The sequence below is a fragment of the Lycium ferocissimum genome, unplaced genomic scaffold (genome assembly GCF_029784015.1).
Source record: "Lycium ferocissimum isolate CSIRO_LF1 unplaced genomic scaffold, AGI_CSIRO_Lferr_CH_V1 ctg97, whole genome shotgun sequence".
Taxonomy (NCBI): domain Eukaryota; kingdom Viridiplantae; phylum Streptophyta; class Magnoliopsida; order Solanales; family Solanaceae; genus Lycium; species Lycium ferocissimum.
In genome coordinates this window covers 127,720-269,686 of record NW_026727848.1, presented here as the reverse complement: position 1 = coordinate 269,686, position 141,967 = coordinate 127,720, and the positions used below count along the sequence as shown (strand labels likewise).

Genomic DNA, 141,967 nt, shown 5'->3' with positions numbered 1-141,967 from the left:
GTCACCTTTAACAGGAAACATTTTACGCTTAAAAACTGACACTTTCCAATATGCTGGTATTAGTCGAGCCAGTGGGTACCGAATAACATATGGTTACCGGAAGAAAAAAAAAAAAGAGAGAAGAAATTACCTTAGCAAGTTGAGATTGACTCAGGTTCTTCCTGTTTCGAGATTGCAAAAGGGCATCCTTCAATTCAATTGGTTTATGGGGTTGATTGGGTGGATAATGTGGTTGGGGGGGGGGGATGAAGGTTGGAGGACGAACCACCTTCATTGAAAAACAGAATGATGACATATTAACTTTGATTTTTTTTTTTTTGGAGCAGATAGAAGGAAGACTAAATGAATCAAGGTGTTCTTAAGAAAAAAAAATCATACAGTATATATAGGAGAAGATTAATTAGTTGAACTCGTATATCCATGTGGTAGTTACACCAAAGTATTGTATAAATAATAGTATTCATCGTATTACAATCATGTGGTGCATTTCCTTAGCACCTTCTTGCTAGTGATTGCTAAATTTTTTTATTTTTTTTTTCGTTTTTACCATTCGATATTATAATGAAATCTCGATTAATCTGTTTTTCACACTTGATACACTCACTTATGGGGGGAAAATAGACAATAGATACTTGTTGAACGGCTAGTCAAGCTTTAATTAGTGTTTGGAAATTTATTGAATATTAGCTACTACTTTTTAATGTAAAAACATAATTTGGTCGACGACTAAAGTACGGATACCTTTAAAAGTTTGGCACAACTTGAAATATAAGCACTCATGAGACTTTAATAACACTTTTTAATATATAGTAATTCTTTTCACATTATTTGAGTACCTATTTCACTCATAATATCTATTTTTTCATTATTTCACTCATGGTCCCTATTTTAAAAGTTTATCATTATTCTACTCATGATGCCTATATCTATGTTAGAAGTTTATCATTATTTCACTCATATTACATGTTTCAAGTTTCATAAAAATCCAAGTTCAAGCTCCATAAATGTTTTTTGGAATTTCAAACTCCCAGTACCTTTCGAACTCCAACATCACTTGTCAAAATTTCAAACTCCAACACCCGGTGCTAGACATGTGCTCGAGTTTGGAGTTTTTCCATATTTTAGCAAGGATTTTTTGTCTCAATATAATGTTTGTTTTTAAAAAGTGACTAATTTCAATTACATTTGAAAGGGTGGCTAAATTTTGATTAACTTAAAAGCTAGCTAGTCATTCAATCTAATTTTGAGATAGACCTTTATTCTTTTCGAAATCAAAATTTCTGATTAAGAGAAGAAGAATTTCAATCATCTGACCTCTCGACGATTATTTCCTTGATGCCTTCTAGATAATTGTTTAGGCAATATTCGACCGATAAACTTAAGATATCAATCATTTTATATTTTATATTATAAAAAGTGGTTATTAAATATTAAAAAATTAATTATATTAGTATTTCTTATAATGTCAGTACATAGAATTTATTTTTAGGAACTTTCTTCGTGATTAACCGTCGACTCCCATATGATCTTGTATACAACCAGCATCAACATACATACTCGGTGTAATCTCACAAATGGAAAAATGGAAGGGTGCTTACCACCAGTGTGATCTTATATAAAATTAAAAAATATTTCATCAACTTGACTTTACGTAGTAGTGTACTCACTATGTATAAAGGAGACTAAACACAGTCTCTTTATTCAATTAAAAACTTGGCTGTATCACTACTTATAAGTAGGTCTTCGTCTCACATGCATTAATAATTGTAAGCACATGAGCAATTGTTATCCTACGAATTGAGGGTTGTGAATACTTTTAGGTAACTTAAGAGTTAAGATGGATTTGCTAAACTGTGATGCCCATGAGAGGATGGGCCAACGAGGACGGGTAAATAAAAAAGGATTAGTAGGCTTCTATGTTAACAAGTTTATGAGAAGAAGGCGCGCACATGACATTTTAGGCAAATGCCATATCAAAATGAAAGAGAAAAGTGCAGAGCGTCATAAGGCATATCGCAAATTCACATGGTACACGCGTTTTTAAACTCGATATTGACGCAACTTGAGGGGCAAATCTGTAAGTCTATTGGGCCAAAGAGGACAATACGTATTGTGGGCTTGGATCGTGAAAAATATGGTAACAGAATTTGACGTACGCGCACAATGGTGGGACAAACCTCAACGACATTGAGCCCCTAAGGGTGATGTAGCCCATGATGAAGGGAGGATCAAAGAAAAGGATTGACAAACTTCTAGGCTGGAAAGCTTCTGAAGAAGAGGTCCACATGTGATATGATACCTTAGGCGAATTTCACATCAGAATGAGAGAAAAGTAAATAACTTTATAAAGCGTAGTACAAGTTCACATGGTATGAATGCGTAGCCCGAGGGAAAAGTCCCAGATATTTGTTAGACCAAGCAGACAATACATTTCATGGGCTTGAATCGTGACATATAAGAGTTGGGGGAGCTAACTCATATATACAACCCACTTATCTAATTTGCAGCCAATGTAGCCCATTGTATCGTCGGTGTATAGATAATATATATGTTCTGTATAGCTTTATATAAACATTACATATACTCCATATAGAGAATGTATGAATATGTTTTGTATAATCATGTATAAAACACGAAACCAACTCAAATTGCAGTGTATAGATAATGTATTTGTTCTGTATAGCTATATATAAGTTGCTCAACTTCTTTTTGTAACTTAACATATATATCCTTATACACTACTATACATTACTTATATATTACATGTACACATTTATACAATATACATCTACTATATACTGTATAAATAATGTATATGCTTTGTATAACCATGTATAAACACAGTTCGAAACAAACGATTGATAGGCAGACCTTGCATTTTGAGGCATCCAATTTAGATCTATCCCTCTGTTAAGTACTTTTTCTAGATTCTAATTTTTGACAATTGCATTTTTGATGTTTGACTAAGGACGAGAGAAAAGCATGCTTGAAAATTGGCATACAAATTGAAGATTTCTTAGTGCTCATATATTGTACATAATCGAGTTTAAGGGACTAGACGTTAGCTAGATTTTGTTAACCAATAAAAAAGAAGGTAAATTCAGTTAGATTTTGCTTATAGTCGCATGTGAAAATGAGAAAGGTTATCGCGTTATTCAAAGATTAAAAGATGAAGATTGATATTTATCCAAATTCTTCTTCAAACAGTGTTGTAAGAAATAGAGAAAACTCCGGACTTTAAGAATTTCTTATTAAAATAAAATACTGAAAAGAATTTCAAGTTCAAATCCACCAAAAAAGAAAAATATTAGTAAGATCAATGTTAGCTAATTGACAAATTACAGTTCACGGGTAATTATTAGAGAGTTAGGCCGCATTTGGTAAGTTACATCACCGAATGATATCGTGCTGTAATTATCTCTAAAAGTTGGCCACATGTTTAAACACATGCAAGCAAGTCAAACAAGAAGTGATGTAATCCAAGTTACGTACGAATGGATAACGCGTAAGAATTTTATTCTTAAAAGGACAATAACAACTGGAAACTAAAACCAATTTTATAACCGTGTTTGTTTTAAAACCAACCTACTGTTTCAGGGTTTTGGTTTTTAATAAATTAATTATATCCTCTAAGCCATTTAGCGTTCCTCGTAAAACATATTATTATCATTTATATGTCCAATTCAACTCTCAGACTAAAACATAAATATAATAGTCATGTGTGAACATCTCATCATTCAGATCTAGAATACCGAATAATTAGGTAAACATACGATGTTCTTAGGAATAAAATAAAGAAGATATGTATAGGGAAGGATTGACCACATGGTAAATCAATATTTTATTTCTTTAATGATTTTCTAATACCATAGTCATGTGTATAGTTACATCTTACATGACTTTAGGCACTTTTTTTGGCTATTGTGTAGATTTAAAATTTTTCATTAATATGACTTTACTAATATACAGTAATATATAAAGGTTGTGAACTTGTGGTGAGGTAATAAGTACTCCTTTATTTAATCAAAAGTTTCGGGTTCACGCTCTTGAGATTGACCCGTCCCTGGTAGAAAGCATTTTACCTCCAATACAAGATTTTTTTACGCGAATCCAGATCATTTTTTTGCGTGGATTGGCCTTCTTTTGGGGTGTCTTTAAGTTTTCCCCTCAAATTGGTGGTTTTTAATTTTTGCCCTTCGCCTAATACCACGAGGTTCTGAATTCGTACCCCAGCTCAGTAAAAAATAAAGAAGGAATTTCGTAAGGCAGAAGTTTGGATTCGCAAGGCAGAGTTTTGGGCAAAACTCTGCCTTAAGATAGAGTTTGCTAAGGCATAGTTTGTAGGCAAACTCTACCCCATCAAGCATAATTTGCCTGCAAACTCTGGCTTAAGGTAGAGTTTTGCAGGCAAACTATGCCTAGCGATTTTTTTTTTTTTTTAAAATTTTTTGCCTAAACAGGGGGTTCGAACCCGGAAACCTGAGGTTTTAAGCGAAGGGCAAAAGTTAAATACTTTCATTTTGATGAATAAAAATTAAAGACGACCCCAAAATAAGGTCATTACTGCGAATTGCCCAACCCAAATTGGTTGGGCCTAAAATGAATACCTTGAATGGGAAACCGAAAAAAAATAATTAAATACATGAGACTAATTAAGCAGGTCTTTGTCCCAAATGTATTAATAATTTGTTTACATGTTCCATTGGCGTCCCACAGAATTCGAGTACTTGTGAAGACTTTTTGGTAACGTAATATGAATTGTTTGTTTTGATTGAACTGTTATGGTTACTTACTGCTGTTGCCTTGCTAATATTTTGTTGCAACGAGTATTTTTTATATACTACTAATATTCCTTGTAGAATCAAATAAAAGTCATAACACTATCACTAACGTAACCAAACAGTCACAATAGTCGAAAATGTAAACTTTTTGATAGCTTAATATTTTTTGCTAAATTGGTACATTCCACCTTTTTTCATTTTTTTTTTTTAAAAGAACAAATGACCTTTGAAAAAATAAACAAATTGAGACCGACCGGAGATAATTAGACTACAGTTCGCGATCAAGTTGATTGCTTTATAGCAGTTTGGAGTTTCAATTTTTATCTATAAAGTTGTTCAATTGATCCATTAAGGATAGAAGAGAGCAGAAGTATAAGTAGGTGGTGCTTCTTGAATGAGATTTTTTAGATGTTGTTCCATCCTAATTGGTGAGCTTATGTCGGCCATAGTTCCTTCCCTGTGCTTAGTTTGCTTTATAGACACCATTTTGGAGAGTAAAAAGAATCAAAATAAATCAATAAACCATAGAGAAGGAAACCGATAAACCGCACCAAATCGCCAATCCGAATCAAACCGAAAAAAATCCGACTAGTGGTTTGGTTTGGTTTTAAAAAGAAAAACCCGAATACGATTGGTTTGGTTTGGTTTTAACTAAAAAAAGTCAAACCGAATCAAACCAACCCGACATTATATTTATAAAATTTCAAAAATATTTTATACATAAAAATATTTATCTATAATGTAAACTATAAATGTTTCTTAAACTTTTTCGTAGTTTTTTTTTGTCTTTTAACATATTGTTTCAAGCTTAGAATTAGAATTTTGAATGGTCCAATAAATTTTATAGCCCATAGATATTAGTAACTCAAATAAAACTCAACAAAAATCAAATCAATATTAATGCTAACAAAAGAAATTCAATTCTAACACTAGGAATAACAATAACGTTGGAAATCTATTCTTTAGTTTTATATTGGTTTAGAAAGTGAAATTACATAACTTAATTTTCTTTTTTTCTTTTAATTAATACCTAGTCATGTAATTAATACTTATTAGCCGTACTTATTTTAGCATGATTTAGTACTTTTAGATTATGGTCATTTTCTATATGCCTAATTATAAATTAGCCGTATTTATTATAGCATGACTTAGTATTTTTAGATTATGATCATTTTATTTTATGCAATTTCATTATTATTTTTTTTTTTGTTGAATATTTTAGTACAATGCCATCTCTCATCTCACATTTTGTGTTATTTTCTTAATATATCTTAATTAGATAGTATATCTTACTAGGACTAAAGAAATATTTGAAGTACAAGTTATATGTTTTGTATGAAGACTTTATCGGGAAAAAATTGGAAAAACCTGAGCAACCCGAAAAAATCGAGAAAGCCCGAGGTTGAAAAACCCGACTTTTGTTGGTTTGGTTTGGCTTATAATTTCAAAAACCCAATGCAATTGGTTTAATTTGGTCTTTAAAAAACTCGAACCAACCCGGTCGATTTACACCCCTACTTACAAACCTTCATGGTGTTGTCATGCATGTGTTAAATTTTTTTTTTTTCATGGTACTGTGCACGTTGTACAGCATGTTGTTGATGAAACTGTGTAATATGGTGATATTGTTGTGACTTTTTCCAGCTAATAATGTGATCATTCGGTGGTGATAGTGTTGTGAATTTTATCTGATAAAATAAAATTGTGTAACTTTGATACAAAAAATAAAAATTCATGTGACCGTTTGTGAAATTACTAGCCTTATGGTGCCAAAAAGGAATTATTTTTCAATCCTAAATTCAAGAAAAGAATAATAACTTCTTGAATGCTACTTTTTTTATGATTCAATTGAATCCAAGGGATTACACATTGTCTTTACTCTTCCATTTGCACGAGGAAAAGGATTCAACTAGATCTTCCGATAAGACAAGGTGCATTCTACGTTTTGATGATTATCAAACTGCTGGATAAATAGAGAAAGACCTGATTTGCGATTTGTTCAAATGTAATACGGTGTCAAGAAGAATAAATATAAGTCGCACTTCCCACAACACAATCGCTATACGAGATGTTGCGGCTCATGCTTTAAGTCAAACATGAGATGAGTAGTCTCTCATTCACATGCTCCCCAATATATATACAACATGTTCCAACATATTGGGTATCACTTGAAAAACCTAAACTATCTTGTGCAAACCTTACCGCCACAAGTTCTCAAGTGCTCTCAAGAACAAAGCCACTTACAAGCTGAAGGGCCTGATCCAGCACCAGATTATGTTTATGTTTTTTAGGTTATTGTGAGTCTTGTTTGTTTGTTCTTTAAACTATAAACTTACTCTTCTCTTTTAATTGAAAAGTTATTTGTAGGTATTTTGAATTCTCAAAAGTTGCTTGTAGGAAGTTTGTCTTCACAAGCTTTTGAGTGGTAAACTAGGCTAGAGTTAGTCTAAGTGTATTAGAGTGTCTTTGACTAAAGTTAGTCAAGTGTTGCTTACAATAGGGGTATTGTAAGGGTTGAAGGATTAAGTATGTTAATTCCTAACTAGGTTGCAAGAGTTGTAATATGAAGTTGCTCAGTGTAGTGGAGTTAGAAATCCTACGAGGTAGGTCATGCACTACAAGAAAAATGCGAATTACATGGGAATTTTTCTAGAGATTATACAAGAAAATTCGTAGGTAATTCAATCCTGCGAATTTTCCTACCAAAAAAATCCGAAGCAAAAACCTTCCTGAGTAATTATTACCTGGAGATTTGAAGATAAATTTACCTGCAAATTTTTAAATCTCCAGGTATATTACGTGAGGATTTAAATTCCCATGTAATTTACTTGCGGATTTTATTGCAAATAAAATAAAAAAATTCGATGATTGGTGTTTCATCAAAGCTAATAAGCTCGACCGGGACTCTAATTAATGCTTCCCCGCAAATTCCCCACGGTATCACTAGCCGGCGCTGGTGCTGGCGCTCGTTTCTTATAAAATGTGGAACTTTTGTGTTCCCAAACGATGTGGTACCATGTTTGTCTACTACCCTCATTTCTGTCCCTATTTGCATTTACTCAAAAAATCTTTTTTGTACTCTCTCCGTTCACTTTTACTTGTTCACTATACTAAAAATAAATTTTCACTTTTATTTGTCCACTTTATCAAGAAAAGACAAACTTTTTTCTTCTTATTTTACCCCTTAACATTAATTACTCATTTCCAAATCATTCTCCAAGTCCAATGAGACTATAGACCAATTAATATGGGTATTATGATAAAATATGTACTTCATTTATTAATTCTTAAGGGATGTGCAAAGTCAAAAGTGGACAAGTAAAAGTGAACGGGGTAATCAAAATTAAAGACTTCCCCAATACAAAAAATAAAACAAAACAATTCAGAATTTCAGTTGATAAAAAGTGGATTAAATTATGACTATGCTACTTTTATTTTAAAAAAGGAACTTTCGGCTATTTCCAATTTACATTGGCACCATAAATTCTTTCCCAATATAAAAAATAACTTAATTAAACACAATACAGTGTTTAAAAGTGCTACACCAATTCTAACAAAGAATACAAGATCAACCTTGTAATGATTAAAAGTTACTAATGAAAATGATGTTTGAAAAGAGAACAAGAAGATCACTTGATACTTAAATATCAATGCTAACAAGTATAAATTAATATAGTTCAAGTTACATACTATGGTTAAATTACATCATTTAAATACATGTGGACAATAAAAAATTACTTAAATTATTTTGATCAAGTCACTTCAATAATGTTAGAAGTTAACCGAGAAGATGTTTGATGATAAAATTATTTGATCACCTGATACTTAGATACTAATCATTAATTAGTAATATACTACAGTTAAATTACATCATTTTAAATACTTGTGAAGAAATAACATATACGTACTCTTATATACAAAGTAGGATTAGCTGAATGTCTGATGTGATCATATCTTTGTTTTGTCATATTCTTTTACATCAACAATATTAAATTACGACAACAACATACCCAGTGTAATTGCACAAGTTTGATAAAAAAATATTAAATTTTTAATTTAATATAATAATAAGATTTTATGAAAATTATTTTTGTTACTCCCTCCAATTTAAGTGCACTTACTTTTCTTTTGAAACTAAAATTGTGCCTCTGTCTAATTTAGTAAGTTTTCAATTCATAAGTTTAAGACAACAAGATTAAATTTTCACACATCTTTCTTATAAGATCACAAGATTCAAAAGTCTCTCTTTATTACTTATTTATGTGCTTAGTCAAATTAAGACACTCAAAATTAAAACGGATGAAGTGTTGGATTTTTATCCGGCCAATCGGTCATCATATCTAATGAAATGTAATATTCAATCTAAATAAATATAATATCATTAACCTTTACATGGGATGAATATTTTAACTACATCTACTACAAATAAATTTAAAATATAAAATCCCCACGTAATTCCCTAGGTAATAAAATCCCCAGATAAATTCCCAAGAAAAAATCCCAGCTAAAATTGCTGAAAAAAATCCCCAAGTAATTCCCTAGGTAATAAAATCTCTAGGTAAATCCGTAGAAACAAAATCCTCAGGTAATTCCCTAGGTAACAAAATCCCCAAGTAATTCCCTAGGTAACAAAATCCCCAAATAAATCCTCAAGAAAAAATTTCCTACTAAAATCGCAACAAAAAAATCCCCAAGTAATTTCTTAGGTAATAAAATCCCCAATAAATCCCCAAGAAATAATCTCCAGGTAAATTCGCAAGTATCGCTACATGGGGAATTTCATGCGAATTCACAAAGGAAATGAAATTTTCATATTTTTGATCTTTTACCAGCGGAATTACCTACGAAATGGTACTTGAGGATTATTTTCCTCAAATAAATCCCCATGTAAAATTTTGGCGCCAAATTTACTTGGAGATTAACCTAGAAAAATTATATCCGCAGGTAAATATAATAGAGTTTAGGAATTTTTAGATTTCTGCATGAAAATCCGCAGGAATTATCTGCGGAAAAATTCCCAGGTAAAATCCCCATGTAATTCGAGTTTTTCTAGTAATGGTGATTTTTAATCCCTTGAGCAAGGAGTTTTCCACGGTAATATCTTGTCTATTTACTTACAGCACTGTCTCAGGGAGCTGGTAGATAACCAGGTCCCTCATATATTGTTTGGTGGACGCATATCCTACATCGTCTTCAACCAGAGTCTTTTCCATGCCTCTAATCCTAGCAAATTTTAATGCTCATATATTTAGTGGAAAAAATCAAAAAATTTACCAATGAATTCATTCCAAATTTCTGATAAAAATTGCGACAAGTACATTTTTGACAACTATCGATAAAAGGCCGTCAAAAATTCACATTTTTTTCAAGTAGATGTTGTTGTTGTGACTCGGATAAGTAGTGGCAAATCTGTAGATTCACGGAAACCCAGTAACTTTTATACAAACTGTATATATAACTTGAGATAGTTATGGGAACTCATAAACTTCAAATCTTGCATTCGACTTTGTAGACAAGAGTCTCATATATATTATACTAGTAAGGCATACATGAAAGTTTCTTATGTACTTCGAATTTAGTTATAATTACACAAATTTAAGAGTTTCAAAGACTAAAGATATTCTCTAAAACTAATGCAAGTCTACCATGATAAATCAGAAACTGAAAAATAGAGCCCAAGTAAAATTTCCAATTTAAAACCCTAGGTCAAACTCAGAAACAGTTAATTCAAAAAGTAAAATTGTCACCTGGCTCCAAGTACAAACAAAATAATCTGAAAGAAAACATTCAACTCAAATTCATCTTTTGGAGAAAATGATCAAATTTAGCAGCAACTTTGTTCAACAGATTAAAAAAGATTCCCGATTTTTTTTTTCCATAAGTAGATATAATTCAACTCCAAGCACATAATTTTGAAGAAATCACCTTAAATTTTGAAGAAAAGAGAGACCCGATTCAAGATATTGTGGCGATGTAAATAAATTGGTTGAATGTGAGGGAAAAGGCAAAATCAAACAAAACTGACATGCATCTAGAAAATCCAACAAAAGCTATAGCATACCAAATAAATTTCCATTAGCAACAAAGGGATGGAAATGTAATAGACAAAGAAAATTGACCCATATGACTACCTTCGGAACTCCAAATTAAACAGACAAACAATACTCCATAAGGCTCACTCTTAATTACCACTATACACTTAATTTATTTAGTGAAGTTTCACTCCAAGTGCTTTCTCCAGTTGAGAGATCATCTTTTGGTTCGGAATTGCCCTTCCATTCTCGTAATCCTGGATGATTTGCACCTTCACTTTTAGCTTCTGCATAACAAGAACATGGATGTTATCAAATTGAATTTTAAGTTTCGTGCACTGACAATTAACATAAATGATCATTTGTGCACCCTGCATCAACTAGTGCAGCTACCAACCTTTGTTAATGAGAGTGCCAATCAAAATATATATCTCATATTTAAGATATATACACTATATACATATATCCTTCCGAGGTTACCTGGGGCATGTGATCCCCCCCCCCTACTCTAGGGGTTGGTACGCATCTGATTATAGGTAACTTTCTTGATAAATATTAATCCCTTCGTCGCAATTATATGACGGTGTTTGATTGAGCACGAAGTTTAAAAATGAAAGGACAACTTTTGAAATTTATAGTCTTAAATAAGGCATATACATTTGTGTGGCTATAAATCATCTCGTTAAGGGTAAATAAAAATTTTAAAGTTAAATTGTTACTAAATAAATAAAGGTATCATTCTTTTCGTCAGACTGACTAAAGAGTGTTTTAAAATAGAAGGAGTACTTTAATCTCATAATACGATATTAACATGCTACGTGGCGGTTTGAATTTGTTTATCGAAAAATTATATTGCATAAATAACTAGGTAAAGACAAAATATTTATAACATATAATTTTTTTTTATTCCGCTTAACATATAATAAGAACAAGCATGTTCAATTCCCAAGTATGATAAGTTTAACCTTACTAGAATTATTGGTTCCGCTATTATATAAAAAATAAAATTCGATGATAATGTAATTAATAGAGTGTAACGATCCTTCCGGTCATCATGGGAAATTAGGACTCCGTTGGGAATTTCGAGGTCACGGGTGGATTCGTATGGCGTCTTTTGTATATGTGTATGTTTGTTTTGTGTTTTTGAGGCCTTAGATGAAATGTGGGGTGATAGGGAGAAAAAGCGACAAAAATCGAGCTCACTGCCCAAAACTTACCGCTGCAGTGGTAGGAGTACCGCTACAGCGGTACCGCTATGGCGGTATTGTTATGCCTCGGAAAATTCCATGTCATTGCTCAGTAAATAGACTAACGCAAGGTGAGAAGTATATGATGTTTCTACAAGTAAGAAGTAGTACTTAACGGCTCTAATTAAGATTCCAAAGCCGTTTGAGGCAAGATAAGAGAGTTCATTGAGAAAGGCGAAGTATACGTTGTGTTTCGGAGAGGTTTTACAAAGTACCGAGCTAATGTTGACTTAATGATGCGTCGAGGAAGAGTTATGACGCCCATTAGATTGTTAATGAAGCGTTAAACAAGTGCTAAGAAGGTTCCATAAGGATTGGAGATCAACGAAACGACGAGAACAAGTTCAGAGAGAAAGTGGATTATACGACCATTTATACGGTCCGTATAATATCATACGGTCCGTATAATGGTCCGTATAACCGTTACAGTGAAGGTCCATCACTGATGGAATTATATGGTCACTTATACAGACCGTATAAAATTATACGGACCGTATAAGGTACCGTATAATGGTTACAGAAATGAAGTTTGTTGGGGCAATTTCACGGTCACTTATACGGACCGTATAAGTGTCCGTATAATTCACGACGGGTCAAATTTTTTCAATTATTAATATAAGACCCTAAGTTATTATTTTCATTTTTCTCAATTCTCCACTTCTCTCTAAACCTCTAGAATATTCCACACACTTCTTTTACAAGAATTCAAGGGAAATCAAAGATCAATATCGTCAATTCAAGGGAATCAAGTGCAAGGGAGCTTTCTAGGGTTGCTAGAAGTCAAGAATCTCTTGGAAGTTGAAGCTAGGGTTTTTCTCCTATTGAGGCATTATCATCCAAAACCCATTTCTACACAATCAAAGGTGAGTTTTATGATCATTTCATGTTATTTAGAATATTGAGAGGTTGAAAGACTTGGATTATGGAAGGAAGTAGAAGATGGGTTACAAATATGAGAATAGTAGCATTTTTGAGTTATAGCTCCGCATGAATCATGATTATGTTGTAAATGATGTTAAGAATATGGGAAAAACATTATATGAGGATGAATATGGTTATGAATGACTTTGAGAGGGAAGTTTGGGAATTGGATAATGTCGAACTTGTCAAGTTATGGATTATGATATTATGAATGTTGTTATTGATGTTTGGGAGTTGTTATATCATATGGAGGAAGTTGTAGAAACAAAGGAGATGTTGCCCAATTTTCGTTAGCTTTACCCTAAGCTTAAATATGTTTCCGATTATCTAACCTTGGCACGAATCCCTTTGAATGTAGAATTACGAACTTGGAAGGAAGCGTATAGTGGCAAGTTAGAAAGGCGAAAAGGTATGTAAGGCTAGTCCCTTCTTTTCTAAGGCATGACTCCTATGACATGAAGTTCCTTTGTCTCTCCATGACCTTCTTACATTCCGGAAACTATGAGTTCATGTTTATAAAGAGCTTCTCATTAAATAAAGATAAGAGATATGTTACGAATATGATCATGATGATAATGAGCCTAAGTCTAGAAATTCTAAAGCTTATGATATGATATTTCTACAAAGCTAATGATCCTTATGTGATTCTTGATGTTGCTCATTATTGTTACACTCACCTTATAATGCTAGTCCCTTCAAGGTGAGGCTTGATGATCATGGCTACTCCATAATGGAATCGGGGGTTCTCGACCTTACGTCACCCCGATAGAGTTATAGTTGTCTTTAAGTTCTTATGCATGCTTTGTAATGAGTATATGATAATGAGATTACACCATGCCTAAATGGCCTGGCAGACACCACTAAGGCGGGCGACATATACACCATGTCTAGAGGGCATGGGCAGACACTACTAGTAGGCGGCATGAGATGGTTACCCCGGACGGGAGGCCTGGACGCGGGCTAATGATGATTACACCGTACCTATATGGTCGGGCAGCTTATATATGCATACATGATATGATGATGTTTATGATGTAAGTTAGCATGCATTATTCAGTCTAAGTGACATTCAGCTACAGGTTGTTTTCGTACTTGATGTTTCCTTATCTCTTCGACATGTTATTATTGTTCATGACTTACATACTCAGTACAATATTCGTACTGACGTCCTTTCTTTTTGGACGTTGTGTTCATGTCCACAGGTAGACAGGGAGGTAGCCCACATTCGTAGGAGGTTACCAGCAGATTTACAGGAGCACTCCATTATTCCGGAGGTGTCATTTTTGAGATATCATTTTGTGTATATATATTTAGGCACGACGGGATCCTGTCCCGTCCTTATGTCACAGTACTCTAGTAGAGACTCGTAGATGCGTATGTGTGGGTAGTAGATGTCTCATGATGACTACATTGTACATTTGTATATCATTTTTGCAACCGTGAGGGCTTATGTATATTTATGCTTTACCTTGGAGATTATATGTATTCAGGTCGAGTATGATGATTAGCATAATGAGCGGTGCTCGGTAGCCAGCTTCGGGTACCCGTCATGACCCCCTAGCCGGGTCGTGACAGGTACGTGGACATCTACAACGGTACTGCTATGGCGGTACATGGACTGCTGCCAGCGGCCACCCGTTTTCTTTGGTGGCCGCTATAGCGGGCATTGTACCTCTATGGCGGCACCGCTATGGCGGTGTAAGGACCGCCATAGCGGTCACAGTATTTCATGGTGGGCCACTATAGCGGTACCGCTGCAGCGGCGTGGTGAGCGCTGCAGCGGTCGATGGCAAGCAGTAGCCTAGGATTTTTATATTTAGTCTCATATTCTCTATTCACAAAACACCAACACACTTCCCAACAAGCACCTAGAGAGAAATTTCTAGCTAGGGCAAGATAACTTTGCGAGGTAAGTTCCATTGATTTCCATTCTATCATTCTATTCTCCTTCATTATTGTAATCATCTCCATGCGTCTTTAATGGTGGAATTGAAGTAGGAACCCTAGAATGTCAATAAACCTTCTAAATTTGATGGGTTATGGTTATTATCGCTTAATTATCATTTAAACGTGTTGGGTAGTTGCTATTTGTCATAAATTGAACATTTAGAATCATAAACTAAGTGATTTGAGACCTAGGGTTCTATAAAAATGGTGCCTTTACCCTAAAAATTGTTTGTAATGGGGAATATTTGATAGAATGTGATTATAAATTGATGGTTGATGATACTAGGGGCCTTGATAGGTTGATTATCACCTAGAAAATCATCCACCCCTTGGAATGGGGTAAGGGAAGGTATTCTTGCTTGATACTTGTGAATTGAGTATTTTTGACTCATTAAGCCTTCTATTTCTAGACCGTGAGCGTACTGAGGCTTTGAGGAAAGGAAAGGTTGTAGGAGAGTGACCTACACGTTTCAGCTCTACGTTGCGGTAGGTTACGGTCTACTTGAGTTAGACTTTGGTTAGTTGATTATATGTTTTATGATTTCTTTAGGAGAAACCATGTCTAGTTTTCATGCATGATATTGTGTGGTTAAACCCCTATGTGAAGGCGATTGAGTGTTGTGTAGGCTTCATGCCATTATTCTTGTGTGATTGAATCTGCAATGGATGTATTGTGATGAGAAGCTAATATAATCTTCTCGATGGTATTGTGACATGAAATGATGAGTTGAATATTGCTATTGAGAAGGTAAGAAACACTATTCTGTAAAAGGTATGGAAAGGCACACATGTGACCTAGATTATGGGCTCGTGGTCCGAGGATAGTTCCGAAAACGAGAGGTATATTGATATGTCCTCCGTCCGAGGTTCGTTTCGGAGCGGAGGTTGTGCTCGGGTCCGAGGAGTGTTCCGGAACGAGTGGTACATGGACACCATGGGTCCCCTGCAGGTCATGACTACTGAGCTATGACATCAGATAGCATGTGTGTACAGTGAGTGAGGTTATTGTGGCAAATTTACTTCCGTTGTGGTTTACGTGATTGTGATTCTTGACATCTTGGTGATTTGATTGTTATTGTCCTTGGTTGACTTGCTGTGATTTATTGGTATTCGTGTTTTTTGACTGGCTTGTTTATTCTATTGATTTTATGAAATATGCATGATACTAATCATAGTTGGCCTATGATATCTACCGGTGCATAGTGTTTGTACTAATACTACCTTGCTGCATTCTTTTGAGTGCAGATTCCGATACAAAGACCGCTACTTGTCCTCACATCTAGCGTGGAGGATATTTGCTGACAGATTTTAGGGTGAGCTTCCTTCCATGCCAGGCCGCTTGAGGATCTTCTTGCTATGATGTCTTTTCGTACTCTGGACATTATGGTTATTTATTGATAGACTTCAGTTCTTAGACATGTTTTAGATTAGAGTCTTGTATGATGACTTTCGGATTTTGGGTGATTTGTAATAGTTAGAACTTCCGCACTTATTTCAGTATTTTATGGCATGACACATTTCGTTTATTTGATGTTTGAATGAGTAATAACTGTTTAGCTTGGTTAATATAAAATGAATTCCGAATGGTTAGAGGTCTAGTAGGTTGGTTCGCCCACGAGGATGTAGTTGGGTGCCAGTCATGGCGGGTTAAGTCATGACATAAAGTAGGTACGCAAATAGTGTATGTTACTTTAATCCTATCAAATTTATTTTTTTAAGAATTATAGAAACCATCAGACAGTCTTCTTTGTCTATGTAAACTGCAGAGTGAGACAGCATATTATACCTTAGCAAGTTGAGGCTGAGTCATGTTTTTTCGAGCTTGCCTGATATGCTCCTTCAATTCAGTCTTGTATAAATCTGGAAAAAAAAATACACATAGGATATTGTCAACAGAAATAATTTTTTTTTTTTTAAAGGGCCAAGAAATACAACTACTCTATACAAACATGGAACTGATCAAAGCAACTGTCCCACCTCATTTTTTAACTAAAAAAAGAGAATTACGAAAAGAGTTTGCCTATATACATCAATAATGTAAAGAATAATGTATTTTCTTATTATCAAGTCAATTTGTCTGTTGCTATTGCATCAAGTAGCTTGCTTAATTTAAATTAGATATCCTGTTATAACGACGTAAATCACGTCGGTAATATAAAAATTCATCACACTATCGGGATTTAATTTATAACTTGAATCTTTTTCTAATATGTGAAGTTTTCCTGTTTACCTTGAAGTTTCACTCCAAGAACTTTCTCTAGTTTAGAGATTGTCACTTGGCTTGGAATTGCTTTCCCTGTCTCGTACTCCTGAATCTTTTGTGGCTTCACATTTATTTTCTACAAAACAATAACTGGAGTTATCCAATGGATTTAAGTTTTATATATATACTGACAATATAAAATATAAAATATAAAAAATTAAAAATTAAAAAACAGTGAGTTATAACCTTTTACAAGGTCACCAAGTGATGTTCACTACAAGAAAGTATATAAATCGCAACAAGATTTTTTATATTTGGCAACAACTTAGTTTTATTGTTGGCAAATGATTTTTTTGTTGCCATAGTATTGATTATTGTTGCAAAAAGTACTTTTGGCAACAAAAAAAAGTTGTTGCACGTTGTTGCAATAACAGCCGTTGGAAAAAGTTCATGCAACAAAATATATTTTTTTTTGTTGCCAAAAGTACTTTTTGCAACAATAATCAATCTATGGCAACAAAAAAAAAATTGTTGCCAGATATATTTTTTCTTGTAGTGGTTGGTCAAAGAAATTTACCTGCAATAACATTTTAAGTAATCTGCTTATGTAATTTTTTTTTTTAATTTTTTTTTGCATCCACCGTGTGTAGAAAATGAAAGATATATACCTTAGCAAGTTGATCCTGGCTTAGGTTCTTCTTGTTTCGGCCTTGCAATATGGCATCCTTCAATTTACTCGGTTTGGTGGGGTTATTTCTAGAAGGCGGGTGGTCTTTAGGCAGATGTACCTGGTTCTGATGGATGTTAACGATGATCGGAGGGGGAGGACGTTTTTTGGAGCCACAAATACCCATAATGGATGATAGTATATGTGAAGCAACAGCAAAAAAAAGGAAGAATTAAGGAAATGAATCAGATCAATTGAATCAAAGAGAATCTAATTACTTGATCAAGAATTCAGATTTTGAATAACAACTTAGATGAGTACCAAATGAGTGGGCTAGAGAAGAACATGAAGATATATAGGAGAAGTGTTGACCCCAGAGGAGATAAATTATTATTCCTATATACGCCCATGTGAACTTATTTCTCACTTTTATTTTATTTAATATGATGATAATACCACATATATAAGCTTTATTAAAAAGTAAGGATTCATGTAGTCTATTTTAACTTGTTAGGGACTGAGGTGTAGTTATTATTAATGTTGTTACGTACGCCCATGTGATAGGTACACGAACATACTTCCTTTGTTTTGTTTCATGCGAAACCTACTCGGTTGAATATGAAATTTAGGAAAAAGATTGAAATTTTTAATCTTAAACATGATATGATACTTGTGTGGCAATAAAATCATATCATTAAAATAAAATGAAAAATGTACAGTATATGTTTTTGGTACAGAGGACTCGAAAGAAAATAGTGTCATGCAAACTGAAACAAATAGAGTACAATATTTCTTTGCACATTCTATTCAGGGATGGGGCTATTCTTATTCAAGGGGCCAGAGTCACCTAACACACCTTCACTGAAAAATTACACTGTGTATAGGTCAATAAATCTTCTTTATCTATACTCTGGTGTAGATGAGAATTCCCCAGTAGATTCTACATATTCGGATTTAGATGTCCATGTGTACAAATATATGAATAGCGATGATGATTCAGATATTATATGTTGAATTTTCTTGACTTTTTTTTATTTACATTTTTTATATTTGGACTCTACATAATAAAAATTTTGATTCCGCCAGAACTTACGGCGTGACAACTTTTCTCATCTTATCATAACTATTGGCGTGTTGGCAGTAGGGGTTTACTTACTGGCTATATAATTAGTGATTAAGGAACATTATATTAATGTAAATGTACTAGCTTTATCGCTTTGACGATATAATTTTACGAAAATTAAATGTGCTTTACCTACTGGTCCTTTGGCATATTTCTCCTCCTTTTGCTACCAGCAAACTTCTTAGTAAAAGTCGATTACAAACTTTTTTAGATTAAATGCTTTCGACAACTCTTATACTTTTTTAGTAAAAGTCATTTCGAACTTTTTTTAGTAAAAGTCAGAAATGCTTTCCAGCAACTTCTTGGTGATTACCGCCAGCTCTTATACTGGCCAAACTTTTTTTAGTAAAAGTCAGAAATGCTTTTTCTTTTTCAAAGAAATGTTTATATAGTTTGATAAATTGAAGTGTTTGGTTGAACTTTTGGGGAAAAAAATAAGCATTTGGTTGGCAATATATATGTCTTTTGTTTGAGAAGGTGGTGATGGTAGTCATGGATATCGAAGCAATGGAGAAGGTGATTGGTGGGGGAAAAAGTAAAGGAAAAAAGAGAAAAAAGAAGGAAAGAAAAAGCAAAAGTAAAAAATATATTTAATAAAAGAAATAGAAAAATGCTTTTTCTTTTTCAAAGAAATGTTTATATAGTTTGATAAATTGAAGTGTTTGGTTGAACTTTGGAAAAAAATTAAGTCTCTCACCATTGGGGGGTAGAGAGTCTATTTCCAATAGACCTTCGGCTAAAAAAAAAAAAGTAGTCAATATAGTATTGCAAAAAACGTAGTCAATGCGCAAAGATGGTATTAGTAAAATGATTTTGGGCATCTTCACGGACCTCACTTCTTGAGCTAAATTTTAAGGTTGAGTTAGGAGCAATGATTTTGACTTTAGGAGACGCACTTCCTAATGCAAACCTCTACTCCTAGGAGACGCATTTCCTAGTAAGAGAACTTCAGTTTAACTCGTAAGAGACGCACTTCTTAGTCTGGGTCTTTCTGTTTTTATGTTTTGGAGACACCCTTCCTAATTTGATCCATAACTCATAGGAGACGCCCTTCCCAGTTTGGATCTTTCAGGTTTTGCTTTAGGAGATACACTTCCTAGTTTAAACCATAACACCTGGGAGACGCACTTCCTAGTCAAAGTATTTCAGTTTAACCCCTAAGAGACACACTTTTTGGTTGGGTCTTTTTAAGTCTTGCTTTTAGGAGACGCACTTCCTAATTTAAACCATAACACCTAGGAGACGCACTTCCTAGTTGAATATTTCGGTTTAACCCTTAAGAGACGCACTTCTTAGTCTGGGTTTTTCACGTTTAGCTTTTAGGAGACGCACTTCCTAATTTGATTCATTATTCCTAGGAGACGCACTTCCTAGTTTGAGTTTTCATATTCATCCCTGGGAGACACACTTCCTAGTTAGTACATTTGATTTTACTTTCATCTTTGAATTACATTACATATAGTTTATGATTTTGCTAACACACACAAAAAATTTCCTTAATTTAAATACATATCTTATGGAAAGTTGTGCAAACGGGACAGAAAAATTTTGTTCGTGCTGTTTGTCTTTGATGATTTGCAAGACCTGCTTGAAGAATGGAAAGCAAGTCAGGACCAGCCTGAAAAATGGGACACCTTTCAATTTAAAGTTCAAGAGCCCGCCTGAAAAAAGGGTATATTTTCAAGTTCAGTTAGAAGTAGCAGGAGCCCCGCCTGAAGAATAGGTTACTTTCGAGATCAGAATGCTTATCTCACCACTTGGGAAAGCGTGAAGATTCAAGTCAAACTTCAAGAGAAGCTGCATAGATAGGATCTTGTTACTTGTATTTCCTTTTTAACTTTTGTTTTCATTTTGATGTAATAACTGGAGCCGCGGACCGAAACCTCGACGACAGACCTCGATCGACTCTCCAACTCGGCATATTCCATCACCCTTCTTACTTCTGTGAACTACACGAGATCTCAACTCGATTCCCTTATAACAAGATCCGGGATATGTAGGATGCCTATGACCAGGGCTCGATCACACTTTTTTGTTCTGTTCCATTCTCTTCCTCCAAATAATGGTCGGGTCAAAAAATTTGTCTCGTCATCTACGTCTTTGTTTGAAAACTCTTCGTGCTCCCAACGGAAGAGGGACAAGTTGTAGACAAGTCATTTTTTTATCCTCCCCGAGTTGTTTTACACGATTTTTAACATTAAATATTTCTTTTCGACTTAATCTTGCTATTTCGGAATTTATCTCATTTTAGTTGTTTTTTTGTGAAAACAAAAAAAAAAATATAATACAAAACTAGAGTCGTATTTAAGATAAAGAGAAAATTACAAAAAATATTCTTTTCTTTTAACCAGATTTAAATGTATAAGTTTGTATTTTTCTTAGTCTAAAATTAGGTAGTTAATATGCTTATAAGTGTATTTAATTTTTTATTAAAACACAAAAAAGACCAAAAAAAAAAAAAAGATGACCAACCAAAAAGCTCCACCTCATAAGATTCCTTCCAACAAACTAATTCCTCCCACTCTATTTTACAATACACATTTTCATACACGTACACAATATACACATCACACAACATTAAAAAAAGGTACAAGAAAGTCAAAAACAGATATTAAAAGAGGATAGGACACTTGACAAAAAATGGGTGGGGGGATATTTGATTCGGTAGTCCCCATAATTTTTTGGAAAAATTATGTGTTATGCCTACTTTTAGTACATAATTAGGGACATTAACTACTTTTTGTTTTTCAATTACTAATTTTTTAACTTTTTACTTTTTGAATTTAACCTAATATACTTTAGCCATAGATTAATCATTTCGACTCCAAAACTTGAATATTTTATATAATACACATAAAATTGTAGCACCCCTAATCCCATATCCTCTTTTTAATGGTAACAATATTAATCATTTTATATATTACCATTTCTCTCCTTTTTCTTAATGTAATTTGACTTTCTTATCCTCAGAAAAAATCATCTACTATATAAAATATTGATTTTCGGATCTTGACACACGAAATCCCAAAAAAAACTCTCTCTTTCAAACAAAACTTACCGGGCACGACGATCCGAACGTTTACGTATCCTTGATGTATTGCCCCTACATTATAGTATTTTTTTAAAATATTGGTTTCCATGATTTCAAGCTTCGTTGGTTAAAGTAAAAAAACATAAGTATTTTCAAACAAAATTTACTTCGGTACCTTAACCCCTAAAACGACGATCCGAACTATTTTCTTTTTTATGTGAATGATGTTTCAAAAAAAAATCAAGTTCATATAAAATGTTGACGTGGGCTTATCTCCACGATTAATCGTTGGTCAAAGTATGGAAAAAACACTAAGTTATTTCAAACAAAACTTTTCGGGCACCTTTTCAACCCCTAAAATTGGATCAAGTTACATTTGATCATTGATGTATTGGGACTACATTATTGCAGCTATCGGGTTTTTTTCAAGGGAGTTTTGAGAAGATGAAAAATATATATGTATTTGTGTAAAACTTCTATGATATAGCTACCAATTGACTATGTGGTTGGTGGTGTATTTATGCCTAAGTTTTTCTATATTTTTAAAATATTGTATTTTATTCAAATTAATTCCATCGTTGGTCAAGTTTCAAATGCGTAGTTTTTCGAAAAAACATTGTCGATTTTCTATATATGACTTGTGTATTTTGTTCAAATTAATCCATCAAATACATGTGTGATGCAAATTTTTTCGGACTCACACAAATCGTTGGTCAAAGTATTTAATATAAAAATTTTTTCAAACAAAACTTTGATTTTAACCCCTAAATACATTGGTTATATCCTTGATCAAATACATGTGTGTAAATCAAGACGAAATATCGGGTTCTATATAAAATATTGACTTCAAATCTTGACACCTAAAATACATTGGTCAAAGATGCAAATTTTTCACACAAATACATGAGACTTAATATAAAATACATGACTTCATAAAAAAAAATATATAAAATACATTGTTTGATTGAAAAAATTCAATATACATATTGACGTTTCGGAGTCTTGACACAATACATAGGTAAATATGGAAAAAACACTAAGTTTTTTCAAACAAAATATTGGCACCTATTGAATGTTTTCAAATTTTCCGAATTTTTGATTTTTTATGTTTGAATGTTGACATTATTGGATGGAGGAATAAAAATGATTAAAATGGAAAGGTAATCTAAAATCTAATTTTGTAAAGGATATGGAAAAAAATACAAAACTTAATAGCTTTTCAATTAATTGATCCGAACGTTATGTATCCTTAAATCACATTATTGGATATGTTTTATTTTCAAGTTTTGGAGTTACTATGTATTTATAAGCATCAAATATGTAAAAAAGTGTGAAAAAATAAAAAAGGAAAGAAAAAAAAAGAAAAAAAAAAAAAAACAATCCAATAACGCATGAAAATCATGGTTAATTTTTAAAAGGTAGCTATAAATGATAGAAAACCACCAAAAGGTAGTTATTTTGTTAATTTTACCTGATTTTTTCATACACGCAAAAGAGGGCAAGGAGAGGGGGAGGCGGGGTGGGGGGGAGCTGTTCCATGATTTTAATAGAAAGAGACAGATAGAGAAACAGACAAAGGGACCATCAGAGGGAGAACAACAAAAAAAAAAAAAATCATCATCCCATCGTCACCACCCTTAACCACTGGACAAGTGGTTGTAGAATTAATGCGCCATTGTAATCAAAACTCAAGTGGGTATTTAAACATTAGGATGGTTTTAATTAGAGAATGAATGAAAGATTAAGTTGGGTTTGGGTCGTTGAAGAAGGATTGACCATTTAAAATTGAATTTTGGACTTCGTATGACATTTTATTTGCTCTTTGATACGTGCTATACGCGATTTAAAGCTTAGGCAAAATTGGACAATCGCCGTGGTTGGTAGGCAAAATTTTAGGTTTGTATATTTGTGTGTGTTTTCATTTACTCGCTTTTTGAATATTATGTATTCATTCTCAGGTGGGATGTCCCGGAAGAAAACAAATGTAAAAATGGTAGTTGCTCGTGGAGAAGACCCCGGAATGTCGAGGATAGCTTAGAATAGGTTAGCATAGGAGAGTATAGGTTTCTTTTATCGCAGTTTTCTTTTATTTTGGGTTGTAATAATTTGGACTTTTAATTCTTGAGCTCTTCTCGTGTGTGTGCTTGTTTGTTTTGTGTGAGTTTATCCGATTGAGTTTCTATTTAAGCCATTACGAGTTAATTAAAGCGACCGTGCTAAAATTACGGGACTCGAGGGATGCCTCACACCTTCCTCTGTCAATAGAATTCCTTAACCGGAATCTATCATCGCGATCGCTTTTAGAGTCAAACTTGTTTTGAAAGGGATATTGATTTTACGGTAACTTGGCACACCAAAACTTGATGCCAGGTGGCGACTCTTTTTCTCTAAATAAAATCCCTTTTTGAAACACAAATTTTCGTCACTTTCGATTTGAAAACTCTTTTGAGCTTAACATAATAAATCATTTTTGTGGGGAAAAAGAGGTGTGACACCTAGCACTCAACCCGCTAGTTTGTACGTGAAAATATAGGATTATAATAGATGTTATTTGAATTGTAATTGTGTTTATGTAATAAAACTTTCATAATTTTGTTATCAGACCGACTCATTTTTCGTGTTGGGCCCGTACAAGCACAGGCTTCCCATTATTTAGTGATAAAGAAATATATCTGTTTTTCGTTTTAGCGAAATCCATATGAATTACCCATTGTAGTTTATCCATTTTAATTACCTAGCCGGTGAATGAGGTGACTACAAAATTTTAACAAGATTGGGTATATTAAAAGACATGGAGTTTAAAATTTTGTTTATTGAGGATATGAATATGTAATTCGCCTTTGAAGATTATGTATCCCTAGTTTTTTTTTTTTTTACAAAATTTCTCAACATATGATCAACGATTTCTTGAGTAAACTAGTAGGAGTAATTAGATTTCTCTTCAATTGAGTAATCAGATATAAGCCATAAATAATAACGACGAAAAATGGAAGTACTACAATTTATTTTATAATGCATCTTGATTTAAATCAATAATTACAACATGAAAGAAATTGAAATAGCATGAACTAATTAAGCATTTAAATCTTTAAGGTAGGGAAGTTGCATCTACTTTAATTGATGATTTCTCACCTTCAATTTCTATACTATATCATATCAAATAGAAGTGATTGTACAGATATTGACGTACAAGCTCTCTATCTCTCGAGGTAGAACGAGGTTCCTTCACAAGTTCTGCCTTGAGGATTTACATCATGCCGAGAATTTTTTTTAATATTTGTTTTTCGTATATTATGTATATTTTAGTTGCTTTTGAACACACGATATAAATCTTAAAAGGTTAGGCTTCTGGTTAACTATATTTCATATATTTTTTACATATATTTCGATTTGTAACAACATTATATTTTATATTTTGCTTTTGTTGTTTTAAAAAATGGACTTATGAAATATATCTCCCCTATATTTTATGTATATTTCGGATCGTATTTAATCGGTTAGATATCTTTGCTTTGTTAAATGAATACATTTCACGAAAAATGAAAAATGGAATGTATACATTGAAAAAATAACATTTGAAAGAAACTTTTTATAAAAACCATATGTTCAAATTAATCATCCTAGAACCTAATAAAACGTTTAAAAATTAAAAAACGAACAAAAGTATAAGTTTTTCAACATGAAAATCAAAAACACAAAAGACTTGGTGGCCTAATCAAGATCCTCTTTATCATCTCTTGTGAGATTATCTTGGAGGGCCAGTATATTGATGCATTATTGTTTGACTTATTGACTCAACTAAGCAAATATCAATTATGTCAATTCTGAACATGGTGGATGACTTCACTTGAGCTCAAGATTGACGAAAGGTGCAACCACAACACCACACTTTTGATCAAAAACTTTAAATACAAACAACAACAAAATACACACGAATTTAAAAATCTAAAAATTTTAGTAAAATAATGAGATTTTAATTCAAAACCAACAATATCATGCTATATTGACAGTGTCTTTAGGTTGATTTAGCCTAAACAATTTCTAAAATATAAGATAAATTTAATTTACAACGATAATGGTTTAGTAATTTAAAATAGTGGCTGGGTTCTAAGAGAGAAACCTTTTTCACTTTTTGTTGTTGTTTACTTTATTGTTGTTTAAGAGGATGTTAATTTTTTTGAACGATTCTCGGGAGCAATAGTTTTTGAGAAATTCCCAACAAAAAAAATTTCAAATTTTATATCCTTTTACAATAGATTTCTTAGCCATTTCACTGTAAGGAACAAACAGTTTAATAATTTAGGGCATCTTTACAAAATGAAAAAAAAAAAATATCCCTCAATATGAAATACACGGTGAAAATTAAAAAATCGGTATAGAATCTTATATTTTGTTAGATTTGAATCATTTAAATTAATGAGTAGTTAATTAGAGATAACAAAGGGAAGTTGTAGAGAATGCGAAAAAAAAAATTTAGGGATAAATAATGGCGTGAAAAAAAAAGAGACATTTTGTTTATTCAAATTTTAAAGGGTGTGCAAGTTATCGACGATCTCATTGGAGTAAATATGTTATATTTTAAACAACTAAATATAATTATTGAAAAGTTTTTATTTAAGACAAGGTAATAATGGAAGCGATGTCTAAGGTATATATACGACTTGGTTGATCTAGATTTAAAACAATGGCTCGGTTTATTCCAAGAAGACGTTGCTGGCTTTGATTGACAACAGAAGTACTTTCCATTCCAAGAAGACGTTGCTGGTTTTGATCAGCAACAAAGGCGGGGTTTTGATTTAAAACGATGTCACGGTTTATTCCAAGAGGACGATGCTGGTTTTGATTTAAAGCAATGGTACTGTTCATTTGTAGAGGATGTTGATGATTCTGATTGTCAGCAAAGACGCGCGGTTTCTTTAAGGTGAAAGGAAATTTAATTGATGATTTCCGTTCTTGATTGACAACAAAGGCGGAAGTTTTGAAGAGGATGTGGCTTATCTATGATTGGCAACAGGAGCACGATTTTCAGATATGCAACTAGAAAACCAACTGCCCATACTAAGAGATCTATGAATATGAGAACCAATAACGAGTAGATGTACTCAATTTGATCAACTGAATTAAAAAGAATTAGACACTCTAGAGGAAGGACACAAAAAGCGCAGAAGATATAAGAAAAGAATTGATCAAATTGTCAACTAAGAGGAGATCACGACTTATTCCTCGCACGTTAACTCATTGTTACACAGATATACTGCATTAAGTTCACATAACACCTATAACTAAGTTCCTTGGTTTAGAAATTACACTTGCTGATGGGAAAATGATAGAGCAATGTTATGAAAAGCAGTACAAATATAAGCAGGGAAAAAATCCGTACAAGAGAAACTTCAAAATTTCCACAGAAGCAAAAGCTAATTCAACGAAGAAAACCATATTCATGAATCCAGGCATAAACGATAAGGACCACACTGTTTTAAGGAGAACTTCATGTACATGTCCATGTTTTGGATTCAAACACACAATGAGAACCCATAAGTCTCACTTGTGCCACAAGATTTTATTTCTTTCCACGAAGCTTTGCACCAAGAGCTCTCTCCAGTTTAGAGATAATCTGCTGGTTTGGAATTGCCTTTCCGGACTCGTATTCTTGGATGATTTGTGGCTTCTCATTTATCAACTGCAAAACAACAAAGGGCCTTATCAGATTTACTTCGTTACAAGTTAACCATCTTCTCTGTCTGTGTAATAACATTTCTCTTTCTCACTTGGGTGTGGGGTAGTGCAAAGTGAGAGGAAGAGGTATATACTTGAGCAAGTTGAGCCTGAGTTAGCTTCTTGTCTTGTCGTGCTTGCATGATAGCTTTCTTCAGTTCAGTTGGTACCTTTTCATCTGAAAAAGTAAATCAAAGTAACACAGGGCGCTTTCAAAGGAGAATGATATTGTGACATACGGACAAAATAAGCGCAAAATAACACTAGAACAAAGCGGAATTGCTCAAACATCTTAGGTAATAAATTATCAAGACAATGATTAGGGAAACAAAAGAAAGAAAGAATAGAGTTAAGAAAACAAGGGAAATAAAAAACAGAACAGGGGAAACAAAGACACTGAGAAACACCACGCCCAGGAGAAACTTTATAGAGACGACTAGTGAATTAATTTTTTTTTTTTCTTTCTAGTTTATAGATTGTGAAATCATCCTGTTTCTTAAGTGTAATTGATGCAGAGAGAACGACCAAATGGATGTCAATTTAAACTTGATCATGTCAAAAGAAAGAATGCATTATGACTGACTTAAGACCATAAACACCATTGAAAATACAAATGCACAAGAAGTACACGTGTTTTGGGAAATGTATGGTCCTTAAGTATTTCAAAAGGAAGATAATGCATACCCATCCAGCATATGAAGTAGGCAGCATAAAGTAAAAAAATGAATGTCAATCAAGGCGTAACTATGACTTCTACTCACAGACATAACAGAGATTAAGCAAGGTAATTGTCCCCTAGCAGTTTCTCTAATATGTTGTAAAAGGTGTAGCTCAAACTTACGAGACAAATTCTCAGTATCTTCATCAAGTTTCCTGGTGTTCAGAGATGTACTACTAGAGGCAGCCTTGTTTGATCCTGCATTAGCTGCATTAGATGATAGGTATCATCAGAACAGCTTATTACTACAAGCAAATTACATGAGCTTACAAAAGTAAGAACAGGTGACATGGCAGCAGTATAAGCCACAAAGCATCTGAATACTTCAACAGATAAAGAGAACGTGGCAGAAAAAAGAACTAAGCCAGAAAGAGAACACTCCAAACAGTTAATTATGTTCACTTGAATGAACCCATGTTTACAGAAGTTCCCTTACTAACAATGAAGGTTTTATCCTTTAGCAAGTCGCCAATCTCAGAATATACATGAAACTAGGCCAAATAAAACAAAAATTTTAATAGGTGAAATTCTGGTTTTATAACTCTACTAATAAGAAACAACATGAACTGACGAAGAGAGAAGGACAAATTCAAAATTACAAGTTATCCAGCTTCAGTATAATTTGAGAGGAATTTAAGATATTAAGTACTATTTTCTAATTTCCCCTGGTTTCTCCTTTGCCGGTGCTTAGCAAATATTGGTCAAACAATAAACTGCAGGAATATAGAAATTACTCTACCAGCACACCAGGATAATGATACAAGATCAATCAACATACACTTAAGCAGCAAACTTGCATGTTCAGTATTTGCATTTGCAAAGGTAGTATGACAGACTGAATTCAAAAAAATCGACCCCGTTACGCATAAAAAACACCTACAGCCAAGCAATAATTCTAAAGTACAGCCATGATTAGCATAATTGAACATATTTATTAAATAGATTTAGGTCCATTAGAAATCATAAGCACATACAAAAAATTGATCACAGAAAACTGACATATGGAAATTAGCTGATAATCTAACAGATACGAAGGATGAATCCTAGCTGAAAGAGAAGTAGCATTCATTCAAAGCACACAAATTATACAAGTAGACAAATTAAAGTAACAAAATTGCTAGCTATGTTGCTTGGACTCTTCAAAAATGTGGTCGGGTGCGTGTCGGATCCTCCAAAAGTAGTGTATTTTTGGAAGATCCGATTCGGGTGCAGCAGCATTTTTGGAGAGTCCGAGCAACATAGATTGCAAGCAATAGCTAAGCAGCAACTCCAGTTTCGACTCAATCCAAACTAATCGAAGTCGGGTATATGAATCCTCCATGTCCATTATGTTATGCACATACTGTCACCAAAAAAGCAAAAAAACAAAAAAAGAGAGAGCAGAGAAGATCAAGCAATACAATATAGGACCTAGAGCTGAAAACAACTAATTGAGCAAACAATGAAACGGCCTAATGACTACAACTACAACTATGCCTCAATCCCAAACACGCTGAGATAGCTACATAACTTCTCCGTCTCCATCCCGTTATAAACATAAAGGGAAGTAGCATACACACAGGTGCACAGATAAAGTAACAAAATTGCAGCAATAGCTGAACAGCATCTAACAACAACTACAATTTCGCCTCAATCCCAAACTAGTCGAAGTCGGGTATATGAATCCTCCATGTCTATCAGAAAAAAAGGAGAGAAAATCAAGAAACACAAAGTAGGAGCTAGAGATGCAAAACAAGCAATTAAGCAAATGATGAAACAGACTAATGACCACAACTACAACTATGCCTCAATCACGAACTTGCGGAGGTAGCTACATAAACTCTCTATATCCATTCCACTTTACATAGATTATCAAGAAAGAAAGGAAGGCCAAAAAAAAGCTAGAGATGATAAGATGAACATAGGCTAACAAGAGCAACTAGTATACCAAAATCTCAAACAAGAAGATCATATATAAATTGACAAATAGAAATTAGCTGATAATCTAACAGACACGAAGGATGAATCTAGCTGGAAGAGAAGCAACATACACACAAGCGCACAGATTATACAGGCAGACAAATCACAGTAAAAAAATCGTAAGAAATAGCTACATCCAGACAAACAATAACTACATTTACGCCTCAATCCCAAACTAGTTGAAGTCGGCTATATGAATCCTCCATGTCTAAGAGCTAGAAATTAAAACAAGTAATTGAGCAAACGATGAACCAGACGAATGACTACAACTACAACTATGCCCCAATCCCAGACTCCTAGAGGTAGTTGTACGAATTCTCTATATCCACTCCATTATATACAAATTAAAAAGGAGATAATGGTCAAAAACACCCTTGAAGTATCCTTTTTTTGCGAATTTCCTACCTGAACTATAAGGTATTTGCGTTACTATCACCAATTATTTTTCAAAACACACATTGACTAGTATCTAATGGTGCGTGGTGTGCACTCTTTTTTTTGTTTGTTTAAAAATGGTGCCAAATGGCAGTCCACGCTGATAATTAATTGGATTTCAAAAAACAAAAAAATTAAGAGATAATGGTCAAATACACACCTCAAAATTAATGAGTCAGCTTCCATGTGGATGAAAATTTATGGGCAAATTAACATGTCACGCGCCCTTTGGTGATTGTATTCAAACACTGGTCTAGTCAGCTGTGATGTGTGTTTTGATAACTAGTTGGGGGTAGTTCAGGTAGGAAAAGCAAACAAAATGCCATACTTTCAGACGTATTTTTGACCATTATCTCATTAAAAAGAGGTAAAGGTGTAAGGTGAACACAGGCTAACAACAACATCTACATCTAAGCCACAATTTCGAACTAGTTAGGGAAGCTATAAAGAAATTTCCCTTATCCTTTTTGAAAATACAAGAGAGAGAGAGAGACACAAGCAATAGAAATAGGAGCTAGGGATTCCTAATATGAGAGGATAGTGTTTAGAGAGATATGGAAGGATAAGATAAGATACATTTTTTAACCAGGTATGATCAAAGTGATTTTTCCATTGAAAAACTAAGGTCACAAACCTAATATACAAAAACAACTCAAACATTGTTTTACAACAAGTTCTATATGAGATGGTGAGGTGAACACAGCTAACTACTACTACAACTACTACACCACAATCTCAAACTAGTTGAGGTGAATTCTCCGTATCACTTCCCTAAAGAGATAATGGTTAAAAGCCCACCTCAATTATTTTTTTATTTTTTTCTTTTTCTATCTAAACTATCAGGTGTGTTAGCTTCCTACCTAAACTATCACTCAGCTAGTTATCAAAACACAACTACTACACCACAATCTCAACTATCAGTTGTTCAAAGTACTTTTTTATTTTTTATTTTTTCTCTATCTAAACTATCAGGTGTGTTAGCTTCCTACCTAAACTATCACTAGTTAGTTATCAAAACACACCTCAACTATCAGTTGTTCACTTTTTCTATAGTTGTAGGTAAATAAGAAATTCTGATGAGGTGTGTTTTGGTAACTAGGAGCCTGTTTGGATGGGCCTATTTTAAGCAGCTTATAAGCTGCAGGGTAGCCCAACTTATTTTTTTTAGCTTATAAGCTATTTGCAACTTATAAGCTTTAGATAAGGTAAACAAACGACTAATTATTTTTTTAGCTTATTTTAAGCACAAAATGACTTTAATGTAATACTAAACATAAACACTGAAAAGTTAAAACAGCTTATAAGCAACTTATAAGCCAATCCAAACGGGCTCTAGTTGGTGACAGTTCAGGTAGAAAACGCACACACTGATAGTTCAGATAGAAAACTAAAAAAAAAAAAATACTTGAAGTGTGTTTTTAACCATTATCTCATCTCTAAATCCTATATATAACAAAAACAGCTCAACAAACAATATTTCACAAAAAGTTGTACTATATGAGAGGAAAATTCTATACGGATAAGATAAGATTACATTTTTTAAGGGTTTCGATCTCGGCGCCGGAGCGACGGGCAGCGTTAACGGCTTTTTCGTCTTTACGAGCGGCGGAAGTAGGCGCTTTCTTACGGATAACTACGGGTTCCCAGTCTTGTGATATTCCACTCATCCTTTAGTTGATGTTCAAAATATCTATTTTTAGGATTTTTGGCGACTACTGTTGGAGAAAAGTTGTGTCTCCTAGTTATATAATACGAAAGATGTTCAAATATCTCATCCAACTATCTTATTTATGTCACAAGTCGATAGTTTGATTTCATTTATCGTCGAACTATAAAAAATGGCTCATTTATCATCAAACTATAGGAAGTGTTTCGTTTATCTTAATCGAACTATAGAAATGCGCATTTATTTATCACCACTCATCGTGATAGTTTGACTTTCATTTATGTCATCAACCTTTACCAAATGACTCGTCATGCCATATTTCATTAAAGCGGTTTTACAATACATGTACATGACACGTAACCTCCAACTAGATTATGGTTGTGGGTGGGTAAGGTGTATGGATCGGATTTTTTATTAATTTGTTATTTAAAATTGGACTGGTTTAATTAAACAACATAGGCTTCTAATTGGAGATCACGTGTCATATCTGGTATTGTAAAACTGGCGTTAATGAAAAAGGGCATGGATGAGTCATTTTGGTAATAGGCGATGGTATAAATGAGTCAAACTATTGATAAGTGACATAAATGAGTCATTTCCTATAGTTCGATGGCATAAATGAACCATTTACTATAGTTCGATGGCATAAATGAACCAAACTATAGACTAGTGGTATAAATGAGCCATTTTTGATAGTTGGATGGCATATTTGAGCCTTTTCCGTATATAATATAGGAGGGTCATTTTTGGGTTGCGACTCGACCTAGTACTTTCACGTGACACCAACCATTTATATAAATCAAATCATAGAGGAAATTATGTCAAGACAACTTTACTAGTAGAAGAAATAAAATTTCTTTATTTAAAACCTGAGGAATACAAATCTCATAAATTAATAGCGACACTATATCCAAAAAAATATTTATTCCCTCCGTCTTTTTTCTTTTTAATCAAGTGATTGGTGGTGATTGTGAAAATAGTACAGGTAGTTGGCAATGGTGACTAGTGATCGAGGGTAGTTCATGCTAGTGGTTGATGATCGAGGGGATTGGTGGTGTTCAGAGGAGAATTCAGAATTTTAAGAGGATGGATTCACCATTTTAACTAAATAAAAGGAAGTGCATTTAGTTGGATTCGATCCCACGACTTTAAGGGATTAAACCTAGCGCTTAACCAGTGCTCCAATCAGTCTAGTTTGACCATGTGTTCTTTCAATTAATATTAGATATATTTTAAGAATTATATACATAATATACCGAGTTTAATCGGGTGACCATGTGTTCACGTGACCCATTTTTTATGCCTAAATTAGCCCCTGGTGGTGTTAGCTAGTAGTAGCAGCGACCTTTGGTGGATATGGTTTTATTGAACTTCAAAACATTGGTCATCCAACCTAGATCTTCTAGCACGCATGGAGACAGCTCTTTTCATACTCCTTTGCTATTGCATCTCCCGCTAAATGAAAAAGGAGTACATATATTTAGTATTAAAACAAAATGAACTCGAATACAAAGGAAAATAAGCGATCAAGACGGTCAACTTGCATGGAACTGAGGCGTAGTTATTGTTATAGTTGTTGTAAAGGGTAATTGATTGATTCATCCATTATAATAGTGCTACCATTTGAACATCGGGGAAGAGAGAACCACTAAAGCATAGGGCCTCCCAAGTACAGAAAGTTCCTAAACACAGTATAGCCACTGATGAGTATTCTTCTTAATTTTTACTTCCACAAGAAAGAGAAATAACCAAGGTATCATCAGATTAACAGTAATGTCTTCATAGATAAACTGGTTCGCCTAACCTAGCTCATTAATCTAAACTTTTTTCCTAATTCATCTAACAATCATCTTTATCATGAAAGAGATGATCTCCTGGAACAAGATATCCTCGATAGCATAAACCATTTCACCATGCATTGTCATAGTTCTTAAATAACACAGCCATCAACGTTCAACTTTTGTCACTAACGATTATTGTCTCTGTCAAGACTTCATGCTTCTGACGATCGTTTTCTTCATTTGCAACAATCATATCTGGCGACGGTTCCTGGATGACAAATATTATCCATTTTTCAGATCAACAGTAACGAAATCGAACATAGAAATTGTTGTAAGTCTAACAGAATAAGAAGGAACTAGTAGCTAAATTATGATACAAGTGATTCTCTGGGAAATTGTTAAACCCACAAAGTGAGAACTCCGTGCAGAGAAGCACTTCTCTTTGGCAACGGAGACAAATTCTCCATTCTCACCTATATAAGTAGGGACAAGTTACCCGCAAGGGTGGCTCAATTGGTTGAGCATGGGACTTCCATAATGGAGGTCTCAGGTTCGAAACCCCCTGCCTACAACAGTAGGGGATTTATCTTCTAGGTCGAGCTCGTCGCACGGGGCTTGCCTAGTGCGGGTTATCTCTCCTGTGTGGTTTGCGGGCTATTGCACGGGAGCGGGGTTTGCCCAGTGCGCACCCGAAGGGTAGCGGCTACGGGTTCCCTTGTCATCAAAAAAGAGGTAAAAGAGGTAGGGACAAGTTAACTCTATGAAATATGCATCATAATCAAAATGCCTGGAACGTTCATGATTTGTCTCATATTTTCCCTTCGTTAACCTATTGGGTCACAAATGCCCCTAACGTTATCTTTTGTCTCAAATATACCCCCGAACAATTAAAAAGGTCTAATATGCCCCACTCACTAACGGTGGAAGCCACATAAGACATATTTGCACCTTTTTAATTGGTCATGGGTATATTTGGACCTTTTTAATTATTCAGGGGTATATTTAGATGTTTTTAATTGTTCACTAGGATAAACCCCTATTGAAGAGCTATCTATCATCTAAAGATCTAACTTATATTCAGAAAGGTCTATCCGGCTGGACTGCTAACCAGGATGGAGGACCAACCCTCTCTTTCAGCCATACTCGCCGGTCACCTACCTCCACAATTTTGTCTAGGATGACTGCATTTTGTGATTAGTGTCTCTGATCTATAGATCTAACTTACATTTAGAAATTTTTATTATTAGTTAAGTACATGTTTATCAAATATTAGAAGATGGATACACTGAGTTTCTGCAAGACATACGTGAGAAGTGGTAGTTCAGAAATTATCATCCCAGAAACGCAACATAATAAGGCAACAACCCACAAGCAGATTTAAACGGAACAAACTTTCTATGAAGAAATGCTAGACCAAAAGCCTTACTGGACAATTGGATGCACCCTCTGCATTCTCTTTTGCTGTTTCCGGTATATCATTGCTAACATCTTCCCAATTTCTATTTGCATTGACTTCACTCGTGGAATTGTGCTGATGACAGAATAATACCAAGTCAGCTACCACAACATAATCTCCTCCAATAATGTCAAATTTATAAGGGATCTAACCAAGCATATAGAAGCTTGCATAGAACTAACCTCTAACACTGTGGAGCCACCGCCATTATCTTGCTGGTTTTCATTACCGGAAGACTCTTTTTGCTGAGATACTTCATTGCTGCCAATATTTACATTATCTATGGTATTGCTTTGACCACTCAAACTGTTCTTACCACCATCACCCTCATTCCCCTGCAATATTTCAAAAGGTTTACAGATTCAATTTATATGGCACTAAATATAATAACTTGAACAGCCAGTGTTCCACTTCGCTTCGCCGAATCAGTGCGAACTAATAACAGTTTTGAGCTTATACCTTCATCGTCAATCATGTTGGAAACTTGACCACGCTAATGTTAACTTGTTAATGTAAAAGGGGACAATAAAAGAAATTTGTCATAAATCTATTTCCTTGTTCTAGCCACCCTCTCCCTCTCCCCCCGCTTCCCAAATGGATTCCCCACTGTCAATTTGGTGATGACTACCATTGAATCAATTAATCAACCTCCCCTCAACCCAAACTACTTGGGTCGAGGTCGACAATATGAATTGTCTATATTTTCCATTCTATTGGGGATATTTTTCATTCCAATTAGTATAAAGACAAATTAGGGGTTCTTTAAACTAAATCTTCTCTACTCCCACTTACCCCTGCAAGACCTAATGGAACTATGACAGCAGTTGTGTTCAATCCTAATGGGTGGGGGGTGAGGATTGGGGAGTGGGGACTATGTCCAATTAAACCCAATGGAAGATCAGCAAATAACATGAGCCTTCACGGTTTATCAGAAGATTCACTAATTATCGCCTGCAGACAACACAATGGATAGAAGCCCATTAACGTCCTGTCCAAGAATTTCACAAACGACCTGACCATAAGCCCTATGTGCCCGCCTTTGTTCAGTTGGCTATAGCAATTGAATGCAGAACAAGAGCTGCAAAACAAAATCTTAAACCTCTTCTTCCATCCTTTTCTTACCCAAGCCAACTAAATTCCCCACTATCACGGTTCTTATCATAGTTCTATCCCAACGCAGCATCCACCGCAAACGATTTCACAAAAAAGTTATAATCTTGACCCCCCCTGTTCCACCTCCGTGACATCATCATCATCATTTTCAGTACCATCATCATCCTCAGCATTATTTGAGTACTCAAATATTCAGATACAGACCTCAAAGCCTAATGTTTACCTTATCAAAAACAAAAAGATACAGCCTTCAGAGCCTGGGCCAGGTTCACGACAAAACCGGCCAATTCTTCAGCAGGGGGATTTGTGGACAGCAATAGATTTTTGGACAGCTAAGCAGGTCGGAGAACCTACCGCCTTTCTCACAACCATACCCACGCGCCACGGGTAACCTTCCTTCACAATATTGTCTAGGACAAACTCCTATTTGTGACGAGCTATTAATCCATAAATCTAACTTATATTTAACTTTTAAAATATAAGTAGTTAATTACATTTTAATTAAAATATTATACAGGAGTTTCATGGAAGAGATGCTCACAACATAGTGATAGTTCACAAATTATTACTCCCTCCGGTCCAAAATAAGTGAATTTTTGGGGTGTGGCACACCCCTTAAGACAGTTAATTGATTACACTAATCAACGGGTCATATGACAGTATTACCTTTCGCTTTCCCCAAGCTTTTCTTAAAAGTAGATTTTCATGGAACCAACTTTCTACGAAAAATACATACCAGACCAAAAGCCTTACCGGACAAGTGGATGCACCCTCTGTGTTCTCTTTTGCTGTTTCAGAAATATCAGTGTTGACACTGGCTTCAATTGGGCAGTTATGCTAAAGAAAGAATACAAGTCAGCTAACACTTACATAATCTCATCAAATACTTTCAAAGACCAAGCATATAGAAACTGCATAAAACTAACCCCTAATGCTGTGGAGCCCCCATTATTTTCTGGTTGGTTTTCATTACTAAAAGACTGTTTTTGCTGAGATAACTCATCACTGCCAATATTTACAGTATCTGTTGTATTGCTTAGACCACTCAAACCATCTCTACCACCATCTTCAGTCCCCTGCAATGTTTTATTGGAGAAAATGTGATTTTGATTCTGGGGCTGATTTGAGAAAAAATGACAAAAATGGTCCCTTATATTTGGTGGTAGGTTCAAAATAGTCCCTTAAGTATCAGCTGAGCAGTTTTAGTTACATTGTATGGCAGTAATAGTTGGCATATCTGCGCCATTGATTACTTACCAGTCCTTCTGATCCAGCAACTGTGTCCTCCTTCTTAATTTTGGCCGTCTCTCGCAGACATTGCCTTTTAGCAGCTCTTCTCCTGGCAGCTCTACTACGGCCCTGACAGAGAGTATTGACATTTTAGTTACTTGAAGACAATTAACCAGATCTTTAAGAGTACAACAACAGCATACCCAGTGAGTCCCACAATGTGGGGTCTGGGGAGGGTAGAGTGTACGCAGACCTTACCCCTACCTTAGGTAGGGAGGCTGTTTCCGGAAGACCCTCAGCTCCAGATCTTTAAGAGTAAATTTTGAGAAATGCAATTTGCCCTGATTTTATATTTCATTTTGGATAAATGAAGGTAAAGTTACCAGCATACAGGACGTCGATGCTAATATACTAAACAAAGCAAATTAAACCAGAAACAACATCCAGCTAGCCAAAAAACACTATTGTACTAGCTTCACAATGCAATATAGTTTTTCACTACACAATGGCAGCATAATTTTTTTAAGCAAAGGCAACAATAATATTATTTTTTTGATAAGGGTAAAGGTAACAATATTATAAATCATTATCAGAAAGGGAGTGCCAAGAGTAGGAAAAACATTAACAGGCATAGAACAAAAAGTCTTGTAGCCCGACACAATGATCCTATGATATCTAAAATTGAAACTACATCATCTGAGAACCTTCTTTACACCAAAACTGAAATTAAAAAAAATACAGTTCATCTTAATCTTCTGCTCAGTGCCGATAATATATTCAAAACATCTTGAGTTTCTCTCCCTCTAGATGGCTATTGCTTTTTATACAGGATTTTCTGGAAGAGATGCTCACAACAAAGTGGTAGGAGTCGTTCACAATTTTCTTTATTTTTTTGATAAGGAAGTGGTAGTTCACAAATTATTAATCTCAGAAACACAAGCTAAATAAGGTAAATAACCCAGAAGTAGATTTTCGTTGGAACCGACTTTCTACGAAAAATACCAGACCAAAAGCCTTACCGGACCATTGGATGCACCCTGTGTGTTCTCTTTAGCTATTTCAGGAATACTATTGCTGACAGTGGCTTCAAGTGGAGAGTTGTGCTAAAGAAAGAATAAAAGTCAGCTAACACTAGCATAATCTCAAATACTTTCAAAGACCAAGCATATAGAAGCTGCAAAAACTAACCTCTAATGCTGTGGAGCCACCACCATCTTCTTGTTTGTTTTCATTACTAAAAGACTGTTTTTGCTGAGATAATTCATCGCTGCCGATATTTACAGTATCAGTTGTATTGCTTAGACCACTCAAACCGTCTTTATCACCATCTTCCTCAGTCCCCTGCAATGTTTTATTGGAGTCCGAAAACAAAATTATTTCTGTTTTTTTTTTATTAAGCACCGGGTGTCCGAGTCTCTTTGAGCCCCGACTAATCCCGGGGGTGCACAGGCCCAAAATTATTTCTGTTTATGATTTGTGTGTAAATACAAACAGTCCTGGACTTTTCTAGAAAAGACAAATAATACTTTTGTCTGTTCATTTTACGAAATACCTTATGGTTCTCTCTCATGTACTTGCTATGGCTTTCCCCTGTTCTCTCTAAATCTCCTGTTTGATTCTTGGTGTTTTCATATTTTAAACTGTTTACACATTTGATTTAACATGTCTAGACATGGTTGAATCTCTCCTCTTTTTTATTTTGCTTGGTGAAAAAATATGAAAAATGCAATTTTCTTCAATTATTAGTTTAAATTCTTCCAAATTTGTATACCTCTCAAGCTCCAAGATTAATTTTATATGTTTTTGGATTGTATTTGATCCATTGAGTCACATTATTTGACCATTTTCATCTAATAAGTTGAGTTATTTGAGTTATTTTGGATTCAACCCCTTAAATCAACAAGGCAATGCAGTAAACAAAGCAACCCATAAAATGACTTCATTATCAGAATACTTCATACTTTACTCTAAGGAGCTGTTGTTCAGAGAGTTTATCGTTTTTGGAATAGTTCTTTATTTTGTTTTAAAATCAGTATTTTGTTATAAAATTTCCAAATTCAATTTGGAGCTGGATTCCAAATTTGGAGAAATGCTCCAAACTTGTTTTTTTATATTCATAAATTTTAAATAAGGTGCTCTCTTCTCTCCTTTGCAAAAAGTATAACCAAACACAACTCCAACTTCATCAATTTCAAATAAAGTGAATAATATTTAGATCTATGGCCAAACAGTACTAAATCTACGGTATATTAACCAGCTGATGCCGCACCCAAGGGTGTGGCCTAGTGGTCAATGAAGTGGGTTGAGCACCATGAGGTCTCAGGTTCAATTCCAGCAGAGACAAAACATTAGGTGATTTCTTCCCATCTGTTCTAGCCTTGGTGGACAGAGTTACCTGGTACACATTGCTAGTGGGAGGTGAGAGGTGGGAGGTATCCCGTGAAATTAGCCGAGGTGCGCGAAAGCTGGCCCGGACACCACGGTTATCCGGAAAAAAAAAATGATTCTCAAAACTCGTCATCAATGGCTGCCTCTTTCATTTTCTTACTTTATTTCTTGCTACTCCAACAAATTTATTCTCCACAGCAACCCTCCACGCTTCTCTCTTTAGATAGCAATTCATCACTCAGCCAGAATCTTTACCCAATAAGGCCACTCCAACAATATTTTTTGAAGTCACAAAACCAATAAAATTACCCAAAACCAAACCTTGTGCACATCTAATCCTTCGACATGATTTTGTGTTCACTTACGGAAAACCACCAGTTCTTGCAGATTACACACCACCTTTAAATTGCCCATCTCAGAATTTTGCCAAGATTGTGCTTGAATGGAAAGCAACTTGTAACGGGAGGCAATGCAATTAGATACTACAAATGGGATTTTTTGGACTGTCAAGAAGAACATTTCTAGGTATTCTTCTTTGCTTACGAACAATCAAACCCTTGCTATTTATTTAGGGAACATTGTTGACAGTACCTAAACAGGGATTCACATGTGAATTTTTGTCCTGCTGAAGTAGGTGATTTTGATTCAGGGGCTGATTTGAGAGAAAATGACAAAAATTGTCCCTTATATTTGGTAGTAGGTTCAAAAATAGTCCCTTAAGGATCAATTGAGCAGTTTTAGTTTCATTGTATGTCAGTAATAGTTGGCATATCTGTGCCCTTGATTACTTACCAGTCCTTCTGATTCAGCAACTATGTTCTTCTCCTTAAGTTTGGCCATCTCTTTCAACCATCGCCTTTTATAAGTTTTTCTCCTGGCACATCTACTACGGCCCTGACAGAGAGAATTGATATTTTAAGTACTTCAAGACCATTAATCAGATCTTTAAAAGTAAATTTGCAAAATGCAATTTGCCCTAATTTTATATTTCATTTTTTAAGGGGAGCCTTGGAGTAACTGGTAAAGTTGCTGCCATGTGACCAGGAAGTCACGGGTTCAAGCCATAGAAACAGCCTCTTGCATAAATGCAGGGTAAGGTTGCAGCCTGCGTACAATAGACCCTTGTGGTCTGGCCCTTCCCCGGACCCCGCGCACAGCGGGAGCTTAGTGCACTGGGCTGCCCTTTTTTTATATTTCATTTTGAGAACCTGAACAAAAGAGGATTTCACCTATGCTCTAGATGTTACTTATGTGGGGAACAAGCAGAGACAGTCAACCATCTTTTTTTTGCATTGAAAAGTGACAGACCAGTTGAGGCAGTTCTTTCTCAAGATGAAAAAAATCAACTGGGTGAAATCAGGAAGTATAAAAGAAGTAATGAAGTGTTGGAAAAGAGATGGCAATGCAGCAAAGGAGGAGGAGAGATGGAAGATGTCCCAGCAAGCATATGGTGGACAGTTTGGAAGGAGAGACATCAGTGATGTTTGAAGATAAGCAGAGCAGCATGCAGAAAATGAAGATGAATTGTTTAGCTATTTACTATTTTTGGTGTAAACAGGAAATGTTAGATCAAACAGTAGATATTTTAACAGCTATTGACTGGTTGTAATTTAGTGGAAATAGGAAGGCACATTTGGATGTAGTTATACCTGTGGATATATAGATTAATTGTTACCATTCTCCAAAAAAAAAAAAAAAAAGGTAAAGTTATCAGCGTACAGGACGTCGATGCTAATATACAAAATGAAGCACAAATAAACCACAAACAACGTCCAGCTAGCCAAAAAACACTATTGTCCTAACTTCACAATACAATATAATTTTTTACTACACAATGCCAGAATAATTTTTTTAAGTAAAGGTAACATATTATAAATCATTAGAAGAAAGGGAGTGCCAAGAGTAGGAAAAACATTTATAAGGCAAAGAACAAAAAAGTCTTGCAGCCCATCACAAGGAACCTATGGTGTCAAAAATAGAAACTACATCATCTGAGCAACCTTCTTGACACCAATACTGAAAATAAACAAAATACCGTTCATCTGAATCTTCTGCTCAGTGCTGATAATATATTCAAAACATTTTGAGTTTCTCTCCCTCTGGTTGTTATAGGCATAGTCCATTCAGACCTTTCATATTCAGGAATAGTTGCCATTTTTTGTCAGTGACAGGGCAGTGCAAAAACAGATGGCTATTGCTTTTTATACAGGAGTTTCTGGAAGAAATGCTCAAAACAAAGTAGTAGGGTACTGGAGTAGTTCACAATTTTATTCTTTTTTATAAGGAAGTAGTAGTTCACATATAATTAATCTCAGAAACACAAACTACATAAGGTAAATAACCCAGAAGTAGATTTTCGCAGGACCAACTTTCTATAAAAAATATCAGACCAAAAGCCTTACCGGACAATTGGATGCATTTTTTGTGTTCTCTTTTGCTGTTTCGGGAATAGCATTGCTGACACTGGCTTCAATAGTGGAGTTGTGCTAAAGAAAGAATACAAGTCAGCTACACCACAGACATAATCTCATCCAATACTTTCAAAAACCAAAGCATATAGAAGCTGCATAAAACTAACCTCTAACGCTGTGGAGCCACCACCATTTTCTTGTTGGTTTTCATTACTAAAAGATTGTTTTTGCTGAGATAATTCAACACTGCCAATATTTACAGTATCTGTTGTATTGCTTAAACCGTCTTTACCACCATCATCCTCATTCCCCTGCAATGTTTTATTGGAGCCTTCGTTCGAATTAGCCAAACTTGAAGTCTGAAGTTCGGAGCCTAATACCTGAAGAGAGACCCGAGTTCAAGCAGAATGTTATTTCTGATTATGATAATTTTGTGTAAATACAAAGACCTGGATTTTTCTAGAATCGACAGATAACCATTTTTGTCTACATTTTACGAAACATATACGGGGCGTATGTCTCATGTGTCTTTAATTTTATAATTTTATTACTAAAAATAAGCAAAAGTAACGTTTTCATTAAAAATCTGCAAATAAATTCAAAATAAACACCAATAATATAAAAGCAATTATTATAATTATTATTTGGGATAGGTAAAAACACAAAAAATGATAATAGCCTGGATAATCTTTAAAATGAAATCTTCATTCACTTATAGTTACCAGTTTCAAAAAAAAAAATGAAATCTTCATTCACTTCATCATCAATCTCCATATCTATTAGTCCTTCCCGACCTCAACTAATATTTGCACCGACTTTTATTTGTATATCCAAAGAAGGAGAAGGGCAAAAAGTGTAAGAGCAATGACAACAAATGGATAAAGTTGATTCAGGAACATAGTGCTATGAAATCTCTATCATATCAATTTCAGGCTGGCAGTGTTATTTCCTATGCGAGTTGCTTTTTTTATTTATATATTTTAGGAAAAATCAGTACAACAAGATAACATAAAGTATAAATATCATTATATCTGTAAGGACTGCAAGGTCATTCCGAGTGAGAATCTTACGACCCAACATAAGCTATTGGTGATGGATTTGGAGATAAGGAGGAAGAAGAAGAAGAGGGTTGTGGATGACCGACCGAGGATTAGGTGGGGGAGTTTGACTTTGTATAGTGCCCTAGAGATGGGGGAGAAGTTGATGGCTATGGGAGCGTGGGATAGTAGGGGGGATGCGAGCAGTATGTGGGATAGGACGGCCGATTGCGTGGGGAAAGCAACTAGAGAGGTATTGGGGGGTCTCAAGAGGCGTAGTGGTGGGTGCCATAGAAGTTGGTGGTGGAATGGAGAGTCGAGGAAGGTGGAGACGAAAGCGGAGACATATGTGAAGTTGGTAGATAGCAGGATGATGAAGAAAGCGGATGAACGGGAAAAGTATAAGACGGCGAGAAAGGAGGCGAAGTTGGCCGGTTTCCGGCGGCAAAAACGGCAATGCCTTTGAACGCCTTTACGGAGAACAGAGGGACGAGAGAGATGGGGATAAGAAGGCGTTTAGGCTTGCCAAGGCGAGAGAGGAAGGGCACGCGACTTGGATCAAGTGAAGTGCATCAAGGTCGAGGATGGCAAAGTGTTGGTACGAAGCCCGCGTTAGGCGGAGATGGCGTGTACTCTCGCCACAACTCTTGAACGAAGAAGGGGACAGAGACATAGTGTTGGGAGATTTGGAGCACTCTGATAGGCGTCGCGACTTTGGATATTGTAGGAGTATAAAGGTTGAGGAGGTTAAGGGTGTTGTTCGTAGGATGCGCCGGGGAAAAGCGACCAGGACTTTGACGAGATTACTGCGTGCGGGCGGGGTGGGTAAACTTGAAGTGGTTTGGGTTGTTTAATGTCATTTTCAAGACGGTGAAGATGCCCGAAGAATGGAGGTGGAGTACATGATTCCACTTGTACAAGAACAAGGCGACATTCAAAACACGACAACTATAGAGGTATCAGTGCTAAGAATCACTGTATGAAAGTGTGGGAAAGGGCGGTGGAGATGAGGGTGAGGAGAGGTGTGTCTATTTGTGAGAGAACCGGATTTGGATTCGTGCTTTGGGGCGCTCGACTACGAAAAAGCCGTTCATATTGTAAGGAGATTGATGGAGCGATATAGGGAGCGGAAGAGGGACGTGCGCGTGAGTCTTCGTTGACCTAGAAAAGGCTTACGACAAAGTGCCGAAGAGGTCCTATGAAGATGCTTGGAGGCTAGGGTGTGCACATGTTGTACATTAGAGCGATAAAAGACATGATGATGGAGCTAAGACCGGGGTAAGGACGGTAGGAGGAGACTCGGGTGGCCTTACACGTTACGATGGGATGCGTCGGGGATCGACTCTTAGCCGTTTATTTCGCCTTGGTGATGGATGAATTGACGCGACAAATACAAGGTGAGGTGCCTTGGTGTATGTTGTTCGCGGATGACATGAGTCTACGATTGACGAGACTCGCGAGCGGAGTTAACGATAAGGGCGAAGGGCGGAGACGGACGTTGGAGTCTAAAGGATTTAAATTGAGTAGGACCAAAGACGAGAATACTTGGAGTGCGAGGTTCGGTGGCGTACACGTGAGGTCGCCGAGGAAGCGAGGCTTAGTACCCGAGCCGTTTCAAAGAAAGGAAGTTTCGAAGTATCTTGGGTCTATTATACGGGGAGATGGGGATATCGACGATGATGTTTCACGTCGTATTGGTGCAGGGTAGATGAAATGGAGGCTCGCATAGGGTCTTGTGTGACAAGAAAGTGCCACCAAAACTTAAAGGCAAGTTCTACAAAGTGGTGGTTAGACTGACTTTATTGTACGGGGCGGAGTGTTGGCCAGTCAAGAACTTTCAGAAGATGAAAGTCGCGGAAATGCGAATGCTGCGATGGATGTGTGGGCACGCTAGGAGGGATAGAATTAGGAATGAAAATATCCGGGATAAGGTGGGAGTGGCATCGGTGGAGGACAAGGTGCGGGAAGCGAGACTGAGATGGTTTGGGCATGTGAAGAGGAAAGACACAGATGCTCCAATGCGGAGGAGTGAGATATTGGCTATGGACGATTTCAGGAAAGGTAAAGGGAGGCCGAAGAAGTATTGGGGAGAGGTGATTAGACAGGACATGGCACAGTTTCAGCTTACCGAGAACATGACCTTAGATAGGAGGTTGTGGAGGACTCAGATTAGGATAGAAGGCTAGGTTGCTTATCCTTTCACCCTAGTAGTTGTAGTTTTGCTCATTCGTTTATTGCCATTTGATTTCTGCATATATTTGTTGGGCCTTTGTACTTTGACTATCTTATTTATCTATGGTAGTTAATGCTCCTTTCTTTCCGGATTGTTCTATCATGACTTTCTCGCTTTTGTTATTCCTCGTTTTCATATTGTTTTTGATATGCTTGTCCCTATCTGACTTTTTGTCTTGTTTTCCTCTCTTGAGCTGAGGGTCTTTCGGACACGGCACGGCCAAAAAAAAGAAAGAGTTTCGCTCGGTTTCCGTCCTACCTTTCAAGGTGGGGGTGCCGTTTGCGTACACTCTACCCTCCCCAGACCCCACATTGTGGGATTCTACTGGGTTTGTTGTTGTTGTTGTTGTTGTATACTAAAAATAAAAATCATAATTTATAGCAAAAATACTTCTAAACAATAAAAATCAAATTTAACGCCCGGGGCGTATGCCTTTACACCCGGGGCTTATGCTTTTGCGCCGGCGACTTACGCCCCAAATTCTAGGGCGTACACCCTATGGATCTACGCCTTTCATTTACGCCCCGGAGCGTTTTTGGTACGCCCCGCCTAGGGACTCGCCCCGAAAACACCTCTGAAAACGCTGTTCTCATGTACTTTTTTTTTTATAAGGACTCTCTCATGTACTTTCTAGGGCTTTCCTCCATTCTCTCTCATTTCCTGTTTGATACTTGGTACTTTAATAATGGATAATTCAAAATGTTCACACATTCAATTTATGAGGCAATGCAATACGTGAACAGCGCCAGTATGTCACTCTGCTTGGCCAAATCAATAAAAACTAGAATAGTTGAGCTTACAACTTCATGGTTTAATCATAACGGAAACTTCACCATGGTGATATTAACTTATTTTCTTGTAAAAGGGGACAATAAAGGAAATATATTACTCCCTCCGTTTCAATTCATATGTTTTACTTTCCTTGTTGGTCTGGTTAAAAAAGAATGTCACTTTGTACATGCAGTACTAATTCTTTTAATCCAACATAACCACAAGATGTAAAGGGCATTTTGGTACGTTACATACATCTTATGTTCCACCTGTGGGATTACACTAGGTATGTTGTTGTACATACATCTTATGTTTAAAACCACAAGATTCAAATGTCGCCTTTAATTTCTTAAACTTTGTATCCAGTCAAACTAAGACAAATAACTTGTAAAAGGGGGAGTATAATTCTATTTTCTTCTTCTGACCAACACCCACCCCACCCCCCAACACCCCCCCCCCCAAAAAAAAAAAAAAAAAAGAACCACAAAAGAACTCTCATTCTGTGATCTAAACTTCTCAACATTGCCAGCATCTTGACATCCGGGCTCGAAAGATGATAAATTCTTCACTGACAAAAGGTAATGATAAATTCTTTACTGACAAATGTTAATGACTATTATTCAATCAGTTAAGGCAAACTAACTGGGTCGAGAATATGAATTCTCTACATATTTCACTTTGTTGGGCCGTATTTCATTCCAATACGTATAAAGACAAGTTAGGTGTTCACTAAACTAAAGACTTTCTATCCACACTAATCTCTAAAATACATAATGCAAACTATAATAACAAAGATTACACATTTACACCTTGATAAACCCAATGGAACAACAGTATATTACCTGACCCTCCGCTAGTTTATCAGAAAATTCACTAAGCTTATGACTATCATTCAATCAATTAACCCAAACTATCTGGATTGACACTACAAATCCTCTATATACACCACTTTGTTGGGCCATGTTTCAATCCAATACATATAAAAACATATTCTCTAAACTAAAGATTCTCTATCCACACTAATCCCTATCGTACATAATGCAAACTATAACAAAGAAAGATTACACCTTGATAAACCCAATGAAATAAAATCAAAATTACCTGACCCTTCACCAGTTTATCAGAAGATTCACTAGGCCTATAATCACCTGCAGTTAAAACGATAGACGGAAGCCTACTAATATCCCATCCAAAAATCTTACAAATGACCTAACATATGCCCTATGCGTCTGCCTCGTGTTAGCTATAGTAATTGAAAGCTGAACAAGCGCCACACAATCCTTAAACCTCTTCTTCCACCCCTTTTTACCAACCCCACAACACACAAGACAACTAAATTCCCCACCACTCTCACAATTCTTCTCATAATACTCCCTCAATGAAAAGAAATCACCTAGTGTTTTTGCCTCCACCAGGAATTGAACCTAAGATCTCATGGTTCTGAAACCACTTCATTGACATCTAAGCCACACCCTTGGTGTAACTTATGCAAGCAGTTAACCCAAACTACCCGGGTGGACAATATGAATTCTCTATGAGTTCCACTCTTTTAAAGCACATCTCATTCCAATACGTATAAAGACAAATTACCAGTTCACTAAACTTAAGATTCTCTATCCACACTAATCTCTATAACACATAATGTAAACTATAACAACAACGATTATGCCTTGATCTCGAATAACAATTAATTACCTGAGCCCCTACCAGTTTATCAGAAGATTCACTAGCCTTATAACTTGCAGTTAAAACAATGGATGAAGCCTTACTAATATTCCATCCAAGAATCTTGCAAAGAACCTGACCATATGCCCTATGTGTCTGCCTCGTATTAGCTATAGTAATCGAATGCTGAACAAGCGCCACGCAATCCTTAAACCTCTTTTTCCACCCCTTTTTACCAACCCCACAACACACAAGACAACTAAATTCCCGACCACTCTCCCCATTCTTCTCATAATACTCCCTCAATGCACCATCCTCATCAAACAACTTCGCGAAACCATGGCATTAACAATACCAATACTATTCCCCATTCTAATACACCCTAATTAGTACTATTTAAAAATTATGCAATGCAGGTTATTCAATTGAACAAACCAATCAGTCGACAAAAAATAATGCTGGCATAACTAATCTCAGCATTAATAATACTCCCTATTCAGTAATATTCTTTTACACCCTACCAAACGACCCCTAACAACAATGATTATGCCTTGATAAACCCAATGGAATAACACTAAATTACCTGACCCTCTGCCGGTTTATCAGAAGATTCACTTGCCTTATAACCTGCAGTTAAAACAATGGATGGAAGCCTACTAATATCCCATCCAAGAATCTTACAAATGACCTGACCATATGCCCTATGAGTCTGCCTCGTATTAGCTATAGTAATCAAATGCTGAACAAGCGCCACGCAATCCTTAAACCTCTTTTCCACCCCTTTTTACCAACCCCACAACACACAAGACAACTAAATTCCCCACCACTCTCCCTATCCCTCATCATCATCATCAATTTTAAGTCTGGTACAACTAATACCAGTACTACTTATGCACCCTATTCAATATTATTCTTATACATAGTAAAACATGGCATTAACAATACCAGTACTATTATCATTCTAATAGACCCTAATCAGTACTATTTAAAAATTATGTAGTGCATGTTATTTAATACAGCAAACCAAATAGTCGATAAAAAATAACGCCACCATAACTAATCTCCGCATTAATAATACACCCTATTCAGTACTATTCTTATACACCCTACCAAAGGACCCCTAACAACAACGATTATGCCTTGATAAACCCAATGGAATAACAGTAAATTACCTGACCCTCCGCGGGTTTATCAGAAGATTCACTAGCCTTGTAACCTGCAATTAAAACAATGGATGGAAGCCTACTAAAATCCCATCCAAGAATCTTACAAATGACCTGACCATATGCCCTATGCGCCTGCCTCGTATTAGCTATAGTAATCGAATGCTGAACAAGCGCAACGCAATCCTTAAACCGCTTCTTCCACCCTTTTTTACCAGCCCCACAACACACAAGACAATTAAATTCCCCACCACTCTCCCCATTCTTCTCATAATACTCCCTCAACACACCATCCTCCTCAAACAACTTCGCGAAAAAACCATAACTTTTCTCCCCCTTTTCCTCATCATCATCATCCTCCTCGTCATCCTCCTCAGCATCGATCAAGTACTCAAAATAATCCGATACCGCCTTTAACGCCCCTTGGTGGGCCCTGTTCGACGCGAAATTAGCTAATTCTTGATCAGTGGGCAAATGAGGTTGCAAAATTGGTTGTGGTTTAAAGCTACCCCACCCTGATTCTGTTACAGGTGGCGATTCGACAGGTTTCGGGCAAGGCCATTCAATACCTGAATCTATTATAGCTTCCTTATTGAGCTTTTTCGGGTTCTTGATTTTCCTTTTCTTGAATTTTGTTGAACTTGAGGGCTGTAGAGGAATTGGAGTTGGGTGGGTGGGTATAGGGGGGTGGGGGTGGGGTCTAGGGGGACCTTGATGCCATAAAGAATGGAGGTAATGAACTTCTTGAATTAATCTTTGTTCATCATATCGATTCATTGGAAAACGTGACATTTTTTTTGAAGTATTTGGGCAAAAGGTTTTGGGATTATATTGTTGAAAAGTTTGAGAATTGATGGAAACTTTAAGGGTTATGGAGTGAAATCATCAATTGTGTTGAAGAAAATTATGTTCTTGAAAGTGGCAACTGAAAAAAGGATTTGTGCTGTGTCGTAGACTATTGAGGGACAAGTATTTAGTACTACTTGCTTTGGGTTACGAGCAATGAAATGAACAAAGCGTGGTTAATTAAGCAAAAAAGGGGAAAAATTTAGGTTCAAATTTGACCTTTAACTTTATAAAATAGTTCTAATTTATCTTTTATTAATAATTGAGGTCAAGTATACCCCTATCATTATCAAATGGTCCATATATATATACTTATTCACCAACGATGGGAGCTTCAAAGTTGGGAAAAGGTTTAAATTTGCCCTTAATTATACAATATGGTCCAAATTTGTTTATGTACCTAGCGAAATTATGCAGATTTTATTTTTTAAGCCACCATCCATCGATCAATCATTATTATAATAATTCATTATTATAATAATTGATTCTCTTCACTCTCCAGAACACCACTTGAAAATCATCATTACTCCATTGTCATTTCCATCCGATGATACTCACCGAAGAACATAAATACAATTCCCACAAGACAACTCATTTTGAAACATCAGTTCCAACCCTTTATTTTTGTCATTTTTCCTTGTCACGGTGTCACCTATCCGTGATATCACAGACGCGCAACTATTATAACTCCATCTTGACAGTCATAGAGCCCGTTTGAATTTACTTATTTTAAAGTGACTTTTAATCACAAATCATAAGTTAGAAATTCCTTTTGTCGTTTGACTTATTTTTGTCATTTTGGGTTAAAAACACTTCTTTACTTTACCCAAATACTACAAAATGACTTAAAGCGATTTTAGCTTAAAATCACCTAAAACAAGTCAATCCAAAATATTGGGCTCATAATCTGTTGCAAATGATTTAGAAGCTAAATAGGAGGTTGATGTGGAGCTATGACATCGCTATCTTGATGATCCGAAAAGGATTAGTGATGGAGTTCCAGTAGAGGTTGAAATTTAATGATAGAGCTATATTTAACCTCAACTATCCACGGATGACATATTTGGTCTATTTCGCAAAATTCAACAGTAAATTTTTAGATATTTTCCCTTAATCAATAAATGAGTTATGATCCAATTTACACAAAACTCTCAAAGTTTGCTTGAATCAAAATGAATAAGAAAATGAGTTATAATCTCACCTGTCTCGACATGGTCCTAGATTAAATTTTATGTGTTTTAAGTTTGGATTATATTTGACCCATCATGTCACACTATTTGACCATTTCATCTAATAAGTTAATGAGTTATTTTGGAACAAGCACTAGTACTAAATAAAGCAAACCAGAAAATGACTTCACTAATTTTCACAATACTTCATTCTTCACTCTAAAAAATCCATATATTAACCAGCTGATACTCAAAGTTCATCATCAATGGCTATCTCTTTTCATTTCTTAGTTTATTTCTTGCTACCCTTATTTACCACAGCAACACTTAGACAACAATTCATCACTCAGCTTGATTCTTTACCCAATAATGCCACTCCAATAACTTTTTTTGAAGTCACAAAGCCAATAAAACTACCCAAAACCAAACCTTGTTCACACCTAATTCTTGAACATGATTTTGGGTTTACTTATGGAAAACCACCAGTTCTTGCAAATTATACACCCCCTTTAAACTGCCCATCTCAGAAATTTTCCAAGATTGTGTTGGAATGGAGGGCAACTTGTAAAGGAAGGCAATTTGATAGAATTTTTGGTGTTTGGCTTAGTGGGGTTGAGATTTTTAGAAGCTGTACTGCTGAACCAACTGCAAATGGGATTGTTTGGACTGTTAAAAAGGACATTACTAGGTATCTTTCTTTGCTTATGAAAAATCAAAAGCAAACTCTTGCTGTTTATTTAGAGAACATTGTTGATAGTACCTATATTTGTGTGTACCATGTGAAATTTTTTGTTCATTTCTATAATGAGCTGAAATTAGGTGATTTTGATCATGGGGCTGATTTGATTAGAGAAAATGACAAAAATGGTCCCTTAAGTTTGAGGATAGGTTCAAAATAGTCCTTTAAGTATGCACTTAGGGGTCATTTGGTTGCCGGTTAGGAGCTAAGTTATTCGTGTATTAAATCCTGCATAAGTAATACCATGTTTGGTAGCATTCTTTTGCTATATATAAAATTCAACACATCTAATATGGTTTTTGGTTTGCAATTTAGAAACTCGCATAACTAATACATGTATAAGTTATGAGGGAATCTATGTATTATTTTATGCAGTATAGAAGATGGAATAACTAATACATGAATAACAAACCCTGCATAACTAATCCTGCATTAAATAATACATAGATTCTCTCATAACTAATGCCTGCCTTACTAATAGCTGCATAACTCTAGCTTAGCAACCAAACAACCCCTTAATGTTTTGGTCCTTTAAGTTAGTCAAAAGTTAACGCTTTTAGTCTCCGTCAAATATTTTCCAAACTTTGTTTTAGATTTGAGTGGAACTATGAAAAAAAAATCAGCGGGAACTCACATTTAGAGTTACAATATTTGTAGTTTTTGCTATTTTTAATTTAATTCTAGAGGCTGGTGCAGCTTTTTGAGGTGTAATTTCTGCTCTTTTACATCTTTTTACTGTTGGTGTAGCTTTTTGTGCTGCATATTTTATGATTTGATGGGACTTTCTTTGGTGTTTATAGGTACTCTTCTTTGCTTATGAAAGATCAAAATCTTGCTGTTTATCTTGGGAACATCGTTGATAGTACCTATACCGGGGTTTACCATGTGAAAATTTTTGTTCACTTCTATCCTGCTGAAGAAGAATTGGGTCATTTTGATTCTGGGGCTGATTTGACTATACCCATTTCAAGAAATTCGCAGTTGAATGATGGGTTGTGGTTTGAGATTGAAAATTCGACTGATGTACAGTCGAAAGATTTCAAGATTCCCCAAAATGTGTATAGAGCGGTATTGGAAGTTTATGTTTCATTTCATGAGAATGATGAGTCTTGGTATGCAAATCCACCTAATGAGTATATAACTTCAATTAATCTTACTATCCCGGGGAATGGAGCTTTTAGGGAAGTGGTGGTTAGTTTGGACGATATGGTAGTTGGTGTAGTTTGGCCTTTTACTGTGATTTATACTGGGGGTGCGAATCCCCTCTTTTGGAGACCGATTAGTGGAATTGGCTCGTTCGATCTTCCTTCCTATGACATTGAAATTACGCCATTGTTAGGAAAGATTTTAGATGAGAATACTCATAAGATATCATTTAGGGTCGCAGATGCTCTGAACGTGTGGTACGTTGATGCAAATTTGCATCTTTGGTTGGATGGAAAAAGTAAGAAAACGGAAGGAAGGTTGTTGAAATACAGTTGCCCGCCCCTCTCCTTTTCGCTGCGGACCAATTTTACCAGTCTTGATGGATCCTTTATCACAAATGCTAGTAGGTCGGTCAAATTGACCGGAAGGGTAAGGTCGTCCTATGGAACGATCACTACGGAGTCGTCTCAAGATTTAAGTTATAGCAACTATATGGTCATGGGAAATGAAGGGAACTTGCAAATAGTGGATCAGATAATTGAATTCAATGATACTGTTTCTTCTTCTGTTCACTCACTTAAGTCCTTCAAAAAGTTTCTGTTCCAGTGGTATTCTGACAATGTCGATCAAGGTAACCAAAGCTATGCCTCGATATCGAATTTGACATTGGGATTAGATGAGAAGAGGGTAAAGGGTTCCAAGTATGGATCTTTGGTTAGTTCTGTTAAAAATATGCAAAAAGCGCAGGGTTATATGCTTGTAAAAGGCCAGTTAGTAGTCAATGGACTTGGAAGTACCCAACAAGTATATAAATATAAGGAAGATTTGTGCTGCTACTCCAGGAACATAAGCAGCTCAAATTACACGATACTTTATGATAAAGTGAGGAATGGCTGCAGCAAAAGTACTAGGTCTCACTGGCCTTTGAGGATTGGTAAAATGTGGTCTCTTCCTGATTGAAGGGTCTTTTGGCAATCTCATCTGACATTTCCAAATTCCATTGTCTTTCACTCCTTTGCTGCTGGAGTGCCTCTATGTAGAATGGTGTGATCGGAATTGGCAACTGTGTCATGGTCTTGTAATTATGATGCAAATGACTTTTTTGTTTGTTTGTATTCTTGTTGTCCTCTGCAGTGCCTCTTTTACTCTTGCACCTCTTAACTTTATAACTTTGTTGATATATGTTTTTCTGCTAAAAATTTGTCTTCGAAATTTCACTCTATTTATCTTTTGCTATTTAAGTTCAACTTGTGTAGATATTTCTACCTACAGCTACATGTTCATGAGAATAGTTGGTGTTCAGCTTTTAATGACTTGGGCATTTTCGGCGTGTTTCGTTTGCAGTTAGGTATTTGGTATAAGTATACTATGTTTCTCTTCCTATTGGTTCAAAGGGAAATGTTTCTGGCTGAGAAGCAACAAAAGCTATATTTTGGAACTTTATCTTCTCTTTAGCTCGAAGCTATATTCTAAGGTATTGTTTTAGGAACTTGCTATATCTTGATCTAGTGGGAGCAAGTATGATTTGTAATCCTATGTTCAGAATGAAATGATCTATTTTGATTCAGATATGGTCTCTGGATTTCGTTAGTTATGAGAAGAGTCTCTGTATTTCGTTAGTTCCGAGAACGCCTTCTTTTAATTAGTAGTACTATACACAGATGACTTCTGCTGTTAACATATGTCATTGCACTTTGAAACTCAATCTCAATTAGTTGAAGCAATTCTGGAAAACAAGTGCACCTTACAAAGTGTTGGTTTGTTGCAAGAGGGGCTTGTTTAACACAGGATAACCTCCAAAAAGAGGACGACAGACCTGTGATCTACTGAAGTGTTGGAACATTCGATGCAAGATCTCCGACAAAAGAAATGGTGGCAAACTATCCTGGCTTGCATATAGCGGACAGTCTGGAGGGAGAGAAACACGAGGCGCTATGAAGATAAAAGAAACTCTTCTGAAAAGATCAAGATGAACCATTTCCTAGTGTTTTCCATTTTTGTGTATACAGAACTATGTAAATGATGGATCATTTGTCTAAGAATAGGAAGGTTTGTTCGTTTTGTTCCTTGTAAATACTTTTGCCTGCACCTTCTTAGTGCTATATTAATAATGCACTTACCAATTCAGAAAAAACCTTGCTGAAATATGAAGAGCGAAGGCATCTTTCACTTTCCGTCTAACATTTTTTCCTATTTCTGATTGGTAAGAATCAGTTCCATTGAGATATCTTTGATCAAGTAAACTAACTATAATAAGAATTTTTGCTATTTTTTCTAAAAAGGCCAGTCTTGTGCACGCAAAACATCCCACGTTCATGCAGGGTCCAGGGAAGAGCCGCACACCAAAGGGTGTGATGTAGGCAACCAAGTCCGAGGAAGGGCAACATCGCAAAGGATATGTATGATGTAGGCAGCACACCCTAATGCAAGCATTAGTGGCTGATTTCACGACTCAAATTGTGTTATTTCTTTTTTCAGACAACTTTACCATTGCTACAATTTGTGTTATTTCTTTTTCTTTTAACCCGGATAAATGAAAAAAATTGATGCTATGCTTGAGGTTGAAAGAAGAAAACAGCAGAAGGGAGGGAGGTAAAAGAAAAGTAGTTTAGGCTTGCATATTTTCTAAGTTAACGAGTAACATATTATGAAAGTGAAAGTGGAAGGCCAAGTATATGCTTAACAATTAGGTTGAAATAAGAGAGTTAAACAATCTCTGAGATAGATCCAAATTTACCGTCATTTTTTACTATGATTTAAAGTAACCCTCAAATGGGAGCTTCATTAGGAGTCAAGAGCAAAAATAAGACTATTTTTCTAATTATAGGTAATATTATACAACAACAATAACATACTCAGTGTAATTCATAAGTGGGTTCTGGGAGGATAGAGTGTACGTAGACTTTACCCCTTACCTCGTAAAGGTAGAGAGGTTGTGTTCGGAAGACTCTCGACTCGGGTGCAGCAAAGCAGAATAGTTATAAAAGAGGAAATACAACACTAAAGAAAACCAATGCGATGACCAAAACACAGTAAACAACACATGTTTACGTATATCAAAAAGCAAGAAACTACGTAAAAAGGATAATATTACGACGGACACGGTGCTCCAGATTACAACCAAGCCTAATTCCGTTAAAAAGCAAGATAACGCTCAACTACATACTAACCTCCAACCCTAATCGGCTGTCTTCATCCTCTCCTATCAGAAGTTTTAACCCAAAAAAAAAAAAAAAAAAAAAAAAGTTTCAACAAAACTTATGAGGAAAACCAAAAATTTACCAATTTTTACTAATAGCTAAATACTTTTAATTCATTACACTTAGAAAACATTTTTTCAGAAATTAATTTAAATAGTCGTTCATGTTAAAAAAAAAAAAAGTAGCTGGCAGATTCAAAGCATATGTATAAACCTCTAATGTAATATGTGTATTTTGGTTAAGGATTATAAATATTTTTTACTGCCAAATACACAACTTCCCCATCTTTCTTTCTCCCTTTTTTTGGCAGTTAGCCAAAAAAGAAAGATAAGGAGAAAGGAGAAAACACATACTGCTCAGTTAGCCATGGGTTTTTCTCCATTAACAACAACAACAAGGTCTGTGTCTTTTTTCTACACAAAATTCTTCCCTTTTTACACATCCCCATTTCTTGAATTCTTTTTCTTGTAAATAATTTTTTTAAAGTAAGCATTTTTTTGGGTTTTTCTCCATTAACAACAACAACAAGGTTTGAGCTTTTTCAACACACAATTTTTCCTTTTATGCAATTCCCATTTCTTTATTATTAGTCCATTGTTTGCCAATGCTTTATATGTACAAAATGTTTAAAGTAGTGTATTTTTAACAACAAGATTTAAGCTTTTTTAACACAGAATTTTTTTTACTTGTTGCACATTCTTATTTCTCTATAAGTAGTTTCTTTTTTGCCAATTCTTTATTTGTATATAATTTGTTAAAGCCTTTTTTTTTTTTTTTTTTGCAGTGGGTGTTGTAGTAGTTATTGCAATCTTGGATTAGGGTGGAAATCATCAAGCTTGTTTGTGCAATCAGGGTTTCTTCCAAATGGGGTTTCTGCTAAACTCACAAAGCTCAATGCTAACACAGTTTGGGCCTCTTCTTCTGGTATATATCTATAAGCCCATATAGTTGACTTTTTCTTTATTCATATATTTTGATTTTCTTGCATATACTTGTATTTTTTTTTTTTGTAGCTACTGTTCCTTTTTTTTCAGACTGCTTTATCATGATTTATTCGTTGTCGCTAGTTTCATTTTCATACTGCTTTGAACTGCTTGCCCCTTATCTGACCTTTCTCGACATGTTTTCTCTTGAGCCAAGGGTCTTTCGGAAACAATCTTCCAAGGTAGGGGTAAGGCACCGTACACTTTACCTTTCCTAGACCCCACATTGTGGGATTTCATTGGGTTTGTTGTTGTTGTTGTTGTTATAGTACTCCCTGTGTCCCAAAATAGTTGTTACATTTCGCTTCTCGAGAGTCAGTTTGAGTCATCTTTGGAGCTAAATTGGATTAGGTTAATTCAGTATTTAAAAATTAAGATATTCAAGAACTATAAGAGAAGTACTACAAGTTGCACTTCTTCTCATATCAATATGACAAAAAGGTATGTATGTCTTAAAATGTTCGTCAAAGTTCATGTAGTTTGAAACTTGAGAAGTGAAACATGACAAATATTTTGAGACGGAAGGAGTAACTTATTTTTCACTTTTACTTCGTTTTAGTACGATGATGATATGAAATGAGCTTAAATGAAGACGTGAGGATTCATATAGCCAACTCCAACTTGTTTGGGACTAAGACGTAATAGTTGTTGTTGTTGTTATAGTAAGGAATACTCCCTCTGTCCCAAAATAAATGATGTGATAGGTGTACGAGGGTCTATCAGTAACAACCTCTCTATCCCGCAAAGGTAGGGGTAAGGTCTGCGTACACTCCACCCTCCCCAGACCCCACTTGTGGGACCACACTCGGTATGTTGCTCTATAGGTGTACAAGGGTCGAAGTACTTAATTTTTTGTGTGCATTCAGGCATGTTTCCATAAATTTCGAATAAAGTTTACATTTTTAGCAACTAGATCAAGGTATTATTGTAAAATATAATATTTAAAAGATATTGAAAAACCATTGTCGAAGAAAATTCTTTTTGACTATGTAATAGTAGTTCAGTCATGTAAAAATTGGATGGAGGTAGTAACATCTGTGGACCCTTTGGTATAGATTTTGCTTAGATCCTTAAAGCTGGTAAACTATGGTTTTGGTTCGCTACCGAGTAAATCAGGATCTTACATCTTAGTGGATGGATTTCGAGGTGGATGAAATTGTATTGTGTTGATGATGGAAAGGAGAAAAGAGCTTTATGCAGAATCACGCTTCCTCAATTTCGAGTCGTAACTAGTTTAGTCCAACCATGGGTGCAGGAACATGCATCCATTGTTAGCATAGAAATCACTGGCAGAGAGAGAGAGGGGGGGAGTAGTGCAGGTGGATAGTTCTACAAAATGGACTGTAGTGCTTAATTGGGGTCTCAATGGAAAAGGTGAGAAGCTAGCGAAGTTGTTAAGTTGTCTTGAAATTGTTGTTACAAGCAAGCTGCAATCTTTTTTAGTCCGGATTTAGAATGGAACTTATGGATCTTTTTCTTCTTTCTTATTTCAATTTGATCGTTTCTTTGTAGCATTACATTTTTTTCTTTTTGATGACATGGGAACCCGCAGCCGCTACCCTTCGGGTGCGGCACGAAACTCACCTCTCCATGCAATAGCTCGCAAACCACCTTTGGAGAGGTAACCCGCACTAGGCAAGCCCGTGCGACGAGCTCGACCCAGAAGGCGAATCCCCTGCTGTTGTAGGCAGGGGGTTTCGAACTTGAGACCTCTATTATGAAAGCTTCATGCTCAACCAACTGAGCCACCCTTGCGGGTACATTTTCTCAAATACTTTTATCACTCTTAACTTGGTGTAAAACAAATAGAGTACCTTTACAACAATTATATCTTGATCACTATGACATGTGTTTGATTATATCATATTAGTACCTTATCAAATAGGTAATATATTTGTAGAAGGACAATGTTATAAGTTATAACTTGTTTGATCCCTCTGGATACTAGCTTATGATTGTGCCTCTGGTAGAATATAAGATTTAATTTGTTGATGTTTTTAATCTTAAGGAAAGTGTCTTGAGTGTTCCAATGATTTCTTCTCTTCCATAATAAGCAAATACCGAAATAAACTTAAAAGCTCAAAAGAGTGCTCTAGTTCTGATTCAAGGTGTTCACAGCTTGTTGTGGAACCATGTATGCTGTAACTATTGATTTACTTGGTCTCTCGTTGTAAGAGTGGATGGTGTTTATATGCCTCTAAGCTCGGATGGCCCAGTGCAGAGGTGTGAGAGGTTGGCTATGGACTGTTTTAGGAGAGGCAGAGGTAGGCCGAAGAAGTATTGACGAGAGGTGATTAGACAGGACATGGTGCAGGTCCAGCTTACCGAGGACATGGCCTTAGATAGGAGGTTATGGAGGACACGGATTAGGGTGGAAGGTTAGTAAGTAGTTGAGTGTTGTCTTACTTATCCTTCACACTAGTTAATCGTAGTATTATTCTTGCAGTTCCTTGTCTTTCGATTTCTGTTACTATTTATTATTTCTTGTACTTCGATTAGTGTCTCCTTGTTCTTCCAGTCAGCTCTATCATGCTTTCTATAGTATTTTGCCATGACTTTTTATACCGCTTTGCATTGCTTATTCTTGTGCCGAGGGTCTACCAGAAACAGCTTCTCTACCTCACAAGGTAGAGGTAAGGTCTGCGTACGCTCTACCCTCCCCGGACCCCACTGTGTGGGATTTCACTGGGTATGTGGTTGTTGTTGTTGTTGTAAGCTCTTTAGTCCCTTTGCACCAGAGCGGGGAAGTCATTAGGAGCTTGTTTGGCTGGGCTTAAAAAAAGCAGCTTATAAGCCAAAAAAAAAAAAAAAAGTTGGGGTAGCCTAACTTATTTTTTTTGGCTTATAAGTTGTTTTCAGCTTATAAGCTGTTTTAGATAAGCTAAGCCAAACGGGCCGAATTATTTTTTTGGACTTATTTTAAGCACAAAATGGCTTTAAGCTGGCCAGCCAAACACTCAAAAAAACTGAAAACAACTTATAAGCCAATCCAAACGGGCTCTAGGTCAGGTCAGGTCAGGCTATCAGGTTTCTGTGGCACTTCACTTTAGTTCATCTTCCAGATCCTTTGTGGGGTACTCAACTCTGTGCTTCCAAATGTATGTGTTTCAGATCCACTTTTGGTGAAGGCTGCAAGAAGAGAAAAGGTGAGTCGTCCGCCTGCATGGATGATGCGCCAAGCGGGAAGGTATATGGCTATTTACAGAAAGCTTGCAGAGAAACATCCATCCTTCAGAGAGAGATCAGAGACAACTGATCTCATAGTGGAAATTTCTTTGCAGCCCTGGGAAGCTTTTCGTCCAGACGGAGTAATCATCTTTTCCGACATACTTACCCCACTACCCGCATTTGGTGTCCAATTCGACATTGAAGAAGTGAGAGGCCCGGTCATTCAGTCTCCCATCCGTTCCGAAGAGGGATTGAAGTCATTGCACTCCCTTGACTTGGAGAAACTACAATTCGTGGGAGACTCACTTAGAATTTTGCGGAAGGAGGTATCTTTATTAATTCCATGCTATTTTTTGCTTATAGGATTCTTACTATGATATCTCTTCATGTAATATTTAATGGGACAAAGTAGAGAAAATGACAAAAATGGTCCCTCACATTTGAGGGTAGGTCCAAAATAGTCCTTTAACTATGTACTGAACAGTGTCTGTCAAAAGTCAACACTTTTAGTTTCCGGCAAATATTTAACAATTTATGTTCATTAGATTTAACGGAAACAACGGAAGAAAAGATTTAACCATAAACACCAAGAAAGTCACATTAAATCCTATAATATGCAACACAAAAAACTGCACTAGACACTAAAAAGATATTATAAAAAAAAAAAAGTAGCAGGAATTATACCTCAAAAAGTTGCACCAGACTCTAGAAATAAATAGCAGAACCTAGAAAAATTGTACCTCTAAATGTGAGTCCCGCTACTTTTCTATTTTCACCCCGTCAAATTTAACAGATAGAGTTCGATAGATATTGACGAGACTAAAGTTTTAGCTTTTGGAAAACTTAAAGGAACAAAAGTGTTCTGTGCATACTTAGGGACTATTTTGGACCTAACCTGAAACATAAGGGACCATTTTTGTCATTTTCTCGGACAAAGATATAAAAGCTAAAGGATTAATGTCAGGTTGGAGAGCAAGCTGCAGTTTTGGGTTTTGTTGGAGCTCCTTGGACAATTGCTACCTACATAGTTGAAGGAGGTACAACTCGCACATATACAACAATTAAGGACATGTGCCATTCCGCTCCACATGTTTTGAGAGCTCTATTATCTCATTTGTCAAAAGCAATTGCTGAGTATATTGTTTATCAAGTGGAATCTGGAGCTCATTGCATCCAGATATTTGATTCATGGGGTGGACAACTCCCACCTCATATGTGGGACCTCTGGTCAAAGCCTTATATTGATGAGGTAACCTAGAAACTTTTTTTTTTTTTTTGTTAGTCAGAGAAATTACCAAATGTCCTTCTGCTCAAATAGCACCTTTTTGTCACATTTTTTTGGGGGTGTAGGCTGGACGGGGAGGTCAATAGCGAAAGCTTACTGGATTTCCAACTTTTAGCTTGTTTGGCCAAGCTTCTAAAAGCAACTTATTTTGAAAAGTGCTTTCCAAAAAAGCACTTTTGCTGAGAAACGGTTTGTGTTTGGCTAATTAATTTGAAAAGCACTTCTGAGCAGAAATTAGTGTTTGACCAAGCTTTTAGAAAGTGCTTATAAGTGTATTTTCTCAAAAGGGCTTTTCAAAAATGTACGTTGAGGAGAAGCTACTTTTTCCTTTTCTTCTCCTAAAAGCTTGGCCGAACACCTCAATTTTGAAAAAAACACACTTTTTTAATATAAAAACACTTTTGGCTTTGGAGTAGTTGGACAAACAGGCTATTTGTGTAACATTGAAACATCTTGAAGGTTTGAGTTGCTCAATAATGCTTTCAAGACATGTCTTGGTATTCAGTTAAAAGTTATGTGATTTAGGAAGTAACCTTTTCATCCGATATCTGATGCGTTATATATATTTGATGAGTCCTTATAGTATTTGGTGGATTAGGCATGGAAGTGTTCACAGATTATGGTCTATAAGTGTTACATATCATGGAGGATGTTTGGACTAGAGAGAGATTCTTTGAGTGCTTAAATAGTCGGTTGTGTTGAAATGTCATTCCTTTATTAGTCATTACGTAAACTTTCTCTCATTCTATTTCCTTTTTGAACACCTCTCAGATTTTTGAATGCAGATAGTTAGTATAATTAAGAGAAAATGCCCACAAACACCTCTTGTGCTCTACATTAATGGAAATGGTGGACTTCTTGAACGGATGAAAACAACTGGAGTTGATGTAATTGGACTTGACTGGACAGTGGATATGGCGGATGGAAGGAAGCGACTGGGAACGGATATCGGTATACAGGGGAATGTGGATCCTGCTACCTTGTTTTGTCCTCTTCCTGCATTGACGGATGAAATTAAAAGGTTTGTTGCATAACTGAACCTTAAGCTGTAGTCACCACTATGGTTAATAGTTAAACACTAATTTACTTCTAAAATATGTTTAGAACTGTATGCTAATTAATAATTTAGAATAATGATATTAATCTGCTGTGTAGAAAGTTTTGATCATGGTTTCATGTTTTAGAGTCCTGAATATTTTTTGAGAAAAATATTTTTCTTTGGTGTAATGATTTTTAGAGGGCCTGACATGTAAAGTTGCTAATGCCTTCTTCATGTACCACTTCATCTTGACGCTAATGGTCTATGCGATTTAATGATTTTTAGACGTCATGACAAGTGAAACCTCATCTTTTTCTCCATACCCAAAAATACGAAAATTGGAGGGAGGGGGTCGGTTTTAGATAGTTGTTTGTAAGGCTTCATTCAGAACTTAAAGGGGCCTGCCGGGCATTCAACGTCTCTGCTAGTTCTGGAAAAAAGCTCTGACTACTTTTCATGGACAGGGTTGTCGAGACTGCGGGGACCGCGGGTCACATCCTCAATCTTGGCCACGGTGTGCTCGTCGGTACGCCTGAAGAAGCCGTTGCTCACTTCTTTGATGTTGCTAAAAGCTTCAATTTTGACAAGGTCGAGAATCAGGCGCCTGAGGCGGATAAAGTTGTAGCTTGAAGACAACGATTTTGTAATGCAGGCTGGAAGCCTTGTTGTGTACCAACAGCTGATGTGCAGAGCAGTCTTTGTTCATTTAGTAGCTGGGCTAGGATGCTGGTTCACCTTAGGTCCTTTAAATTGGTAGAGGAGACTAATGCTTGTGAATAAACTAGCATCATTCTTTAATCTTATTTCTTCATATTATTAGTTCTTCGTGTGAACTATAGGTTAAGGGTTAGAGCTGCGGAATCAATCTCTATGGTTGTGGCAACTGGCTCAAGGCAGGGGAAAATTGCTCTTACTTCCTGCGAGGAGGTTGAAAATCTGTTACATAATAAGTTGCTCTTCATTCATAAGCAAATGTACTTGGTGCTTTTGTATGTAGAGAATGCTTTTAGCTTTTTCCACAACTCTGCTCCCATCTCATCCGTTGCTCTAGCTAATTGTCCACCCAATTCAAGTGCGACTTCTACATTATATATGGCCGTGGTTAAGCGCATGTCGGTTGAAATAGATTTTTCTTTGATCAATCAGAACCCTTTCCCAGACTGTACAAATTTCTTCCAAAGCATACGACTTTTTGGATGTAGATGATAATATCTATACAGATAGATCTTGCACTGCGCTGCCCTTTTTATTAGTTCTTCTATCATTCTCTCTTCTTATAAGTAACCATAATGTTTCCATAGAAGCTCATTAGCTTTCAACTATAATTGCAGTGGTTTTGGAAGTTCAAACATGTAAAGCTCCATCTTGTATTTTCAATTCGACTCGTTCTACTTGCGGCTTTTCACTTTGATAGGAGTAGGTGCTTGTACCTCGCTCGTTATCTATGAAATGAGCCTCCAAAACTCAGTTCGATGGGATATTACTCAACTTGTTCCTTCACATTAGAATTGAAAGTTATCAAAGACATGACTATACTTAAATATATAGAGAAATTGATGTTCTCTTGGAAAACAAAAATCTGGTAATGTAATCTAATAGTTTATAATAAAAATGAAAAACTTCTTGGTAGGAAGTGTTTTGTCCCTTGATAGTATTATTTGACGTGAATTTAAATTAATCAGATTAATATATGTCAAATGCCAAATACCTAACCGGAAAAAAGTAAGTTGACTATGTCAGCAAATTAGCAAAACAAATCAAGTCAGTGAACCCCACTTCCATCAGTGTTGAAAGAATTTGAGACAAATGTGATACCCCCACTGCAACAATGGCTCATTACCATCCATTTCATCTTGCTTATTGCTTTTTAATTTTTTAATACGATGTATATAGCCTTAACATGTTTGACCAAATATTATAGAAAAAGTCCCTTCAATCTAATGCTTCCTCTCATTATTTTTCTCCATGTGCACGAGTCACTATTATGTGATGCATCAACAGCATGATGAGAAAAAGAATTGATTTAATAAAAAACAGAAAAAAGACAAGAAATTAAAATAGGGTGATTATTAATTGGAGGACGTTGGATCTTGAGGAATTAAAATATATTGTCAGTTATATTGGATAAATATTTATCCGCAGGGCGCACACGATAATATTTATATCAAATCATATTACCTTATCATGATTAAGTGATCGTAATTCATTATTAAACATATATCATATATCTATCGATATGTTATAAACACCAGGTACAACTAAATTTTTTTACCGTTACATTTGGTATAGCATAAAAGGAAAAAAGAAAGATCCTCGTCATTCCTAGTCAACATGGACAACCTTTTGAAAAAGTTAAAGGTATATATGTTGTTATTTTAGCTTGATTTGTAAGGGGGCAAAAGAACATGGTACGATGCCAATTAGGAGCAAGACAAAAAGGCTGATTTAGGTTCGGAAATCTCCCAAAAGGCTGAAAATAATGATGACAATGAGGATGAAAAGATGATCATAGAATGAAAATTATTTCACACATTTATTATGAAAATCAAAATAGAGCTAAAATACCATGTTCCCTCTTCATGTTCATTAATTGAATATAATAATATAGGTACGAGGGTTCCTCTCATATCATCGGGTCACCAACTTTTCTTGACCTTTTGCCATTGGACAGACATGAGGCGTCGATCTGTGCATGGCTCTTACAACTTTGATTAGTGAGTCAGCCTAATCTTTCATTGTAGTTAAGCTAGTGTTAATTTTTCACTAAGAGATAAAAAACATAAAGAAATTAAGTAACTATAAAAAAAAGGCCAAGAAAATTCAACATATTACTTTACTTTACTATATTATATAAGGGTCAATCCAATTTTTTTTAGTACTTAGTTGGGACTTTAGTTACATTACAACTAAGCCTTACCAACTAAGAGGTTCCTTCTTCCAAATTTGCCCCCATATTTGTCTTTTATTAGTTCATCTACTATAAGGTGCTATATAAAAATTAAACACTTTCAAGTCTTTTTTGGTAATTCAAAATCCCTTAGACTAACTTTTTGAAGATGATGTAACATGTACTTAACTTTTTCATATGCCATATTTTTACTCCTACTATATTTCTTTATTACTTAGGGTGCCACACTCAAATTTAGAAAATTTCAAGCTCCTCTTGAAACAATTATAAGAAATTGTGAACTGTGATGATGTTAATTAAAAAAAAAAAAAAGCACCAGTACGTGTAACTTGAATGGGAAAATGCACCACATTTGCAGTTACCTTAATTTAAACATGTATTGCACACAAGAATTGAATTTAATTGTCCAATGCGAAACTTTAAAAATTTAACAGATAAAATTGATCTTCGTTTGAATTAGATGTTGTTAGCTATATTGTTCATGTTTAACAAAATTAACTTTTTTCGGATATTATTTGGTTTGTACGTTGATTACCTATATCGTTCATGCGTACTTAAATATTACATAGTTTCTAAAAGAGAAAAGACATCATTTCCCCCTGGAACTTGGCAGCAAAACTCACTTTAGCAACTAAACTTAATTAATATTTACCCCCCTAAACAACTTAACGATAATTATTTACCCCTTAACGGGTGACGTGGCAAGAAAGTGTACTCAATCTCTTAAAAGCGCGTGGGAGGAAAAAAATAAACACTAAAAGTGATCCCAACTTGTCATCTTCTAATTGGATGATATATTAAGATTTTCTTAATATTTTATTTTCTATTTTAAATTAACTTTTTCCTTTTCTTTCTTATTCTTTTCCTTCTCTTTCTCGCGTTCTACTTCAACAAACAGCTCCCACTATTTTTTCTTCTTCTTTGTTTCTTTGTATATAGATTTAATTTATGGGTTTGATTTGACACAAATAAAGAGATTAAATTATGTTGAGTTAACAAACCAAATTCAAATTCGTATTGATTCAAATGCATAAAGTTGACATTTGCATAAAATTGACATTTGCTTTGTCATGTTGGTTTCTCTCTCTAGTGTTGTTCGGGTTTTGTTATTAAGCTCTAGTTACTTTAATTTCTTATTACATATTCAAGGAACAATCTGGTTTGTACAATTCTTGTCTTAGCTTATTGTTATCAATTGAATGCACTTGTTTACTACTATTGTTATTTGTGTTAACAATAAAAATGACAATTGTTATTGTTATTCAAACGGTGGATTTGGAATTATGGGTTGCATTGTCTCAAGCTGAATTCATACTTATGTTAATTGTTGTTAATTTGTAAACGAGATTAAGCATGTGAGTTGGAACATTATCTAAGAAGATTAAAATGCAAGCTCGATCCGAGGCATACTTTCTTAGAAATGCAAGCCGAATATCTTTGGAGGGCGTACTTTTAGTTATATTTATTATGCGGATCATGCGTACAACTAGTTTCTAAAATAACTAAAAGTCCGCGGCGCAATGTTTAGTTAATGAATATCGTTTCTTATATTCTCGTATTGTCTGGTTATTAGTATTAGGAAAACTTAATACATTGATACGTGTGATTTTCGTGTTCAAGAGGAGTTGAGTATTTTGGAAAGGAAAGCATCCGATAGAGGAAATAACAAAAGAAAATATGAAAATATCTTATTGTTTGGGCTCCTTCTCTTTAAATTATTTATTAGATTAGCTCATTGGTGGAGGAGAAATGAATCTACTCAAAAGAACAAATGTAATGGAAGTCGACAATGAAACGTGCTTTCACCACAAGGATAGTTGTATTTGTTCTTTAATGTTTATGCATTGCTAAAGAAGACATTGGTGAATCCGTAATTGCCTTCATATCCTAATGAAATTGTGTGTATATGAAGGCTTCAACCTAATCAATTTCTTGTTTGACACCTTGAAGTTCCCGTGATGTAATACGGTGGACTTCGACACTTCAATGAAGAAATCCAATGCGGTGGGTGGGGGTGGAGGGCGGAAGAAGGTTTACTGAGGAGAAAGTAGAAGAAAGAGAAAAAATAATAAAAGAAAAATAAAAAATGAAGAGTTGGTAATTTTTGACGTGGCATATATGTGGCATTTGGCGCGAGTGTAATACACTCATAAAATTATCGCTTAGGGGGTAAATAATTACCGGTTTTTAGTTGCTAAAGTGAGTTTCTAACCCAAGTTCCGGGGGAAATGATGTCTTTTCTCTTTCTAAAATGATAACATAATGAACAATGTATGTAGCTTATACTCCATTCATCTACAAAAAAAAAAGTGTCTGGCGTACTACGCGCATTGGTGAATCCAGAATTTTCACTAAGGGGGTTCAAGTATGAAAAAGTAAACACACAAAGAAGCCAAAGGAGGTTTACCATCTAATATATATACATAAAAAATAATTTTAACCATATACAAACAGTGTAATTTTCAATCGAAAGGGGTTCGGATGAACCCCCTTGACCCTTCCTCCATTTGCTTCTAACTTCGCAGTATGAATTCATAAATATATTTCTTAATATAAATTTACACTTTAAAAATTACATAAAGAGAAACTATAATCCAAACTTAATGCAGTAGTTAAAAATGTTGAGAACATCTTTGAAAAAATGTTGTTAATGAAATAATTTTTTAGTTTTTCAAGCAGTAGTAATGTCAAACAACTTGTGATAAAAGGGAGTAAGTTTTTTTTTGTGATCTTGAGTATCATTTTTTTTTTTTTTGTGTGTGTGTGTGTGTGTGGGGGGGGGGGGGGGGGAAGGGGAGGGGTAAAAAAATGTTAGGCAGTGTTTGTTAGCATAGTGAAACATGGTTAAATGGATCATGCCGCATTGAAGCTTCATTTTGTTTGAGAAAATAATCAAATTATACATTTTATAAAATAATGTTCCACTTAAACTACCAAAAGGAAAAAATGTGATTTTCTCATTACATAACTTTAGAAAGTAAAAGGAAAGTTTAATTATATTGAGAAAAAGAATTAATTTTCTTCCTATTTTCAACATACTTTGTATAATTTAAATGAATTGACATCTACAAATATTGTAAAGTATAAAATTTTATTTAAAAGTTATCTTTGTTTTATAAGTAACCTCATCAAAATCTCGGTAAAGAATAAATGTAGCATATAACTGATGTCTCTAGACCAAATTATTTTTCATATGACTTATGTCCTCTAGAACCAAATTATTTTTCTTCTTTTTGGAAGAAAACGTTATAGTTCATAATGGATGTTGTTAATCACACATATGCTATAACTAAGTTGGATTTCAAGAAATTATCAAAATACAAATTTAAATAAAATTCAATAAATAACAAAAAATAAGAGACTTTATGTCATGTAAATGTTTGAAGGTAAAAAGAAAGTCTAAAGTAAGGACAAAAGAAATCTATGTTCAATTTTTAAATACTTTTGTTCAATTTAAACATTAAGTCTTTTGTTTTTAAAAGTTTGCAAAGACTGTCAAACTAATTTTTTAATAACTTAATATAAAAAAAAAAAGCAAAAAAAATAATTATAAATAATTACAAATAACTTTTTGTAACACCTCGTGCATTCGGGCTGAGATTTGACTCGTAAGACGGGGGTATAATGAACCCAATTTGAGTAGTATATAAATGGTGTTTGAAACCCAATCAAGACATGGGAAGAGTCCTTGAGCAAAGTAAAGTCGGAAGCTACCCTACGGAGCGTGTTTTCAAGTGAGTTTGCACCATATCTCAATTAAAATGAGTATACGGAAAATTATGTAAGGAATTTGGAAAAATTTCCTTCTTGAAAGTTGTAGATCTTTGAAATACCTTTCCGACGGTATATTATGGAGGTGAAATCTGTACAAAAAGTTATGCCTGTTTTACTAAAACAGTGTTATGTCGATTTACGGTGGAATCTACGGGCCGTAAAAATTATACTGGCCGTAGATTTGGGCCGTAAAACTGGTCCAAAAAGCCCAAATCACTGTAATTGATTTACGGTGGGATCTAAGGTCCGTAAAACTTTTACGGGGCGTAAAATAGGGCGTAAAATGGGTCCGATAGCAATTTTAAAACTTCGTTTTAAGGCTTTTTCACTTCATTCTTCACACCCCCAAGCCCTAGAACGACCTTTTATTCTCTCCCATCATCAAGAACACCAAGGTAAGCCGATTCTAATCATTCCAAGTCCATTCTAATACATATCCTTGTAATCTAAACAAGAAATCATCATTCCTAAACTAGGGTTTTCAAGAAAACCCATCTCAAGGTTCAAGAACTCAAGATTTTGGAAATCTTCTTCAAAGTTAAAGTATTTAATTCAAGTTTGGAGCATTACTAGGTATGTAGAGTTACTATCTACGTGTGGGAACATCATTGTTCTTCCCCACGCCTCATAATTCATAAATTATTATTCTTTACGAAAACTAGGGTTTCTATACCATGCTCATGATAACCCTAGGTCCATGTCCATGATTATATTATGTATGAATTGCTATAATTCCATCATTGAGTTCTTTATATTTCTTTATGATTATTAAGAATCTGTCCGTGATCTATGAAAAACCCATATATCCCATTCCATGGGTTCATGCATGCTAGTTTATGATATATTATGCTATTTTCAAAAAAATACTATACATGTTTTACAAGTTCATGCAAGCAAGCTATAATTCATGATATCCATGTACAAGCAAGTTATATTTATGAAAACCATGGGCAGCAAATGCAACTTATTTTACATGTCCATGTTTTTGGGAGTTGCTTTAATTACCGAGGAGGGCTTCAGATAGCCTGAAACTACGTAGCCACCGTAGGATGAGGATCTCTCCACCCATGTCGCGGGCGATCTCTCATAATGACTGGATCCTTTCATAATATTATTAAACCTCATGTCCCTGGCAAGGTATGAGTGTTCTGTTGGTAGGACGCAAGTACCAGACCATGTTATCGGTTATATTTACTGCTCTCCCTACTCACGATACTTTATGCATGATATATATGTATATGTACTCATGTTCATGATCATGTTTTCGCTTGATTCTTATCATGTTATTCCATGTCCCATGTTATTTCTTCGCTTGCTTTACATACCGATATGCAATATGCCGACGTCCTCTTTTATTTGCCCCGGGCTCGCATTTCACAACGCAGTGGTCGTATTTACGTGACGACACATCCGCTCGCAGGGACAAAGATTCGTATCGCCCATTATTGCGAGCCCCATCTCATTCGGGGTTTAGTCATCTCTTTATTTAATGATTAGCTATGCATCTAAGGTATGCTAGGGGCCTTATCCCAGCGAGTATGTTTTTCATGTTCAGACTTATGTTAGAGGTTTCATAGACTAGACAAGTCAGTTATGTCATGTCACACTTTCGGAGTCGTATAGCCATTTTGGCTCATTCATGTTATTTCCGCACTCATGTTTAAACAAGTATTTTGATTAAGTATTATGACGTATTGCATTTTGTAAAGGCTCATCATGCATTCACATTATATTCCGCTCATGTTATGCCTCATGATGATTCAAAGAAGCCATGTGGTTCGCTCGGTCACATGCAGTAAGGCACCGAGTGCCGTATTTCGCCCAGGCCATGGTTCGGGGCGTGACACTTTTAATCTTAATTTTGAGCCCGGGCTTAGCATGGACCAAATGTCACTAGTAATATATACATATCAAAACATTTTAACCTATATATTTCATAATTTTCCGTCGAAGAAATGTCATTTGACTCTCCTTCGACAATCTACCACTGAGTGGGGGTCATTAGGTTACCACTTTCTAAACCTTTTGACACTGAGCAGGCGTCAGCATCACTGACCTCTATACATGATCTTACGATTTTACCAAAACCTATAATTTTTAAAGACTTAATTAAACCTAGAAAATTTCCCCTTAAAAGAGGATTAGTAATTAGTACAATGGCGACTAATTACAATTAAGTCAATGTCCCTATCAATGAAAAATTGAAAGATTTCGGTAAAGTTGGAAACAGCAGTAGGGCCTCTTATAATTTCTTAATATTCTGTAGATATGGTGTCTCTTGCTTTTACGTGGGAGCCCATTTTGCAGGGCAAAATCTCCTTTTTCTCATATGTTATTTGGTATTGCTCTTCCCTTTTCACTTTATTCTCAGTTTATATCTACGAAAACTTGTACATAATCTCATTGGTTTTTTACGAATTAATTAACCATGGCTCCTTCCATGAGAATATTTATAAGATTATCGCCTTCTTTAACACGGTTAGAATGTCTTTAAGCTTTTTGCAGTTCTCAATCAATTATTTTTCCTATAACATTATTTTTGGGGTGAGGCGGAGCAAGATTCCAATTTATGAGTTATGGATTTTGGAACAATGACTTCAAATGTTAATAAGTGAGTTTTACATTTAATATATGTACAAATACATTTGTTTGAACAAAAGCTACTGAATTCGGCTAAACTCATATCTGGACTTCTACCAACCCCGCTTCTGAGGGGAGGGAAGAGTTGGTGTGTGGGTGGTAAAACCCGTAAATGAGTGATAATATACAAATATTTTTGTTATATGATTTTTCATTACATTTTTCTATTAACCCTCAACATGTATGAAATTTTCTTTCCTCTATCTTTATCGGATTCGATAAGAAACGAGATAAACTATACTTATTCACGAGAAAAACTCGGTATTTGGAAATACAATGGAATTCATGAGGTTGATATGATTTTATTTTACATTAATCATATTACTCCTATTGGATAATATAGCTGACTCCGCTTTGGAAAACATGGTTTTCATGACCCTAGTACTCACAAAGGTGTTGGTAAATTGAGAGGATTCTTTTTTCCCCGAAAACTGAATAGATCATTTTGGAAAAGTTCAGTAATTAATTATAATCTTCACAAGAATGGATTCTGCTGAACGGTTTTCATGAATTTAATTATATTGAAATTAATATAGTTAAGGTCTGCGTACGTACAGGCACAACCTACCCTCTCCAGACCGACCACTTGTGAGATCACATTGAGTATGTCGTTGTTGTTGAAATTAAACATGTCGTGTTAAAAATAAAGCATGGTTAACGAGTCCTCAATATGTCCCTCTCCCTCAAATTATCCCTTAATTAATTAGTAACTTATGAGAAAAAAAAAATCTCTGAGAAGGGGATGGAAAGAGAGAGAGAGCGTGAATCGAGTCCACATATGTTGAAGGAAGGATTCATCTATACCACTAAATTATAAATTATGATATTCTCTAAATGTGGTTTCGTTTATATTGCTAGACTGGAATTCTTAAATTGTTGTCTAATTAAAGTATCACTAATTCTATTTTGGTGGTCAAGATTTTTTCTCCCACAAAAGAAACACAATAATGTTATTAAGCTTTCGAGAATGATATTTCAATTCCATAGAATAACCTAAAAGTCTATGCTATAGAAAAAAGAACACTAAGGCATATACATGTATATTATGAGTTTGATTTTTATTCCCTATTAGCTAGGTGTTATGGTGGTTCTTACCCTATATGAGATTTGCTTAGTAAAGAAATCTCTTTATGGAGTAGGCCCTAGATAAACTACAAATAATGCTGGAATTCAATGGCTTATCACATCAAAGGTCTATAGCTATCAAATATATCATAAAGGTATGAAGAAAAAAATTACCGTCCTTAATTAGCTAGTTATTACTACAATTAGGATGTGATATATATACTCCATGGATAAGGTGGAGGATGAGTTCCTTTGTTATTAAGCAGAGATCTCCGGTTCAAGCTTTGAATATGAAGTCACCTTTCTTAAAGAGCGTTCTACCTTCAATGCTCCAAAATTTAGTCGGACCCGAACATGGATACATGACATTGGGTGAAAAATCAAAAAAAAAAAAGATGAAGGGGGAGTTGGGGAGTGGGGGGAAGGGAGGGTTTATGTTACATACACAGACATAAAATAAAAAAAAATGCATGTGTTTACACTCGAACAATTCAAATCTTTGGATAAGACAATCTCACATGTTACCCTATATGACATTTGCTTGGTAGAGAAATTTCTTACGGAGTAGGCCCTAGATAACTACAAATAATGCTGGAATTTAATGGCTTATCACATCAAAGGTCTATAGCTATCAAATAGTATATCATAAAGGTGTGAAGAAAAAAATTACCATCCTTAATTAGCTAGTTATTACTCCAATTAGGATGTGATATATAATACTCCATGGGCAAGGTGGAAGATGAGTTCCTTTGTTATTAAGCAGAGATCTACGGTTCGAGCTTTGGATATGAAGTCATCTTTCTTAGAAAGCGTTTTACCTCCAATGCTCTAATCTGAATTTAGTCGGACGCGAACATGAATACTTCCTCCGTCTCAATTTATGTGATATAGTTTGATTGGGTACGAAGTTTAAGAAATAAAAGAAGACTTTTGAATCTTGTGGCCTAAAATAAGCCAAAGATATATGTATAGTTATAGATCATCTCGTTAAGCGTAAAAGGTAAAGTTTAAAGTTAAAAGTTAAAAGTTAAATTGTTGCCAAATAAGGAAATGTGTCATTCCTTTTTAGACAGACTAAAAAGGAAAATGTATCACATAAATTGGGACAAAGGGAGTATCAATCTCTTGTGATTCCAGCTTAAACTCGTAATATACAACTAGTAACTATAATGGGTAAATATTGTTAGAATCACTCTTATAAGAATTAAGTGAACAAAATGCCTAAATCAGTGTTATGTGTATCTTTTATTTTCAACAAGCATTAGTCTGTGATTAACTTAGAAAAAAATGCTAGAGCTTGAAAGAAACAAGAAAGAAAAAGAGAGTAGCACATAGATTAAACTCATTTATGAAGACAAAATGATACGATACTGTAAGCACCCAAAGAATGCAGACAAGCGATGTAATTAACATAAGCAACATGAACACCTTGGCATTACAGTGTATATATGTGTGTGTGAGCGAGAGAAAAAATAAGTAGGGGAAGCACACAAATAGCCGTTTTTAGGACTCCAATTTAAAGCATAGTCGAAATTTATAAAGTTTCTAAAGTTAATCTTCTCATAATCAACTTCATATATATAGTCGAGTATGAGGTTGAAACAACAGGTATGAAGTTCTAGTGCAATTCAAATTCAGACCCTTTTAGGCCTTGGGAGAAGCTAGAGGAGGACAAGAAGAAATCACAACAACATCAGCAGCATGTGCAGTCTAAAATTTGTCAAACTGATTAAACTTTAAATAATTTTTAAATATCGCAATGTTTTAATTATAGATGCTCAAAAAGACTAGCTATCACGTGTTATTTCTATTCCAGAGCTCCAGATGTACATTTTCAACTCAGAACCTATAAAGTCCAACTCCCAAATCATGTCATGAACAAAATGGAAACTCATACATTTCCCTCCAATAGGTAAGGAGTAAATATGACCAACATTAAACGAAAAGTATATGTATTATAGGAAGAAGAATGTCAAAGAGAACTAGTGATTGCCGGGAAGAACTCAAGAATTTCAAATCCTAGCGATATGAATCCAGGTTAATGGTTTAATTTCTATACACTAACAGAGTAAAAGAATTTTGTGCCGACGTTCACATGAAAGTCTTATTAAACATGATCAAGATCTGACATATATAAAGATGGTCTGATTTAGGACACAGAGATGGGGAAAATGGAACAGTTGAAAAGATTCTTCTAAAATAGGCAAAAGACAAAATGGACATTGTTATAACTTGGTACAAAAATGGAAGTGATCGTTTCTTGTTTAATTATTGGAAGATCTCCAAAAGAAATTGTTATGTTATATTAGTATATCTATTGTTTGTTATGTTATATTAGTATATCTATTGTTTGTTATGTTATATTAGTATATCTGTTGTTACATACTTACGTCTACCAAAATACAACTTCTTACCAAAATACAACTTCTTCATACCTATAATATACTCTATTTTATTTTCCATATATACAAAATTCTACTCTGGCTATGTAATCTTAATTTAATCTTCCAAACTATGCTTATCGGACACCAATTAAAGGCAGAATCCCAAATGAGACAAGATATTATATAAAAGAAAAACACAAAGATTTTAAAATTCAACTATAAGACCCCCCAAATCTAAGATTGCACTATACATGTCTAGAGAGAGAGAGAGAGAGAGATATGATAAACCAAAATTGATAGTGCCCAAAAGTTATTAATGGAGTAAGAATCCAATTTTTCACTTATTTTTTTTTTAATTTTTCTTGAGTGATTAGTCAAATTTTCACTCAAAACTCAGAAGAAGCTATGTACTAATTAACTTTAGGGTTTTGAACTCTATTTTAAGCTAGGGTTTACTGACAAAGCCCAACTCGAGCCTAACAATTCCAGCACGAATACGAACAAAAGGAAAGTGTACCCAGACGATCTTCTAGACATTTAGACAACCGGCTCCGAGCTCATTAAATTTTCACCATATAATGATTTTTAATATACAACAATATTCCAATCCAAGCATCATACTAAGAGAAATTAAATTACCTTAATTCAAAAGTATTCTATGTATAGCACTATATTTTACAAAACACCGCATTGGAAAAAAAAGTTACGATCCACTCCAAGAAAACAAAATTACAAATACTCTTATTATAATTAAAAGCTTTAAATTTTACCCCTTCTTTTCATAGCAATCAAGAAGATTGAAGCTGAAACGTTGTAGCAGTAGCACCATCATTGTTGTTACTAGCCTTAATTTGCAAATTTGGCCTCTTCTTCTTCTTCTTCTTATATGGAATTCCCCTTGCCTTAGCTTGTGAATCTCTTACTTCACGTAAATAAACACGAATAGCACCACTTGCAAAAGGGTTAGTCTCTTGCAAACCACCATTTTCTTCATAAGCAGCTCTAAGCCTCCCAATTAGGGCATCTAAGCTTCCCCATGCTTGTCTTAATGGACACGTACAGGGGCCGGGCGGTTCGGGTTGTCCGAAAAATAGGCAACCATGCATGTGAACCTTAGTCTTCCCGAACTGATCGAGGTATCGAAGGAAATCTAACACATGGTTATAGTTGCACTGGGGTAACGGTACAGGTGGCCTTTGATTTTTCAAGTACTGACCGAACGTGTTCCAATCGCGACGTTTTTGCGACTCATATCGACTCAATTGTGGCGTTGGTGGTGGTGATGGCTGGCGATGATGATTATCAGGTGGTGCTATACTAATAGCAGCACTTGATGATGATCTTGATGATGATCCTTCTCCTACTTCTCTTATTTTCTCACTTGACATCATAGTTTTTTGTAACACTAGGATGAATCTATGTTTTTTTTTTCTTCAATTTTTTGTGAATTTTTTTGAGCTAAGAGAGACTATGAAAATGTTTTTTAAGGAAGAAGAGAGAAAGAGAGAAGTGTGAATACTGAATAGTGGAGAAAAATTGGAAATAAATCAAATTAATCATGGGGGCACTGAGGAGACATGACATGGGGTCCAATTGAAAGTGCTTTAGTTCATCTTTTCTTCTTTCACCATATTGTTTTCTTTAATTGTACCATTAGCAATAAGTATGGCTTTTTGAAAAAATTTCCTTATTTTTTTTATAATTGTGCTAGCATCATACCTGCAATCATTATCAGGAATATTAGCAAAACTAAGCACTTTAAATTAACCCTATAGTGATTTTTTATTTATTTATTTAAGCCATCATCTTAAGATTGTAAGTCTAAGGTGTGGGGGGTTTGACTTGGATCCCTACCATGTTAATTTATATGTAATAAAATTACAATGAGTAGAAGGGGACATGGAAGCCTTACCTCTACTCGACAAAAGGATTGTTAAAACAATCTATGAAAGGGTAAGCCTATACCTTTCCTTTCCCAACTACAAAAGAAGCTTAGCTTACCAAAAAATTACATTTCTCATATCGCCTCCTAAAAGTAGGAACTTGACCTTTGTCAAGTAGCAATAGTCCCTTTACCTCTCTAGGGAACTCTTGTAGAGAGTAATAGAAGGTCCTAGCACTACTTGTAGCAGCCAATTTAGCAAGACAATCTGCAGCCTTATTAACTTCCCTGTAGTAGTGTGAAATCAGATGAGTAGTGTTGTTCAACATGTTGGTAGCAGCCCTTACCAGGTTCTTCAGTTTGAGATTATCAGTGCACTTGTTTTTAGCATATCAACAATCATTAGATCCCAACTCAAGATGAATGCACCTGTAGCCATGATTAAAACACCATTCAATGCCAGTTTTAGCAGTCATTGCTTCTGCTTGATTGCTGCTAGCACACTAGATGGGCAGAGAGAAAGCTACAATAAGGTCTCCTTGATCATTTCTAAAATAGCATCTATACCAAAGATGACTTGATTCCTTGAAGAAACTGCCATCACAGTTAATTTTAACAAAGTTTGGCTCAGGTCTGCTCCAGTTCACGATGATAGTATTGGTGATTAGCCTTAATTGCTCCACATTTTGGCATATGATATGCCAATTTATATCAACAACAATGCTTGGATAAGAATCTTGCATAACAGCTTTCATGTTCCGTATACAACTTGTAACCATTCTATACAAATAAAACCTTGTATTCTCACCATATTTGCAAGAAGTCCAAGCCTTCCATATTTCCCAACATATCATGATAGGTGTAGCCTGTAGGATGAGTTTATAAGCTCTATTTTTGGCTTTTCTATTCTACCAGTGACTAATAATCCTCTGATAGGTTTATGTTGATGTGCAATTCCCATAGGTGCTCCCATAGCCCTCCATATATATTCAGTAGCTTGCCCCTTCACAAACACATTGCATTGATTCATTTCTAGGTGTAGAGCAGCAGAAACAATCCATTTCCTCATGATTACCTATCCAAATCATAGCTTCTTTGAATGGAAGTTTCCCAAAAAACAATCTCCAACAAATAAAGGATTGCTTGAATGGAATAGACTTATTCCACAGGTTATTCAAAATATTGTTGGATTGTCTATGATCTATCACCAAATTCCATGCAGTTCTGTTTGAATACTGTCCGTCCTCTATTAAATTCCATATTGCATAGTCATCCTCATCTTCTTGACCAATCTCAATGGAGAGTATATGAAGTGCTACATCAGCAGGTAGAGTATTATACAACTTTTATGCATCCCACCTGTTATCAGTTATGAAATCCCTCACTTTTGCCCTGAAATTCCTTCTGTTGATGTACATATAAAAGTTATGATGAAGAGGTTCTTGTTCAGTCCAGTTGTCCCACCAGAAACTACAATTTCCTCCATTGATTTTCTATTTAATGTGTCTTTCACACTGATCTCTGGCCTTCAAAAGGAATTTCCATGCCTGTGAGTTCCTAGCCACCCACTTTTTTCCCACTGGATTCATTCTGGGACAGTATTTAGCAGTGAGAAACTTTGCCCATATTGAGCTCTTTGATCTAAATTGCCACCATCTTTTAACTGTGAGTGTACTAGATATATCCTCTATAGTATGCCGATTCCTGCTTCATTCTTAGGGTAGCACAGCTTTTTCCAAAGAACTCCAGTGGTACTTGTTCTGACCATTAGCTTGCCCCCAGAAGAAGTTTACAATGTGTTTTTCCATGAGTTCCAGAGTCCCCTTGGGAGGATTGATGGCTGAGAGTATGTAGATTGGAAGAGATTGAATCACACTTTTGATAAGTACCTGTCTTCCACCACAAGATAATATATTGCCTTGCTATGCATTGAGCCTTTTAATAATTTTTTAGACCATGTTATCAAAGTATGCAATTCTTTTTTTACCAGTATATATTGGACAACCAAGATAAGTAGTAGGAAAGATCTTATCCATATAACCAGTACACATTCTAAGTCTATTAATCCTATATGCACTTGTTTTGGGACCAGTAAGAAAACAGTTTTTATCCTTGTTAACAAGTTAACCAGAAATGCTCTCATACTTCTTAATATACTTCATGATGAGTTTGATAGACTTGGAGTTCCCACCACTAAAAATCACAATGTCATCAGCATAAGCTAGGTTGGTAATTTAAGGGCCATTTTATGCATAGAAAATGGGATAAAATTAGGATTTTCAAGTAAACTGTTGAGAGATCTTGAGAAAACCTCAGCAGCTATTACAAAAAAGAATGGGGACAAGGGATCACCCTGTTTCAAACCTTGAGAGGAGGTGAAAAAATCACGTCTTGTTCCATTTTTTATTATAGAACACCAAACATTAGACATACACCTCTTAATGAGATCAATCCAAAGAATCGCAGAAACCAAACTTGGTTAGAACTTTAAAGAGGAAGGACCAAGAAAGTCTATCATAAGCTTTTTCTATATCTAGTTTTTATACTACATTGCCACCTCTGTTATTTTTGGAAATACCATGAACAATCTTTTGTGCCAACATCACATTATCTGTGATGCTTCTACCAGAGATAAAACCACTTTGGTTTTCTAAAATGAGGTGACTCAGTAGGGGATTAAGCCTATTAGCCAGTATTTTGGAAATAATCTTATTTGAGAAATTACTTAGGCTAATAGGTCTAAGCTCAGAAAAGGTGGAAGGACAGTCAACTTTGGGAAGTAAAGTAAGACATGTATGTGTATAATACTTAGTCAAGTTCCTACCTTTGAAAAATTCATGCACAAATCTAATCGTGTCAAATTTAACAATATGCCAACAGAGTTGAAAGAACTTACCATTATAACCATCAGGACCTGCTGAACTTTCTAAGCTTAAATTAAAAACAACATTTTTCACTTCCTCTTCTTCATGTATTTTAATCAAAGATTTGATTGTCCTCAGCTTTGATGATATGTGGGATACAGTTGATCATTCTGCTCTCAGTTTCTACATGGTTCAGGTTGGAAAGCTTTTTGTAGAACCTAATAGCAGCTTTAGCAATCTTTTCATCTCCTTGTATCCATCCCCCTTTGCTGTTCCTGATCTTTTGAATCTGCAGCCTCCTCCTCTTATTTCTTAACACACTGTGAAAGTACTTGGTATTCTTTTCTCCATCTTTAAACCATTGTAGTTTTGTTTTCTGTCTTAGCATAGAGTCTTGTAAGCTCAACCACCTTGTGTACTCTGCATATCCCTTGGTCAAATCCTCTCTAGCTTGTTCATTGTTGTTCATAATATCCAATTCTTCTAGAATTTCCATCTTAACCTCCTAGTCTTGAACTTCAATCTGCACATCACCTATTTTGTCCTTTGACCATTGAATTAGAGTCTTACTAAGCCTTTTCAATTTACCCTGGAGTATCCACATTGGGTTACCTCTAATCTCCTCCTCCCAATATTATTGCACAACATCAAGGAAATCACTTTGCTCAGCCTAGAAATTCAAGAATTTAAAGTAGCTAATGTGATTATGTTGATCCTCTTGACATTTAACCAGTAGTGGCCTATGATCAGAGCCTTTTCTTGAAAGATGTCTAACAACAATGTTTTGAAACTTTTGAGCTCATTCATCATTCACAAGAATCCTATCAAGTCTCATACATATTCTTTTGCTTGGCCTCCAATTGTTACACCATGTGTACTTAGGTCCAGTATATCCTATATCAGCTAGTCCACATGTGTCCATACAACTAATAAATTCCATACTCTTTGTCATTCTGTGTGGTAGTTCTCCCAGCTTCTCATCTGGTGCCACGATGACATTAAAATCATCATCCATACACCATGGTCCATCTATTAAGTTACTGGTATCCACCAAGCTATTCCACAAATCTTCCCTTTATATAGGAGTGCATTTAGCATACACTGCAGTTACACAGTACCCCCTATCAGTAGCATGATCTTTAAGTTTGAGAGTCATTTGTTAGTTTGTGTTAGAGATAACCTCAGTAAAGTCTGCATTTTTCCGGAAACACCGCATCTGGCCATTGTCATTGCCAATACAATGATGGAAACCAAAGTATCTCATGTAACCATTTATTTTACTTCTGTCACTGAATGGTTCATATATAGCAATAAAAACCACCCTATTTATGATACTAAGTTTTTTCAGTCTGTAGAAAGATTTCTTAGACCTTATCCCCCTTATATTCCAAAAGATTGCACTAATCATAGGAAGAAGTTGGAGGAGCACTTTGTCTTTGATCTTTTCCTTTCTTCAAGGACTTTGATCTTTGTTTTGTAGGTCTTCCTCTCTTCTTGGACCCTATAGTGACTACCTATAGTAAAGAGACGTGTGAATGCGGTTAATAACTACTGTATGTCAATGTTAAAAGACGAATCTAGAAAACAAAAAATCAATTCAAAGAAATTTTTTATATGATATAATATCATTTGCTTTGGGTCAAATTTGTACTATTTTCACGAAAAGCTGGCACACCATTTTCAATCTTTTAAATTAGTAATGTGGAACTTTATTCGTACATCCAACAATCTCCCCCTCGAACTAAGTTTCAGTATGTGGCCCATAACCACAATCCACAGGATCTTTCCCTTGAACCAATTTAGTTCCACATGACCTACCTATTACCACGATCTAGGATCAATTTACGAGATTCATTGTGTGCCACCTGTATGACTGAGCTGTGCATTTATGACCACCAAAGCTCAAAGCTAGCTTCTTTTTGTGTGTGCGTCTTCAAGCGACCTTTGATATGGTAAGGTAGTAAACCAAGCATCACGCTATCATTCTTTCATTTGCATGCTCATCTCATCGGAATCATTGATTCTTGACATCAGTTGTTGGACTAGATCAGGCCAAAGATACTCTTAACTGGTGTGAAATTATCCATTTTGGGCTAAGCCATCATGACTTTTTTCAAAAGGCCTCACACCATTGAGATATTCATACACCCTATATATAGCCTCCCATTCTTTTAAACTACGTATCAAAGTGAGACATAGTTCATACACCCAACACAAGAAGAAGATTTTTTTTTGATTAGTTGATTAACATGAACAAAATCACTTCAAGGGATATACGTGACGGGGTGGATGGGATCACTCCACATTTAACCAAAAATCTCGAGTTGGACCCTAGAAATGAAGAAATCCTTGATAAGGAGTAGGGATTCCTTAATGGATCTTACATGACGCTAATCCAGATTAATTTTCTTCTAATCTCAATAAAACTACAAATATCGTAAAGATGACTTGTATTTACTTTTCAAATATCTAATAGTGTAAAATGTGTCGCCCTGATATTAATGTGTAGATCATATGAGAGTGAAAATAATCAAATATACAAATAGTTACATGATGGAAAAGAAAAAGAAAAAAGGAGATAGGTGTAAACTATCTCCAAACAAGAATAAGGTGAGATTTTTAGGAAAACTCTAACCAATGAGTTGTCTTAGCGTATTTAGAAGCTGAAAACTAAAGATTAAGATCCCAAAAAACCCTCATTGGTAAAATTAAAGCAGCTGCTATAATAATAAGGATTATTTTTTGCAAAGTACAGTCAGGATTTAAAACTTATAAATTTTAAAGTCTAAGTTATTTAATTCTAAATTAATACTATGTACATATTTAATGAATTTTAAGATAAATATTAAATTAAAATTAAAATTATTAAGTTCGATTAAACCTGTAACGAATGATTTATCTCCACCCTGACTTTTCAATCAGACAAATAAGTCTGTTACGCCAGGAAAATCATCATTTTCTGGTATTTCAGAAAGTGACAATCGTGAAAGGTGTATGCAAATAGCGATGGCTATTGGCTACCTTTATTTTTGAAAAGGAATAAAAATACGCATGGCCCCATTTGATTATTTTCTTTCAAAAATTTACTACTATCATTATCGATTCCTGTAGATTTGCCCTCCAATATGGGTACGTAATTGGTGAAACCAGATAGATGTAAATCAAAAAGAAAAAGGAGCAACTAGGATTCTATAAGAATTTCATCAGAATTTATTCCTATTTATATACATGGATAGTGAAAGCAAATGTTTATATTATCATGTTATTCAAAAATTATTTTTATATAGATTACTTTTCATAACAAGTAAAATTTGTTATTCGGAAAATAAGACAGGTTACAAGTTACCTATATGCATATCTTTCGAAGGGAGATTAAGGTTTCGTTTCTATCGAACGGAGGTCTCAAAGTATATGCAATATCATTCAAATCTTAACTCCTTAATTGCGTTTTTTTTTTTTTTTTTACCACAATTCATTTGCTGTGAATAAATTTGGTTATTCAGACTTTGTACATAATTTTGAAACTATTATGATATCATTCACTTAATATTTTCCATAAATACGACCTTTTTACGAACCTTATCTATTGTTACATAAAATCATGATACGCAATCTGACTCATATATCTTTAATCAACCACTAAACATAATCTTTTAGTTGACCACTAGACCGTCCGCTGAAATTTCATTGCTAATTCAAGTGTTTGAATATTATGAATAACCATTCACCTGTAGTGGAAAAGCAGGCAAATATTATAATCTGGGATTTAATTTGTTGACTTCCAAGATCCTTGCTTATACTATACAATAAGCAGATATGATTAAAAGTAACCATGCTGGTCTCAAGTTGAAGAAATTATATAAATATTTTTAACAATATTCAGAATTTACCGATCTGATTATTTAAATTTGCATTGCGTAAGCGTATATAATTTAAGGAAAAAACAATCCCTACTGAATTTTTTGTTAAAATAGTGCACTGGCCACTTTCTACGGTATTTTTAAAAAATAATCACTATCATAAATTGTTATAAAGTTTCGCCTATGAAGAAAGTGATAATTTGTGAATTTTATCATTTTCAAGGCTCGAACTTGAAACTCTGATTGCTAAAGAGAAGAGATTTTATTCATCCCGTCATATCCCTAGACTAGGGGTGGATACAATGTAGTAGTAGCGGGTTCGAATCCAGTATTATCGACACAGTTTATGTGTAATCGATTAAAAAAATAAATAGTAGTAGATATGAATCCATAACTCCAAAAAAATAATGAGATTAACGTCAAAAATCTTAAAATTTGAACACATTAAATTTAAATCTCGAATCCGCTTCCGTCAGAGGTGAACTCATATATATAAGCAGAATAACTTTCTCATAGGCGGCACTCGACACGTAGTAGTGCCACAAAAAATTAACCTCGTTGAGTATTACAGCTGTGGCCCTAATGACTAATAATATTTTCCTAATTATAATTGTGAAGACAGTGTGACTAACAGCACTGCCCATAATGCTTAATTATAGTATTATCCAACTAATACTACTGTGCTTTAATTTGTCACTAATGTTTCTGTTTTTATTTCTTTTTCGTGGCTCTTTCCTTGGCCTTTCATTTTTTTTTTGTTTGGGGGTGTGCGGGGGTGTTTATTTCGTCTAATCTCTTTCTTCATGTTTTTTTCCTTAACTTCTACGTGAGAGTATAACTTTTTTACTATAACGATGTAAACGGATTTTAGATTATTATCTCGTCTAAAAAATAGCTACACATAAATATTTATATTGAGTAAGAATTAGTTATTTGAAAATAAGATCGCTAACCTGTTGTAAGTTGTAACATACTTATAGCCTGTTTGGCTAAGCTTTTAAAATGTTATTATTAAGTGTTTATTTTAAAAAATGAAGGTGTTAGGCCAAGCTTTTGGTGAAGAAATAAGTGTTTTGATTATTAACAGAAATTGGTCTTTTTCGCTTTTAAGCAAAAGCTAGAAAAAAAAATTCTCCCAAAATAAGAGTTTTTTATTTCTTAGGACAAGATTAACCCTATTCATATTTTCCAAATAAATAACTTCCATTTTTCATAATTTTGACACTTGAAAGTATTGTTGAAAACAATTGTCAAACACAAACTACTGATAAAAGCATTTTCGAAACGAATAATTAGCCAAACACAAACTTTTACTTTCTCAAAGCACTTTGGAAAAAAAAATCTATTTGATCATACTAAGTATTTCTCAAAATAAACTGATTTCGGCATCTTAACCAATAAGCTAGTAAATATAACATTGATGGTATAAAAGTTGTTAACGTTATCGGTGTATATAAATTAAATTTTTTACAGAAAGATGTACACAGAATTGTCAAAGATGCCTTAGTTAATTTGCTTCTTCTTTCCTGATTTTAGGCAAACTTGTAAGAAAATGTCAGCAGTGAGGGCTGAGTGCATGTATCTATCTATATCATCTCATTATTTCACTTTAAGACAACAGTTTCCAAATTTAACTCTATGAAAAACTAAGCCAATGAATGGGAAGTACTCCTCCATTTTTGGCAATCAGTAGTCACAAAAACAAGTAGGGTTGTGGTGGAGTGCTAAGTACTCCTTTTTTTTAATTGAAGATCTCGAGTTTGAGACATAAGTACGACATCGCCTTTGTTAGGGAGCGTTTTACCCCCAAATATGGGACTTCTCGACGCGAATCCGTATTTAGTCGGCCCAATGACAGAAGCGGAGCCAGAATTTAAAGTTTATGTGTTCTAAACTTGTCACCAACCTCATAGCTCGTCTTAGTTACTGGGTTCGCAATTAAATATTTATATATTTTAAATTAACTTCTTAATATAAATACAGTATCTAAAAAAAATTCTGAGTTAGTTAGAACCTGCACCGAATGCTCTAGCTCCGGCCCTACCCAGGAAAACAAAAAAATCAAGAGTCACAAGAAAAGAATATATAGTCGTCACAACTACCTTATGTACAAAATAAAAAGTTAAAAAATCTTTCTGTGGAAGTTAGTTTATTTTATTGGCTTCTCTCCCCATGTGAGAAAATATGTTGTTTTTGAACTACAAAACCAATTTATTACAACTCAAATCTCAGCCAAAAAGGGAAATTTTAAATGAACACGACTGTGTGAATTAACACTGGTTAATTAATGATCTTTTTTGTTCTTTCTATGGGGTAACTAATGAAAATTAATGAAACTTGATTTGTGGAGACTCATTACTTTTGTATATAGCATTACCAAACAAGCAAAGTCTTTGGATTTCTGAAGTATTATTTTGTTTAGGATTTGACTTATATATGTACAATGCTGAAAGTAAATTTTGTTTTAACTCAGTGTATTTTAATTGGCATAACATGTTTATTTTGTTTCTAGATTACAAATTAGGCCTTGCTATCGGAGGCATATGTACAGTTCAAACATAAGAGTTCGGTAGAACTCAATAACTTTAATAAAAATAGAAGCAGAGGCAGAAAATAAAGTTTATGAGTTCTGAAATTAATTGCCACTGAATTTGTAGATTGTCTTATAGAGTTACTAGGTTCACAAACTTACACATATTTAATGGATTTTATAATGCACAAGGTCTAAGCAAAAGCAACTGAGTTCATCCGAACCGGTAAATACTCTACTTTCGTCCCTGCCTAAAATTTGTATCCTTTGTCTTGAGAAATTTGCAAATTACTATTTTAAAACCTGAAACTTAAAAAAGGGATATAATTTCATATCCATAAACTTCAAATCCATACCTCTGCTACCATAGACAGTTGCATGTTATTGTTCACCTTAACCCAATGCTATCGGTAGTTATTTATTTATTTTCTATTTCATTTTATTGAATTTGATATGGTACATAGTTAAAGTTGTTCTTTGATGAGTAAACAAATCACATTTTAGTTTCTTAAAAAGATAGTACTTTGTGTAGATAATTTTACAACTGAATCAGGAAAATGTTGTTTAGAAGGTTTAATCAAACCTAATTATGATTTGATTCGATAACCAGTTGTAAATTCAAAATAAGTATGCACTAGCCCCACTTAAATATTCCTACTATCCATTTCTATGCACTATTGTTAATAAAGTAACCTATTGAGTGGCTTGATGATGTGAAAATAAGGGAATCAAGTAATAGGTATCTCATCTTACACTTCTTGGCCCTTAAGTGAGGAATGCCGTTTTGTCTTTGCGGTGTGCCAAATTTTAGGATATAGGGGTCTTGTTCCTCATCTATACACTTCTCCAAAAGCTTGGAGGGCTCGATTTCCATGTCGCCAACCAAATATAATGTAGAAAAATATTTAGAATGAGATCTAGAACCAACACGCCCCAACTCCAAAACTGCATTATTTTTTGACATCCTCACTAATGTATACTCCCTCAACCTCGGCATCATCAACAATATTCTGGTCGAATGGTTGGAATTCCTTTTTCTGCTCCACAAGTTGGCCAGTATCCATAACAATTGGTAGTTGGGCATCAGACACCCCAGCCTTTTTATTCATTAGAACCTGCAAGTCATGGATATCTGAGCCAAATTGGTCTATCTCTTGTCTGAGCTCAGTTCTGCCTTCTATCAATTGTGTCACCATGTTTGTAAAACCATCACGAAGAAACCCATGAAATTTCAGTTGTTGAGCTTGTTCCGTTAGCCAAGATTGGCTCACTATCTCAATTTCTTCAAAGTTAATTATCTCCTTACAGGAACTCACTCTCTTCTGTTGTTTAAGGTTCGTCTTGGGTATTGGCTAAACCTGTAACTTGCAGATCATTACAAGTTTCAGACTCGGCCTGCATCTCTGTGAGTTTGGCACGAATCCTCTCTATGGCCTTCCCTAGTTCTGCGTTTTGCTCTCTTATTACTGTGTCGTGCTCCACTATTTGTTTCATCATATCTCTAACCCGAGCAAGACTTTCCACATCCTTCACTTCATTACTCCTGTTAACATCACAAACAACAAGAGAATCATAATAGGGGCTCGGGGATGGGGAATAAGAGTTAGGACAACCATTCCAATTGCCATCTTGACCACCACATATACTACAAACATTCTACTCAAAGGATTGGGTAGATGCAAACAACCCATTCGCGGAAATATTATGACAGTGTTTTCACAGGTGGGGTCCTCCACAAATCAGACAAGAATCACCAAAATAGGAACAACCAATATTCGACCAATTTTTATTCCAAGATGGCATGTCAAGAAAGATAACAAAAATATTAAATTTAAATTTTTTTAAAAAAATACTTGTATAGATAAAAGAAAAGTCTAATCTAGATAAACAGTTAAGTTCTAAGTCCCCGGCAACGGCGTTAAAAACTTGTTGCTCCCAAACGAACACGCAAGTATACGCGGTCGTACAAGTAATATAGGATATTTAAGTCTAGATATCGTACCCACATAGACTTAGATTTTATATTGCTTAACCAATTCAAACGTTGTATAACTATTCAAGAAAGCGACAATCAAAGTATTTTGTTGTGACTAAACTAAAAACTGAAAGTAAACAATTGAGGATAGGTGTTTTTGTGATTGAGACAATTGTGACGAAGACTGTAAGGTTTATCAGATGAGAGAAAGTTCCAGGGTCATGGCTTTCAACAATCCAGTTGATCCGCTGACAATTCTACCATCTTATTTCCTGGGTTATTAGTTGACGGGTTAATTGTAACTTTATGATATTCTCTCGAACTACTCACAAGCTTGTACATGCTACTATAACGCCTATATCTCTATGGTCGTCAGAGGTAACAAGAACGCATTTATTTTTCCGTATTCAACTAAGTAGGGCTAAAGGGTATATCTCTATCCTCAGTAGCGAAACGATAATATCGAACAAACTCTATTTATTCTTATTACATACGTGAATTCTCTTTCTCAAGTTTAATTCACGCACCACAGATAGTGTCTAACTATTGGCCAAATAATCAAATAATTAAGCACAAGAATAAATAAGCAACCCAAAATATGGAAATTTAATCGATAGAAATTGTTGCCAAACCAACTATCATGTCTTTCGCTACAACCCCAGAATTAAGAAGTTTAGCTACTCATTATTCTAGATGAAGAACAAGAATTCATGAATAATCTAGGGTTGAAAAGATGAAAATAAAATAAAACTAGAGAGAGAAAGTAAAACGACAGCTTACAAGTCTTCCAATAATCCGAGCACGTCATTTACAACTAATAAAACATGTATTTATAGCCTAGAGTTAAAACTAAAATAAGTAGACCTAATCTCGGTCGAACCGGGAAAACTGTTTGCAAACTGATGACGCGCGGAGGGTGCCGCGGAAGAATACCTTGTAGACTGTGGTTTGATTGACGCGCGGCACCTCTGCCACGCGTGAGTGTTGCGAATTTGTTCAGTACCTCTTCTTCACTTCTTCCAAATCACGTCGAAATGCTCGGAATACATCCAATCTTCGTTGTGCGACTTGAAAGCACAAATACCGTGACATTAGACCGATTATACCAAATTTAGTGCAAAAGGTACGATAAAGTACTAAGAAACCGAGGAGAGACAACGCAAAACATAGATATTTGTGCCAAATATCACTTGATCTCTAATTTTTTTTTTCTGTATCTTAATTAAATGGTTACTATCAATCACTTATAATTTGCAAATAATTCCGAATTAAGGAGTGACAACATTAGAGTAAGCATTTTAAACTGCTAATTTATTATTCTATATATAATAACACTTACCTAAATTGGATATATTTTACCAGCTCATAGTATTGGAAGTGATAATTAGCTTGAAGTTTACTCTTTCATTTCCAAGTAGCTCATGCCTATTGGAAGGCTCTAGCTAATCAAGTAGAAGTGTTAAATTTATATTGCTAGCAAAGTTTACTCATAGAAATATAATGCTAGATGATATATTTATTTCGATTTCAATTAAGGGTGTGTTGGTACGACGAATGTCTTTTTTTAAAAAAAAAAAATTGAAAGATGACCCGTGTTTCTAAAAATGTTTTCCGGTATTTGGTACTTCTAGACTTTCCTTTTTATTAAAGATTGATAATAAAAAGTAAAAGTTAAGCTAATGACATGAAGTTTAGAACAGAGATATCTGTGAAGAAAAATGACTTCTAACAAACTGAGGGAAGTCATTTTTTCCTTTTTGATAGAAGTGTTCTCTCTTGAAAAAATTTCTAACTCCCAAATACCAGAAATTTTAGAGCCAAAAATAGACCTAAGTATATAGGATTCTAGAGGTAGCTATCTAGTGTTCGAAAATCATTTTGATTCTTTATTGAGCTTTTGTAATTATGTAAACTTAAAAATATAATTAACCTTTGGTTCAATGCATAATGCAGAAAAAGCCAAGAGTTAATTCCTTGTAGCGATAAATCAAGAAAGATGTGTGACAATGCATAGTACAAAAAAGTCGAGAGTAAAGTCACTCTAGTGATGGATCAAGAAAATACTACGATGTGATAAATCATTTTAAAGATTGATTTCATTTGATGTGATTTAAAGTGGGCTTGAGATATGGAATTCCATTTGAATGTGACTAAGAGGGCAGCTGGTTGAGTTGCTGTTGGATAGTGAATTACTAAATGAGTTTAAGTTATTTGCACATGCGGCCTAAAAATATTTACATATTAATCAGGTCATTTATAACGTAATCACGGATAAAAGTCATAAAACTCTAATAAGAAAAATTAGTAATCTGATAAAAATAAGAAGTAACCTGATATATGGACTTCCATTCCTATGAGGCAAAAGATCCTGCAGATTATGATTATTGAGTATAATGGAGATAATTACCTTCCTTGTCCTTATGTCCCTTCATTCCTTCTGTTTTACATGAACTTTACCCTAAGGTAGATTAGTGGCTTGACATATTCCACCGGGCTTCAAAACACTTGCAGGTTGGGAAGAATTTCACAAATAACTATTTTTCAGCCTCTACACATCAATGTCCTGGAATTTCACTTATAGAATTTGAAATTTCAGGACAATGACTACCTTTCAAAGCCCTCAGGTAAAATTCCCAAATAGCCATTTCACAGTCCCTATAACATAATATATTCACTGATAAGGAGTTTGAAATTTCATAGGTGAAAATTCAGGAGGATGTTCTGAAGTTTTCTTTTTTAAATTTGAAACTCCATGATAGTGGCAGGTTTTTCTAAAAAGAAAAAATTAGGGTCGAAAAGTGGGAGTGGCTGTTATTTCGAATAAAGTTCACAATATGCACTTTTCAGACATATTTTTTGGTGCGGATTGCCCTTCAAAATCACTGGTCTTTAAGTTTTGCCCCTTAAATTGGTGGTCTTTAAGTTTTTCCCTTTGCTAGAAGCCCTTGATTTCGGGTTCAAACCCTCGCTCAGTCAAATTTTTTTTAAAAAAAAAAAATACCCTCGATCAGTCAAAATTTTTTTAAAAAAAAATCGCAAGGCAGAGTTTTGCATGCCTCAGGCAGAATTTTGAATGCAAACTCTACCTGCAGGCAAAGTTTGCAAAACTCTGCCCGAGGTAGAGTTTTGTATGCAAAACTTTGCCTACAGACAGAATTTGCAAAACTCTACCTGCAGGCATACAAAACTCTATCTGCAGGTAGAGTTTGAAACTCTGCCTGAGGCCTAACTTTGGCCCGAACAAGCCTAATTTGCTACAAACTCTGCCTTGCGATTTTTTTTTTTTTTACTGAGCCGGGGTTCGAACCCCAAACCTCATGGTATTAGGCGAAGGGCAAATCTTAAAGACCACCAATTTAATGGGCAAAAATTAAAGACCACCCCAAAATAAGGGCATTCCTGCGAATTGCCCCTTTTCAGACTTTGTAATTGAATAATAGCCATTAAGGAGTTGCAAACTCCACAATTAAATTTTTAACTTTCATCAGTGAAATTCATAATAATGACGATTTTTCAAAGACATGAATGAAAAGTGATTAGTGGACGCTATTTCTGGGTTGTCATCCGACCTTCAACAGAATAATTTAGCCCATTGAGATATGGAAGCCCAATGGACAATCTCCAGTAAAGGACTGGACCACTTTGCAGATCTTGAGCTTTTTTTTGCGCGGATTGCCCTTCTTTTGGAGTGGTCTTTAAATTTTGCCCCTCATATTTGTGATCTTTAAATTATGCCCCTCATATTGCTGGTTTTTAATTTTTGCCCTTTGCGTTGCAACCCTGTGCGTTCACGCAGAAATCATGAGGTTCTGGGTTCGAACCCCCGCTCAAGCATAAATTAAAAAAAAAAATGCAAGGCAAGATTTGGGTCGCGTGTATGCCGGATACGACATACACTTGTTAAGGAATTACCAAAGTTATGCCAGACCCGGCATACTTTGCCTTATGGGCAGACTTGGCATAAGTATGCCGGGTCCGACATAACTTTGGTAATTCCTTAACAAGTTTATGCCCGGTCCGGCATAACTTTGATAATTCCTTAACAAGTTTACGCCGGGTCAGCTATATTTATGGACAAACTTTTAATGGGACCAGACCAGTAAATCATAACAAACCAATAAAGAATGTGGATGTTATGTTCTAACTAAATGTATCTTAATGCATATTCAGGTCTTAAAATGTTGCAAATGTACCTCAGTCTGTTAGTATTTGCACTTACCAAGTTGCGCAAATTGACACATCCTACGATGCACCAGTAGGTAAAATATAAAAACAATATCAGCCTTTTATGAGCATGCTTTGTTTCGCTTAATGTATGATCTGTTTCTTTCCCAATTCTTATCGTTTGATGTTAAGTTCAATTTGGTTGCCAATATGCGGAGTTTGAACTAACCAAATTTGGCTTATAAAATAAAGTCTATGTCTTAAGGAAAAGTTATGTCTTACGGGGCATACTTTTAGTTATGCCTTAACTAAAAGTCTGTCCCATAAGGCATAACTAGGAAAAAAACTTTTAGTTGAGGCTTAACTAAAAATTTGCCCATTAAAAGTTTGCCCATAAGTATGCCGGATCCGGCATAAACTTGTGAAGGAATTACCAAAGTTATGCCGGATCCGGCATACTTATGCCAAGTCTGCCCATAAGGCATAAGTATGCCGGGTCCGGCATAACTTTGGTAATTCCTTAACAAGTGTATGCCGGTGGGGGCATAGCGAAATTTAAATTCTGCCTTACGAATTTTTTTTAAAAGATACGGCAGTCAGAACAGCTTCAGTCCAAAATTGACTAAGGACAGAAGCAAGCTACAAGCCTTAGCAACCGCTTTCCCCGTAAGCTGGCCCCCTTAAAAACCGATTACTTAATAAGGATTTGTTACGCGCGATATGCCGACGACTTACTACTGGGAATCGTGGGTTCCGTCGAGCTTCTCATAGAAATACAAAAACGTATCGCCCACTTCCTACAATCTGGCTTGAACCTTTGGGTAGACTCTGCAGGATCAACAAGGTCAATTAAGGAGAAAATGTTGGAACCTCATGGGTAAGGATAAGGTAATGGAATTGATAGAGAAATTCATAGACCTAAATAGGATAGGAGAATTGATAAGGGGAATAGAGATGATGATAGAGATCATACTTTTGACTGAGTGGGGTTCGAACCTGGAACTCATGGGTTTTAGCCGAAGGGCAAAATTTAAAGACCACCCCAAAAGAAGGGCAATTCGCACTTGAGGAACTACACTGGAGAGGCCCAAAAAAAATGCATAAACGCATCCTATTTAGAGGGAAAAAGAACTAGCTAAGGGCTTATTCCATAAATAGTCTTGCCTCTTTGGCATATTCAGATTATTTTTTACATACATGTAATAGAGAATTAATTTGTTTAAATTGTACATATGTTGGATTTCGAAATTGTGCTTGTGACTTAGAGTTTGTTGCGTGATTTAAGTTTATTCTTACTTCCTACACAAAGGCGAATTTATGATTTCAAATTAACAAATACATGTTATTGAATTCAAATTCCAATACTTATTACAGGAATAAGAAGGGTAAACTATTCAAAAAAAAATAAATTAAAATGATAATACTACCTGTAGCAAATGGCCGTAAACCCTACCATCAGCAGAAGGCAATTATGGTTAGTAATTCAACTTCAAATTAATTTCATTTTTTTTTAACTCAGAGTGTTAAATAAGCATAAAATTTAACGTAAGTATGATTCTCCCTCCAGATCAAAAAAAGTGTTCACTTAGCCTTTTTTTCTTGGGTAAAAAAAAAGTGTCCACTTATTAAATCAAGAAACAATTAATCTTATCTTTTCAGATTTGCCCCTATTAAGTGTTATGTGATCAAATTTCAATGACTATTTAATTAGGGGTAGTTTAGTCAATTTACACTTTTTTTTCTTGGAGTGGGTAGTTTCTTAAGAGGTGTGCAAATGGCAAAGTGAACTTTTTTTTTATCCGGAGGGAGTAATAAAAAGGCCAAACCCATTGACAGACACCTGTGGTCATCCACTTCTTTCACTTGAGCACCTAAAGTGACCCTTATTCCATTTAGACACTTCAGGTGAGTCATTCCTATTCCACTTAGACACTTCAGGTGAGTCATTCCTATTCCACTTAGACACTTTTTGCACCGTTATTGGAGCAAAATCAACACCAAAAGGGGCACCACCTCATTGCACATCCAACCAGCCCAAAAGCCCCAATTTTTAATGTTCAAAACTCCACGAATTTACAAATTAGTGAATTTACAATTAAAATGAGTTGGCAAAATTTAATTGAGTTGGCACAATTTAAATGAGCTGGCACAATTTAATTGGCCACTTAATTCACGTAGGAGACGACTGATGTTGGTTTTGCTCCGATAACGGTGCAAAAAGTGTCTAAGTGGAATAGGAATGGCCCGCCTGAAGTGTCTAAATGGAACAAGGGCCACTTTAGGTGCTCAAGTGAAAGAAGTGGACGACCACAGATGTTTGTCGATGGGTTTGGCCAATTAAAAACAACCATTTAGTTAGTCATTATACATACCCTTTTATAAGAACTTTGACTGCACAAGTTTGACTGCTTATTTCTTTGTGTTAAAAGTTAGTACGCCTTCATTATACCTAGAATCACGCTAATACTAGTGTTTATCTATTGTAGATAATACGCATTATTCATCGCCAGATGTGTTAGATATACAGTATGACATTGCCGCAAAAGATGGTGGTAGAGTGGTAAGTACCATTTCATCATCAATTAGAGGTTTCAGATTCGAGTACTGAAATTAAAGTTGTTTTTGGTAAGAAGCGGTTTACCTAGGAGTGTAAAATTAACTCATAAAAACATGATTCGTCTAAGTTTATTATCCATTTATTAACTCAACCTATTTTGACCCGCCTAATTCAGCTCATCAAAAAGTTGGGCCGGTACGTAACCCAAAGAAAGAAGTTTTATTAAGTAATTAAACTAATTATCAGAAAACAAACAAAGAAATTAAAAACATGGTAACTTTTGGAAGGGTTGGGCTATAGTCCTGAATGTACCTCTGCTTACCATAGACAGTTGCATGTTATTGTCCACCTTAACCCAATGCTATCGGTATTTATTTATCTATTTATTTTCTATTTCATTTTATTGAAGCTAGCTAGTGAATTTAATATGGTACATAGTTAAAGTTGTTCTTTGATGAGTAAACAAATCACATTTTAGTTTCTTAAAAAGATGGTACTTTGTTTCGATAATTTCGCAACTGAATCAGGAAAATGTTTTTTAGAAGGTTTAATCAAACTTAATTATGATTTGATTCGAAAATCAGTTGTACATTCAAAATAAGTATGCACTAGCCCCACTTAAATATTCCTACTATCCATTTCTATGCACTATTGTTAATAAAGTAACCTATTGAGTGGCTTGATCTCTAATTTTTTTCTGCATCTTAATTAAATGGTTACTATCAATCACTTATAATTTGCAAATAATTCCGAATTAAGGAGTGACAACATTAGAGTAAGCATTTTAAACTGCTAATTTATTATTCTATATATAATAATACTTATCCTAAATTGGATATATTTTACCAGCTCATAATTATATTGGAAGTGATAATTAGCTGGAAGTTTACTCTTCATTTTCAAGTACCTCATGCATATTGGAAGGCTCTAGCTAATCAAGTAGAAGTGTTCAATTTATATTGCTACCAAAGTTTACTCATTGAAATATAATGCTAGATGATATATTTATTTCGATTTCAATTAAGGGTGTGTTGGTACGACGAATGTCTTTTTCAAAAAAATAATAATAATAATAATAAAAAAAAAAATATATATATATATATATATATATATATATATATATATATTGAAAGAAGACTCGTGTTTCTAAAAATGTTTTCCGGTATTTGGTACTTCTAGATTTTCCTTTTTATTAAAGATTGACAATAAAAAGTCAAAGTTAAGCTAATGACATGAAGTTTAGAATAGAGATATCTCTGAAGGAAAATGACTTCTAACAAAACTGAGGGAAGTCGTTTTCCTCCTTTTGGTGGAAGTGTTCTCTCGCGACAAAATTTCTAACGACCAAACACCAGAAATTTTAGAGCCAAAAATAGACCTAAGTATATACGATTCTAGAGATAGCTATCTAGTGTTCGAAAATCATTTTGATTCTTTATTGAGCTTTTGTAATTATGTAAAAAAAATATATAATTAATCTTTGGTTCAAGGTATAATGCAGAAAAGCCAAGAGTTAATTCCTTGTAGTAAAGGCTCAGTGTTTGGCAAAGCAACATGCTCTCTTTTGGGGGCAAATACATCCCTATCAAACACCAGTGTCCTTCAATCACTCCCCATATATACACTCACTGCTCTTACCCCTCCCAAAGGTATTATCAAACTTATGGAAAGACACTTTTCCAGATTCTTCTGGGGGTCTACTTCTGATAAGGATAAATATCATTGGAGTTCCTGGAAGAATTTTTGTTATCCAAAAAGTGAAGGTGGATTAGGCATGAGAACTATGAAGGATATCTGTGGAATCCTTGACATCAAGAGATGGTGGAGATTCAGAGGACAAGATTCTTTGTGGTCTAAGTTTACTAAAGCCAAGTATTGTGTTAGATTTCATCCTGTTTCCAAGGTTTGGGTTTCTGGTAATTCACACATTTGGAAGAACCTTACTCAAACTAGAATAAAGGCTGAACATAATATGGTTTGGAGTATTAACAAGGGAGATTGCAGTTTTTGGTGGGACAACTGGACAGGGTATGTGCATTAGCAACATATAGCTCTGATCATAGTCATTCAATCAAGATTCATGTGAAAGACTTCTTTGATAGTAATGGATGGAATGAACAAAATTAGAAACTGTGCTACCAGATTTGTTAATCCAAAACATCATTGCTATGAAGATTGGATCCAACAGTAGAGTGGACTATTGGAATACAACTAGTGATGGGGTATGCTCAAACAAATCAGCTTGGGACAAAGATTAGGGATTATGGAAATCCAGATCCAATATACAAGAACATTTGGCACAACAGTATTCCTTTTAAATTATCCTTTTTATGTTGGAGATTGCTGAAATCTAAACTTCCTTTTAATGATACTATTTGCAGGTTTGGAAACAGCACTCCTATGGATTGTTTATGCTGTGAAACACCAGTGCCAGAGACCATTCAACATCTGTTTATTGATAGTGAACCTGCCTAGAGCTTGTGGAAGTACTTTGGTCAACCCATAGGGATAAGTTACAGAAGTAAAACAGTAAAAAGATTTCTTCAAGATTGGTGGCTTACTAAGGGGAAAAATGTTGTTCAATGGCTCATGATCCAAATTGTTCCATTAGTGATATGTTGGGAACTATGGACAACAAGGTGCTCTTGTAGATATGGCAACCAAACAAGTTTTTATACTAGAAGAATGGAGCAACAAATCTTCTAGAATATCAAGGCTGCTATGAACAAAGCTTATCCACTTCAAAGAATGGATTTGTCCTGGATACAACTTTGCGAAAGAGTGGAAAATCTGAGACCTAAAACTATCACAAAAATTGTGGTCTGGAACAAACCATGCAATGGGTTAATCAAGTTTAATACTGATGGAAGCTACTTGGAACACAGTGGTAAAGCTGGCATTGGGGGTATTGCTAGAGATAGTTCTGGGGATTTCCTTTTTGCTTTTGCTATGCCTATTCAAAGTAGGGATCACAATATTGCTGAAGCAATGGCTGCTAAATATGATGTACAATGGCTCAAGCACAATGACTATCAGCAGAGCATCATAGAAACGGATTCTTTGCTTATTGTAGGTATGATGAATTGCAAAACCACTAGCAACATATACTTGAAGGATATTGTAGAGGAAACTGTTTAGATTGCTAACATCGCTGACTTCACCTTTACACACTGTTATAGAGAAGCAAACACTGTGGCAGATTTTCTGGCTAAATTAGCTACTACATTGAATCAGCCTTCTCTATTTTACAGGATTGAACATTTACCAAAAGGTGCTAAAGGTCCTTATGCTTTGGATAGAATGCAACTGCCAAGTATAAGGATTAGATATGATGTTGACACCCCATTTTGTCCCGTCTTCCCCAAAATACTTATTCACATTTCTAATATTTTCAGCAATTTAAGAAATAATTATTTATATTTTACTATAATTATTAGCTTCTATTAATGCCGTCGTTTTATTATTTTGTTGCCGTCACTAGTTGTTATTATTTTTGTTATCACAATTATTATTATTATTATTATTATTATTATTATTATTTTATTTTATTTTATTTTTTTTTATTACCGGTATTATCAAATTTGCATTGTAATCATTTCAGCATTTTACCGCATTACGCACACGCATCGTAGGTATTTTCGTACAATTAAATAATAGCGTTTATTTACGGTGGACTTGCAAATGTTGCGCGGCTATTGTGACGTAATATAATTTTCTTTTCTTTATCTGAGCACCAATAATTACATATTTTATATTAATGCAGTCCATATTTAAGTCCTAAAACCATTTGGGCTAAAAGCCAATTCATTAAAGCCAGCCCATTTTAATACTCAGCCCACACTTTATCTAACCCAACAGCCGACCCGATTGGCCCATTACCCAAAGCCGACCCGACCCGGCTCGTTTCAAAAAATGAAATGAAACCAGTAGGGTTTCATTTCATCTTCATCTCAGCGCCGCATCACTCTTCTCTTCTCTCTCCTCCCGCTTCCTCTCTCATCGCCTCTCTCTCTTTCTTTGACCGACGCAAATAGCAAATCCACAGTCACCTTTCACCTTCCCCAGGTCATGCATGGCCGGATTCGGAAAGATATTAATGCTTGTACCACCTCGTCACAGTTCAACGTTGAAAAGGGGGTTTTTCCTCTTTCCCTCTTTGATTCTTTAGATCTGAAGCATTTAATGGAATTTGTTCGTTTGCGAAATGGAAACGTTTTCTTATTAGTTCGTTTTCATTTTCGGGTACACTTCTTAATGGTTTTTGGCTGTTTACTTTCTTTTGTTTCTGATCGGGTGGTTGGAATACATACAAAATCTAAACGAGTTGACCCGTAAAAAACCCCGCCCAAAATTTCAAACCTCAGCCCAAACCCTAATCCTTGGCCTATAAATAATCATTTTCGGAATTGAAAAGGGAGGTTTTTTTTTTAGCCGTAAGAATCCTCCAGAAATCAAAGTTTGAAATCCCCCCTAAAATAAGAGTTCTCTAGCTGCTTAAATCCCCTTTGAAAATGTTAGTTGTTAATTTTCTGAATATCGCCCTAAAATACTAAATCTTGTTTCGTTTTTGCTTCGGGTATTCGTTTGAATTCGAGCATACGCAAATTTGAATTTCGAAGTGTTTCGAGGTATATCGAAAGCTCGAGCCTCACTTCGCTGCACACGAAGCAGGTAAATTTCAAAACCGGTGTTCTCCTGGGAATGTATATTCCTTGAGTGTATTTTCCCTTATTTCACTAATGCCCAGTTAGGTTTCCTTTCCTTTTATCTTTGGTTTCAGTTCTGCTTTACGAAAAATGTGGTAATTAGGTCAGTCAGGTTTAGTTCTTGATGTCGCATATTGGAGCCTGGTTTGAGATATTTGGTTTTTCTCGTTTGGTTCATGAAGTGAGGCATTTACATACTTTGGTTTTTTTTTTTTGTTTGTCCAAAGAGCCGTGAATAGGGCTGCGTTGATAGATTAACGTGAAACAAGCTTAGAAGAGTTAAAATGAGCCGTGTGATCTGGTGAACTTGCCTAACAATTCTACATGACTGAACGAGTGTGTAATGTGACATTAAAGGTCTAATCAGGTTCCCATAGGGAGAGACAGTTGGATATTCTTAAAACTGAGGATGTTGTAACTTGGCTTGTAATAGGTTCGTTGATTTATTGACATAATATGAGATTTAGATAACCTGATATAAGTGAAAAGAATAAAAGAATTCAGCTGTTAGTTTAAAGTTGCAAACGTAGGCCAGGAAGTTAATAGTGTGTTAATTGGATCTTGGCAAGTCCGTGCATTGTAATACTTCTGTCCTTCTCCTATCAATAGTTTATTATCTTGTGAGTTTTGGACCTTTTATGAATGAATGTATCTTGGCATGAGTTGGCCGTGAGAAAATAGTAATATGCTTAGGAGTCTTAAGATGACCGTGCTATTCTTCGTTTTATGTAAATCGACTTAAGTCCGTCTGAGGAATTTTAAGGGCTGATAGGCCTAATGTGTCACCTGTCTGCTGTCGTGTGCTCCTATGTGAAATTATCTGTTCATGAGTTTGTTCACAATTTGTAAACCTTTGTCCGCTGCTGCTGTTGTGCATAATCTTTGCCTTAGCACATTCTTGTGGTTGGTTTGCGTGACTATTGTGTTCTCATATCTTTAAGGTTGTATGGCTAGGTATTCATGAAGTATACTTAAATACACATAGTATATATATAATCTACTGATCTGTTTGAATTCATATTTTATATTTTAGCCTTATTCATTGATTAGATACTAATTTTTTTTTCTTTTTTTTTATGCATGACTATCGCATACGAGTCCGAACGACTCGTTCTTCTCTCGCATTCGGAGTTGGGCTGAAAGCCCAACATAATCTCGCTCAAGTCATTTCCGTCCAGCCTTCTGTCTACAGTAAAAAATGGAAAACGCATTTTTCTGGGCCAAAGCCCAAGAGATAGGAATGACGGCAGCAGCTGCAGCAGTCCAGAAAAGGACTGGGCTAAGGCCCAACAGTGGCCTGGTCATAGAAACCTTAAAATGGGTTGAGCCCATTATCTATTCCTTCATTTATTTCGTGCATTTAATTCGTATTATGCAACTAATTCTTTGTTTCGTTTTGTTTGTTAACTTAGATGAGCCTTGATGAATTAATAGGTTTAGTCTTAGCATAATGGGTAGTTAATTCAAAGGGGAAATTAATAATTAATTCCATAAGCTTCACTCTTTTCATTTATGTCAAGACTAGTTATGGCGTTTAATATGTGTTTTATTCATTTAGGATAATTAATTTGCAAATAGTGTAATGATATACTTATGAGTTAATGGAATCATTTTTTATACTTTAAGATTTCAAATGCTATTAAATATACAAATACATATTCAAAAACTTTACAAATAATTTCTTCAAGATTTATCAAACTATACGCATTTAGCCGAATACAACTAAATAAAGTTTGAGGAAGGAAACTCATTACCCCTGTTTGCATTTTGTTTAATAAGTCTAGATTTTCTACACTACTATATTCATATAACATAATTTTATTTCAAATTTTAATTGCTAAGCTTTCTTTTAGAAGGTTTCTATTTATGCGCAAGCCCTTGCATTTTGGCAAACTGTAGTTTAAATAGCATTATTATCCAAAACCTTAGTAATATTTATAAGTGGCATTTGAAATTTCCTTTATGCAAGATTAATATATTTGGTACAAGTTTTATTCTAAATAGCATTTTTAAAGCCCTAGCAATATTTATGAAATGTTATTTAAATGGCTTCGTTATAGTCTTCCCTTAAATCTTAATAACCGTTATAAGTCTTATTAGCCTTTAAGGCTCTTTTCATAAATTATTATTTTCTTTAAGTTTTAGCTAATATTATTTTCCTTTGAATTTGGTAATATTTGTAAGCTATTTCCTTAAATTAATTAACCTAAGTTTGGCCGGATAACCGTAGTTAACGGATTCTAAAGGATGCCTAACCCCTTCCCTTTAGGATAATATAGAACCCTTACCTAGAGTTAAGATTAGGCAGACTATTAACGGAGGTTTAGTTAGCTTTTACCTTAGTTAATAATTAGGTGCCCTAATTCACCTTAAAATCAATTAGGTGACGACTCCTTAAAACAAAGCAATTTAGGAATCTCCAATATGTTGTACCTAATTTAGCCCGTTTAAATGGGGTATAACATATGACAAGGCCAACTTTTTTGTTAGCTAAGTATATTGACTGATTGAGTCTTGTGAATGATCAGCAATTAGTGCTATATCATTCTTTTTTGGTGATTGCCATGCAATCAGTGATGTATATTGGGGTACGATCTAGTCCCCCCCCCCCCCCCGCCCCTTCCCCTTCTTTTGTGTTCTTCATAAATAAATACATCACCAGGACATCGAATCCTGGAAATTTAAAAAAAAAAAAAAAAAAAAAAAAATCCTTATAGTGATTAATCAAGAAAGATATGTGACAATGCATAGTACAAAAAAGTCGAGAGTAAAGTCATTATAGTGATTTATCAAAAAAATACTACTATGTGATAAATCATTTTAAAGATTGATTTCATGTGATGTGATTTAAAGTGGGCTTGAGATATGGAATTCCATTTGAATGTGACTAAGAGGGCATCCGGTTGAGTTGCTATTGGATAATGAATTAGTAAATGAGTTTAAGTTATTTGTACATGCAGCCTAAAAATATTTACATATTAATCAGGTCACTTATAAGTTATAACTTAATCACGCATAAAAGTCATAAAACTTAAGAAAAATTAATAATCTGATAAAAATAGTAAGTAACCTGATATATGGACTCCTAATTGTTTCATTTTGATTGACAGCTACGAGAAAAAAAATCCTGCAGATTATGATTATTGAGTATAATGAAGATAATTAACTTCCTTATCCTTATGTCCCTTCATTCCTTCTATTTTACATGAACTTTACCCTAAGGTACATTAGCGGCTTTACAAATTCCACTGGGCTTCAAAACACTTGCAGGTTGGGAAGAATTTCACAAATACTCCCTCTGTCCTATAATAAGTGTCACCTTAGCTAAAAACACGCATATTAAGAAACCAATAATGCAATGTGAAGTTTACCAAATTACCCCTATGTAATAAAAATGAATTACTTGTACCTTTTGAGTAGAGCATGCACAAGAAGTAAACATTTTGACATTGGGAATCTAATAATACCAAGTTACTATATGGCTTTTCCAATCATCATTTAGATGTTACTTTATTGTCTAAGCGTAGAATTGGAAAAAACTAGTCAATTTATGTCTTGGTTTCCTAAGATAACACTTATTATAGGACAAAAATTTTTAGCTAAAGTGACAGTTATTATGGGACGGAGGGAGTAACTAATTTTCAACCTGTACACATCAATGTCCTAGAATTTCACTTATAGAATTTGAAATTTCATGACAATGACTACTTTTCAAAGTCCTCAGGTAAAATTCTCAAATAGCCATTTTACAGTCCCTATAATAGAATATTCTCACTGCTAAGGAGTTTGAAATTTCATAGGTGAAAATTCAGGAGGTTTTTCTGAGGTTTCATTGGTGAAATTTGAAACACCGTGACAGTGGCAGGTTTTTCTTAAAAAAAAAAAAATTGGGCCGAAAAGTGGGAGTGGGTGTTATTTCGAATAAAGTTCACAGATATTTCAGACTCTATAATTGAATAATAGCCATTAAGGAGTTCCAACTTCACAATTAAAGTTTTAACTTGCATTAGTGAAATTCATAATAATGACGATTTTTCAAAGACACGACTGAAAAGTGATTAGTGGACGCTATTTCTGGGTTGTCATCCGACCCTCAAAAGAATAATTAAGCCCATTGAGATATGGAAGCCCAATGGACAATCTCCAGTAGATGACTGGACCACTTTGCAGATCTTGAGGAGCTACAATGAGTGGAGAGGCCCAAAAAAAAAAATGCATAAACGTATCCCATTTAGAGGGAAAAAGAACTAGCTAAGTGCTTATTCCATAAATAGTCTTGCCTCTGACATATTCAGATTATTTTACATACATGTAATACAGACTTAATTTGTTTAAATTATACATATGTTGGATTTCGAAATTGTGCTTGTGACTTAGAGTTTGGTGGGTGATTTAAGTTTATTCTTACTTCCTACGCAAAGGCAAATTCATGATTTCAAATTTACAATTACTCCCTCCGTCCCATAATAAGTGTCACCTTAGCTAAAAACACGCATATTAAGAAACCAATAATGCAATGTGAAGTTTACTAAATTACCCTATATAATAAAAATAAATTACTTTTTTCTCTTTATTAGAGCATGCACAAGTAGTAATATTTTTGACATTGGGAATCCAACAATACCAAGTTACTATGTGGCTTGTCCAATCATTATTTAGATGTTACTTTAACTTGTCAATTTTTGTCTAAGAATAGAATTGGAAAAAAACTAGTTAATTTATGTCTTGGTTTCCTAAGGTGACATTTATTATGTGACAATTTTTTTTTGTTAAGATGACACTTATTATGGGACGAAGGGAGTACATGTTATTGAATTCAAATTCCAATACTTATTACATGAACAAGAAGGGTAAACTATTCAAAAAAATGTAAACTGATAATACTACCTGTAGCAAATGGACGTAAACCCCACCATCAGCACAAGACAACTATGGTTAGTAATCAACTTCAAATTAATTTCATTTTTTAGAACTCAAGAGTGTTAAAAAGAGTGGTAAATGAGCATAAAATTTAATGCAAGTATGATAATAAAAACAGCCATTTAGTTAGTCATTATATATACACTTTTATAAGAACTTTGACTGCACAAGTTTGACTGCTGATTTCTTTGTGTTAATTAACGATAATGTCAAAAAGTTTTAAAAGTTAGTACGCCTTCATTATGCCTAGAATCACGCTAATACTAGGGTTTATCTATTGTAGATAATCGCGAGATGCGTTAGACATACAATATGGCATTGCCGAAAAAGATGGTGGTAGAGTGGTAAGTACCATTTCATCATCAATTAGAGGTTTAAGATTTGAGCACTGAAATTAAAGTTGTCTTTAGTAAGAAACGTTTTACCTAGAACTGTAAAATTAGCTCACAAAAACATGATTCACCTAAGTTTATTATTTATTTATTAACTCAACCTATTTTGACCCGCCTAATTCAAAGATATCAAAAAGTTGGGCCGGTACGTAACCCAAAGAAAAAAAGTTTTATTAAGTAATTAAACTAATTATAAAAAAACAAAGAAAGAAATTAAAAACATGGTAACTATTGGAAGGGTTGGGCTATAGTCCATTGTTTAGCCATCTCAATCCAAGTAATATTTATGCAGATTAGTAACATGCTCATTTATCAATCCCATTTTAACTTATCTAAATTCTGTTTAACTTACCCATTTGACATCCTTAAGTCTATCTTAAAATAAAAATAAAAATAAAAATTAATCAGACCTCAAAACAAATATCAAATATATCAGGGGAGAAGCAAAAGATCATCAATGCTTCATTTTCTTTTAGCTTAAATGAGTGTCTTTGCCTTTGCCCAACATTATTGTATTTCTATATTAGAGGACAAAAATTAATTATATTCTTGAAAGTTTGGACCCATAGGCAATCACATTTCGTGTATTGGCTGTTTATGCGGATCTAAGACTTGTGAATTCTAATCTTTTTGTTTCCTATAAGAGCAACCAACACCTCATTGAGATCTGTTTCAGTTATTTTTCTTCCAATAAAAATTCAATGATCATAACAAATTCTCTTAGGATGAGATTTTTTTTTTTTTTTTTTTTTTTTTTGAGTTACTTAAACACAAGGTCATAAATAAGAAAAAGGTACTCCCTCCTTTCACTTTACTTGTCCAATATTTCAAAAATAGATTTTCAGTTTTACTTGTCACTTTTAACATATCAAGATAAGACAATTTATTTTTTCTTGTTTTACCTATAGTATTAATTACTCACTTCAAATTATTTTCCAAATCCAATAAAAATATGCGCCAATTAATATGGATACATGGGTAAATTATGCATTTGATTTATTTCTTAAACAACGTGAAAAGTCCAAAGTGGATAAGTAAAAGCGAACAGAGGGAGTAGTAATTTTACTTTTGAACTGTTTGAGAGAGTGTAATCATATTATTCGTTTTGTTTTTGTTGTTAGTTAAGTAGTTCAAATATATCACTGTCAAATTCAAAAGCTTTTTAATTCTTTTAAAGTTATCGCATTCTTAATTAATAATTCGTACATATTTGACAAAAATTTTTAATACAAATATATGGTTCGACAAAACTCCCCACACCCAAAGGCAGGTTAATATGGGGAGGCACGCGCACTCGTTAGCTTCGAAAAATTATGTATATATATGCGTATATTCATTTATATTTAATCACGCACTAACAAACAAAAGTGTCTTTAGGGCACGTTGGGTTGCAAAAATGTCATCCAAGATCGAACTCAATGTCACTTTTAATTATTTTTCGAGCCTATTTTAGGAAAACAATAAGTGCTAAATGAGTCGCCTGATTCGATCCGCACTGCGTTAACATGTTGTACAGCCTTAGCCACTAAGCTATCTCTTTCATTTGCTTCACTGTGTTAAATTTTATTTATTACTAAAAAATCATATTTGACCTATATACTTGTTTTTCGACACTGCTACGCTATTACCAGTCTGACACTGTATTATCCCTCAGTCATCATTAAAAATTTTGTTTGGCATTTATGTTAAGATAATGATGCTCCCGCCGTCTTAAAATCCCGAATTTTTGGCTTCGCCCCCGTGTTACACGCAATTTTGACCCTCCTTTTCTTTCAATTCATTTTCTTGAGCCTCTATGTTATTAATAAACTAAATGCTTTATTTTTACTATTTTAACGCTATTACTATTATCCCTTTATTATAATTTTCACCATTTTTAGGATTACTAGCTCGAAAATATATTTTCTATCATCTTACACCTCTTTCTAATAATTGATTGTCAGCGCGTTATTTTCGTACTTATTAAATTAACTATGAGTCGATATATCATATCCTAAATAATTTTGAAATATTAGTACTTTATTTTCCATATGTTAATTACTTTTATAGTATATCAATTACTAATGGTCACCCCTTTATACATATGGTACAAATTAATCCCTTCAAAGCCAAACACAACCCAACAAAATAATAGCCCAGTTTTCAGCCAAAATAGCAGCCCATTTTTAAAGCCCAAACGAAATCAGCAGCCCACATCCCTCATTGATCCGGCCCAGCCTCCCTCTTCATCCCAAATCCCTAATCTCTCTCCTAACAAACGCAGCTTTTCCCCTCTTTCATCTCTCTTCTATTTTTTTTCTAAATCTGAGATTTGTTCAACTTCCGTTCTGTTTAGAGTTCTTCTTTAGCGGCTTGAATTCTCTGAAATACAAAATAGTATCTTCGTTTCTTGACATCAAGTTAAAATACCAAGTATTTTATTCTCTTTGGCTCGGTTGTTTCGAATCCGGGTATATGCAAACTCGGGGCTACTAACATTCGAGAGTAGATTCGAGGCCATCGACACCCGTTCACGTCGGTGAATCTTAAGCTTTAATTTTTCCTCTGTTTCTTTTCATCGGCAGTGTGTAATGAATCTGTTCGCTTGGAATAAAAGCATGATTTAGAGTTCTCTAGTGTAAAATCGTGCCTTCGGAATATGTTAATGACGAATATCTGATGCCTGTGCTGATATTTGACATCTGTTATGTATGGTGAGAATAGACGTCGAGCATTCCTCTTGTTGGTGCTTGTGTCGTCAAGATGGTGTTCGGATGTAAATAACAGTCGCGCCCTCGACTGAAGATTAAGTGTGGACGCTGTGCTAGAAACCATGCTTATGGGTTATATTCTGGTTTGTAAGGAATGTGCTATTTTGCCTTGGCGATATGCCGACGTCTTTTATTTAATCTAAGACTCATAGTCATTTGGAGATGTCTAGTTTGTGTTGAGTAAATCTGGTTCTGCTTGGTTCATTTGCACCCTCCATGCCTATTGCCTTTACTGGTTTAGAAAATCCATATCCATGATCTTATCTTCGTGTGTTCTGGCAGCGAACGTTTAAAGCGTGAATATGATTCTGTTTGAAATGAGTCAAAAGACATTGAAATTATTTTCTTACTGTTCTGTTTGGAAACTGTCAACACGTCAAACATGGGCAGCCCCTGTGTCGAGTAAAGTTATCAAGAGATATAATCAAAAAGTTTGTCCTCTAGCTGCGTTCACTTTAGCTTGTTGTGATCTTGTTGCTCGAGCTTTCACTGCCAAAAGAAAGTATTCATTGAAGTCAAAATTTTCTTTTACTTCTTGTTTCTCTTTGAATCTTGTTAAATATTTTGCGGGTTACATTTTAACGATTTCATCTCATCTATTTATTTTCCGTATTCAACTCTGTATCTCGCTCTAATCTTCTTCCTTTTTTATTTTTATTTTTTGTTTTGCATGTACACCGGAGCCGAAGAGTCTCATTTGAGACTCAACGATCATTCAACGTCTTTGCTTCCCCTTTGCTTAAGTGGAAAATGCAGAATCTTGCCACTACTTCGTGAATCCCGAAATGGCTCTTGTCATTCCATGTTGCCATTGCATTTATATGATGGGGTGTTTTAACTCGCTTATGTGACTAACCCTTATTCCATTATTTGGTGTAATTGACTATTAACAACTAAGCTTGCTATATGGTACAATCGAGTCTCCTTTAGGATTTTGTTGTAGCTAATAATGGGTCAAGTAGGTTTTACATTGAAATACGACATCTAGAATGTAGAGAAAATTGAACAGGTAATTGGTTATTGTCATTCATCTTTAGGTTGGCGTTGGGTTAAATATTTTCACTGAAAGGATTTAGATCATAAGTCAGCCCTCATCCTTTTTTAGCAAATATAGTCTTCCTTTGAATATAAATTGATTTTCAAGTTAATTAGACTCTACATTCATTTAATGGAAAAGAGGCTTTTATGGCTATAGGATCGTTTCAGTTTCTGCGCGTCTGGCTAATATACACTTTCATAAAGAATGTTTTCCAAGTATCGATTAAAGCATAATCTTTTCCAGAAACAGTGCTTCAAAAGGGGTTGATTTCAAGATTTTTAGAATTTCCAAACCATTGTAATCTTTGATAAATTTTCGGTTAAAGGATACATTTAATTGAGCCCAATGTACGTTGGACAAATACAAGTATAATTCAACTGTTGCATTTTTTATTTTAGTATTTTTATCCTAGTATACACAAGCTTTATAACTTCCACTCATATTTAGCATCAGTTAACTATTTTCTTCTCTACACTTGAAACTTGCATTTTTGTTAAAACAATCTTTACATGATCTGTATTAAACTAATAGTCTTTCTATAAAAACTTTAAACTTTACCGATATTAATCTCACAATAACTCTTTCAATTTGTTCGTTGGCATAACTTATTTTCTAATTACATATAAACATTATACATCCCGTTTCTTTTAGTTTATTCATAATTAAACTCTCTTATGTAAATTACTATTTTTCTACAAATCCTATTTTAATGACATTCTTACATATTTGTCCATAACTTTAGCAATACTCAACCATTTTCTTTTTCTATAATATTACATTAACACTTAGCCTAATTACTTATAAGTCCGGTCGGATTAACCATTATTAATGGAACTTAGAGGATGCCTAATACCTTCCTCTAGATTAGTAGCCCACCTTCTTTTGCCGAGATTTTAAAATCAACTTTAGAAATAACTTTAATTAACCTTAGGTGCCCTAATTCACCATAAATAATTAGGTGACTTAACTTTAAATAACCCTAATTACCTTGACGTCAGAAACTATTTATTGGCCTTAAAAATAGTAAGATGACAAAGAAGAATAAGTTGCCCCAGCTCGGATGGAAAAGGGCCCATTTTGCCTCTAACTATTGAAAATGTGACTATTTTGCCTTTTGCTCCCTTTAGTTCAGGGGTAATTTGGTCCTTTTGCATTTCACTATAAAAGGAAAAGGTTCGAATGTATCCCTTTACTTTCAAAAATAGTTCACATTGAAACAAATTATTTTCTTTGTTGGTATTTTTATTAAAATATACCATTTGTCCTAACGGAGCCAAGAGTACGGAAAAGTATAGGGTAAATTTGGCCCTTTCTCGAAGTACAAAGATGAATGTTTTCTCTTAGGTATTATTTTTCTTGATCTTCTTTTACCACATATTTCTTCACGTAAAATTCATGAAATTATTTCTTTTAATTGCCTTTTAAAGTAGTTAATCTTCAACTCTAGATTAAAAAAAACATTAAGTCGGCCATATATAACGTGAAATGAAATATAACCAAAGAGTGGTGAAGATACAAGTGCATTAATATCAAAACATATATAAATATGCCCAACAAAATGTATCGATGAATCAGATCATGACATCTATCAAAGAGCGCATTGAGTTTTACCTGAAGGAAAAAAAAATGAAGAGAATTAAAGCATATCTTAGCCCCACCAACCACTATATATTACTTAACTATATTTCAATCTCAAACAAGTTAGTATCGGTCATAATATTCATATCATTATTTAAAATAAAAATAAATTTAAAATTTTTTATTTGGTGCTAAAATGTTGAGGTATGTGATGACATTAAACAGATTTTTATGATAAGGAGCTTTTAAAGATTCGAATATTCATCTATGTGGTTCTTGATTTTGAAAGCTTGAAGCATGACTGATACGCTGAGTTCCACAATAAATAAGTCAATAATGAATGTAATAATTCATTGAACTTATCATTATTTTATTTTACAAAGTCAAAAGATTATGCACCGACCATTACTTTTCAAACAAAACGGTCTGGCATATTTATTTTTAAACTAAGAATATGCTGAAACTGATTCTAGAAAACAGTATTCCAAAATAGGGGCTTTCTTAAAATTGAAGCATGGTATATTCATGGCTGACTAACTACAATAATGTCTTTGTTATTTTCTCGTAGTATTTAGCAAGTTGGTCTCCTCCAATTATCTTGTTTTAAAATTAGTTTACAAAAAAGAAGAAGATAATTATTGGAGCATATTATTAATAATATATACACCCCAATACATGAGGTGTTAAAATCATAAAATTCAAAGATTATTTTAGTACATTACACACATCTTTAACCTAAGATAACAAAATTCAAAAATATTTCTTACTCCCTTAAACTATGTGCTCACTCAAATTAGAACAAGTAAAAAAAAAACAATAGAGTAATAAATTAGGAAATATTAGATTGATAAAATTTGTAACAAGAAAAACGCAAACTTTTGATGAAATATTTATAACTGAAAGGTTCGTTGCCAGATTTGTGATGGATATGTGATAGTTTTATGACGGAATCCAACCTTGTGGACGAAATTTGTGATGATTTTATTCTTATGTCACCAAATTTCTGGAATGCTTGAATTTCTAATAGATTTTTCTAACACATATTTTATTTTTCTTGTAATGAACTCGATATATTGTGACAATTCTTTATTTATTCCACATAAATTGTGAAACTACAATTCTAATTGTGAGTCTTCATTTTTTTAATTATTAATTAAACAAAATTAGTTTGTTCTATGATATCTTAAGCAGAAAATTACATCCCAACATCTACTCACTGATTAAAGTAGGAAGGTAGGAATTAAAGCCTTCGAAGGCTTTAATTACTTTTTATAGGTCCTTTTTTGTCCGATTAATTATATATCTTTTTAGCTATCATCAGTCACTACAACCAGTAAAACCTTTTAAAAGTAAACAAAACTAGTCAAAATTAAAACTAATGTGGGGGTCCTCTGACCTATATAATTCAAGTTTGTCTCAGTTAAGAATTTTGACTTGTCTGTGTAGCTATCATGCCTTTTTCGTAATTTCTTGCAATATCATGTGAAAAAAATAACTTCGTAAATTATAAGGTTCGATGCAAAGGATGATTATTGGACCAGAAATATATACATGTTATATTTATCGATGTTTATCAAATTAAATAATTTAATTTTAGTACCTAAAAATTAAAGCTAAGTGGAAATACAATATAATTATCGCTCAAGTTAACTATAAATGTGTGAACTTCACATTCATTAACTTTGTATAAATATGAATTCGGATAAGTTTTATCAGAAGTACATAATTGATGCCACTTCCATTTCACTCAATCGTTTTCTTTTTTTTAGACTTTAAGTCCAAAGAAGTCCTCTATATTTCTACGGATTACAAGAAATTAATTATGTGTCATTCAGGAAAAAAAAAAAAAAAGGAGTATTATCTCATTTACTTCTATGTTTGTTTTCCACCTAGTGTCTCAATAACTGTTTTGGGATCCGACTGATTCCGATTCGTCAGAAGGTAAATCGCTTTCTCTAGGCGATTTCATTCTTAGACTTCGAAAAAAAAATCTCATGATTAAAAGTAAAAGAGTACTTAACAATTCAGCACAATCTTACAGTTAAAAGAAAACCTATAAAATTAATCCACATATAAAGATTGGTTAGTCTTTCCTAATTCAATGGGTATATATCATCATCTTTTTTTCTTCACTTTTTGATCTTCGCATCAAATAGCTTTCTTTAGAAAAAAATTAATTAAAAATTAATTAATTCGTTGGTGTTGGACGCTGAATCATCCCTATATCAATGCTTTATATACAGTTGCAAGATTCTACAATACACTCATAAGCATGTGGACAAAAAATGTAGTAATTGCAGGTTAAATGTGTTTAATCAAATATTAAAGGAATAAAATTAAATTTTAACAATAACTGAGGGACTAAAAGTCTTGTTAACCCAGTTAAAAAACTTCAATAATGACAAAAAGTAATGGATAAATGGAATAATTCGACTATTAAATCTACATATTATTACCAGCTAGTAGGTAATACTGACGCATCGACGTCAACAAATAATGTTGATAAATCAATGCCTCATTTTTCTAACTTAAGTTAGAGGTGTGGTTTTTGCCTTTGCACAATATTATTGTACTAATTTATAAATTAAATATTCTTGAAAGTTTGGATCCATAGGCTATATCACATCTTGTGCTGGCGGTTTATTCGGATCTGAAAATTGTTAAATCAAAATCTTGTTTCCTAAAAGAACCACTTCTATGCTCCTCCACAAAGATTTTTTAATTGTACTCGACGTTTACTCCAATCACATCAGTTAATCATAATTAAGTAATATATAGATAATAACATATATTTTAAGTAATCTTTTTTTGCTTCTTGTTTGGTGTACGGTATTCACTTTGAAGCTAAGCCCAAGTAAAATGGATTCGTACAAGAAAGTCTCACTTTAGGGGGTTAACGCTCCTTATCAAAGGCGATTTCATTCCTATGGTCACTTGAACCCAATATCTCCGGTTAAAGATAAAGGCAGGGGAGAATTCATATAATAAATTTGGGGCATGTGAACCCATGATTTCTCCGTAAAATTAGGTATTTTATGTACATATTTTCGAAAATCGGTAAACAATTATCTGATGGGACCCATAATACAAAAAGACTAAACGGTGCACTTAGTTCAAGGTTGAGTTATTTACCTAGAGAACTATGGATCACTTCCGACTCAGAACTTTTTTTTCCTTCTTTATTTTAGTGGTGCACTAATGTTTTAGAAATCCTAAATTCGCCTCTGAATAAAGGGGTCGCACCACCACAATCTTTAATAGTGTATTAATTAATTATGATTAAATGGTTAAAATATACGTAGAAAACATATGTTAATTTCTTAATCAGTTCGATGTAAACTTCAAGTGTGAGAGAACAAAAATTCCCACATGTCTCGATCCCTAGTTTCACCAACTACCTCTTACCAGGGGCGGATTTAACGTTATAATTATGGGTTCAATATAACTCAATAATTTTGTTTTAGACATTGTATTTATATTAAAAAGATCATTTAATATATAAATAATTTATGAAGAATCCAATAAACTTTTAAAAGTTATAATCTATAACCTATAAACCTAAACTATTGGATCCGCTTCTGCTGGCTACCACTTCATTAAAAGTAAAACATAAATTTTCTATTTTGGTGGTTGATGTTGAGGTATGTGATGACACTATTACACAATTTTCATGATAAGGAGCTTATTACACAAATTTTCATGATAATGAGCTTTTTAAGAATATTCAAATATTCATTTCTATGGTTCATATGTCCTGATTTTAAAAAGCTTCTAGTAGCAAGACTGATAAGTTGAGTTACACAATTAAATAAGTCAGAGTGATTGTAATAATTCATTGAACTTATCAAAATATTTAATTTCAATAACGTCAAAAGATCACCGACTATCACTTTTCAAACAAAACGGTCGCACTTTAATTCATAGAGTCTGGCATATTCATGTTTGACTAAGAATATGCTGAAAAATGATTCTACAAACATATGCTAAAAATAGTTTTTCCTTAAAATTGAAGGATGGTATATGCAATAACTCAAGGCATGTACTTGGACAACCACATGTTCATGGTTGACTAAACTACAATAATGTCCTTTGTTATTTTCTTCTTTGGCAGTAGGCAAGTTGGTCTCCTCTTCTTGCCAGTGTCCAATTATCTTCTTTGTTGTGTCTGCTCACCAGAGATGGATGCAAATTTAATGAATTTTTTATTAAATATATAAAATCTGAGCAAAAGTTTCTAGGTTAATGTAAGTTTATAATTTCTAAGCTAGGTTCACCCCCGTCTATGTATGGTCTTCTTTTTAATCATCTGATATTCAGAATTCAGTGACCCAACTAATCCAAATTCGGCTAGCGGGATCTATGAATTAATATTTTTCTATTTTCAATACTCGAACTCTTGACATCTGATTAAAGATGGATTGATCTCATTCAACACTCAAAAGGGAAGACAGCAAGGGCACGATCCTCAAGTTGATATATGCTGAATATGTACATGTTTTATGGGCGGAAAGGAACACCAAGATATTTGAATACACTACCAGATATACAAAAAGTCTAGCAAGGGAGATAACATGTGTGGCCAACTTCGGGACTGCTGGAACGATGAAGTGCTTGATTCAGAATCTCATCTTCTAATTTGCAAAGCTTGACAATTGTTACTTTATTGATTTGTAGGCACAAATGTATAGGGATTGAGTGATCTGTACTTTTTCTATTCTGATTAGCTAGCTGTGTCCACACTTCATTTTGTAGCGCTGCGCTTTGGTGATTAATGAAAGCTTTTAATTTCCCAAAAAAAAAAAAGGCGGATTGATCTCATTCATCCAAACAAAGCTCTTGTTGATTGCGCGTGATCCTAATTCCTAAGTTGACACCAAAACTAAGATGAAAAGAAATATCTTTGTTTTTACCTCCTTCGTACAGTTTGAAGAATAATACTCCCTCCACCTCGATTTATAGCGCATATTTTCATTTTTAATTTATTCCTAAAAGAATGTCATACTTTCTTATTTACAAAAAATATAATCTTAAATTTTTCATTTTATTCTTAATGAAATTATTTAAAGCTACAGAGATGGTTATGGCTTATTTTAAACTAGTTTTAAAATTTATTTTTTTCTTTCTTATACTACATGCTCAGTGAAACACCACTATATAAGTTGGATGGAAAGAATAATAAATTAGGCAAATCATATGGATAAAATTTAAACTCGGTATTGTGATTATATTTTGACTTTTTTACTTTTTTCCAAAAAATCTTCTGAAACTATTATTCGAATTCTGACTTCTCCACTATATATTTTATTAAACAGAATAAGTTTGTTCTTTAAAGTTTGCGTCCCAACATCAACTCACTGATTGAAGTTATAAGAACCCTTTAATTATTTAATTTAGGTTTTCTATATAATGTAATTACTCTTATCTTTTTAGCTAAACCTAATACAGTCACGATTCATCACTGACTGCACAACGAATTAAACATTTTAAAAGTAATCAGAAACAAACATAATTGATACCACTTCCTTTTAGTTTATTAAAGGGTTGCTCCATAGAAGAGGTTGCCTAAAGCTAAATGAAAATTGTTATTTAATAGAATTTATATATACATGGTGTGTTTGGTACAAGGGAAAAAACGTCACGTAGAAGTGTTCTTTATGAAAAATATTTTTCTACAAAATAAGTACTTCCTACATCCTAATTAATGTGGCGATATTCAGATTTCGAGAATCAAATCATGAGTTTTTCTTTGACTGTGAATTTTTTATATGTCTTTTAAATATCTTAAATTATCACTTTTGGTGACTAATAAGTAATAATACCTTGTGCTAGTTTCCAAATATGTAAAGTTTATTTCAAAAAACTTAAAAATTTCATGTCCTAATTGGTATCAAAATTAATAGTTTGACTATCGAAATTCGAAATGTGCCGCATAAATTGGGACATAGGGATAGTTTGGCGGAGAGAAAAATAAAGTACATTGCATATATACTCCTAGGATTGACGACTTACCCATTCAGTAACTTTAATATTGAACGTTCTCAATATAATAGACGCATGTTGACATTTCTTAACTCTTTTTTTTTGTGTGTGTGTGTTTGGTTGGTAATTAGTAGTGTTTCCCTTACAGGCTATTTGAAAAGGCCATTGATTATAAGAAATTATTTGTGCCATTGATTATAAGAAATTATTTGTCATTCATAAAGATTTTAGGAGTGCTATTATCTCATTTACATCTTACTACAAACTTTACTTGCAGTTGAAGAAAAATTATAAAACCAATAGGCATATATAGATTAGTTAGGCTTTCTATATATGTGTATCACATAGCTAACTACAAAGTCAAATTGGGTCGCACTCAAACTTATTTTTTTGGGGGGTGGGAGTGGTCTTTGCATCAAATAATTTTCTTTAAGAATCCACAAATAGGAAGTGAATAGAGATTGGTTGGTATTCTGGGCTGAATCATCCTGTTTGCTTTAATTATACAGTTGCAAGATTCCTACATCTCATAATGTGTATAAACAATTCATTAATTAGTTTATTTAAATATCAATGATGAGTGGCAGCAAATAGAACTGATGATTCATTGATTCCTCCCAATTTTATAAACGCAAAATTGCTATAATGTTCATAAATTAGTCATTATATTCCATCTTAATGATTCATCATTCAAAAAAATGATTTTGCCCGAATTAAATTATTTCAGGCAGATCAACCTGGATGTGTTCTTATTTAAATTTTTTATCATTGAACATATTGAGCTTTTTGAATTACGAGTTCGAAGTAATATTTATTTAGATATTAGTAATTTTTACATAGAAATATATACTTTGTATGGGAAATGTTGGACTCAACAAGAAAATAGATAGAAATAATATTTATTAGACGTAACATTTTAAAATAAACTTAATGGACATAATTTTTAAAATTATTTTTGTAATCTTTACTTTAGGAAAAAATATAAAATGCTAAAGTTCATATTGGTCATTGATTAATGTGACTCGATATAACTGCAGTAAGATTATGTCAATATACAACTGTCAAAGTTCTCGAACTTAAAATTCTCCATTAAAAAAATTATGTTAACTAAAGTGTAAAACTTTTTATATGGAGTCGCCTTTAATAGAATTTTTTTTACCTTTAAATTGGATTCTCCGGCTCAAAGCCGAGATATTCTGGGCCCAAAACGATACCAAACACCAAATACCATGTGAGAATCTCAAAAAGAATTTTATTTTATATCATCAGATTAAAGTAACTTACAATTACACGTAATTGTTTACTACCTATGCTAAATAATAATCTAGAAAAGAAAGTAAATAATCATTAATAAGCAGCTAAAAATAATTAATGGTGGAAATATTTATTTACACAAATATATAGATCAATGGACGTTAAATCCTATAATTAAACAATTATCTAAAAGTCTATGCAACATTATCTGAGCAATAATAGGCTTGAGCATTTCATTTGTTAAAAAGGTGTTAAAAGTTTATATATTTTCTACTAGAAAAGTTTATATATTTTCTACTAGATTTGTTCTTTCTATTTGTCTTTTTCCTTAATTACAATATGCAAATACATATTCTACCCATGGTGGATGTGGTGTATGAGTTAGCACTATTCATCTAAGATATTCGATTTTTTATGCAGTTGAATGTTATCAAACTATATAATTATATCCAGAGTTCACAATATTATCACAAAGTTTTTTTTGTAATAGAAGGTACAATAACACTGTACCTATTAGGTGAAACTTTACTAAATGTAGGAAAAGAAGCTCGGTCATTTTTCGGGGTCCTAGATTTGCCAATATATATATATATATAAAAAATTGCTCGATTACGACCTCTGTTAAATTTTTGATTCATTCATATCCTTATGATGTTGTAAGATCGGTCATTTTTTAGGGTCCCAGATTTGCCAATACACACACACACACACACACACACATATATATATATATATATATATATATAAATTGCTCGATTACGACCTCTGTTAAATTTTTGATTCATATCCTTATGATGTTGTCGTTAGTAAATTATTTTATATTTGGCCTTATCATTAACATAATTTCAATGTAGAATAGGTACAATTAGTGTGTCCAAATTCTTCGAGAAAAGTGTAAATTTATCCCTCAACTTTTAATTAGAGGATCAATGTAAAATCGGAACTTTGTTTTTGACGGTGGAGTGCTATTAGAACAAAACTTCGAAGGAGGCAAAATCGGATGATAGTTTTTTTAGCCTCTGAGTTATTGGTAACTTTTAATTTGGTTCATGATGATATTTAATTAAGCACTTTAACCTTCATTCAATGGGCAATTTGCACGATTGCCCTTCGTTGGGGGTGGTCTTCAATTTTTGCCCCTCAAATTGCTGGTCTTTAATTTTTGCCCATCGCCTAAAATACCTCGAGGTTCTGGCTTCGAACCCCGAAAATAAAATAAAAATCGCAAGGCAAGGTTTACAAAGTCCGCGCTTATGTGAGACTTATAAGCGAGACGGCGACTTTGTGTTATAAGGCTTTTTAGTCTTAAAAAATAACTTAAAATTAAGACTTTTTGCAAAGCCTTGCCTTGCGATTTTTTTTTGTTTTGACTAAGCGGGGGGTTTAAATCCAGAACCTCGGGGTATTTTCGGCCACCTTTTTAAGCGAAGGTCAAAAATTAAAGACCAGCAGTTTGAGGAGTAAAAATTAAAGTCCACCCCAAAAGAAGGGCAATCCGCTAAAAAAAAAGTCATTGAATTGTAATTTGTGTTTTTAGTTCTTTTAGGTAGGAAGTATGTCATATCTGGATTATTTTTAAAACAAATTATCGTCAAATATGGGGTAACAATACAAGCTTAACATAATAAGTGGATAATTAAGTGATGAAAAAGTAAATAATTATGATAAATTTGTAAGTTAACAAGCAAAGAGATCAGCAGTACATATTTCAATTAATTGAAGGTTAAAGATGTTTAGTCAAATATAATAAGAACTCAAATAAACTTTTTATCAATGAGGGACAAAATGTCCTACTAATCCTTTATTTTGTGAAATATTTCTATAAATATGTTTAGGTCTTGATAAAATGAAGTAGGAAAGATCCCCATTATTATTGTTTGTTGGCAAAAGGTGGGTCTTGATTCTTGAAATTCTGATCATCCTCAAAAAAAGTAATGAAAGATCTTTAGGCATATTCAAACAATAATAATAAGGCTTAATGCATATGCAACCTAATTTGTCCCTTTTTTCAGTTCTTTTAGTGTTTGAAGTATGTCATCGTCCGGACTATTTATCAAATACAAACACATAATATTTTATCTTCAATGTAGCAACATGTTAATATATATTCTATTTTAATTATGTCATTTTTTAGCTAAGATTAGCATAATTAAGAGGGAAAAAAGATAAGTTCTTAATTAAGTGATGAAAAAAGTAAATAATTAAAAGATAAATTTGTCTAAAATATTAATTTACCTTCATTATCACAATTTAATTTTTGCTTCTAGAAAAATCGATTTAGAGGGTTTGATATTTCAATTAAGTTCGAAGGTTAAAGATGTTTTGAGGTCAAAATGAAAAAAAGATAAAATTTAGAGTGGGTGCACTTAAGCAATAATAACAACATTTTTATCAATGAGGGGGATAGTAATGTCCTACTATTCCTATTTTGAAAGAGAGGCCTTTATTTTGTGAAATATAAGGACGTCTGATATAAGAAAAAGATATGATAACAAAATAGCAAGATAAAAAGCAAAGGTGACAACAAATAGCAAGAGGAGACTACTGATACTACTAGTAATAGTGAAAAGGACAAAATAGGCATATTCCTTTACAAAAGAAGTAGAACCCAAAAGCACTTTACTGAACCTCAAGTACTTCCTTTCAAACTAGAATTGAGGCATGAAACGAGCCAATCACATTTATTTAAGAAAATATATCCCAAATATAAAAATTATAGGCTCATGTTTCAAACAATAATATTTAAAAAAAAATGATACATTTATTGTATTTAGAAATAATTTATAACTTAAAACTTTCATTTTTACACTTAATCAAATAATTTACTACCAAACTAATATTTATAACTTGTTTTAGTTCATAAATTTTGAAAAAACTTCGGATTTTTTTTAAACTCCGTGTCTAACCGAACTATTTAAGGCAAACTTGACTTATAAAGCAGATAGTACTGCAATAATGGTGCCAAGAGCCACCTCTCCATCTATATATATCACTAACATCATACACTGCTTTTTGCATCACACTCACCTCTATCTTCCCTCAAATCAAATCCCAAAATTCTTCTTCATTTGTACATCAAATTTCAAGATTCAGGTACCCCTATATCTCTGTCACATTTACACTTAACACCCACTTCTCCATTTTTCATTTTTCACTAGCAAATTCAATTGAACCTACTTTTCCTTTTCACTATACATTTGTAGAAAAACTGTCATTTTAAGCACATGTGGATCTGATCTCAGTAATTTTCCTTTTGATTTTTGTAATTCCATTACTTATGTGTTCATCTAACTTTGATTCATAGTCTATATACATGTGTTTAGAATTCACTAAATAAGCATAAATAACCAATTCTAAACATAAAGTTCAAATCTTGGAACTGTTTGAATTAAAACCAATTTGTAGGAAAAAGATTGTTTTGTATGTGTTTTTTCTCATTCATTTGTACATCAAATTTCAAGATTCAGGTACTCATATATGTGTGTTATAGTTACACTAGCAAATTCAATTACAAATTCAAGTAAAGTTACTATTTTTCCACTCATACAATGTATATATTTGTAAAAGAAATGTCTTTCTAAACACCCATTGGCCATTTTTGCAATCTGAATCATGTGGATCCAATCTCTTAAATGATTGTTCTTTTTGATTTTGTAAATCCATCAATTGAAAGTTAGGCTGATGTAGAGTGTTACTCATGTGTTCATCTAGTTTTGACTCAGATTTCGCATGTGTTAAGAAATTCACTAAATAAGCATAAGTAATTGTTTTCGAACCTTTAAATCAAACTAGTTGTGGTAGAATATGGAAACCGGTCCCATAAAGTTCAAATCTTGAAGCTTTGCCTCAGACCCTGTATATGTATTGAACCGAGTTGTGGTATACCGAACCCATAAAGTTCAAATCTTGGGCGCAGATGTAGAGTCTTACTTATGGATGCACAATAACCTAGCACTTTTGCCCACCCTTTATATGTGTTAAAACAAGTTGTGGTAGAATCCGAACCCATAAAGTTTAAATCTTGGATTCGCCTCTAGGTGTGTTAGTCGATAAGAATTTAACTCACTGGATTTTGCCATCTGGGGTTTACCGTATGACATAGAAATGTGGCTTACAATGGTCTAATACTCCATATTTTTGTGGTTTCTGTGATTTGTAAAAATCAATTATTTTGTTGTTTGCAGGGTGTTTGATAGTTGAATTTACGAGTGGATAGGGTTGTCGGAGAGTGAGAAAATGGCGACTCGGAATTTGGAGAAATTGGCATCCATTGATGCTCAATTGAGGGCTTTGGTGCCTAAAAAGGTTTCTGAGGATGACAAGCTTGTTGAGTATGATGCTTTGCTTTTGGATAGTTTCCTCGACATTCTTCAGGATTTGCATGGAGAGGATCTCAAGGAAACGGTATATACATTATGTTTTTTGTTTCACTTTTGTTGGTACATCCACACTTGTTGATCTTATTTTGAGGAATTATGTTTAATCCGGGCAATGATTAGCCGATCGTCGGTCATCTTCCAAGCTACGTTGCCACACCTGTGTTGAATCCTCCAAAAATACACAACTTTTGGCGGATCTGACATGTATCTGGCGACGTATTTGAAGAGTCCGAGCAACATAGGTTTCAAGTTTCATTGTTTTTCCTTGGTTTTAGATAACCAAGATCAAATTGGATTTGGTGGTTTGGGTGGGTTGTTTTGCTTCCTTTTTCAATTTTTTTCTTGTTTGAAGCTAAAGATTTTATATTCATTCTCTAAAAAAGATTGGATCTTTATATCTGTTTTGATAGAGTTGGACATAAATATTCATTCTTTAACAATTTTAAATTAAACTGTATTTTGTACTTACATATGCTTTCTTATTGGTGGATTACTCATAAAGTGGCTGTTGTTTGGGTAGTTTGACTAAGGTAGTGGAAATGTTCAAATCTCTATAGTCATTTGATGAGATCCTAAACTTGGTGTTGACCAAACTGTCCATTGAGTTGATTGCACTTCATTAACATAAATCAATTGAGAACAACTTTTAAGACCGGGCCCGGAGTTTTGGTTCAATGTCAAAGGTAGTAAAATGTTGGATGTGTGATAGGCAGACGTCACTAGTTCGAATTTTAATGTGAACCAAAAAGGGTATTTAAGTGGAGAAGGGTAGGACGGACACTCACTGAATTTTGGAGTTGAAAACAACAGATTTCTTGATTATCTAAAAAAAATATAGTAACTACATGTAAAACTGGTCAGTGTTAACGTTTTTTTCTTTAATCTTATACTAGGTCATGGAATGTTATGAACTTTCTGCGGAGTACGAAGGCAAGCGTGATCCAAAGAAGCTTGAGGAGCTTGGTAATGTGTTGACAAGTTTGGATCCAGGGGATTCCATTGTCATTGCTAAAGCTTTCTCTCACATGCTTAATTTGGCCAACTTGGCCGAGGAGGTGCAGATTGCCTACCGTCGACGACAAAAGTTGAAAAAGGGTGACTTTGCTGATGAGGGCAATGCAACAACTGAATCTGATATTGAAGAAACTTTCAAGAGGCTTGTTGGGGACTTGAACAAGTCTCCTCAAGAAGTTTTCGATGCTCTGAAGAATCAGACAGTGGATCTAGTCTTAACTGCTCATCCTACCCAATCTGTCAGAAGATCGTTGCTTCAAAAGCATGGGAGGTCTGCTCTTTAATTACCAATCTTTTCTTCTCTTGAGCAGTTACATATGTCTCTTATAGTATGTTTGGCCAAGCATCCAAAATGTGCTTATTTTCAAAATTGTTTCTTGTCGTAAGTGTTTTTCAGAAAAAATACTTTTGGAGGGTAGCAATTTTGTGTTTATATCAATTTGAAAAGTATTGACCAACAATCTGTCTTGACCAAGGTTCCAAAAGTGCTTATGGGTTGGAAAACAACTTCTGCTACTATTCAAAAGCACTTATTTTTTCCTTAAATGCTTGGAAAAGCATTTCAACTGTCTAAAATAAGCACTTACCTTTTTTTTTTTTTTTTTTTTTTTTCATAAAAAATGGCACTTTTGACGTGTTATCTCTTGTTCTGACTTTTCTTATGTTTTCAGGATCCGAGATTGCTTGGCTCAGTTGTATACTAAAGACATTACACCGGATGATAAACAAGAGCTTGATGAGGCTTTACAGAGGGAGGTAAATATCGATTTAGTTACTTTGATGCATGTCATTCCCCTGAATGAGTTTCTGTAGTTTTATCTTAATTTCCAGTGCATTTCTATAGATTTTTTTGACTATTCTGATAAGTATTTGGTGCTTCAAATACATAAAAAGTACTAGAAAATCCTTTATATTTTCTACTGACATAAATCTCTGAAAGATTAAACAACTCATAGAAAAGTATAGGACGTAAAGTAAAAGTGTTAGCATGGATAGAACATATTCTCAACTTATAGGAATCTCCTATATAGATCTTTTTCTTCCTTTGTGTCCTATCTTTCGCCAAGTCCTCATGAATCCCGAGAAATTGTAGGTTCTTCAATACAATATCTGAATTTTCTTGCTTCACGCATATCGTCAAATTTTGAACTCAGCCTCTCTTCTTTATTTCCTCCAGCAATGTCACCATTCATTTTGACTCCTTCATTCTTCATTTTGACTTGACAAATTTAAGCGATACTTTTTTTTTAACCTATAAAGCTGTACAGCTAATTTACCTGAATCGATCATGCATATCAAACAAAATTGGAAAATGAAGACAACGTGATGGTTTTCTCTCTTTAGTCTATATATAACATTTTGGCTTCTTTCTTTCTGTTCTCAATTTTCTCCGGTATTTATTTGCAGATTCAAGCTGCTTTCCGCACCGATGAGATTCGGAGGACTGCTCCAACTCCACAAGATGAAATGAGAGCTGGAATGAGCTACTTTCATGAAACTATTTGGAAGGGTGTCCCGAAGTTCCTTCGCCGTGTTGACACAGCTCTTAAAAACATAGGGATTAACGAACGAGTTCCTTACAATGCTCCTCTTATTCAATTCTCCTCTTGGATGGGTGGTGATCGAGATGGTACAATTTCTTTCCTGTAGAAAATGCTAATTTCCAATAAGTTTATAGGAAGTTGAGAAAGCAAAGTACGAGAAACATTGCAACATTCCCTATAGCGAAATGCTGTTATTAGAAAACATATACTCCCTTCGTCCCAATTCATGTGACACTCTTTCCTTTTCAGTCAGTCCCAAAAAGAATGACACCTTTCTATAATTAGTAACACTTTAACTTTAAAATATCCATTTCACCTTAATGAGATGATTTGTAACCACACAAACATCTATGGCTTACTTCAGACCACAAATTTCAAAAGTCTTTCATTCATTCTTAAATTACGTGCCCAGTCAGACACCATCTCATAAATTGGATGGAAGGAGTATATACATAACACTTTTTTGGTAATGGATCTTTTGAAGACTCCTCTTATGTTTGTCACCTATCTTTGTCTGATACTAAATGTAGGTAATCCAAGAGTGACTCCTGAGGTGACAAGAGATGTCTGCTTATTAGCAAGAATGATGGCAGCGAATTTGTATTATTCGCAAATAGAGGAGCTCATGTTTGAGGTATCGACGAACAACTTAATATTTTCCAATTTGCTCTTTGATCCATCTTGAAGTATTGTGTCACTTCCAAGGTCTTTTACATGCTTCTAACTCGTACGTTCTTTCAGTTATCTATGTGGCGTTGCAACGATGAGCTTCGTGAACGAGCAGCTGAACTTTACAGTTCCTCAAGGAGAGACACCAAGCACTACATAGGTAACTAGTGCAATTCTTTTTTGAGGATTTTGCACAAATAACAATCAGAAGGACAAGACAAGCAAGTTCCACATATTAATATTATAGCTTGTTTGACCAAGCTTCTAAAATCAGCTTCTTTGAAAAATTGATTTTTTTCCAAAAGTGCTTTTCAGAATAGTACTTCTGGTGAGAAGCAGTTTGTGTTTGGATAATTAATTTGAAGCACACTTTTGAGCAACAATTAGTGTTTGTCCAAACTTTTAAATGTGCTTCTAAGTGTATTTTCTCAAAAGTGTTTTTCAAAAAATTACTTTTGGGGAGAGCTACTTTTTTCAGCTTCTGCTTATACTCAAAAACATTATTTTTTCTCCTAAAAGCTTGGTCAAACACCTCAACTTTTTTTTTTTTAAAAAAAAAAAGCACTTTTAGCCTTGGAGAAGCTTGGCCAAACAGGTTATTAGTAGAACTGTCTTAATTTTAATTTGAATCAGTGGTAGTCTCTTTAATGGATGGAGCAATTGTATAATTCTAGCCTTCAACTTTTCCTTTTGATGTAGAATTCTGGAAAACAATTCCACCAAGTGAACCATATCGTGTAGTTCTTGGAGATGTGAGAGATAAGCTGTATCAGACACGTGAGCGTACTCGCCAAGTGTTAGCCCATGGAATCTCTGATGTTCCCGAGGAGGCAACTTACAATAATATTGAGCAGGTATCTATTACTTGTGACCCTTTCTATATGAAGAGCATTCAATTAATCGAAATGTGTATCTTTAGTCCTTTTATGTAGAAATATGCTGTATTTGAACTACTTTTAGAAGTATATTACCATCAAATATGGAATATTAATACAAGATTAACATAACATATCAGTGCTTAAGCGGTGGAACGGTTAATAATTATGGTAAATTTGTGAACATTCACCGACAGAGGTTAAATGTGCTTAGTCGGTTATCAGAAGGACCAAAATTAAAACTTACCAATAATTGAGGGACCAAAAATGCTATTAACCCCTAAAATTAAGGAGGGAACGGTCATTAATCTTGAATACATCACTTTGTTTCCTTGAATAACTCGAGTACTTGACATACTAATTTGAGAAAATAATTGCTTTTGTCTGAATATGATGCTTATGTGGTTTGTACATTTTATGCAGTTCTTGGAACCTCTTGAGCTCTGCTATAGATCTCTTTGTGATTGTGGTGATCGTCCCATAGCCGATGGAAGCCTATTGGATTTTCTAAGACAAGTTTCTACCTTTGGACTCTCATTTGTCAAACTCGACATACGACAAGAGTCGGACCGCCACACTGACGTCCTCGATACCATTACCCAATACTTGGAAATAGGTTCATATCGCGAATGGTCTGAAGAACGTAGACAGGAATGGCTTCTTTCCGAACTCCAGGGCAAGAGGCCTTTATTCGGACCCGATCTTCCAAAAACCGAAGAAATTGCTGATGTCTTAGATACCCTCCACGTCATTTCCGAACTCCCATCAGACTGCTTCGGGGCATACATCATTTCAATGGCCACCGCCCCATCCGATGTGCTGGCGGTTGAGCTCCTACAGCGCGAATGCCATGTCAAGAAACCTTTACGAGTGGTCCCCCTTTTTGAGAAATTGGATGATCTGGAAGCCGCTCCTGCTGCTGTTGCACGTCTCTTCTCGATCGAGTGGTACAGAAACCGGATCAATGGGAAGCAAGAAGTCATGATCGGGTATTCGGACTCTGGCAAGGATGCCGGTCGGTTATCAGCAGCCTGGCAGCTATATAAAGCTCAAGAGGAGCTAGTAAAAGTTGCCAAAGAACATGGTGTGAAGCTAACTATGTTCCACGGTAGAGGTGGTACAGTAGGAAGAGGAGGTGGACCCACCCATCTTGCTATATTGTCTCAACCACCTGACACTATTACAGGATCTCTCCGTGTCACAGTTCAGGGTGAAGTTATTGAGCAATCATTCGGGGAGGAACACTTGTGTTTTAGAACTCTCCAACGTTTCACTGCTGCTACCCTTGAACACGGGATGCATCCACCAGTCTCTCCAAAACCAGAATGGCGTGCACTTATGGATGAGATTGCAGTTATTGCTACAGAGAAGTATAGGTCTATTGTTTTCAAAGAACCCCGATTTGTTGAGTATTTCCGCTTGGTAAGTGTCCGAGGAAAATGCTACTCCTCCATCCCAATTTATGTGACTCTTTTCTTTTTAGTTAGTCCAAAAAGAATGACACCTTCTATATTTAGTAACTTCAAAATACCCATTTTACCCTTAACTAGATGATTTATAGCCATACAAGTATTTATGGCTTGTTTTGGGCCAGAAGTTTCAAAAGTCTTCCTTTCTTAAACTCGTGCTCAGTCAAACACCATCACATAAATTGGGATAAAGGGAGTGCCTTATATCTGTTCTCAACTCTTTGGTACAAGTAGATATAATAATAGACATTGCATTGAGTTGATCTGTGTTAATCTTTCTTTCGATAACGATTGCAGGCCACACCTGAGCTAGAGTATGGTCGGATGAACATTGGTAGTCGTCCATCAAAGCGTAAACCCAGTGGAGGAATAGAATCGCTCAGAGCTATTCCATGGATCTTTGCCTGGACTCAGACAAGGTTTCATCTCCCTGTCTGGCTTGGCTTTGGGGCAGCATTTAAGTATGCTGTTGACAAGGATATCAAAAACCTACGCATGTTTCACGAGATGTACAATGGATGGCCGTTCTTTAGAGTCACTATTGACTTGGTTGAGATGGTGTTCGCCAAGGGAGACCCAGGAATTGCAGCTTTGTACGACAAGCTTCTCGTTTCAGAAGATTTGTGGTCCTTCGGTGAGCTTTTGAGGTCCAACTATGAGGAGACAAGAAGCCTGCTGCTCCAGGTAACTCTTCACAAATCTTGAAAAGTATCTATTATCACTTACTATGTCTGGTTGCTTGAAAGGGGGCCTTGGTGCAACGGTAAGGTTTCCTTCATGTGACCTATAGATCACGGGTTACTGATACTTGCCTTAGGGTAGGCTGTCTCTATGTTGCTCAGACTCTCCAAAAATGTTGCTGCAATCGTGTCGATCCTTAAAATATGCACTACTTTTGAAGGATCTGACATGCACGCTGCACTCGTGTCGGATCCTTAAAAAATGCATTACTTATGGAGGATCCGACACGCACCCGACATTTTTGAAGAGTCCGAGCAACACTACATCACACCCTTTTATGTTTGATTGCTTGAGAACTCATTGCTTCAAGTTACATTTTCAACTGTTCTTTCTTAATAGATTACTGGACACAAGGATCTTCTGGAGGGAGACCCCTACTTGAAACAACGACTCAGGCTTCGTGATTCCTACATCACGACCTTGAACGTGTTGCAAGCCTACACTCTAAAGCGTATACGTGATCCAAGCTACCATGTCACACTGAGGCCTCATATTTCCAAGGAATACATGGAATCGAAGTCAGCTGCTGAACTAATTACTCTGAACCCTACAAGTGAATATGCTCCTGGCTTGGAGGACACACTCATCTTGACCATGAAGGGTGTTGCTGCTGGACTGCAGAACACGGGCTAAATGCAAAGAACCCCGGTCGTGTTTTTCTAATTTTATACTTGAAAAGCATCAATCTGGTTTACGAAAGATGATGCATTGTTCATCATGTTGTGTTTCTGTTATGTTTTTGAGGTGGTGTTGTATTTTTTCCACCCTATAGAGATCATGTTTGATCGAGTTGCTGGTCGCAAGGCCTCGAAAATAAGACTGCATTTGAGCTTATTGTACCAGCATGAACTGTAATCCCATTGCTGGTTTAATGAAATATCTGTTTGCTTCCAACATCCAAAAAAATGGACTTCTTTTTTGAGGTTAATTTCTGGTTCTGCTTTCGAGTATCTTTCATTAAAACTGATCATGCACTTCATATTTTCCCGGTGATCGCTCGGGGAAATATATAGCTCCTCACGTCAATCTCACGAGCCTCTCATTGAACGACAACAGGGGAGCAGATCCAACTATAGACATTTGCATTGGGTTTAGGGATAATCAAGCGTGAACCGATGACTTCCACCACATAAAGGTGACACTCTACTGCAAAGTTACAACCCATACCTATCACATCGAGAAATAGAACTGACTAATCTTAAGTTAGATGGTGGATCAAAAGGAGAGTACGAAACTAAAGCAAACAGTGATATATCAAGAGTCTATGAGAGGTCTACCATCTCTATTGCTTTTCCTTCAACGTTTCACGATCGTAAGTTGATTGTTTTTTTTTTTTCCATGTTGTCTATTTATCTTTTGGAAGAATCTCATACACATTTAAAAAATTATTGGAGATGTACCATATGGTTACAGTTTACCTAGTTTTTGGTGAAGTTTACTGACTGTTGTAAGAATTCAAAATAACTTGTAGGGTGTGTTTGCCTGTTTGGTACAACTGGAAGTTATTTTTCTCTGGTATTTGGTTGACAGAAAACATTTTTAAAATGGGGAAAAATGACTTTTCACACTTCTGGGTGAAGATCATTATAGTTACAAAAATCTAGACTTTAATTCCATATTGTTATAAAATGGAACTAAGTATTAATATAAGTAAGTAGTAAAAGTCACACAGAGAGATAAAAGAGCAATATTATACCTCGTTTTACTATTTTTGGTTGGTCTCTCCACCAACAGAATATTACTTGAGAGTGTTATATTGCTACAGTGATAGATCAACTAGGACAGAAATAAAGCATTGGGTCGAACTCTTCTTTGGTGTCAAGGTAATAGCTATGAATAGTCATCGACTTCCGGGAAAGAGTAGAAGAATGGGACCTATTATGGGACATACAATGCATTACAGACGAATGATCATTACGCTTCAACCGGGTTATTCTGAAGCATCCCGAAATTTAATTGATTTATTTATTCCCTTTTTACATATGGAGGAAGACAACTTATATTTACAGGACAATCAACACACGGTTCCTTTATCCCCTTTTACCTTTCATGATAAATTGGCTAAACTCATAAAAAATAAAAAAAAAAAAAAATAGCATTGAAATCGATTTTTATTGACCAATCAGAATATTACTTGAGAATGTTATATTGCTACAGTGATAGCCAAATGGGCTCACGTGGCATCATCCACAAAACTTTGTGACCAAGTATACTCCTCTCCAAGTCCCAAATGGACAAACATATTACTATTTACAACACATATTATTTATTTCAACTAACATTTAAATATTATTATTAATCTTTAGTACTCAAAATTTATATCAATATACTCTCCGATTTACTAATATCTTTATGAATCTTTAACTTATATTTCTTCCGAGAAACATTTTCCACGCACAAACCCAACATTGAAAAATACTATAGGAAAACATTTTTTTTATAAAAGATTATTTTGTCGTACCAAACATTTCTCCTCATTCGAAAGTGATGAAAAGACAACATCATTGAAATGGAGTGGACTAAGAATCACGAAGTTTCTGATTTAAATATTAGTGGAGATTAAAAAAAAAAAAAAAAAAACTTATGTGATATTTTCCATTTATTTATCCAAGTCTTGGCAGACTTAGTGGTCGTTTGGTAGTTGTTTAATAAAAATTATCTGCGTGATTAATTTATCCTGAGGACATGTACTTTTGAGATTATTTTATACCATCTAAAAGATTAGTATAAAATAATCCTGTTCGGAAGGCTAATTTGGTGATATCCCACCCTTGGGATTATGCTTCATTTAATATAATGTGATTATTATATGTTGACTAGGATTGTTTGGTAGGATATAAATTTATCCTTTGACTTGATAAATTTATACCTTCTATCAAACAGCATAAAAAATTAATATAGGCGGAAATATCCCAACTTATACCATGCACCAAACGATCCCTTATAGTGTATAAGTTATGAGTTCACTCAAATTCAGCAATTTTGACTTAAATTCTGTATATTTATGTTAAATAATCCACTAAATAGTTATAATTTTGGATCCTCCATTGATGCCTGTACTGACGCGAGATAATAAATATCTCTGCGGAATTAATTGATGTGCAGACACGATTATAAACAATATAAGAAAAAGACAAGAAAAGATAACGTGGCCAAAGATAACTTGGTAAGTTGTTTAATAATTGTAGCTCAATTGTTGTCTGCTTCTGGCATTGTCGAGTTGAAAAACTTGAAAGTGTTTTGCTGAGAGGACATGTACTCCTTTAATCTTCTTATTACTGGTGGGTGGTGAGTCATCGAAAATAAAAATGTATTAGATGAGGACAAATATTCATTATTAGTACCAATTAAATATGCCTGTTCGTGAAACTTTAGGCCCCATTTGCTGACCAATCTTGAAATATACTTGGTCCAAAAGAAAGGGCACTTGCATGTGAAGTTCAAAACCTGCTAATTTACTAATAATATAATATAATATAATGATGATTATTATATGTTGATTAGGATTGTTTAAGAAAATCCGAAAAAATCGAACAAAATCAAAAACCAAATCAGGGATGATTATGTTCTTTGACTTGATTTAGTTTAGTATTAAATATAGATAAGCCAACGTTAATAGCAGGTCTAATTTCGCTATAAAAGAGATCTGTTTATGAAAGGATTTGTACATCAGTAATATTGAAAATCATAGTGGGAATATAGGCTGTTACGTCTCCATATTGTGTTTATGGTTTGATTGTTTAGCCAACTCTTTCTATTGAGTAATGATTGAGTCGCAACATCAAAGTCTGAGTCAAATTAAGCAACGGCAGCCACTTCACGATATTGTGCCAACTCCAATTTTGATTGTTTTATAGTTTTCAACAAGGTTGCGATATGTTAAACCAAAAAGAAAAAAACAGTGCATTTCATATAAATTGAGACTTATAACGTAATTCTTTATTCATTTCATATTGGTTCAGCTTGGTTTGATATTTAAAAGAAAAAAGAACCAAACTAACTCTATATACAAATATTTAATTTATAATTTTTTAAGAACAAAGGAATCTTGCAAAACTTGAGATGTACATAGTCCACACTGAAGGATTGCTTAACAGTCAAGTTCAAAACTAATAATATAATGATGAAAATGATGACTATGATTGATGATGCTTGCAGCTGATGTGATGCTAATTATGCTATTTCTATTAAATTTATAGGCCGGTGGTGGATGATTGTTTCCCAGAAACTACCTAAGTCTGGTTTAAATATATTTTTTATTCTAACTTTATTGAAAAGACCATTATACTATAAAGTAATTTTCCTCTCTATAAATATTATATCTTTGAACTCTTTGGACAAGCCATTCTCAAACAAAGAATCCATTCTAAGTTCTTCTAACATACCTTAGCTGAAGATCTTGTAAGAATCCATTCTAAGTTCTTCTAACATACCTTAGCTGAAGATCTTGTACTTCAAGCTTGAAAACAAAATGTCTCCTGAAGATATGGCTAATGCGAAAGCCATCATTTCGACTGTTGCATCTGTTGCTGCTACAGCGATGCTCGTTCGAAGCATCGTCCATGACTTCATCCCCAAGGAATTCCGAAGCTACATAAGTTTCTACGATCTCTTTCATCGTTTCTCTTCTCAATTCACCATCCTCATCCATGAATTTCAAGGGCCATCCCCGAACCTGGTGTTCGAGGCGGTTGAAGTCTATTTGGGAACCATAGTGAACTCTTCGACTAAGAGTATCCGGTTGGGCAAGACGGAGAATGACAAGGGTCTTGTCATTACCATGGACAATGACGAAGAGATCGTCGATGTTTTTGAGGATGTTAAGGTGACATGGAGAATGGAGTGTAGGAAAATCGACTCAGGGAGCCAGAATGAAGAGATAAAAGATATGATTGCAGCTTTATGTTCTGAACTCAGAGTTTATGAGCTGAGTTTCCATAAGAAACACAAGGAAAAGGTGTTGAAATCGTATTTGCCTTACATTATGGAGAGATCAAAGGCCGCGAAAGAAGAATCCAGGGCTATAAAGTTGTTTTCAAATTACAGAAACTGGGGTTCTGGTGGTATGAATCTTGAACACCCTATGACATTCGACACTCTGGCTATGGACGAAGAGATAAAGAGCGCGTTAATCGATGACTTGGCGGGTTTTGTGAAGGGGAAAGACTACTATAACAGGATCGGGAAAGCTTGGAAACGAGGCTACTTGCTCTATGGCCCTCCTGGAACTGGTAAATCAAGCCTGATTGCTGCTATGGCGAATCATCTGAACTATGATATCTATGATTTGGATCTTACGGAAGTTGACAGCAATTCGAATCTAAGGTCGTTGCTACTCGGCATGTCTGGCCGTTCAATTCTTGTGATCGAGGACATTGACTGCGGCATCAAGCTAGAAAACAGAGAAAAGGAGGAAGAAAAGGAAAATAAGCACAATAGAGTAAGTACATAAATCAATACTAGTTCATTTTTCAGCTCAAATTACATTTTTTCTTAGAGAAAATGATAAAAATGGTCTCTCATGTTTGAGGGTAGGTTCAAAATAGTCCCTTAAGTATGCACTTTAATTGTTTTGATCCTTTAAGTCTATCAAAACGTAACACTTTTAGTCTTCGTCAAATGTTAACTGACCATTGGCCGGTAGAAAAAAAGAAAAAGAAAAAAGAAAATAAGCGGCAACTCACATTTAGAGGTGCTATTTTTGTAGTTTCTGCCATGTTAATTTATTTTGAGAGTCTGGTGCAACTAGTTTTTTGTGTTGCATATTTTAGGATTTGATGGAAATTTGTTTATAGTTTTTTTTTTCCCACTGTTTCCGTCAAATCTACCAGACAGAGTTCGGTGAGTACTTGATGGAGACTTGAATAACATAGGGGAACAGTTTTGTCATTTTCTCTATTTTCTTGCCTCAACTCATGTTGCTTCTGTTTACACCAGGTGACACTGTCAGGGATACTTAATTTTCTTGACGGGATTTGGTCGTGTTGTGGAGAGGAACGGATAATTGTGGTCACAACCAACCACATAGATAAACTAGATGCAGCACTGCTGAGACCTGGACGAATGGACATGCACATACACATGTCGTATTGCAAGTTATCAGCGTTCAAGCAGTTGGTTTTCAATTACTTGGGGATTCGTCAACACGAAATGTTTGATCAGATCGGACAGCTCCTAGAAGAAGTGGAAGTTACTCCGGCTGAAGTTGCGGGAGAACTGTTAAAGAGCAAGAATCCAACTATATCCCTTCAAGGTCTTGTTGAATTTCTTGAAAATAAAATTGCAGAAAGAGAGAGGTTGAAAGCTGAGACGGATTTGACAGCGAAGAATGGGGTATCAGAGGAAGAACCGAAAGATGCAACAAATCCTGAATCCATGCTCGACTCTTCCGAGGATCTTACTCACATTGTTGATCTCTAGATGAAGATGGAGGCTATTTTCTACCCTCCTTTTTCTTTCTTCTTCTTGTTTTCTTTAGGAAGACGATTGTAGGACCTGAGAGGGATGTTTATCCCATATCAACTGACAAGAATAAATATGTTTAGAGTTGTTTTCTTAAAGCTGGGAAATACTTAGAATTTAATCTACTTTTTCTTTCCAGCAAGATGCTTCCAAACATGGTTACCCTATGTTTCATCTCACAAAAGCACTACATGCCAACTCTTGGCGTTAAGAACTGCCAGAGTCAACAGAAATTGAGATGACTAATGGTAACTTTCTGAAGACGATGGATAGATATGACAACTGAACTTTAACCCCAATTTAGTTGAGGCTAGCTATATGAATTCCCAGTAACCATCCGGTTCCTTTGGAGCTCTTTCTATCCAATACTCAATAGTTTACTTTTTCAGACAAAGTTCTTTAAAACTAGGAATTCTCTAAATCTCACCCTTATCTCTACACTAACATATAATCTTTTGACAAAACTGAAAAACTTTAGCCAAACACTAGAGCTAACATATGTGAAATCTATTCATTTAAATCTTTAGCAATTTAGATATGAAATACAAAAGCAAATCATAATTGATTAGATCAGTTGTCCTTAGATTTGTTTGAAATGCCAATGAGAATAAGTTGTTCTAGATATTGAAGATTTGAGAATTATAAATTTAGAATTTCGTGTTTCCTTCCAACATACCCTATGGGTTTATCAATCCAACAAAAACTCATTGTCAAGGGGCAACAGAACCTAATTCACCACCAAAATCTACTCTAGATCTTCTCAAAATGCCAAGTCTTTGCAATTAATATGGTCAGGCAAATGCTGATTTCAGTAGGTTAACAAATCATCTGTCAAATATTCACGATAGCCTCCCATATGATTCATCTAGGACATGCACAAACATGCTAAGCTGACACGAACTTGAGGTACCAAAAAGCTAGCAAATGCTTTGCAGAATGATACTCAAACTTCTGGAAATAAATTAACATGTTTATATGAACTCAAGCAAAAAATTGAAAGTTGATTTATACCTTTATAGACCAATTCCATACCAAGCTACTAGTTCAAGTGTAAAAACGAAAGTTTATTCATCTACTATAGGGCCTTAGTACATACTCTGTGCACAAAAGTTATACTCAGAAGCATACAACTTTCTCCTTCCATAAGTAGCGAGTGTGTCATTTCTCAAGAAGTTGGCAAGATCAGTCATTTCTGGTTCCTGAAGTTTACGATTTACAGTACGAAGATAATTACCTTCAACTCTCAGAAGAATTTACATTTATCAAATAGGCTCTTCGAAGTAACTTAGATTGGATAAAACAAGAGACAACACTCTTTCATACCTGAGCTACATCTAAGTGTAAATCTTTCCCTCAGCCATACATGCTGCCATCATAAGAGTTTCTGTAGCTTCTACAGGGGTAATCAACTCGGAAGCTGGCAATCATCCAACACTGCATCTGCATAGTAGTCTTCAAAAGAAAGTCCTAAAGGAAATCAAAAGACAACTAGTGAATACTCCAGAACACGCTTCATCCTTAACCAGATGCTCTTCTTGACCAATTGTAACCAGTTGATGAGTACTATTTGAATGCAATAAATTGATCTTTTTTCTTTTTCTTTTTGCAAACTCCATAAGGACTTAATACATTCACGGGGTAGTTTAAACAAAATTATTAGCTTTAATCGCTGAAACTTGTGGATTTGAGTCGTCTTGATGGGAAACTGAAGGAGATAAGCCAGTGAGAGAGAAAAAGAATGGGATACAGCTGCACATTGGGAACTTAAGAATTACATCATTAATAAAATTCTACTCCTATAATTTTACTGAAAATCCTAATTTTACCATAAGAGTCTTGGCTGTGAGACACATCAAATTTGAATCTATAAATCAAAAAAACTAAAGAAAATGCAAATCAAATAAAGAAAACAAAAAAATATTAGAGACACAAAACAGACACCCCTAATTTTTCTTGGGGGACACATCAAAAATTTTGAATTAATAGAATACAATTAAAAAAATAATTGAAATCGTTCCGAAGGGAATATTTGTCCCGGCACTACATCATAACATAGATAAATGGAAGTACCTCAACAACATCATGCCATAGTCATGAGGGAGTATAACACACAGTAAGTAGCTCAAAATAGTGTAAATGACATAGCACGGGCTCGTCCCACAACATACTAGTAGTTAGAAAGCAGTAATACAAGTTTCAAGTCATGCTTTTGGAAAAGCAAGCAAACCGGAAGCTAAAAGTCTCACTCACCTCCGCGCTAATCCTATTTAAGGACGGATTAGTGACGGATTACAAAAAATTAACTTGTTACCTACGGACTATTTAGCAACAGGATAGGGATTCCATAGCTATTTCGCTACGAACAACTTAAAAACATTTTGACTGTTAACTAGTATATCTCTACAAGAACTCATCCATAGATAAATGGAAGTACCTCAACAACATCATGTCATAGTCATGAGGGAGTATAACACACAGTAAGTAGCTCAAAATAGTGTAAATCAAGCACCGGCTCTCCCAAACATACTAGTAGTTAACTTTATTAGCAAAAACGGATAAAAACTATTTAATGCATACAGAAGGAATATTTTAAACGTGTGGCTTGTCATTTTTAGGTCATGTAAAGTCCCACTAATTGCTTTTCTTAGTTCTTATGTCTGCACTGTGCAGTAAGATCTATTACTTTTTTCCTTCTCATAGTAATCTTAGCAAAAATGGCACATTAAATTAGAAAATATATTAGACATGTTGCTACAAATTTCGGAGGTAATCTTCTTTCTGATTCGATCAATAGACAAATTATGAAAATTCATTAAATTTCTTGCCTTTGGTACAAGCATAGCTTTATTTGATGCTGCCCTCAAAATTTGAAAAAAAGGTACAAGTTCTGTCCCCTTTTATGCATTAAGCCCTCTCCCTTTGTGTGAAGGAGTTCAGAGTTCGAGGATCCAAACACTTAGGTGTCGTTTAGCCATAAAATTATTCATTTTTTTTAGAATCAGCGTTTGGATTTGTGTTTAACCAATAATTTTTTAAGTTGTATTCGGAATATCAAAAACTCAAAATACTTGTTTTTTTAAAAAAAAAAATTCACTTTTTTACAACTACATTTCACCAAAAACTACAATTTTAAAAATTATGGTTAAACACAAATCCAACTCCAACTCCAAAATTCCAAAAAAAAGTGAATTTTTTTTTTTATTTTTTTTTGGTATTTATGGCCAAACGGCACCTTAATTTTGACTAAGAACTCGAATACAGATTCTTCAAATATTTTTAAAACAAAATTTACTTAACATAAAAGGGGACAGAGGGAGTACAACATTTAAGCTTCAAAGATTGAGGGCAGCATCAAATAAAGCTATGCTTGTACCAAAGGCAAGGAATTTAATGAATTTTTTTTTATTTTTTATAATTTGTCTATTGATCGAATCAGAAAGAAGATTACGTCGAAATTTGTATGCTTTTTTCACAGTCAAAAGTACCAATCTTGATTGCCAGTTTCTTGTTTTTTCTACTATGGAAGGAAAGGCTAAAAGAGTTTACTGCACAGTGCAGACATAAGAACTAAGAAGAAGCTTAATTAGTGGGACTTTACATGAGAAAATGACAAGCTAAGGTTTAAAATAGTTCCTTCAGTATGCATTAAACAATTTTTATCCATTAAGTTTGCTAAAAGTCAACATTTTCAGTACAGATAAGTAATTATTTTCTTTCAATTTATTTGTCTTACTTTCCATGTTAATCTGTTTCAGGAAGGTTGTCTCTTTCCTTTATTGACAAATATTTTAATTCCAATTTCATGTGGCAGGTTAAAGACCACAAAATTAAAGGTCATTTTCGTAAAATCCATATATCTTTAATTTAAGACAACAATAAGATTCAAAAGCCTTCTTTACTCTCTTAAATTTGTGTCAAATCAAAACCAGACAAACAAATTGAAATGGAGGGATTATTATAAATTTAGGGGTGGCAAAATCAACCCACAAAATCATGACCTGCCCAACCCCCTTAGGTTTGGACATGTTACTGATCCGCTTATTTTGTTAACTCATCTCATTTTGGCACGTTTAATTCGGCTCATTAAAAAACTGGGCTGATGTGCATCTCAAAATTGATCTATGAGAAATTTATCTAAGTACTTTTAAAACGATATTTCTTTATTTGATATATTATATATAGCCATTAATATAAGGAAAAAGATTTTATTAAGTACTTAAACAAATTATAAGAGAACAAACAAAGAACTTAAAACTGAGTTTAAGGTTGGCGGATTGAGTTATGCCCCAATTTTTAGCTCATTTCAGGCCAACTAACATTCGAGGGATCCCCCTCCCACACACACACCAGTTATTAATACGCTCAAATTCAGTCCGACCCACTCATTTGACACGCCTAGCTGTAACCAACCTGTTATAATAAGTTAATTAAACTACGTGGATAGTATAAAAGATATGTTGCCAATGTATATGAATCAAATCCTTACTCAATATCAACATATCGGGTAAAATATCAAATTAATTTGAAAAGCATTTGATTTAGATATCTGTTAAAAATATGCAATTCCTCTGGAATTAAATGGCTAATCATATGATACGCTTATAATATTTCATGACCCTTCAAATATTATATTGCAAATATATTCTAAGCCATTACAACTTTGTAGCTAAAAACTACTACTACCACATTTACAGCCACAAAGAAGTAAAACGAAAGAACGAGTCAATTGCCACCTTCACTTATAATTCAGAAGAAAAAAACAATATTATGTGGTTATATGTGAAACTGTTACAGAAATAATCGCTCCACCATATTTGTTCTCAACTCCTTTTCACTATAAAAAGGCCATTTCATTGTACTCAAACAGGACACACAAAAAAGAGAAGGAGCAATAAATAAAAGAAGCAAAACAAAAAAAAAACAAAAAAAACAGAGAGATCACAATAAAACACACAAAAAAAATACCAACTAAAATGGCAAAGGCTATTGTGCTCCTCTCTGCTCTTTGCATTGTGGCCCTTGCCAACTTTGCACATTGCCACCCTGAAGTCTTTGATGTTGAAGGCAAGGTCTACTGTGACACATGCCGTGTTCAATTCGAGACAAAACTCAGCCAGAACATCGAAGGTACGATCTTTTTTTAGTATCTAATTTGTTGTTTGCGACTTGAACTATATATTTACATTCATTGTCACAACAAAATAGCGAATCAGGTGACGTAACATCTAATTAGGTCAATCTTTGTGTATACAATCAATTACTATGCCTTGCATCCAAACTAGTCATTGGATAGGCGACATCAACCTTTTGTATCCATTTCGCTCTATTCAGACTCATCTGATCAGTATTCATAGGATTCGTCATATCGATCAGACTATGGTCAAATTTCAATTGTTTGTGAAAGTCACTAAATGAATTTGAAAAAGCTCTTTTGATCATCAGCAACAACCTGATTTCTGACCTTTTGCATTACATTACATTACAGAAAAAAAAAAAAAAAAAGGAAATTGCTTTTGTGACTCATGTTTTATCGAATAGAACTAAGAGCGTTTTCTCTTTCAACAGGCGCGACTGTCAAGTTGCAGTGCAGGAACATCACCACTGAGACCGAGACCTTCTCGGTCGAGGGTGTGACCGACAAGGACGGAAAGTACAAATTGACAGTGGAAGGGGACCACCAGGACGACATTTGCGAGGTGACCGTGGTGAAGAGCCCAAGGGAAGACTGCAAAGAGGCTGTGTCTGGTTATGAAAAGGCAAGAATTGAGTGCAGTGACAATGTTGGCATGCACAATGCTGTGAGATATGCCAATCCACTTTTCTTCATGAAGGCTCAGGCTGTTGAAGGCTGCAAAGAAGTTCTTGATGAGTTGGGTTTATTCCCACTTGAATTCTAAAGTTATTAAGTTTTAGGTGGAAAAAAATAAATAGCTTTTGCCCTTCTTCTTGATGGGAAATAATAAATAAACATATGAGGAAAGATGGATTTTCTTATGTATTTGTACTCTCATGGAATGGAAAGTTCCATGCATTATTCAATGAGAAGATCTTGATCATATTTTAAGAAACTTGATTTTCCTCTTGGTGTTTGGAGTACTTGGTTTTTGTTTGTTGTTACTTTTTGTTTTTTCACAATATTGATTAATCATCAGTTAGTATTTTGCCGCGATAAATTTATGAAATAAAAGAAACATAGATGATGTAAAGCAATTCAGCAGTCGCAGGGGCAAAGCTAGAGGGGCCAAAGGGGGACTTGCCGAAAAATCGCACTATATATCAGGTCAATTTAGATAATAGACAATAAACATCTTTGGGTGAAAATTCT

General features: G+C 34.6%; 9 protein-coding genes and 1 long non-coding RNA gene across 17 annotated transcripts; 5 read left to right on the top strand and 5 right to left on the bottom strand.

The window, feature by feature from the left end:
* Positions 1-10,836: 10,836 nt before the first annotated feature.
* Positions 10,837-17,985, bottom strand: LOC132046155 (multiprotein-bridging factor 1c-like). Its single transcript, XM_059436712.1, has 4 exons — positions 17,800-17,985; positions 17,159-17,267; positions 16,715-16,788; positions 10,837-11,100 (listed from the first exon to the last, which is right to left on the bottom strand). The coding sequence occupies exons 1-4, from the start codon at positions 17,983-17,985 to the stop codon at positions 10,990-10,992; spliced, it is 480 nt and encodes a 159-aa protein (XP_059292695.1). The 3' UTR covers positions 10,837-10,989.
* A 9,304-nt stretch (positions 17,986-27,289) lies between these two features.
* Positions 27,290-32,446, bottom strand: LOC132046173 (multiprotein-bridging factor 1b). The gene is made up of 4 exons (XM_059436730.1): positions 32,314-32,446; positions 28,509-28,592; positions 27,763-27,845; positions 27,290-27,632 (listed from the first exon to the last, which is right to left on the bottom strand). Exons 1-4 carry the CDS (start codon positions 32,444-32,446, stop codon positions 27,513-27,515), a joined length of 420 nt encoding a protein of 139 aa, XP_059292713.1. The 3' UTR covers positions 27,290-27,512.
* Positions 32,447-34,020: 1,574 nt separating this feature from the next.
* LOC132046176 (uncharacterized) lies at positions 34,021-50,591 on the bottom strand. 6 transcript variants are annotated; one of them, XM_059436736.1, is made up of 12 exons: positions 49,703-50,590; positions 42,992-43,204; positions 42,816-42,899; positions 41,206-41,307; positions 39,214-39,366; positions 39,045-39,128; positions 38,053-38,154; positions 37,722-37,871; positions 37,549-37,632; positions 35,865-36,017; positions 35,653-35,757; positions 34,021-34,494 (listed from the first exon to the last, which is right to left on the bottom strand). In XM_059436736.1, exons 1-12 carry the CDS (start codon positions 50,483-50,485, stop codon positions 34,399-34,401), a joined length of 2,109 nt encoding a protein of 702 aa, XP_059292719.1. In that variant the 5' UTR covers positions 50,486-50,590; the 3' UTR covers positions 34,021-34,398. The 6 variants fall into 6 exon arrangements, with proteins under 6 accessions (XP_059292719.1, XP_059292720.1, XP_059292722.1 ...); XM_059436737.1 differs by having other exon boundaries at positions 42,992-43,135; XM_059436739.1 differs by lacking the exon at positions 37,722-37,871 and having other exon boundaries at positions 49,703-50,591.
* A 1,256-nt stretch (positions 50,592-51,847) lies between these two features.
* On the top strand, positions 51,848-54,570 carry LOC132046161 (peptide-N4-(N-acetyl-beta-glucosaminyl)asparagine amidase A-like). The gene is made up of 2 exons (XM_059436722.1): positions 51,848-52,396; positions 53,248-54,570. Exons 1-2 carry the CDS (start codon positions 51,975-51,977, stop codon positions 54,551-54,553), a joined length of 1,728 nt encoding a protein of 575 aa, XP_059292705.1. The 5' UTR covers positions 51,848-51,974; the 3' UTR covers positions 54,554-54,570.
* Positions 54,571-60,863: 6,293 nt separating this feature from the next.
* LOC132046158 (uroporphyrinogen decarboxylase 1, chloroplastic) lies at positions 60,864-64,306 on the top strand. Its single transcript, XM_059436717.1, has 4 exons — positions 60,864-61,270; positions 61,909-62,193; positions 63,015-63,250; positions 63,733-64,306. The coding sequence occupies exons 1-4, from the start codon at positions 60,944-60,946 to the stop codon at positions 63,896-63,898; spliced, it is 1,014 nt and encodes a 337-aa protein (XP_059292700.1). The 5' UTR covers positions 60,864-60,943; the 3' UTR covers positions 63,899-64,306.
* Positions 64,307-76,589: 12,283 nt separating this feature from the next.
* Positions 76,590-77,663, bottom strand: LOC132046166 (protein LIGHT-DEPENDENT SHORT HYPOCOTYLS 10-like). The gene has a single exon (XM_059436726.1). It carries the CDS (start codon positions 77,428-77,430, stop codon positions 76,828-76,830), a length of 603 nt encoding a protein of 200 aa, XP_059292709.1. The 5' UTR covers positions 77,431-77,663; the 3' UTR covers positions 76,590-76,827.
* A 43,767-nt stretch (positions 77,664-121,430) lies between these two features.
* LOC132046160 (phosphoenolpyruvate carboxylase) lies at positions 121,431-129,858 on the top strand. Of its 3 annotated transcripts, none has more exons than XM_059436719.1 (11): positions 121,431-121,582; positions 122,674-122,893; positions 123,762-124,153; positions 124,554-124,638; positions 125,290-125,512; positions 125,957-126,060; positions 126,168-126,255; positions 126,795-126,949; positions 127,394-128,392; positions 128,737-129,123; positions 129,520-129,858. In XM_059436719.1, the coding sequence occupies exons 2-11, from the start codon at positions 122,726-122,728 to the stop codon at positions 129,811-129,813; spliced, it is 2,895 nt and encodes a 964-aa protein (XP_059292702.1). In that variant the 5' UTR covers positions 121,431-121,582; positions 122,674-122,725; the 3' UTR covers positions 129,814-129,858. The 3 variants fall into 3 exon arrangements, with proteins under 3 accessions (XP_059292702.1, XP_059292704.1, XP_059292703.1); XM_059436721.1 differs by lacking the exon at positions 121,431-121,582 and adding an exon at positions 121,605-121,730; XM_059436720.1 differs by lacking the exon at positions 121,431-121,582 and adding an exon at positions 121,822-121,956.
* Positions 129,859-133,651: 3,793 nt separating this feature from the next.
* LOC132046163 (AAA-ATPase At3g50940-like) lies at positions 133,652-135,749 on the top strand. The gene is made up of 2 exons (XM_059436723.1): positions 133,652-134,620; positions 135,118-135,749. The coding sequence occupies exons 1-2, from the start codon at positions 133,652-133,654 to the stop codon at positions 135,598-135,600; spliced, it is 1,452 nt and encodes a 483-aa protein (XP_059292706.1). The 3' UTR covers positions 135,601-135,749.
* An 874-nt stretch (positions 135,750-136,623) lies between these two features.
* Positions 136,624-137,414, bottom strand: LOC132046164 (uncharacterized). Its single transcript, XR_009412635.1, has 2 exons — positions 136,966-137,414; positions 136,624-136,841 (listed from the first exon to the last, which is right to left on the bottom strand). It is a non-coding gene; the product is annotated as an uncharacterized LOC132046164 (long non-coding RNA).
* Positions 137,415-140,495: 3,081 nt separating this feature from the next.
* LOC132046167 (anther-specific protein LAT52) lies at positions 140,496-141,710 on the top strand. The gene is made up of 2 exons (XM_059436727.1): positions 140,496-140,769; positions 141,208-141,710. The coding sequence occupies exons 1-2, from the start codon at positions 140,616-140,618 to the stop codon at positions 141,537-141,539; spliced, it is 486 nt and encodes a 161-aa protein (XP_059292710.1). The 5' UTR covers positions 140,496-140,615; the 3' UTR covers positions 141,540-141,710.
* The last annotated feature ends 257 nt before the right edge of the window (positions 141,711-141,967 follow it).

Excerpts from the sequence above, each read along its gene's own strand:
- LOC132046155 (XM_059436712.1), bottom strand. The coding sequence starts at position 17,985 with ATGGGTATTTGTGGCTCCAAAAAACGTCCTCCCCCTCCGATCATCGTT. Across the intron at positions 16,789-17,158 it reads TCTTGGAGTGAAACTTCAAG|ATTTATACAAGACTGAATTG; the intron begins GTAAACAGGAAA and ends TTTTTTTTCCAG. Across the intron at positions 11,101-16,714 it reads CTCAGCCTCAACTTGCTAAG|AAGCTAAAAGTGAAGGTGCA; the intron begins GTATAATATGCT and ends CTTGTTATGCAG.
- LOC132046158 (XM_059436717.1), top strand. The coding sequence starts at position 60,944 with ATGATGCGCCAAGCGGGAAGGTATATGGCTATTTACAGAAAGCTTGCA. Across the intron at positions 61,271-61,908 it reads TTAGAATTTTGCGGAAGGAG|GTTGGAGAGCAAGCTGCAGT; the intron begins GTATCTTTATTA and ends GATTAATGTCAG. Across the intron at positions 63,251-63,732 it reads TTGACGGATGAAATTAAAAG|GGTTGTCGAGACTGCGGGGA; the intron begins GTTTGTTGCATA and ends TTTCATGGACAG.
- LOC132046173 (XM_059436730.1), bottom strand. The coding sequence starts at position 32,446 with ATGAGTGGAATATCACAAGACTGGGAACCCGTAGTTATCCGTAAGAAA. Across the intron at positions 27,846-28,508 it reads AGATACTGAGAATTTGTCTC|ATGAAAAGGTACCAACTGAA; the intron begins GTAAGTTTGAGC and ends TTACTTTTTCAG. Across the intron at positions 27,633-27,762 it reads CTCAGGCTCAACTTGCTCAA|TTGATAAATGAGAAGCCACA; the intron begins GTATATACCTCT and ends GTTGTTTTGCAG.
- LOC132046160 (XM_059436719.1), top strand. The coding sequence starts at position 122,726 with ATGGCGACTCGGAATTTGGAGAAATTGGCATCCATTGATGCTCAATTG. Across the intron at positions 126,061-126,167 it reads TAGAGGAGCTCATGTTTGAG|TTATCTATGTGGCGTTGCAA; the intron begins GTATCGACGAAC and ends ACGTTCTTTCAG. Across the intron at positions 126,950-127,393 it reads CTTACAATAATATTGAGCAG|TTCTTGGAACCTCTTGAGCT; the intron begins GTATCTATTACT and ends CATTTTATGCAG.
- LOC132046176 (XM_059436736.1), bottom strand. The coding sequence starts at position 50,485 with ATGTCACGTTTTCCAATGAATCGATATGATGAACAAAGATTAATTCAA. Across the intron at positions 39,367-41,205 it reads TTGCTGAATCAGAAGGACTG|GGGACTGAGGAAGATGGTGA; the intron begins GTAAGTAATCAA and ends AAAACATTGCAG. Across the intron at positions 36,018-37,548 it reads AGGGTGCATCCACTTGTCCG|GGGAATGAGGGTGATGGTGG; the intron begins GTAAGGCTTTTG and ends GAAATATTGCAG.
- LOC132046167 (XM_059436727.1), top strand. The coding sequence starts at position 140,616 with ATGGCAAAGGCTATTGTGCTCCTCTCTGCTCTTTGCATTGTGGCCCTT. Across the intron at positions 140,770-141,207 it reads ACTCAGCCAGAACATCGAAG|GCGCGACTGTCAAGTTGCAG; the intron begins GTACGATCTTTT and ends CTCTTTCAACAG.
- LOC132046161 (XM_059436722.1), top strand. The coding sequence starts at position 51,975 with ATGGCTATCTCTTTTCATTTCTTAGTTTATTTCTTGCTACCCTTATTT. Across the intron at positions 52,397-53,247 it reads GTTAAAAAGGACATTACTAG|GTACTCTTCTTTGCTTATGA; the intron begins GTATCTTTCTTT and ends TGGTGTTTATAG.
- LOC132046163 (XM_059436723.1), top strand. The coding sequence starts at position 133,652 with ATGTCTCCTGAAGATATGGCTAATGCGAAAGCCATCATTTCGACTGTT. Across the intron at positions 134,621-135,117 it reads AGGAAAATAAGCACAATAGA|GTGACACTGTCAGGGATACT; the intron begins GTAAGTACATAA and ends TGTTTACACCAG.
- LOC132046166 (XM_059436726.1), bottom strand. The coding sequence starts at position 77,430 with ATGATGTCAAGTGAGAAAATAAGAGAAGTAGGAGAAGGATCATCATCA.